Raw genomic sequence first — 117,886 nt, 5'->3', positions numbered from 1 at the left:
TGTCGATATGGATGTAGTCGTATCTTCTTGTCTTTTCTAAATAGAAATTTAAGTACAACTAGAATTTTGAATGTGTTTGTATGAAATTGGAATTATGAAAGCCTGGTTTATTTAATGGATTGAGACTGATAGCTATTTCAAATTGTATCATGTGTAATGATTGGCAAATTCATATGATAGTTAATGGATCCTCTGATCAGTGGAGTCAATTACATCTGAGGTACCTAGGATAGCAGAAAGCTCGAGGAAGTTTCCTCATATGGATGTGTTGATGAGCGGTGTACGAAGAGCATGCTAGAATTAATTAACTGTATACATGACTGCTTGGTATCCTGATTTATTGAGTACGTGGTAAGAGGATAGACTTGGTTGCTTTTGATTTTAGAAAAACACTAGACAGTAGTTACATAATAAACAAATAAACCTAACATCTCTCGTAATTATTGCAATTAGAAGAAAGCATCTGGTAATCTAGGTATCTTTACTTGTGTCTTTAATATAGTTTCATAGTTAGAGTTAATTAAAAGTGTTCCCTAAACCCTAAGCTGTAGACAAAAGCAGTACTCATTAAGGTAATCCCGTTTCCGCAAGATAGTAGCAAATGATGTGCTATTAACTTAGTGATGTTGTTAGAATTTTATACCTCAATAGTGATAGACTAAGACCTATAGGAATTAAGAACGTTTACTGGAATTCTGGCTGTGATGAAATTTTGTGATTTTACGAATACTCTTCTACATTGTAATTTGGAATATAATATGTTCTGTCCTAATTGTTTGATTTCCTATAGATTAGTAAATTGTGAAATTCCACTTCTGATGTTTGGCAAGTCGGATAATTAATTGTGAATTGTGTAATGAACTGAATTTTATCATATGTAAGGAATAACTAGGGAATGGATGAAATTATGATTTGTAATATGTAAACTTTAAAGATAAAATACGTTTAATAAAAGGTCCCAGTTAATTAGTCTTTTGCCACAAGTAATAGGCGAGTACATCTAGTTGTTTTTAAAAGTTGACTAATTCGGGATTGTAAAATTTTGTTGGGATTATAAATTAGGAAGTAACCTTGTGAACTACAGTGTTGACCCTCAACTTAGCCTGCATAAAATTTAAGGGCACTTGATAGGTAATTACATGCGTTTCAGCAAAGTAAGTAAGGCAGGTGCATTAGTAAGAGTATGGCATGATATTAATATTGACCCAAATGAAGAAACGAAGAACATAGGTGATAAAATAATAGGATAGCTAGAAATTCGTGTCTAGTAAAATAATACGTGGATTCACTTAACCCTTGTTCTAGTGTGTTTATATGGTGTCTGTCAACTATCAAGCATAAAATTTATATGGTACAGAAATATGGTACAAATGGATTAGTAGTTGCCAACTAATTTTGTAATAACGCACTGAGTTTCATTAAGATTTCGGAATAATTGGAGTTCTTTATTGAGTAAGATTATATGTTGGTTTTACTTCGTCTCTGTGCATTATAAATTTTGATGTTGTGTATGGAGAACCAGACAATTGTTTATCTGTGATGATGTTTAGAGAAATTTTTGTTCTTTCCATATGAGTTTGATTTACCATATATTTTCTATGAACTTGTAAAGCACGACTTAAATTGTATTACTCTGATTTAGTTGATAGTTTTGATAACCGTCTAACTGTGTGTGATATAAGGTCTTGCCTGATTGAATATATGTTTGGCATTCGTTTTAGTAGATAGCGAAAAAGGTAGGACGAAGTTTGGGGACAAACTTCAAATTTGGTGGGGAGAGTGTAACATCCCTCAAAATTAGGAAAAACTAATATAGATTACGCTAATCTCATGGTTACTCATGGGGAATTAATATTGAGTTAGTAGGTAACATTCCACACAATTAGGGAAATACATAAAATACCCTAAGGTATAAAAATGAACGTGGGGAATATTAAATCTATATATATATATATATATATATATATATATTGTTTATTGACTTTCAATTTTTATTGAGAACTAGCATAGAATTAAAATTAAATTAGGAAATTATATTATAGTAAGGATTTATTTTAGACATATGAAACTTTAGATATAAAGTATATTTATAGAGCATGGAAGAGTGTCATTAGGTCAGCCCAAAACCCCTATATTTTTGCTGAAAATTTATCTTAACTTAGTAATCCTACAAGGCAACTTACAATTGGACAAATATCTCCACATGGCAACAACTTTTTTTCACCTTGCATTCCTCCTCTTGTACGCTAGATGCTGTCAAAAAGGGGGCTGATGTTGATCAGAAAATTCTGAATCAAAGTACCTTTTATGACCCAAAGCAGTCCACTTACTTTTCTTTCTTTCCCTTTACGCATAGGTTGTACCAAAAAGCAACTTGGTTGCTTGTTAGACTACCCAAAGGAAACCAAGTCAGCCATCAGTTTTAAAAATAAAACATCTCAAGTCCAGCACTCCACCTCTCTCACATGCGCTTTGAAGGAGCAAAAAGGAGCTGACATTACTTGTTGAACTTTCCATCGTTATTCTACACTATTGACCAGCCTTGACATGCAGCCAATTGAGGCAAAAACCCTCAGCTTGCATGTTTCTTTATTGGGCAAAATTGTCACTCTCACTTTTTCCTCCATGTGCGTCCAAAAGGGATGCAACAACCAAAGGTAGAATGCTGAACCATTAAAAAAAAAAAATCAGTTTTGTCTCTTCCTCATTTCTTAACAGCACTGTATATGAGTTAAGAAGAGAACCTAGTGCCAAAACATCACCTAGCCGCGAATACCATGGAGAAAAAGAACCACATTTCAATCCCATTCTTTTGTTCCTTCAACAAACCGTGACTATCTTCCTTAAACCAACCACCTACCTCTTATTTCCTTCACCTTCCAAAACCGTATCATCATAGAGAGAAAAAAAAGGGAACAAGAGTCCAAATCCCCTCATACTACCAAAACCGTGACCTTGTGTCATCAAGAGAAGGAGTGTAGCTATCATCTAGTTCTCCCTTCTTTTTCTTCTTTCTTGAAACCGTAAGTTCTTGAATGAGAAACAAGGATGGACATCATCTTATTCTTTTTCCTCTGCTGGCCGAAAGCTCCTAAGTAAGTGGTTAAATTTTCTTCTCGTTTCCTTTTATCACACAAGATTCTTATAAGACCATCCTTTGTTGTATGCGTGGACCTCATCTTGGTAAAGCTTCTCCCTTCATCGTGCGTCACTAGGCTGAACATTGGAGTTTTGAGTAGAGGAAGCCCTGTCTATTTTGTCTTTTTGAGTTAAACTCTTGGTTGAGGACAAAGAGCCGTAAGTTCCCTTCTATTCCTTTGTGCACTTGTTTCGGTTTTAGAACATTTTGGAGGGCTGGATTATTCTGTTTAGTGGTACTCTATTATGTTTAAACTTAGCATAAATAAAAACCTAAAGAAGTTAACTTGGAACTAACCTAGTATAAACATGGGACTGTTTGGTATTAATAAAGGTATCATGAACTTTTATGAAGAAAAGAAATAAAGGTAGTGTGCATGCTCTCTTAGTAGCGCTATGTACATGTAAATTATATATATATTTTTGTCTTGGATGTTGTTTTATGGCCACTGTTTTGCTTAAAAACGTTACTGTTGATGTCACTGTTTTTGCTGAATAAAGTTGCTGATTGATGCTCCCCTGCTCATTGTTTCATTGTAAAAAAATTACTAGACAGCTTGTTATATTTAATCTCTGAGAAAACGCTGCTATAATAGGATCCTCTGCTCACTGTTTTATAGGAAAATTTCTCACTGTTAAAAGTGTATAAAGGTTAAATGAGAGTCAAGAATAATTTTAGAAAAAATGAACCTTGCTGGTCGAAGAATGTAGGAACTTTAAACTTGGAGATTTGTTGAATAAATCGAATGTGCACTGATTTATTATACTGTAAATTAGGTGTGAAAAATCCTTGAGACGTTGGACTGTTTCATTGTGAATCGGTAAAGTAAATTTCGACGTACGAGGTATGTGTAGGCGGTATTACCTAATGTGACTATTGGCTAGTGTATGGAATTGTGATGTGTTGCTCACATTTGTTCTATGTATGTTATGATGATGATGAGCCAATGGTAAGAATATGAAAGAATGATATGATATATGCATGCATTTTACATCATAATACATTTTTCTGTTGGGTGCGATTGCATAACATGGCATCTATACTTGATTCATGACATCTTGAATATATATATATTTGTATTGAGGACATGTGACTGAGCATGCATCATATAGGCATGCCTGGTACCAGGAGAGGGGACACTTGGCTTCAGTCCGCATAGGTTCCACAGTGGGATTCACCTTCATGGGAGCCATTAGGAATACCCACTGTGATGCTACGCGCACGACGGTGCTATGAGCGTAAAGGAAAAAGGGCGTTATATACGCGTTATGATATATGATGAAAAGGATTAAATGTTTGAAGTGACTATTTATGATTTTGTGCCTAGTTAATATTGTTGCATTATGGTTTTGTTGCCACACTACTGGGATTTTCTCTCACCCCTTTGGGGCTGCTATTTTTACAAAATGGCAGGAGGACGTAAAAGCTTTTGAGGACTTGGATATTTGCTGTTGGCTTCTACTGTTTGGGCATGCTGCTATTGATGTGATATTTTATGGATGACTGTATGAAATTGAGAAGAATTTTATTACTGTGAACTATGATTTTATTATTGCATTACGATTTTATGACCAGCAAATATTTTGGAAACAGATGTTGAAACGTTTGCGAAAAGGATTTTGACATGTTATCTAAATGCTGAGTTTTGAAAAGTCTTTGCGAGCACTTTGTAAGTTGTCGTACTGGGGCTACGGACCTCCGATTTTCTTATAATTTATATGCACGCGTACTCCCAGGTGTCTAGTTTCATTATATATAAACCTTGCAAAGAGATTCTGAAAGATCGATTTAATATGAATTTTACCAGCCAGGACATTTGTGATATTTCCACTACTTTCTCTCTTATTTTGCGAGTTATGTTTCGAGGGTCAAACGAACTCGAAATCACTATTATTTTATATGAACGTGAAGCCCCGGATGTCTAGTTTCTAGATTACAAAGAATATTTTTTTGAATCGTTGAAGTGAATTTTATACGAATTTTTAAAGACAGCAAGGTCTGCCAGGAAAGTTATATTTTTAGTAGTTGAGAAATTTTGAAAGTATACTCTGATTCTTGTGATGAACCCGATTTCAAAATAAAATTATTTTAATTGGCATTGTAAAAGTGATTTTCAGTCTCTAAAATATGATTAAAGAACTCTAATCCGCTTAGCAAACAACTCTCTTGGATGCATACAAGGGAGGGTGTTACATACTCGGAAACGGGAAAACAAAGTCTTTTGCCGCCTTAATTGGCCTCTGGGGCACCCGTTCAATTCCTACTAGAAAACGGGAAAACAAAGTCCCTTAATTGGCCTCTGGGGCACTCGTTCAATTCCTACTCAGAAGCGGGAATATAAAGTCCCTTGCCATCTCGATTGACTTCTTGGGTACCCGTTCAATTCCTACTCGGAAGCAGGAAGGCAGTCCCTGGTCGCTTTGATGGCCCATCTGGGCACCCATTTAACTATTACTCGGAAACGAGAAGACAATCTTTTTCCATCTGTAAAGGCATGTGGCGAAATGTTATTTAGATGAAACATTAGTTAATTACGTGATAATTTCAAATAATTGCGAAGCAACATCAATACGATGCACATAATATTCCTATTAAAAATTAAGAAGTTGATAGGATGCACATAATATTCCTAGTAACGCAAGTTAATGGGACAAAATACAAAATAGAGAGTCAAAACAAAACAGGAGAAATAAAACTGAATACAAAATAAGGTGGCATTCCACCTTTTCAAGTATCTTTTGGATTATCCTCGGAAGTAGCATGATCAGAAGCAGAGTTGGACTGTATATAGTTAGAGGGGCAATCAGCAAGAACAACAACAGAACCTTTTTCATCGTGAGTACATAGCCGCCCGTCTTGGATGAAGTTGAAGGTCTCAATTTTGTCTAAGTGTAATAAAGGGGAGTCCGGGTGGAAAAATTTCACCTGGTCTACAACCCAACCACGAATTTGATAGCCAAAGGCAACATATTTTGAATCCATGTCATCCGCAGCTTGTCGTAAGTTTGAGATTTTCTTCTTTAAAGTATCCACTTCCAGCTCCAATTCGGCTACTCGGAGGTCAGAATCTTCAAAGTTTTTCTTCAGAATTTCTTGTTCATCAGTAAGCACTTGGTGATCTTGTTTAAGCACAGTAAGCTCTTCATTCAACTTTTTCCTCAAATCTTCGGATTCTGTGAGTTTGAGTTGAGTGTCTTGTGATACCAACTCGGTAATTTCAGCTTTTTTGAGTGGATAAGTTCGTTCCACCTGCAAGTTGGTTTTTAAAAGCTGTAAATCTTTAAGCTCATACTCAAGGTGTTGGCGTTCAGCTAGAGCCAGGAGGGCCATTTCGTAATAATAAGATTCTCAGAGGGAATGATCTCGGATGTCAGTAAATTTTTGGATGAGTTGGTCCACATAAAATTTACTCCATTTTTCACGCAGCCCAACAGTAAAGCAAGGTTTTATCTTTTTCATAAATGGGGGGTCAGAAGAAGGGGTAGCAATAACAGAAGGGGGAGGAGTCAGAGATTTGTCACTTGAAAAATCATGGCTAGAATTGGGGGGCATCCGAACTCGTTTGGGATGACGGATCTCGCCAGAGTCAATCGGAACCTTTATCTCCATCTCAACACGGTACTCGGTATAGAACCCGTTGCAGAAGTAGCTGGCATAGGAGAGCGAGTAAGAGAGAGTTCTTTCTCGCCAGAAACCGAAGATGGAGCATGGCGTTTGTCCTTGTCGCCAGAGACAGAGGAATCTTCCTTTTGGGCAGCTTTTTGTTTTTGACGAGCAAAAAAGGTGGGATCCATGCACTTGTCTGTAGAACATACAATCGCAAAAACAAAAATAAGGTTAAAAGAAGAACATATAGAAAAACATAAAAGAATTTTATAAGTACTTACTTAATTTTCGGCAAACCCAGTCAGGAGAATCTTGGTTAGTTAGGATAGACCGAGGAGTGAGAGAAATATTTTCTTTACATAACTCAGAAGTGAGCTGCTTGAACCAGGTATAAGTTTCATTTTCATCAATACTCAAAATTTTTGAGTTAATTAAAAACGCTCTAGCAGAAGTGGTGTAATGTTGACTGTTGCAACTAAGAGGAAATCATGGAGTTCCGTCCTGATTCAAGAAGAAGGCAGAAAGGGGAGCAGGTTGTGAGGAAGAAGAGGAGGCAGAAGGTGTAGCAGGAAGAGCTTCAGGTATACAAATTTTGAAATATTCTTCTTTGAAATTCTTCCAGTTATCTTCGCACATACTACACCAACGTAGCCTAGGACGAGTTTTCAATGAAACCCAACTATGACGAGGACATCCTTTGTCAATGGCGTTTTGGAACACAGCAAATAGACAGAAGAAAACTCGATAAGAGTACGCAAATCCAAATGATTGGCAGATTATCTCAAACGTATGCAAAAAACACCAACTGTTGGGGTGTAGTTGAGAAGGAGCGACTTCTAGGTGGTTCAAGACATCTACTTGGAACTCGGTAAAGGGTAAGAAATTTTTTGAGCTCGGAAAACAAGCATTTGTAGGCAAAAAAGAAGGAGTTCTCACCTTGCCCAGAAGGCGAGCAAATGCGTTCTTCTTCTCCGGGTACAGAAACTTGGAAAGAAGTAATTATTGAGTCACGAAATAGGGGCACTGATTGTAAAGCAGTGTGGAGGGTACTCGGCTGATTTTCATAAGAAGAACGAAGCCCTAGAGCTTCTTCATCAACCCATTCTAAACCTTCTACAATAGAGGGTAGTGCGAAGCGAGAAAGGGGGAGTGAACGATACGGACGATTCCTCGGCATTGCCTGGACGGAAAAGTATCAATACAATTTTAGAAGATATATGATAAGTTTAAATGCTAACATAGAATGTGTTGTTTACAAGTTAGATCCTTAATCCTTCCAGAGATTAACAAGCCGGTACCAGAATATTCAAGAAGACAAAGATATTTAGGTAAAGAAATTAGGAAGAAAAGGAAGAACATAAAGAATAAATAAAAAAGTTATGGGTACAATTCATTAAGGTAAGCGATGATAGTATAGGCAAACATTTTTTATACATTAGGCAAAACATAACAAGGTAAAACAAGAAACAAGAGAACTTACTTGTATGAAGAACTGGGGGCTTAAAATCAACAGTAAAAAAGTCACAGCAATGCCTACATGAAGAAGACAACCAGAATAGCAGCGAAAGTCGAACCAGAAAGGAAAGAAGAAGAAAGCAAAGAAAGAAGAAGAAGGAGAAGGTAGGAGGATGAGTGAAACTGAGAAAATGGAAAAGGCAGACGGTAATAAAAAGGAAAAGAAAGGATGATTGACGTTTCGAAATTGGGAAGCAATGATGATGTCAGGAGGAGTCGTTTCAAATGTCAAGGCATTTCAACACTCGAGGTATTCAAAGGGTGACAAGTGCCAGATAAAAACTGAATGGACAGAAGGTATTTAATGCGTGCATTGGGATAAAGAAAAGGAGAATAAGAAGAGAGAAATCAAGAAATAAACTCGGAGTAAATAATTATTAAACTCCGAGCTTGGGGGCTTAATGTTCCGGGTTAGTTACTCAGATACGGGTTGGAAGAACCCGGGACAAAGGTACCCAGGTTATGGGGCAGTTGTCTCCTTTATTAATCCAGAAGGTGGGACTTACCACGATAGCACGTCCCAGATAACTACTCATCAACATCCAAGGTAATCACCTTCTCTCCACGTCCAGTGCAACTACGCTAACTAGGAGTATAAATATAGGGGTTAACATCCCAAGGGAGATAGACAATTAGAACTAATCCATACTAATGTTCGTCCAGAACAATAATAATTTCAAAATCTGCATGCATATCCTACCTTTACATAGTATCAATATAGAAAAAAAAAATAGTAAATGAGGACTATATTTCTCTATATTTTATGAGAAAAGATATACTTACCACCAAAAAAGTTTGTAAAATCTACAACTAACTTAATCATCACTGATTTTCGTCAATCTAACAGTTATATTTTATTGGAAATTATTGTGTCACATTTATTAATTAAATATTAATTTCCAATCAATTATAACTATTAGATTGACGGAAATCAATGGTGATTAAGTTAGTTGTAAAGGTGATAAACTTTTTTAATGATAAGTATATCATTTCCCATAAAATATGGAAAATCTAGTCCTCATTTACTATTTTTATCGTGCCTCATATTTTATTGTGCTTGAAGAAGTTTTGGTACGAAGGGAGAAAAAAAAAATCCCTCCATATACTAAAACACGTATTATTTATAAAAAAAATACACGTATTGCTTCATATTATACGTACTTGAAGTATTCTTCAAAAACAAATTGAAACACTTGAAACGCATATTTCGTGTTTATCGTTACCAAGATTTATTTATTTTTTACTTTTAAAAAATAAATAATAACATGGATAAGCGGAAAAAAAACTCAAACATTGCATTTAAACATAAAACATATTTTTTAAAAAAGTATAAATATATTTTAACTATATAAATTTTTATAAGCTCATATAAACTTTCTTATGTGTATACTTCTTTTTTAATTTATTAACTGTGTATTTTTTTTTTTCAAGGTATTTTTACTTGTTAAATTAAAACGGGTTATAAATTTTTTCTGAAAAAAAAAAATTAAACAAGCTTTTCAAACAAATTGTAAAAAGTAAGAAAAATATTTTATTTTTTTGAAAGAAAGGGCGTAACAGCCCAAAAAACAACTAAATAATGTAAACATTCCTAATGCTAGAAACAACACAAATATCAGCAAAAAATAAACAACTAAACCCAGGTTCTCGATGAAACAAATCAAATGGTTGGCAAGCCAATCAACAAACTGATTTCCTTCACGGTGAATGTGTTGAATTTTGTGATCCCATTCTTTATTCAACCAAGTCTGAATGCGAGTAATAATATGAGACTCTCCAACATCATTACCTTTATTGGTAAGCAACATGATCACCGAAGTGGAGTCATTTTCAATTATAAGTTTCCTAAACCCTTTTCCAAGCAAATTCCAAACCTTTCAAAATACCCCATAACTCTGCTGTAAAAGCTGATGCAATGCCCACATGATAAGCAAAACCCCCCAGCCATTGACCATCCGATCCTCTACATAAACCCCCACATGCAGCTACTCCTGGAGATCCTTTGGCTGCACCATCTGTATTTAATTTTATCCAGCCATGATTTGGTGGATGCCAAGCAACTTGCAACTGAATTAGCATGCCAGTTTTCTTCTTATTACCGTTGACACCGAAAGCATGTTCAATATTCATAGCCATGCGATGCACCTTATTAACAATGAGATCTGCATTGATACCTTTTTTCTCATGATAAACGACATTTCTTACATTCCACAACTCCCAACAAGTTAGAAGAAATATTGTATCCCAATTCAAGCTAATGGGTCCTTTCATAGCGTTACATATGTTAGATAACATCCAGTCTACCCATTCCTTATCAAAGAAAGAAGCTAGTCTCCTCGGTGATAGCAGCTTATACCAAACTACTTTTGCCACTTCACAGTCTCTTAACACATGAAATTCCGTTTCATAAGCACTAAGACATCTAGAACAAATTGGATTCGCATCTGACCACTTAGCAGCCCATTCACTTGTTGGTAATCTACGGTGAAGACATTTCCACATAAAAATCTTCACTCTTTCTGGACCCTTCCAACGCCAAAGAGCATTTCACACTTGATCTGGTATACAATGATTTGCAAATAGAATTCTTTTCTGCATAAGAACCTGGTAGGCGTCCTTAACTGTTATGGAACCATGACCCTCAATACTCCATCTTTCTACATCTGGTCGATCATTTTCAGCAGGAGGAAGAAATCCCTTAACAATCTCTAAGATGTCATGCGGCAGGCATGCTTGAAGAATACTTAAATCCCAACAGCCATTCATATCAAGAACTTCATTAGCTTTTTTGTTTAATACTTTTTTATGTTGGAGCAACTTCCCCATATATAAAAAGGCATAAGATATTATGCCTATTTATTTTATGTTTTTTTTGTGTATAATCTGGATGTATTCTCATTCAATCTCCTCCAGTGACTTTGTCCTCGGAGTACGACCCTGAATGTTACCCCTTATTGGAAGGGCGGGTGCATTGAGCTTCGCTACCGAAGGAAGGATGAGACTAATCCTCCATTCGAGGAGGGAGGCACATCCTCTGGCCCCCAATTTTTCAAGAATTTGCTGAAACAGGGTTTGAACCCTTGACTCAAGCAAACCCTTGGAGCTCAGTTGCCAACTGAGCTACCCTTGGGAGTTATTTTATGTCTATTTTACTTACTCATCTCTAACGCTATTGGATTATAATCTCACGGAAATAGAGAAATTGTAAAAGTTAATTGAAATTATGATCTAAGAGTATTGAAGATGAATAGGTAAGATAGGCATAGAAGAATTATAGGAAAAATATCATATCCTGTATAAAAGTAATATATTTAAAAATACAAAAATGTCATTAAAAATATGGGATAAATTATTCTACTTATCTTTTTTCATATCTACTCTACCTACTTTTATTCAACACCGTTAGATTATAATTTTAACCAACTTTTGACATTTCTCTCTCCTCTTTATATTTTGATCTAACGGTATTGGAGAATGGTAGGTAAGGTAGACATGGAAAAAAAAGTAAGCACAATATCTTTTTTCATATGCATACTCTACTTACTCCTCTCTAGCATCATTACATCATAATCTCAACTAATCCTCACTCTTTTTTCTTTTTTTTTTTGAGATTCTCATCTAATGGTATTGGAAATAAGTAGGTAGAACAGGTATTAAAAAAAGGTAAGAACAATATCTTATCCCAAAGTTCAAAAATCCCTTATGATTTCTCTTGGAATCACTTACTTCCTTATGGTTATTTGTTATCATTTACCCTTTTTTCATTCAATCTACCTTCTAACTCTATTAAAAATTAAATTAAACTGTCTATTTTACCCTTGTAAAAACAATCATCGTAGAGATAAAAAAATTATGCTGCAATTTTAATTTTTTTTCATTCAACTCTGATTGTTTTTTAAAATTTATAACAAACTGTCAAAATACTAATATATTAAGGAGTATGTTGGTCTATTGATTTCCAGTACTCACCAATATCATGCTCAACGCTATGAGCAAATATACACAGATGAGAAGCGAATTGACCGCGAATAACATAACAGGAAAATTAAGAAAAATTCAAATAAATGAGGAGCCGATTGAGTTAAAATAAAAAAAATTCAATCTAAGATAAATTCTACATTAGGATGGAATTAAGGATTTGAACATATAATATATGTTTGATTATTTGCCTTACTATTATAATAAATTAATAATATATAATTTACTGTGAAGTTGTATAAAAAAATTACACTATGAAATTTTCATTTCAAGAAGTTGAAAAAGATGAGTAGGTACACATTAATTTTTATAGGGGACGAAATGGATATCCTAATTTATTTTTTATCCATCTAAACATACTAAAATAAGTGATCATATACAAGTAAACATGACGTATGACTTAATTGGTAACCCAAACGGCACGTACATAAAAATCAAAATAAATATAAGAAAAATGGGAAAAATGTTTTTGCTATCTGCATTTATTTTCAAAACGACATGGTTTTGGTATTGAAATCTTAAACAATTATAAATATAAAGACTATTATAACCCTAAAATAAATTAAAATTACAAAAATACCATGATTTTCGCCCAAAATAACGTCGTATTGGGCTTAGTGCAAATAAGATATGATAAAGACTATTATTTGCCTAAAATGGTAGTATCTTTCTCATAGCTACAAAGATTTGTTTACCAAACTATAAGGGCTCGTTTGGTGGACAGGATAGGATAAGGGTATGATATGATATGGGGGCTGATAAGCCTATATCATGTCTTATGTCATGTGTTTGATGAGTACCTGATTAACAATCTGATAAGATTATGTAGAAGGAGAAAGGAGAAAGAGAAACAAAATATAATGCAATAAATACAAATATATTGGGTAGCGTGAGGATATATTGGGTAGCGTGGGGATATATTGGGTATCTAATATTGGTATCATATCCTGTTGAATCCTAACCCAGCTCTCCTCATAAGATAAAATCATGTATTGGATATGATAAAATGAGACAATAGTATAAGCTAATCATATCCTATTGATCCACCAAACAAGAGATAAAAATAAAATATGATAAGTTATCTTATCTTATCTTATTTATCATGTGCTCGAAACAGGTCCTAAATTATAGTTTTACAAATCTGTTTGTTTCTATTACTGGATGTTCCTTGCCATGGAAAGAGTGTTTTATGCTTCCCTTATGTTATATTCCCTTATGTCATGTGCAAATATGCTTCTTAATTTAGGTCTTTCATTTCTGCTGCATAACACATGACCTATAGGCTATATATATTTCTACAGCTCGTATAAGATATTTTGGTTGTTTTGCATATGTTTCTTTATTTCCCTATTTAACCATTAACATACATGATTGTTGTTACTTAATAATAAATTGCTGTTAACTTGTAATCGGAACACGAAATTGTTGGGCCTTGGTCACCAGAAAAATATGGAAATTTATTATTAAGTGAAGATAAACACGGATCACATTTTAGCCATAACTGACAGACTCAGAAAATTTTATGAGAAGATCGAAGGAAGCAAAACTCTCTCTTACACTAGGTAATATTATAGTGAGTTGATATAAAAGCGTCCCCGAGTTTTTCTGGTGAGGTGGTGTTTGGTTGCGTTCTTTTTCAAACTTTCCTATGCATCCGAAGGAAGCATTCCGGAAAGCACTCGTTTGATTTCATAGATTCAGTCTAAATTCCCATCAATCCTAATTGCATTGCATTTTGAATATGCTGGTAGAATGATGGCTTTTGTCACTGTTCAGAAAGATGAATTGAAGGTGGTTTTTTGTGAAAACCAGCTAAGCTACTGTGTAGACAATATCTAAAACAACCATTATACCCTTTCAAAAAATTGAAAGATACTCACGATCATGAAAATATTACATAACATCTAGGGCATTTAATATGTCAAACTCCACAACTTCAACTCCTTTAGATGCAAGCAGCTTCTGGAAACTCCTCCTTGCACCCCTCTCTGTTACAACTATGGTAGAAACCTCACACATGTCCCATAGGTTTGCTTCCTCCGGAAGATTGAGAGTCTGGGACATTACAATGCGAATTGGCATATGCCCACCTCATGTCTGGCCGTCAGTCTTGGATCTGATTGAATTTCAAAGTATAAAAGGTATAAAAGCAATTTTTATACAGCCACCGTGAAAAGATTTAAAATCAGGGTTATTTTTGTAATTTAAGATTGTTTTTCCATCTATATCTTACCTCCAACCAAACTTAGATTTTTTAAAAGTTACTTAATTTATCCAGTAAAATTTTTTCCTACCAAACAACTTTTTTTTACATTTTCCTATCTATCTCACTTTCCAACCATTTTCCTATCAATTACATTTCTCTAGTATTCAAAAAATTTCTCCTCAACCAAACGCTTAATAAGGATGGAAAATTGAAAAGTCCAAGACTAAGCTTGAGGTGGGGACAAAACTTATTCTACGTTACTTTTTTCTTACAAAAAAATGCTATTAAATATAGGAAAAAAGGTTTATCTTTTTAAATGACATAACTTATGTTATTTCACTCTCACAGAGGTGAGATCCAGCGACCCACACTTTTTTTTGTTAACTTTATCTTCTCCTTTATCTATCTATTTATCTCTCTTAAAATGACACAACTTTACATCCTTTAAAGTGAAACACATTTTTCCCTTAAATATATATTAATTCTAACATTTTATAAAATTTGAACATTATAAAAGATAAGAAATATAAAATCTAAGACATAAAAAATGTATGCAATCAGTTTTTAATGTATGCAATATGTATTTAAATATTTTAATTTTATTAATTACTATTATGGACTCGTATAAGAGGTAAGCATATAAAGGAAAGCATCAATCAAAGATGCTAATCGTAATGCGACAACTACGAATCTGGACATGGGCCCTCGGAAGAGCCCGCAAAGGTCCAGAAATTACTATCTACAGATAAATCTTATAAATAAGAGGTAAAACCTACATGTATGAATATATCTCTCTTATACTGTTATGTTATTACTGTGCACACATATCACTCCTTTGGCAAACGGCATTATAATCAGTGCACAGTGATCTGCTACCCTCAAAGACATCTAATCTATAGATACCTGAGAGAGCTCTTAGATCCAAAATAAACTCATTAGTCTTTGACTAAACATCTTTGTCCCAAGGACAGAACAATTATATTATTTTTTGCATATATTAAAAACACATTACTTATTTTTTAGGGATTAATATTTCTCATATTATATGAGATAATTTGATCTCCTACAGACATATAAAAATGTGTGAAATCTATTTTTTATTTTCTCTTGAGGAGATAAAGAAAATGTAAATCTCACACACTTTTATGTACGTAAGAGATTAATTTTATTTTCTATAACATGAGAAACATTAATCCCTTAAGTTACCTTTTACAACGTTAAATTTTTTTAGCATAAACGGTGCACAAAGCATATTTAATCATATTTTTTGAGTTAAGATAAATATTTACACTAACTTAAGGGGAGGGAATGTCGCTCCTAGTCTCTCCCTCACTCCACTGTATTCTAGAGAGTTACAATGATCAATTGTTGTGACAGTTAAACAATGAAGGACGGGATTGCCCCCAAATGGAATGGTAAGATTAGAGTAGAACAACTAGTGTGTCAATTTAAAAATAATAAGACGTTTTTTCAAGCAATTGAAATTAGAGGACTGTGAGTATAGCCAAGTCTTGTAATTATTAATAGAAGAAAATAATGAAATCGTAACCTAGTGCATAAGACTGTTTATATGTGAAATGTTCTAGAAGACATTCAGAATTATCTCGATCAAAACTAAGTTTCGTGGGATTTTATGTTTTCAAACTTCCATAATTGTATAAAATGAATATGGTTAAGATTATTGGTTAAATGATGATATGAGTTGAATCAAACTCAAATCGATCTCCACAAATTTTAGTCTAAGCCAAAATCTTAAATTGCTCACCAGAAAAAAAAAAAAAAGGCGATATTGCCAAGCATACATGATACAATAGCACTGACCCAGACCTTTTAAGGCATGGCTCAAATACCCAATAAAATAAATAAATAAAAAATAACAAAGAAAATGAACAGATAACCAAAAAAGAAAAATAACATAAAAGAAAAAAAAATAACATAAGGAATCGACTAAGTGCAAAGCAAAGACCGAGGAATTAAATTCAAGAATAAATATTTTTTTTGTCGTCAACAAATTTCACGATGTCCGTTTTAGTCCCTAACAAATAAAAAAGTCCATCGTGGTCTCTAAGAAATTCAAAATAGACTCATTTAATTGAAATCGTGGTCCCTCACAAATTTAAAAAAGACCCATATTAATTCCTAAAAGAACTAAAATGGTTCAATTTTGAATTTTTTAAAAATTACAATAGACCTTTTTTATTTAATAGAGACTAAAGCGGACATCATAAAATTTATTGAGAATAAAAATAATATTTACTCTAAATTCAATTCAATGTGGGTAGGTGTCATTTCTAACATAAGGATGGCACAAGCACTAATGTGTAATAAGGCCAGGGTGTCACGTGGCAAAAACATAACCAGTCTTACTGGGTATGATAGTGGTACTTGTAGCAAGATAAGTTTCGTTGTCATTGTTAATGAGAATCGTCAAATGCGTGATAGAATTATAACCTAAATTTCCTTATTTTTCTTTCTTTTTTAATTTTCTTCATTTATTCTCTCACTCTATATGAATTACATTTAATTGATATTATTATTTTATTATTAAGTTACAAAATTTTTACATAATTTGATCATGTGAAATTTTTTTATATTAAAATTTTACAAGATCTAATCATATAAAATTTTTATATCTATTGCACTCTTCTTAAATTTTAACTCAACCCCATTAATTTAATGCCAATGAAGAGATGACACGTGGACATCAAAAATTTAAATAACCAGATTATATAAAATTTTAACGAGATGATTCATTTCATTTGAAAGGATTCCAACACTGTTGTTAAAATCTTGATTTATCAGTATAATTCTGTGTTTTTATGATTTTTTCATCAAAATAATTTTACCAATATTTGAAACATTTTTGTTTTTTTATAATTTTTTTATATTATGATTTTCCGTTTTATGATTTTTTTAATTCCTTTCAATTCTACTTAAAATCTATGCAAGTGACAAAATGAATGGAATTTAGGATCGACGAATATAATATTGTCGCGTGGTAGAACTTGATGAGTCCAACTAGGTATGACAGAGGAACAAATCCCATTAGTTGGGTCACCGCAACCAAGTTCACAAGTTGATAGATAATATTTCATTTTATGGGTACCTTAGCTTTAATAAACCTAGTTGAACTAATAATGCGTAGAAGGGAAAAACCTTTTTCAAATTTCATTCATAATAACTTAATTCAACATCTTCTCATTGATATACGTATTTTTATAAGTGAATTACAAATCAATAAGAATTAAATAAGTTTAAAGATTGTTAATTACAATACAATCAGCATTAAACACTCCTAAAAAAAAAGAATAATTGTAAAATAAATATAATTACAGAAAAATATTTTTGTTGCAGATAAATTATCTGTATTTACTCGCAAAACGACGTCTATTTTAATTTCATTTTCCTTGCTTGATAGGCTAAGTAGGCTTGGAAATCTAGATGATTATTGCAATTTACAAGCTTAAATTGGCTAATAGCTTAGTCCAGATCATTAATTTTTAAAAATAAGTTAGGACATACCCGTAATTTAATCTGCACTAAGTTATATTATACATGGTCCTATTTGCACCCCTAGGTATTAGTAAAGGTTCATGTTTATAAACTTTATAGATTTTATAATTAAAACGTAATCAATATACATTATGATTCATTATATCATGAATTGTAGTCTATTTTTCATATATATTCTTGAAGTCTTATATAAGGGTATATTTTCCCATGAAGAGATTGACTAGAACAAATGTTATAGCTTGTTCCAAAATAAACAATGATCCAAGTTGATAATTTGCGCCTCACGACGTGACTCTATATTAACGGTCTAGGTATACTTAGAGCCGGTTTGAATGAAAAATTAATTTTTATCTCTTTCTTATTTTAGAAGTACTTTTTATAAAAGTTAAAACTATTTATATTTTTATAAAAATATTTAGTTTTTGAAAAAAATATTTGGCTTTTGACTTCTGTTTTTTTTAGAAGTTAAAATTTTTAGCTTCTAAAAAAAATATTTTTTTGGATTTTTTGTGACTTATGTTTTTTTTTTTAAAAGTAGACATCCAAATGAACTTAAAGTGATAAGTGCTTTTTTTCTTTTAAAAAAGTAGCCTTTGGAGAAGAAAAAACCCCATCCAAACAGGCCATAGAATCTCCGAGGAATAATTATCTCCATGACCTATGATCATTGATGAACGAACATGCTCTTTTGTAGAAAAATATGTGTTGGACACCGATACGTTCCGACACACGGTCAATAATTTTCGACACTTTTTTTTAATCCAAATTTTATTTTATTTTATTTTTTAACTAATATGAAAAAATTAATTTATAAATAAAATATTTTTTCCTATGGAATTTAACCGCAAAAATTAACAAGACGTGAAAAATTATTTTTACTTTATATTTATATTATGGAATTTGAATTTTGATTGATTATATAACTTATTATGAGCTGCTACATGTATTAAATATAAACTATATTATATATATTAAAAATATTATTTAATATCAAAATATGTCCTAACCTGTCGAAATCTTACATTTTTTAAAATTAATATGTCAGCTTATCGTATTTTGTATTCCATATTAGTATCGGTGCAAGCTATGATGATAAACAATATTCTCTTTGTAATCTTTGGCAATTGACGGTTTCCTTTCTCCTGTAAATACAAACGTCGGCAAAAAAAATTAAATATTGCTTTTTTAATAAATAATTACGCAAATATAATTGTTTTGAAATTATTTATGTAGATATAGCAGTCAAACACGCCCACGTGAGGCGTGACCTCCCTGGTCCTAGTTTCAGCCGTCACTTTTAAAAAACAACGTGGTAGAGTGAGGCATTACATGTTCTTACCTTTGCAGAGCAATTTAAAGGAGCCAAATTAGTTGTTTTAATTGAAATTTTAAAGGAAAAAACTTTAACAAATGAAGTTGCCAGAAAAAGGAGAAGAAGAGGAAGAAAAAGAAGCTGAGTAAAAGAAGCCATAGTTGTGATCTTGACACTTCCCTGGTGAAGGAAGAATACACAGAACAAGTTTAAAGTGCACCTCTTGCCCTTCTCATTGGTTGATGATTGTTTCAAGAAAGAGAAACATTTTTAATCGCCGAGATTGATATAATCTATGACCCTTTTTCTTATAGGTTTAGGAACAGGTGTCAAAATTAAGGAAGTCACGCTCATGTTGGGTGTGTCTCTTGTTAGTTTTTCATAATTGACGACCGTTATTGTGATCCACCTTTAATCTTAATCCCATTAATTTTGTAACACTTGTAACGTTCTTGTAACGATCATGTAACATTCCTATTTTTAAGCACACCATGATTGATCCTTTGATGGCAAGGGGTCTATAAATTAGAGTGTCTTTTGGGTCCCTAAACTCACTCTTACTACATCAGCAAATACACCATCTAGTGCTTAAGAGCCAGAGTTTAGAAGATCTAATAGAGGTCTTTATTTTCATCTTCAAAGATTCAAAATAGTGAGCAATGGCTGGAGGTATTTATATCAATTTTATTCCGCATTGATCTAATTGTTTACTACCTACATGTTGAACATGATTAGATCATTTAGTTTATTTTCTTACATTTGGTATCAGAGCCATTTGTTGCCACTGCCTTGCTTTTATGTGACTGTTTGTGGTCTTAAATTTTGTTTTAATCCTTGTTATATATGCATATCAATATGTGGAACCACTGGAGATGCTTTAGCCTTGGTTATAACACTAGTATATAATTTGATGCTTATACCTTGCGTGGCCATTCCATAAATTAAGGGATTTAGCTGATTGCATAATTATTTTGTTTCACCAGTTATTATACGCGTTACAGTATCAACTATAACAGTGTCTATGATTCAAATTTTGAATTTTATTCAGTTATAATATTTCGGCATTACAGAGACAGAACTGTTGCTGTTATAATATTTTGAAATTACTGTTACATTGTACTCACATAAATATTAATAAATATGTTATTATGCATAGAATATTCAGTAGCAGTGAGTATATTTGAAGATAATAGCTTACGGTGATGTGCAATAATTTTATAATTGAAAATTGATTTATGTCATGTGATTAATATAATTTAGTTAATTAGAGACTAGCCACAGCACCTCTAATTATCTAAATTATATATTGAGTGCCTCTAAATCACATTAAGTAAAAGACATAATTTGTAATTAGTCTTATATAGTATAATAAATTTTATCCCACAGGAATATTTGTTATATTGATTATGATTAATTAGGGTGAAAATTAAGTTGTATTTTCTAATTTGCCCACAGAGATTAGATAATATAATTTAATAGTTTTATCATAAGTTTATATATGGATCTAATTGAGTTAGAGCTTTAGCCCACAGGCAAGTTTTATGTCAGTAGATTCATGAATTTTTGAATATGTTATACATTGGTAAAACATTAAAGTGATTTGTCTCAAATTTCAATAATAAGCATATATGTTGAATATTTTGCAGCTATACAACCTATTAACACTGTTGATGTTCCCGAATTAAGAGGGGATAATTCCCCATTTGGAAGGAAAGGATTCTTCTTACATTAGGGTATATGGATATTGATTATGCTATCAGGAAAGTTCAATCACCAGCAATCACAGAGAACAGTACACCCGATGAGGTGGATCTATATGAGAAATGGGATAGATCCAACCGACTTTGTGTTATGTTCATTAAGACTAAAATTTCTGCTGGTATTAGGGGATCGGTTGAACAGTATGACAATGTAAGAGTGCTCCTGAAGTCTATTGACGAACAATTTGAGACTTCAGGGAAGGCACTGACCAGTACCTTAATAATGAGGTTTTCTTCCATGAAGCTCATTACTTTGAAGGGTGTGCGTGAGCACATCATGGGAATGAGGGACATTGTGGCTCAACTTAAAACTTTAGAGGTGGACATGTGCGACTCTTTTCTGGTGCATTTTATTCTCAATACTCTCCCAGCACCGTATGGTCCCTTCAAAATCTCCTACAACACACATAAAGACAAATGGTCGATTAATGAACTCATGACCATGTGTGTTCAGGAGGAAGGGAGGCTGCAGTTGGAACAAGGAGAGCAGTCTCTAATGACAACTGAAAAGAGGGATGATAAGAAAGGCCACAAGAACAAGGGAAGTGGTAGAATACCACCTCAAGCTGGAATTAAGAAAGAATCCAGGTATTTCTTCTATAAAAAGAAGGGGCACATGAAGAGAGATTGTTCTAAGTTTAAGCAGTGGTTAGAAAAGAAAGGTATGCCTACCTCTTTTGTTTGTTATGAATCTAATATGATTAATATTAATCATAACACATGGTGGATTGATTCTGGTTCTACAATCCATGTTTCGAATAATTTGCAGGGTATGGAAAATCTCAGGAAGCCAGTGGGAAGTGAGTTATGCATCTATTCTGGAAGCAAGATGAGCTCACATGTGGAGGCTATTGGGACCTGCAAGTTAATTTTGAGTAGCGATTTTATTTTAATTTTGGAAAAGACCTTTTATGTTCCTAGTTTTTTTAAGAACTTAATTTCTGTTTCAAGGCTTGTACCTCATGATTATTCCTTTTCTATTTATAAGACATCTTTTGATTTGTTTTATAAATCTAAGTATGTTGGAAATGGTGAATTGTCTGATGGTCTTTTCTATATTAATTTGCAAAATGATACCGCTTATAATGTTATGCATATTAATGCTGGCACGAAACGATGTGTTATGAATGAAGATTCCTCTATATTGTGGCATCGGAGATTAGGACATATCTCCATTCAGAGAATTAAGAGATTGGTAGATGATGGAGTACTTAGCACTCTAGATTTTACTGATTTTGAGACTTGTGTGAACTGCATTAAGGGAAAGCAGACTAACAAGTCAAAGAAAGGTGCCAAGAGGAGTACTGAACTGTTAGAAATCATACATACAGATATTTGTTGTCCAGACATGGACGCATATGGTCAGAAATACTTCATCTCTTTTGTAGATGATTATTCACGATACATGTATCTCTACATGCTTGATAATAAGCAGGAAGCATTAAATGCCTTCAAGGTATTTAAATCCGAGGTAGAGAAACAATGCAATAAGCAAATAAAGATTGTGAGATCAGATAAAGGTGGATAATATTATGGTAGATACACTGAAGATGGACAAGCACCTGGTCCATTTGCGAAGTTTCTTCAAGAGCATGGGATAGTTGCCCAATACACTATGCCTGGTTCTCCATACCAGAATGGTGTAGCAGAAAGAAGAAACCAGACATTATTAGATGTGGTGCGAAGTATGGTTAGTAGCTCAAAGCTACCTAAGACCTTGTGGGTGGAAGCACTGAAAACGGCAGTGTACATATTAAACCGAGTTCCAACTAAGGCTGTTATAAAAACGCCATTTGAGCTATTTAAGGGTTGGAAACCGAGTTTGCAACATGTACGCGTTTGGGGATGCCCGTCAGAGGTCAGAATTTATAACCCACAAGAAAAGAAACTTGACCCAAGGACCATTAGTGGGTATTTCATTGGATATGCTGAAAGGTCTAAGGGATACAGATTTTATTGTCCATCTCATGGTACAAGGATTGTGGAGTCAAGAAATGCTAAATTTCTTGAGAATGACTTGATTAGTGGGTGCGATCAATTTAGAAACTCTGTTTCTGAGGAAGATCATACAGTTGCTCAGTTATCCACTCCAAATCTGAGAATGGTTGTTGTTAACAATACCCCTCCAGCTCAACCAGGTGTTGTACAACCAGTCATTCTGGATCCACAACCTGCTGATAATCTAGTGGATCAAGTTGCTAATGAGGATCAAGAAATTGTTGATAAGCAAGTTGAACAACAAACCCCTCAAGAAGATAATGCAACAATAAGGAGATCTACTAGAATGAAGAGGTCAGCGATACCTAGTGATTATGTTGTGTATTTACAAGAATCTGACTATAATATAGGAGTCGAAAATGATCCTGAAACGTTTTCACAAGCCATGAGTTCTAAAGAATCAAACTTGTGGTATGATGCTATGATAGATGAGATGAATTCTATGGCATCAAATGGAGTCTGGGATCTTATTCAGTTGCCTGATGGTGCCAAGGCCATTGGCTGTAAATGGGTCTTCAAAACTAAGAAAGACTCATCAGGCAACGTTGAGAGATATAAGGCAAGGCTCGTAGCCAAAGGATATAATCAAAAGGAAGGAATCGACTACAAGGAGACATTCTCTCCTGTATCTAAGAAGGATTCTCTTCGCATCATTCTAGCATTAGTTGCACATTTTGACTTAGAGTTACAACAAATGGATGTAAAAACGGCTTTTCTTAATGGAGATTTAGAGGAAGAGGTTTATATGAAACAACCTGAAGGATTTTTCTCTAATGGTAGTGAGGAATTAGTATGCAAACTTAAGAAGTCTATATATGGATTGAAACAAGCATCCCGTCAATGGTACTTGAAATTTCATGACGTTATCTCTTCATTTGGTTTCATAGAAAACGTTATGGATTAATGTATATATCAAAAGGTCAGTGGGAGCAAGACTTGTTTCTTAGTTTTGTATGTAGATGACATTTTACTTGCATCTAATGATAAGTATTGAAAAGAAGTTTTTGTATATTGATCTTGAATAAATTACATGAGTGAGTATTTATACAAGAAAGAATCGCTAAGAATGACTAAGCGATGACTAATCAATCCTATCACAATCCTAATCACAATCAATTCTAATCAATCACAATTAATCCTAATCAATCATAATCAATCCTAATCAATCATAATCAATCCTAATTAATAGGAAATAAAAACGGAAACATGTTTGAATTCTAATTTTCTACACTCCCCCTCAAGTTGGGAGGTAAATATTGATCATTCCCAACTTGCCAATCAAGTCTTCGAATGCTGGATGGTGTAGGCCCTTGGTAAGGACATCTGTCGTTTGCTCTTTGGTTGGAACATATATCAAATGCACACTTCCATCATCTAATTTTTCTTTGATGAAGTGACGATCAACTTCCACGTGCTTTGTTCGATCATGATGCACAGGATTTTGAGCAATGCTAACAGCTGCCTTGTTGTCACAATATAGTTTTATTGGTAGGGAATATGAAATCTTCAACTCTTGAAGAAGTCTTCTCAACCAGATTCCTTCACAAACTCCATGAGCTAAAGCTCGAAATTCTGCTTCAGCACTACTTCTTGCAACCACTGTTTGCTTTTTGCTTCTCCAAGTAACAAGATTTCCCCACACATAGGTGCAATAGCCTGAGGTAGATCTTCTGTCTACTGATGAGCCTGCCCAATCTGCATCAGTGTAGATTTCAATTGTCCTTTTATACCCCTTTTTAAAGAATAATCCTCTTCCTGGAGTATTCTTGAGGTATCTAAGCACCCTATAGACTGCACTAAGATGCTTCTCCTTGGGTGAGTGCATGAATTGACTAATCATACTCACCGCAAAGGCAATGTCAGGACGCGTATGAGATAAGTAGATTAGTTTACCAACCAATCGCTGATATTGTTCTTTATCCACCTCATTTCCATCTTCAATACCTAACTTGGTATTAGGTTCCACAGGTGTCTCAGCAGGTTTACACCCTAACATTCCTGTTTCCAACAAAAGATCTAGAACATATTTCTTTTGTGTTAGAGTGATACCTGTTTTGCTCCTAGCAACTTCCATACCAAGGAAATATTTGAGAGTGCCAAGGTCTTTGAGTTCAAATTGAGCTGCTAGAAATTTCTTCAAGGTGTTCAATTCCTCAATATCATCACCTGTAAGAATTATATCATCTACATATACAATAAGAATAGCAATTTTACCATCCTTAGAGTGTTTGTGGAAGAGAGTATGATCAGTCTGTGCTTGAATGAAGCCTCTTCTTTTGACTGCTTGTGTGAATTTGTCGAACCATTCTCTCGGAGACTGTTTCAATCCATATAGAGACTTTTTTAGTTTACACACTGATCCATTTCCCTTTTCAAAACCAGGTGGAGGATCCATATAGACTTCTTCATGTAAGTCACCATTTAGGAATGCATTCTTCACATCTAACTGTTGCAGAGGCCAATCTAGATTGGCAGCAAGAGATAAGAGAACTCGGATGGTATTGACTTTAGCAACCGGAGCAAAAGTCTCATGATAATCTATCCCATGAGTCTGAGTGAAACCCTTTGCAACCAATCTTGCCTTGTATCTGTTGATGCTATTATCTGCATTGAATTTTATTGTAAACACCCATTTGCATCCTACTGCCTTTTTTCCTTTGGGTAGGGTCACTATCTCCCAAGTTCCATTTCTTTCTAAAGCATTCATTTCTTCAAAGACAGCATCCCTCCATTTTTTATCATTGAGAGCCTCATGTATATTTCTCGGTATCTTTGTACTATCCAACATAGTATTGAAAGCACGAAACCCTGGGGATAACTTTCCATATGAAATATGATTAGAAATAGGATGAGTAGTACAAGATCGAGTACCTTTTCTGAGAGCAATGGGCAAGTGTAGATCATTTTCACCATGACACTCAAGTATTGGGGTGCTGGAACTAGAACATGGTTCAGAATCCTGGCAGTGTAGAGGCTCTGGGTTATTCACACTTTGAGGAGGCTTTCGCCTGCTATAGACTTGTCCCCATTTTGAGGAGGCTCCTGATGGTGAGGATTCTGTAGCTCCCCCTGTTTCTAAAAGTAGAGGTAATACTGTGGCATTAATAGGTTCCCATGACTGATCTTCATCTACTCCTATAGACTCCCCCTGAAGAGAAGTCGAGGGGAAGAAATGGTCATTCTCAGAAAAAGTGACATCCATAGAGACAAAGACCTTACGAAGAGAGGGTGAATAACACTTATAGCCACGTTGAGTAGGAGAATAACCAATAAAGACACACTGGAGAGACTTAGGATCAAGCTTAGACCGTTGATGGGAGGGAATATGGACAAATACAACACAACCAAATAACTTGAGAGGTAAGGAGGAGACACCTCGGAAGGAAGGGAAGATACGAACAAGACTAGAAAGAGGAGACTGAAATTTCAGAATGCGAGATGGCATTCGATTTATCAGATACGAGGCAGTGAGAACTGCCTCTCCCCAAAGATATTTAGGAACACTCGTGGTAAACATAAGAGCCCGAGCAACTTCAAGGAGATGTCGGCTTTTTCTTTCCGCAACTCCGTTTTGTTGGGGTGTGTCAGGACACGAGCTTTGGTGAAGGATGCCATGTTGGGAAAGATATTCTCCAAGAATAGAGTTAAAATACTCTTTGCCATTATCTGTACGAAGAATTTGTATAGCAACTTGGAATTGGGTTTGAACCATGGCATGAAATTTTTTAAACACGGATGCAGCATCGGACTTATCCTTTAGAAGATACACCCAACAAACTCGAGAATGGTCATCAATGAAGGTAATGAACCATCGAGTACCTGAAATATTTTTAACACGGGCTGGACCCCATATGTCGCTATGAATTAAGGAAAATGGGGAAGAGTCATGGTGAACTTTAGAAGGATAATGAGCACGAGTATGCTTGGCAAGTTGACAAATATCACAAGAAAACAAACTTGGACTTTTATTAATAAATAAGTTTGGCAACAACTTCTGAAGATAAATAAAATTTGGATGGCCTAGCCTACGATGCCACAACATAACATCATTACATGAATCAAAAGGAAACATAGAGTTTTTTTCTACGAAAACAGCTTCATGAGTCACATCCTCCTCAAAGTAGTAAAGTCCACCATCCTCTCTAGCACTGCCAATCATCCTCTCCGAGTCCTGTTCCTGAAAAACACAACCATGTGGAAAGAATTTAGCAAAGCAATGCAACTCAGAGGTGAGCTTGCTAATGGAAATGAGATTACAAGTCAGAGAAGGAACATAAAGAACTGATGTCAAAGTAATCAGCTCAGAAAGTTTAATGGTGCCGTGTCCCGCAATCTGGGAAAAGCTGCCATCGGTGATCTTGACCCGAGAAGGTTCAGAATATGGAGTGTATGAACAAAACAAGCCAAGATTACCTGTCATATGATCAGAGGCTCCAGAATCAAGGATCCAATGATTTTGACTATCAACATGGAAAGTTGTACCTTGCTGGACCACATGACTAGTGGCCTTAGGAGGTTGCTTGTGGTAATAAAAAGAGTGTTTTGAGGAAGCCATGAATAAAAAGAGAAGGGTTGACCGTTGATGAAAAATCAAGTTTTGTAAACTTTTGATCTGACCTCTGGAACAGGAAGGGGAGAAGCCGGCGAGAAGGTCTGTGCAAGTCGCGACGGAAAAAAAAAACGTCTGGAAGGCGGCGCGTGGTGGCGCGTGCAGCGGCTGACGGCGATGGGTCCAGCGGCGGTCGACTCGTCGGATCCTTCTGAGTCGAATGGTCACCTCACTTTTTTGATCGGAGGTCAGTAAACTAGGTTTCTGTGTTGGACAGATTCAAGGCAGTGTTTAGGAGGTGTTTGACGGTGATGGAAGTGTTTGGATGGTTATTTCAGATTTGAATTAGGGTAGGAACGAACCCGCTCTGATACCATATTGAAAAGAAGTTTTTGTATATTGATCTTGAATAAATTACATGAGTGAGTATTTATACAAGAAAGAATCGCTAAGAATGACTAAGCGATGACTAATCAATCCTATCACAATCCTAATCACAATCAATTCTAATCAATCACAATTAATCCTAATCAATCATAATCAATCCTAATCAATCATAATCAATCCTAATTAATAGTAAATAAAAACGGAAACATGTTTGAATTCTAATTTTCTACAATAAGGGTATGCTATATGAAGTGAAACAATTTCTTTCTAAAAACTTTGATATGAAGGACATGGGTGATGCCTCTTACGTTATTGGTATCAAAATACATAGAGACAGAATAAAAGGTGCTCTTGGTTTGTCTCAAGAAACCTATATCAACAAAGTTTTGGAAAGATTTAGGATGAGTGATTGTTCACCAAGTGTAGCTCCCATTGTGAAGGGTGACAGGTTTAATTTAAGCCAGTGCCCGAAAAATGATCTTGAGCGGGAACAAATGAAGAACATTCCTTATGCTTCAGCTGTTGGAAGCCTTATGTATGCTCAGGTCTGCACAAGACCTGATATTGCTTTCACAATTGGAGTTTTAGGGAGATATTAAAGTAACCCAGGTTTAGACCACTGGAAAGCTGCAAAGAAAGTAATGAGGTACCTGCAAGGGACTAAATACTACATGCTTATGTATAGACGGACTGAAAATTTGGAAGTGATTGGGTACTCTGATTCAGACTACGCTGGTTGCATAGATTCAAGAAAATCAACTTCATGATATATTTTTATGCTAGCTGGCGGAGCTGTGTCTTGGAGAAGCGTCAAAGCAGACCTTAACTGCGACTTCCACTATAGAGGCTGAGTTCGTTTCGTGTTTTGAGGCTACTTCACATGGTGTATGGTTGAAGAGTTTCATTTCAGGGCTTAGAATCATGGATTATATTTCTAGGCCATTGAGAATGTATTGTGATAATTCAGCTGCTGTTTTTATGGCTAAGAACAACAAAAGTGGAAGTCGAAGCAAACACATCGACATTAAGTATCTAGCCATAAGAGAACGTGTTAAAGATAAAACAGTGGTCATTGAACACATTAGCACTAAATTGATGATTGCCGATCCTTTAACTAAGGGCATGCCACCAATGAAATTTAAGGATCATGTAGAAAGAATGAGACTTGGTTCTCATATGTAATTTTCGTTGTAAGAACGATATTATGTTTAATGAAATTCTGATTGTGATGTTTTCTCATTTAGTTTATGCGCATATTTATTCATTAGAGAAATATCCATAAAGTATGGACCCAGAATAAAGATTGGGTTTATTCATTAAGTTATATGGACTTGAGAAATATAATGCATGTGATACACGGAAGATAATACTCACATACAATAGAGGACCTATCGCCGTGATTCATGTATTTTATTTCTTATTAAGTAAATTATGGGATATGTGGATCAAGTGGGAGAATGTTAGTTTTTCATAACTGACGACCGTTATTGTGATCCACCTTTAATCTTAATCCCATTAATTTTGTAACACTTGTAACGTTCTTGTAACGGTCATGTAACATTCCTATTTTTAAGCACACCATGATTGATCCTTTGATGGCAAGGGGTCTATAAATTAGAGTGCCTTTTGGGTCCCTAAACTCACTCTTACTACATCAGCAAATACACCATCTAGTGCTTAAGAGCCAGAGTTTAGAAGATCTAAGAGAGGTCTTTATTTTCATCTTCAAAGATTCAAAATAGTGAGCAATGGCCGGAGGTATTTATATCAATTTTATTCCGCATTGATCTAATTGTTTACTACCTACATGTTGAACATGATTAGATCATTTAGTTTATTTTCTTACATCTCTCTCCTGGTCACGTCTTATGTGGTCGTGTCTTTCTCTTAGGTCACGTTTCACATGGACATGTCTTTCTCCATTGGGTCACGCCCCTGTGGGCGTGTCTCTCTCTTAGATCACGCTCCACATGGGCATGTCTCTCTCTACCATTGTTGTCAAAAACTAGTGTAAAAACGTAAAAACTTATGTTTTTACTAGAGTGATGCGTGTTAAAATGCAAGTAAAAACTGATAAAAACGTCGTGTAACGTTTTTACCATTTTGACCGTTTTTTTTTTCTTAAAACGATTTAAAAAAAAAAAGGATTTATAAAAAAAGAAATAAAAAAAATCAAATTTTCATTTTCCCCAAATCATATGCCCAATATCTTTATATCTTTTTGTTTGGATATATGTCTTTTATAATTATGTCTTATAAAGCTGCAATTTTATTATAAGTTATGCTATGAGAATCATTTTGTATTTTTGAATCATTATGTGCATTGAAAGAAGTGGAATTATATCCTGATGAGTGATGATTCAAAATCTGCAGAGTGTATAAAGCAGTAAGAGCAGATTGGTTATTCATTACTTGTTACTTGTTAGTTATCATCTGTTTATAATTTTGATATTTGGTTATAAAAAAAAAATTTCTTTTTTAGATAGATAAGTGACTCAACACACATGTTCGTTATGTTGTATTTTTTTTACATGCATATATATATATATATATATATATATATATATATATAAATATATATATAAAATTTTGTATCTTGACCTTAAGTAGTAAAAAGTAAAAGGTTTACGTTTCGTGTCGTTTTTTACATTTTACGTTTCTATCATCCATTTTCGTTTCTACGTAGAAACTCGAGTTTGACAATATTGCTTTCTACTGGATCACGTCCCATGTGGGCATGTTTGACTACTATATCTGTGTAAATAATTTCAAAACGATTATATTTGTGTAATTATTTATTAAAAAATAATATTTAAATTCTTTTGCCTACGAAACGTCAAGTCAAGTCCTCAGGTATATCTTGACGTTTTACACTCCATGCTTGGAGCAGAGTAAGGGCACACTTTTCACAATTATCGGATCGCTATAAAAGAAGACTCGGAAGGAATATCATAATTGATCCAAATACGATGATTATAGAATTTATATTTACTCTCTGTTGATCTCTTTTTGTCTTTTTTTTTTTGTCTTTACAACAATTACTTTATAACCCATTGTGAATACAATTGCCTTTAACTATACATACATATATAGACAGGATCCTTTGACACTTGTGTCAAATTTTAAAATTTAACATCAATCAAATTCTAACTGTTGATTTTCGCCATCGCCAATCAACAATTATCATTTATTGAAAATTAATAATTAATTAATAAGTTTGATTATAAATAAATGATAATCATTGATTGACAAAAATTAATGATTAGGATTTGACATCAAATTTTACACCGATGTCGAAGGATCTTACCATATATATTGAAATTCTTTGAAATTTACTTTCAAATATCCTGTTAAAAAATTTGCATTCTCTAATGTCTATTACCTAGAAATCTAATGTATCCTTTTTGTGTGTGTAAAATCAAATATATATCCTCACATGTTCAACAATGTAATGCTTGTTTTTATCATTTCAATTCTCAATACTTTCATGACATTAGGCTTTTTATTTGTTTCAAGTATATTTATAATGTTAAGAAATAAGAGTCATGTTTTCTGCAAGTTTTTTTTATTTGTTTCCCGTAATTTTTGTGGAAGAAATTATTTGTCATGGCTTATTGATGCTAAGAATCATTTTAATGACATGAATCCTAAAAATAATAATAAAGGCGAAATCAAATATTCTTATAGAATCGTACAAAAGCAATGATCTTCATTTGATACTGTATAAATAAAAAATTAAAGTAAGTGTTTTATCATTTATGATTCATTAACCACTTAGACTATGGAAAAGAGAGACAAAAACACCATAAAAATAGGGTTTCTTTCAAATATTCGAAATGAATGGATACACTTGTGATTAGAAGACATCGCAAAAAGAAAAATGAAAAAAGATGTTGAAGTAAATTTCTTTAAACCTATGGATCCTACTAATTATAATAATACATGAATGTTGATTTTAATATTTTTGATTTTTTGAAAATCATATGAGCTAAATTGATCATTTAATTAGGGATTAAGATGTCTATTATTGAAATAGCTTTTTGTTTGTTAGTTTGAAGGCTATCATAAATAATTTTTCATTTAAATTTTATTTGTAATATGATTTATTTGGACTAGCCAGCCCATATGGCTTATCGGTAAGGCCACCACCACGTAATTCACAACTAAATATATGGAGCGTATAACTTTTTTGTGCATGTGTCCCAACACATCTCTCATGCACACGTGACCTTAAAATGGTCACGTGATCTCACATTCTAGTTGGACTCACAGACCTAAAAACGGTTATGATATCACACTTTCTACATTAGGAGAGAATCTTCTACACCTTAAGTAAAGGTACCTTCACCTCTCCATAAAGACATCCTCTCCCTTCGATTGCCGATTGCCATTAATGTTATTTTGCAAAAATTACTCTTCAAGCCATAAATGAGCCTAAAATACACCTCCCCCTCCACCCTAAGTTAGAGGTTAGTATGATGACTTTTTAGAATTTGGTTCATATCACTACTTCTCTTGTGTCCACCAGATCAACATACTTCACCATATAAAAAACAAATCCTTATTCTCATTCTCTCACAAGTTCTTTAATGCCTTGCATTTTTTGTTAATGATCTATTTTTATTCTTATAATATATTTTTGTGTTACTGGATATACAAAAACAAACTTGACATTATGGTGGATGACATACAGTGACACAACTTACAAAATTCTTCGTGATAATTTTTTTTTTTTTACAACTAACATTATCTTATGTTAATCTTAAGTTTTGTAAATGTAAATAAAGGCTCAAGAAAATTTCACATTATGCAACCAAATAAGACAAAATTGTATATAGTAATTTTTTTAGGTTACATTTAAAGACTTAGTTTTTTTTTTTTAAATAAAAATTATAGTAATATAAAATAAGTTAACTGAAACGTAAGCTGGGGGTAATAAATTTGTTTTGGTTCGTGGATCTTACACTATAGCATTCGGCCCACACACTACTTAGTCCATTAGCATTTTCTAGATGGAAGCATGCCATTGGATTCTCACATTACTTTTCATTCAAAATTCAAATATTATGTGTTTGTGTATGTCCATCCACTCTTTATTCCTTTTTGTTTTCTGTTTCTCTAAAATCCTGCTTAAAATGTGCATGTATAGAAAAGACGTATTTAGTTTCCTCCTTGGCGGTTTAGACATTTTGCTTGAGAAATCAAAGTCAACCCGTTTTGATTACATTGTCATAATGGCCATAAAAAAAGAAGAGCAAGTAACGTCATGCCAGAGTTTGATATTTCTATGATCGTAACTGACCAAGATTTTTATTTTATTTTTATTTATAATAAAGTTTTAGATATTTGCACAATTTCAAAAGTTGTTTTTTTTTTTGGAGGTTAAAAGTTGTTTTCCTTTATTATGTGCAAATGTTTTTTTACAATGTGGGGTGGGGTATATGATATGTTTTTAGAATTTCAATAGTTTACATTTAAAGCATATTAACTTTTTCAAAGTGATGTTGTATTTACATTTTCAAATTTTTAACAATAAATACCATCTATGAAAGTGGAAATTAACGAATGTATGGACAAACAAAGCAAGAAAAGGTAACCATTAAATAATTGACAACAGTTCAAAATTAGTAAAATATAATCAAAGGGTTTTATGTTTATCATTTAACATAATATAACTTCATTTTTCTACATACACATTAAAGAGGTAGGGTCCACATGTTTTTCTTTCTCTTTTATCATTCCACTTTTTCTCTCTCATTTGATGTAAGAGTTGGAAACAACACTTATATTATGTTAAATAACACTAATAAAACCCATAATCATAAAAGCAGTAAAAAAACAAAGAAAAACCATTAATTTTTGGATATACAAAGTACATTAATAATTATGTTTGGCGGAAAAAAAAAGAAAAGAAAAGAAAATATAATAATATATCCTTTTATTATTACGAACAACTATAAAAAAAAAAAAAAAAGAAGCTGCAAAATCGAAAAACCATAAGAGGTAAGCCATATCTTCATCTTCTACCTAATATACTCACAAACGTTCTTCTTCTTCTTCTCAACCCTAAATTCATCGATGAGGATGGTTTCATCGTAGATTATTTGCTTTCACTGGTTATAAAGCGTCGATCTTTTCCTTTTCCACCATTCTGCATTTTTCGCGTTTTCCTCACTGATTCCTACACGATCCCAACTCCGATCGCTCTTTCTTTTGTTTCCTTACCGAATCGCTTCCCGATCCTTCTCTTTTAGCAGCTCGCCGGATCGATCTGTGAGGCTTTCTATTTTTGGTTTTTGTTTTTGTTTTTCTTTTGGTGTTTGTTTGGATTATTGTTTTTCTTTTTTTAAATAAAATATTTTTTCGTCAATCGTTTTGAGATTGTTGTCGTCGTTGAGCAAGCTTGATGACGGTTCTTGAATTATTTAATTTTTTTTTGGATGATCGGATTGAAGATTGGTGTTCATTTTTGAGTGTTCAAGTTGGTTTCAATTTTTTTTTTTTTTTTTTTTTTTTTTTGCTTTTTGTGTGTTTGGTGTTGTTGTTTTTCCAGTTGAAGCAATCGGTGAAATTTGCAGGTTGGAATTTGAGCAATCTGTTTTGGTTATGAATGATTTGGATAAGAAGTTGCTAGTTTTCGTTTTGGATGTTTGGTTTTCTGAAAAATACTTTAAAGTATTGAACGACAATGATGATATAAGAAGTGTGCGATATATATGGAATGCAGAAAGTTTTTTTTTTTGTATGCTTTTAGGGCCTATTTTTTTGGTTGTGGAGTATATTTTGCTGAAAGTAGAATCTTTTTACTTTGTATATACTGCTTTGTTTTTTGTTTGTAGTCCGCTACTTTCTTTATGTTGTTATCTTTGGGCACTGAGGCTAGCTTCGTAGATATTTTGCAACCCCACCTTTTTATTATGATATGCTGAAAAAGCTAGATATTTTCTGTTAAACTTGGTGGTTCTGTTCTTGTTACCAATAAACGTTTCTCAATGAACGCTTTTGCAGAAGAATTTTGCCATTTTTTTGGGGCGACTAAAGTGGGCTATGATTTGAATGGGGAGAGGATGCCAGAATTGAGAAGTGGAGCTAGAAGGTCGAAACGGCTTGGAGAGCTTCAGCCTAGTCCACTACCTGTTGATCAAGGAGAGAATTGGGTACAACCTGCTCAGAACAGAACTAGGAGGAGAGTTGGAGGTGGAAGAGGAAGAGGCGGTAATGCCACAGCTGTAGGCAAAGGGCCTTCACCAGCTGTACCAACAAGGCGAACTGCAGCTGGTAGAGGCCGCGGAGCTAGATTAATTGATCTGGACCCTGAACCTTGTGAGGTCCTTCCAGAACCTGTTGCTCTAGGGGCTCCGGAACCCATTTACAATAACGTAGAGGTCGTGGCCAATAACAATATTGTGATGGAGGGTGGAAGTGCAGATAAGGTGGCAGCAGCTGAAGAAGAAGCAAGCCCAACTCCCGTCCCTGAAAGGGTATCCCCCATTTTGCATTTTGCTTCTCTTGGATTGCATTAGTGCCTTTCCAAAATATTACTGCAATTTTGTTTTAATACAGTGATGGCGCTGTTTTTGGTAACAATAATCATGACTGCTATCTTCTTTAGTTTTTAGATAAACTGGGGCTTGGTATAATAGTTATATCATTTATTGCATTTCTGTAAGTGGTGGATTGATGTTGATAAAACCAGTATAGATAAATTTTGTCATTGCCTTATTTGAGGTGGATTGATGCAGGTACAAGTTGGTAACTCTCCTGTATATAAGATAGAAAGGAAATTGGGTAAGGGTGGCTTCGGCCAAGTTTATGTCGGCAGAAGGTTAAGTGGTGGCTCTGATCGAACAGGTCCTGACGCAATTGAGGTATTATTCAGGAGTTCAGCCTCTCTTTTAGGATTCAATGAAATATTATGATTCAATGAAATATTTATGACGTCATATGATATGATACATTATTTTTTCTTATTTTAACTTTGTTTACAGGTTGCACTTAAGTTTGAGCACAGAAACAGTAAAGGATGCAATTATGGGCCTCCTTATGAGTGGCAAGTATACAAGTAAGTAATATGTCCTTTTTGCCTAAAACATACTCCTCAAGAATACATTTTGTAAACTTTAGGTATTGTAATTTTATTATTTAATTCTCACTTTTGTATTTTTTGGCATTTCTAAGTACTCTGAATGGTTGTTATGGGATTCCCTGGGTTCATTACAAGGGTCGACAAGGAGATTTCTACATTTTGGTAAGATATGGTTTGAAGATCCCTATATTAGCACATGTCGGCTCGCTCTTTCTGTCTAAAGGAAAAGTAAATATTTCAGGTCATGGACATGCTTGGGCCCAGTCTTTGGGATGTATGGAATTCTCTTGGCCAATCGTAAGATTTGGACTCTCCCTTTTGGCACCTTATATGTTCACTTTGAATAACTGCAATTTCTTTAAATTCTTCCCATTTTACCCCCATTAACTTTTTAGCATCTGGATAGGATGTCACCAAGTATGGTTGCTTGCATTGCAGTGGAGTCAATATCAATTCTTGAGAAGCTCCATTTGAAAGGGTAATTCCTTTGGATGGTTTTTTTCTGTTTTCTCGATCTTAATATTCCTATTTATTTTGACATGGTTATGACTGATTGCTTTTTATGAATGAAACTCATATCATTGAATCAGGTTTGTGCATGGAGATGTAAAACCAGAAAACTTCTTGCTTGGTCAGCCTGGAACAGCTGATGATAAGAAGTTATATCTTATTGATCTTGGTTTGGGTATGTTGTCCTTTCAAACCAGTTGTCTTTATGTCTACTTTGCGTTTGACTTTATGTCTCACCACTAGTTTTTATTTATTGGGAGTTATATTATATTTTCATAACGCATTAATGTCAATCCCCATGCATTGTCTTCAGCTTCTAGATGGAAGGATGCATCATCTGGGCAACATGTTGAATATGATCAGAGACCGGATATATTCAGGTTTGTAAATGTAATAACTTATCATGACTATCTTTTGTTTTTACATATTGATAATATTCCTTTTTGTGCAGGGGAACGATAAGGTATGCTAGTGTACATGCACATTTAGGAAGGACTGGAAGTCGAAGGGATGATCTTGAGTCATTGGCATACACCTTAATATTTCTCATAAAAGGGAGATTACCGTGGCAGGGTTATCAGGTTTGCTTTATAGTATCTTTTTATATATTGATTCTTGCTTCTTTGAGGTTTCATTTTATACGATATGATTTTTCTTTTCTTTATTTTCCCTCCTGATTCTACAGGGAGACAATAAAAGTTTTCTTGTTTGTAAGAAAAAGATGGCTACTTCTGCGGAGTTGATGTGCTGCTTTTGTCCCGCTCCATTTAGGCTGTTCCTTGAAGCTGTTACTAACATGAGATTCGATGAGGAGCCAAATTATGCCAAGCTCATATCACTTTTTGAAAGTTTGATTGAACCATGCACTCCATTAAGACCTATCAGAATTGATGGAGCTTTAAAGGTTGCTTTAATTGTTTGTGTATTTATTTTAAGGTGTTAAGTATTTTTATTGATTGTGTGGTCTATCTAAATGCTAAATCCTTTGTATAAATAGGTTGGTCAAAAGCGGGGAAGGATGCTTATAAATCTGGAAGAAGATGAGCAGCCAAAGAAGAAAGTACGGTTGGGGAGTCCTGCTACTCAGTGGATATCTGTGTATAATGCACGTCGTCCCATGAAGCAGAGGTAGTTAATACATCCTCTCCAATCTGGCATGTTCTTAATAATAATGTTCCTTTATATGTGTTGAACATGAAATTTCTTTTTGAGATGGGGGAGCTGGTGAGCTTTGTTGATTGATTGAGTCGTCTTTCTTGTGGCTTGAAAAATGTCTTTGCTCCAGGATTTCTAGCATTCCTGGCTATTGGGTGACAGGCTTCTCTCAAGTGCTGAGATATAATGTGACTCACTTGTGAAGCCATAGGAAGTCAGCCATATATTGATGCCTCAAATTCTTTTGTCAGTCTCGTTAGGCATCTCACTTTACCTGATATTGGACGGAAGTGATATTGCTTAGTTGGTGTGTCTGCTAGAAATCCAAAACAAAAATAATACTAAATCAGAGTAAAAAGGGATATACTGAGATGTCGTTTGCCATGGCAACACATAGGTCTAACTTTGACATTTTTTTAGAAAGTTCTGTAAATTTTCTATCTAGGAATAAGTGGGAAGGAAATTTTTTAAATGGTAGCTTCAAACAGTTTCTCCCCAGAATTTCATATTCATAAGTAAATATGATTATGTTACTACAATTAATTTTTTATGGTTATTCAAATGAGTTTGCTTATTTTCAAACTTGTTAAGTTACCTGATTTTGGATTTATAGATTCGGATCCATCTGTCTCAGTTGCTTTTATGACGTACTTTTTGTATGGCTATGCTTAACAAAAAATAGTTTTAAACAAAGCAGTAATGCTTTGTAATTACTAGTGCATGGTACATGAGTTGTCTTGAAAGGAGTATGTATGTTTACAAATTGATTGCTCATTAATGCATTAGCTTTTTCAGTTAGAAACAAGTTTTTATTTTGCTTGGTCTTGAATAACATTTTCTTTGGTTGCAGATATCACTATAATGTAGCGGACTCTAGGCTCCGGCAGCATGTAGACAAGGGTATTGAGGATGGGTTGTATATAAGCTGTGTGGCCTCTTCAACAAATCTGTGGGCTCTAATCATGGATGCTGGAACAGGTTTTTCTTCCCAGGTTTATGAGTTATCAGCTGCCTTCCTGCACAAGGTAGGCTTTCTTCTTCCCTTATTATATTTCATCTTCCATTAAGCAAATATGTGGTGAGTAGAATAATTGATTTCTGGGTGCTGGTATGTTGATGTTATCTCAGGATTGGATTATGGAGCAGTGGGAGAAAAATTACTATATCAGTTCAATAGCTGGTGCAGTTAATGGAAGTTCCTTGGTTGTCATGTCCAAAGGTTTAACGCTTACTCTCTTTTATAACATTTAATGTATAGTTTTATGACCTACTCTACTCCCTCTTCCAAATTTTCTACGCCACTTTTATATACTATTTATCATTTTATTTAGAAAGGAATTTACTAAATCCTCGTACAATTCCATTTTGCATATCCCTGTGACCATCACCTTTGGCACTCATGACTGATGCATATGTTCTTTTTGTCTATTTTCTGAATCTCTTGCAGGTTTCTAGATTACGTGTTCTTTTTTTTTTTTTTTTTTTTTTTTTTCGCATTAAGGTTGCCATGCTATTTGATTTGTTTATGAGAAAGCACTTCAAACTCGGTAAAGCTACAGCATATACTGCAAGCTTTGGTCGTATTAAATACCAATTAAAACCTCACCTTGTATAGGTTTCTGTGGAATTAAAGAATTGTCGGAGACAAACTGATTCTCTCCACGTTCAATCTTTTTTCCCCTACATGCAATTTATTGCTACCTAATGATGCTCTACCAAGATTGCGAGTCCTTAAGACTTATGGTCAGTTTTGACATCAACCTATGAGACAACACTTCCTTGCAAACAACTTAATGATTTAATATAGAAGCTGACAAAAGAAACTTTTAAATTATTTAATCAGCAGAGTTGCTTTTCTTTCGCCTTGTTTAACTTCTGGGATGCGAGAAACATCAATGCTGTTCTTTGAAATACACAACTTGCTACTTGTTATCTCATGGTAGAATCTTTACTTTGTAGGAACTCCTTACACACAGCAATCCTATAAAGTGAGTGAATCCTTTCCTTTCAAATGGATAAACAAGAAGTGGAAAGAAGGATTCCATGTTACCTCCATGACTACTGCTGGCAGTCGCTGGGGTGTTGTTATGTCCAGGAATGCTGGGTATTCGGATCAGGTATCAATTTTATTTTGATTTTTGGTTATGAATTTTTTTTTAACGCTCTAAGCTGAACATACATGCTTTTCATATGATGATGCAAGGTTGTGGAGCTGGACTTTTTGTATCCAAGTGAAGGAATCCATCGACGATGGGAGAGTGGTTACCGGATTACTTCTATGGCTGCTACTAATGATCAAGCAGCCTTCATACTGAGCATACCAAAACGCAAATTGCCTGATGAAACTCAAGAGACTCTACGTACATCTGCCTTCCCTAGCACCCATGTAAAGGTATTTGCATTTCTTGTGTCCTATTAAGTGTAATGCTGGGATATATGCTGTTTTAGTATGTGTACGTATTGGTGTTAATGAATCCAAAATTACTATACTTCGAAAACCCTGTGCCTGTCTTCATGGCCAGAAGGTAAAATAAAAATTAAGAATCTTCTGTGGGGTGCTACTGCTATTGTTTCTCTTTGGTTTTTCCTCACAAGGTATTAACAGCAAACTTGATGATTTTGCAGGAAAAATGGTCTAAGAATCTCTATATTGCCTCAATATGTTATGGGCGAACTGTTTGCTAGCTTCTGCAGTGAACAGTTGCTATATGCTTGATTAATGAGGCAAAATTATGAAGTTGAGAGGATTTCCATGATTATTAAGTTGGAATCGGTAGGTTTGCTTTTGCCCCCCACACCCAGTTGCTAAAGGAAAACCACTCCCCCCATATAAAAATTTCATCATGATTGAAAAAAAGGAGAAACGGAAGTGGGTCATGCTGTGTGAGAGCTTGTTCCCCAACGAATCCGAGCCAATGGGAGCAATGATTTAGTAACAGGGGCTGGATATTTTGGCCATATTCCATGGTTGTGCTTAAAACAATTTGCGATTTTGTATGTAATGGTATAAGTTTTTACCAACAACATCGGAAACCAACAACAGATTTTAAGATATAATGATTTCTTCATTTGAAAACTAATTCGTTACAATCCTGATCTATTGGTGTTAAGCATGCACGATGCCCGACATTATTATGAATTAGGGTCACTTAGTGCTTCAAAGGCATTTTCTTTCTGAGTAGTCGATGTTTGCTTTGTGTGACAATGTGTCAGCTGTATGGTAGAAAGTCTCCTTGCAATAGTTTTCCTCATCTACTTTTTGACCGTGTAAAGATTAGTAATGATGCGTGGAGGTTGAGTGGATCTAGGGTTTGAAGCATAGTTTTATACCTTTGTTTAATAATATAATGAAAGAAATTTTAATTATCCAATAATTGTGGCATGTGTTTGTTGTTTGATGCAATATTATTGAATATTTGCTTCAATAGGTTAAGTTTCATCAATGTTATGAAATTTCTAGTAAATTATTCACTTTTAGCAAGATGGCTATGGTATTTTTTGGTCCAGATAAATGAATGAATGTGTGTATAAATTTTATTTTACTAAATCACAGTTCAAAATAATTGCTAATAATAACATCAAAAGCAAATGGGGAATGAAATTTCATTCTAACCTTGAAGAATTTGAACTAAATATCGAAAGTAAACAATACTATTCTGTTGATGTGTCATCAAAGTTTTGAGCTTTTTGAAATTGTGTATTAAGTAATAACTACACGTTCTAAAATTTTTCTCGAGTTGTATGTATACGTATATTTTATGATGATTATTTTCATTTGTATGAATTGTATTTCTTAAAATCATAAGTATGAGGTATGAAATAAGAGAAAAATATTTATCAAGTCGATTGAGATAACTTTATCTCAGGTCACTCCAAAATTACATCATTTTATTTATTTATTTTTTATATTAATTGATTCACTTTTGAATGATTATGATTCTTTTTTTTCTCTCTCTTCCTTTATTATCATTGATCCTATTTTTGTACAGTTATGATGTAGTGGCCGAAAATAAAATTATCTCAAGCAACTTGAGAAACAATGATATGTTGCTTATTACCTTTAATATGGGTAAAATCTATTTTACCTTTACTGTATTGGTATAGTCAAAATTTTATTCCTAGTTTTCAGTTGAAGCATTTGTCAAGTTGCAATGTCTTCCTTGGAAGCAAAACAATAGTAATAAATAGTTTTAATATAAATTCCATTAAACTACTGAATTAAAAAATAATACTAAGTAGCATACCAAAAAAAAAATAAAAAATACTAAGGTTACATCAAATTCTTGAATAACTATAAAATCAAAGTTGCCTGCGTAATCATATACTTTTAAGTCAATGTTATTAAAATCCGCCCAGTTATTGATCCGGTCGGGTCACTAGTTCAACCAGTAGGTCACTAATTCAATCGCATGATTCAATAATTATATGCAATTTTATAATTTATACAAATATCTAAAAAATGATAAAAATTTCAAATATTTTAATATAAAAAATAATAAATCACATATTATTATCAATAAAGGATCAAATAAAAATATAATGATTGTGATACGAGGCTTTAGGTTCAGAAAACGACATCTCTAATTATAAATCAAATCAAAATTTTCTGCATAGTGCATAATTGAGATAATATTAGTGTTGTAGGTACATAATTTATGTAAGTCAATAAGCAAAAAAGTATTCAAATATGTCCATTATGATTTTTTTTGAAAAAAAAAAATTAGAATTTTTTTTTTGGACCGGACCGGGTCACCGATTTTCATGAAAATCGATCGGGTCAGACAGGGTCGCACCGGTTCTGATGCATGGCCAATTGTTGCTTCAACCAGACTGATTATATGACCGATTTACCGATTTTTGGGTCGGTCCGATTTTATTAAGAGTGGTTTCAACTCTTTTGGATTGCTGATAGGCCCTTTAAGAAAGAAATAATTCCGTTTTCTTTCACGTGTATTTCTTAATGTTGATATGACACCCACGAAATAAGTAAGCTTTTGCATTATTGACAAATCTACTATGAAAGAATAGAATACCTTCTATTCTCTGGTGTTCTTGGACTAAGAAATTTCTTATTTTATATTATTAAATGTGTAATTACATTGATTATATGGGTTATTGTTGTCTCTCATTATAATTACAGTTTTAATTTTATAAACAGTGTGATATACTTTAGTTATTCTTAAAAATTCACGGATATAAAGAATTTCTTTTGTCAATATTAACAAATTCTTTATCCCAAATTAGTTGTGTCGAGTCAACGAACCCAAACAAAAAAAAAGAGAGAGAAAAGATAAGGAAAAAAATAATAATAAAATGAAAAAACTCTACCTATGTATTTATATATAGCTTGTCCCAAGTCAGGGAAAGAAAACAATAATTTTGGTAGATGAACCCCTTCTTTTATATTTTGGAAAATTTTCAAAAATCATTATTCAATCAGTGTGCATGTTAAATTTTTTTTTTTTTTTTGGGTAAACTGTGTGCGTGTTAACTAAATAGTAAACATTTGAAAATTTTAAATATAATTAAAATAAAAAACACTTTACCCATCTACAAGCTTATGAACTAACTATTTTGACTATATGACCTGGACTATCAAGATCCTTTACCTTTCTAATTGCAATTTTAAATTATTTGATCCCAGGTTCAAATTTCACTCGTTAGGCTATTCATTCACCCTATCATAGAACCTCTGCCCCAGAAAAAAAATAAAGTCACGATAAAGTAGGGGAGTTGACTTCAAACGTAAGCCCCCAAATGCAAAAGAAAACAACTTGGACCTTTTCAGCGTTGTAAGGCGAATTTAAATTAGTTATCAGCTCAAGTAGTTTGCCAAAATATTTATCAATGTAATGTGAAAACATGCGTACTTTTCATTGCATATTAAGACGTATATGGGTAAAAGCCACGTCTCACGGATCACAGGCAAACGCGTGCAACTTCGTATCGAGTTTTAGACTCGCATTGATACCATGCGTATCTCGCACTGTACATTCGCACGACCAGCTTTCTCTCTCTTTCTTAAGTAACTTCAACCCTACATTATTTTCATTTACAGTATTGATTAGGATGATTATGAATTTATTATTGGGAAAAATTCTCTTTGTGATTTACTTTAGAATTACTTATATTCTTATGTTTTTTTATCACGTATACTCATGTGATTTATAAAAAGTAAAAAATCACAGAGTTATATATGATAAAAAAATATATCCTTTTATAAATCACATGAGCATAGATGATTCTGAAATAAATTATAGGAGCATTGGTGAACTTTTTTTATTATTATTTAAGTTAAATAAAGTGGCGATTGGAATGGTTAGCTAGTGTAGTAATTTTAAGATGTTTAGGTATTGTTGAAATCATAGGATATCACCCTAAAATTTAATAGAAATTAAGATTAATGTGTCATATAATAATTTTGTATATTGTTTTGTAGGAATGTGAATATTTATGGAGTAATCATAAATTAGTTTGATTTTGTTAATGAATTTAAATAATGTAGTTATTAATTAAGATTTATTATAATTTAAATGGCTAGCTAGATAGATATTATAATTAATTTTTTTGCAATGTTATTGTAGTCTGATTATGTATTTGTAAAATAATTTCATGGATCACGACAAAATTACTTCTGGCCCAGCAGAATAAGGTGTTTAATTAGGTGTTTAATCATCACAATCGAGCACCCATATATATATATTGGAACATTTTCATCCTCAATTATACGATTGCTGAATGTTGGTAGAGATACAAATGATGATGCATATCTATCATCCTTACCAATATACGATGCTCTATTTAGATCAAGCGACAAAATTGGTATTGACAAATCTTCAATATTTTCAACATCTATGTATAACTCAACAAATTACCTTGCACAATTCTAACCAAAACTCCTTGCAAATTGTTCCACAAATATATCTATTATAACATCAGCAGAATCGTCATCATTAATTGATATACATGTGTATTCATCATCATCATCTAAAGCTCTAGCTGTCACTTTAGAAATAACTTAATTCCATTGCAACCCCATTATTCGATGAATCTTATCTTTTAACTTCTCAAAGCAGTGCCATGTGTAATACACATTGTTCTTTTCTCACCTTCAAATGTTACATCATAATGGCCTACAACTTTTCTACCATTGTAGTATATAAGTAATTGAACTGTTTCTAAAATTGAACTAATTTTCGTTGCCCAAAGCAAAATAGAAACTAAGATGAATAATAGTAGAGACTGAATTATTTTTCATTTCGTGCGGGTGGGTATATAGAGCAAGACACACATGTATCCCTTGTGTGACTTGTGGTTGGTAAATCTAACTTCCACAACAACACTACGTGTCGAAATCTCGAGGAACACACATCTGTAGTGAGCGCGTCTATGATGGTAACAATGACTATTTTGTCATGCTTGACAAAAATTTTTATCAGACTACCACGCTAACAGTAAATTTTGCCAAAATGTCACGCGGCATATTTTGCTACACTGTGTAGCGAAATATGTTTGCATATAATTTGCTATATAGTGTAGCGAAATATGCCATGTCAGGCTGCACAGTCAGCAAAAATGACACGTGTCAAGCAGACAAAATCCAAACATAATTCGCTACTCAGTGTAGCGAATTTCTGCCTGCTTGACACGTGTCATTTTTGCTGACTGTGCATTCTGACATGGCATATTTCGCTACACTGTGTAGCGAATTATATGCAAATATATTTTGCTACACAGTGTAACGAAATATGCCGCGTGGTTTTTTGAAAAAATTTACTGTTAGCGTGGCAGTCTGATAAATTTTTTTTCCAGGCGTGACAAAATGGTCACTCTCCCTCTATGATGTGCATCTAGTTGCAACGTGTATAGTTAATGAAACGTACATGTACCATCAATGTGTCTGAACGTGCATGTACCTGATGGATATCTTTGTGTCAAGAACGCGCCTTCCTCGTGAGCGCGTCTGTGTTTATTGCCATGTATGTTCCACCTTTAACTTCTGTGTATCTTAACGGAAATTTCTAAAATACTATGGCTGTATTCAATTTTCTTTAGAACCGTCCAATAGAAATTAAACAAGTAAGCTCACATAGTAATATTTTAAAGAAAAAAACACTGTTTAAGTGTAAGTGTCTAAATCTGAGTGGTGGTAGTACCTAAGACCGACATACGAAAGATGTTCTCGTATCTTAACACGCCCTACCAAAATGCACGTCCTTTCACATTGCATTAATAAATGTTTGGCAAACGAGTTAACCTGGTAACTTGTTTATAAATTTGCCTTACAACGGTCAAAAGGTTAAAAAAAAAAAAAAAAAAAAAAAACTTATACTTAAAAAGATGAATTTCTTTTTATCCTAGAAAATTTCGAAATGTCTTTATTCAATCAATGTGCTCATTAATTAATTGACAAACATTTGAGATTTTAAAAATAATTAAAAAATTATAATTATAATTTACCCTACTACAAACTTGGGAGCCAGCTATTTTGACTATATGAACTTGAGTCTCAAGATCTTTTACCTATATGTAATTGCATTTTTTCCAAATTTTTTTTTTAAATTTTGTTATGGGAAAAAAGTTTCCGATGTTACTTTAGATAACTTTATCTAATGTTCATCGAAACGACGTCGTTTTGGGGTTGAAAAATTAAAAAATTAGAGTGATAAAGACTATTATAACCCTGAAATAAATTAAAATTACAAAAATACCATGATTTCCGTCTCAAAACGACGTCGTTTTGATGAACATTAGATAAAGTTATCTAAAGTAACATCAGAAAAAACAAACCCTTTTGTTATCTTGTCCAAGAGCCTTGCTTAAGGGACACCAATTTTTACTTAGGCTCTAGAATCCTCCTTAGCTTACCAAGATTTGAAAGCATTTTTTTTTCCTACCGCAAAATTTGATAAATATTTAAAAAAATAAAAAACCATTTCCTACCGTATCATCTTCAATGCACACAAATTCCTCCCCACAAACATCTAGGAAGGTCCTTAAAGCAGCTATTGAAAGCTACCCAAATTTATCTTTGTTCTTATAATGGAGTAAATTAGAAGAAAGATGATTTCAGCTTTTGCCAAACTTTCCACTTCTTGCTCATGGGTGTTTACCTCTAATATGACAAAAACACTTTTTTTTAATAATTTGTTTTTTGGGCATAGTATTAATCTTTGTCATTTCAATTATTCCTCGTAAGTTAACATAGTTTGGGAGAGAGAGCCCAACTTTGAACTGGGCTGTGGGTCCAATTGTATGCGTTATTTGGTCCAAAGAAAAACCAGGTTGCGGCCCAAACTCTAAATTAATCATTTTCCTCAAAAGTTTCAATCTTCAAAACCCTAATTTGCACTACTCAAAAACCCTAAACCCCAAAACGCTGTTTTGATTGTTTGAGCTCACGAGTTATCAACGCATACTCTAATTGCCAAGCAATGAGACCACCGAGAGGCGGAGGCCGCGGCGGCGGTTTTAGAGGTGGCCGAGATGGTGGCTTTCGAGGCAGAGGTGGTGGTCGTTTCGGCGGCGGTCGTTTCGGTGGCGGCGGATTTCGTGATGAAGGGCCACCGTCCGAAGTCGTAGGTGTGTTTCCTCTTCCATTTTGGGACTTGAGAAACGTTTCTAGTTCTATAATCTCTGTTGTGTATTTCACAAACAGCTTTTGAGGTTTGAGAAGTCTTGTGCTTTGTAGTGTTTGTTGGTGATGACATGATTTTGTTTATGGGTTTTGAGAATTTGCAAAGAAAGAACACAACTTCATCCAAACCTCAGTTAAAAAAGAGATTTTTTTTTTTTAAATTTTTTGTTTATTCTTTTTTAATTTTATTTGTTGGGGAAAGCAAGTGAATGATGTGTGTTTTAATGCGGGGTCTTTGATTCGATGTATGCAGAGGTCTCAACGTTTATGCATGCATGTGAGGGAGATGCTGTGACAAAGCTTACGAATGAGAAAATTCCCTTTTTTAATGCTCCTATATATCTGCAAAACATGACTCAGATTGGGAAAGTTGATGAAATATTTGGCCCCATCAATGAATCTGTGAGTTTCTCTCCTTTTGTATTTTTAACATGTTGGTTACTTCTAGTTTTTGTGTTCTGTTATAGAGCTTGGTTGTGATTTGATTTTCTGCTTCATTTGTGAAATGCAGTACTTTTCTGTCAAAATGATGGAAGGGATTGTTGCTACTTCGTATTCAGCTGGTGACAAGTTTTTCATTGACCCAAGGAAACTGTTGCCACTTGCAAGATTTCTTACACCACCAAAGTATGAACTCTTTGCATCTCATTACCCAAAAGTTAACCTGTCTAAATATGGTACAATTAGTTTGCTCTGAAGTTGTAAATTGGAAAACACTCACATGAATGTGCACTGAAAAGTAGATAAAGATAGAGATTGGTTAATCAGTGCCCAATTAATTTTCCTTATTCTATTTATGTTTTTCGCTAACGTTATAAGTGTTTTTTAGCACTTCCAAGTTTTCTTCTTTGTTATCAGTGAATCTGTTATAAAGCGCTAGGTTGATGGTCACATTAGTCTATTACATGTCCCACAGATGTTTGTTATCAATGCGTGAACACTATTCTGTTATAACTTTATGAAGAATGTGCAAACTGCTTTATATGCTGTTGTAGTTTTGTGTGCATCAACACTATTCTTCTAAGTATACTTATGTTTGCAATTTGCAAAAAGGTGTTTTGAATCTTTTGATTTCATTGTAAGCATGTTATGCTTCTGTTATACCTAGAGCAATGGTTGCTTTTGTAGCCACTATGTTGAATGTGAATATGACATTCTGTCTTGGTGTACTCTCGTATGATATATTTTTTGTTTAAGGGATTCCTTGTAGGACTGTGGTTATAGTCTTGAAAGTTTGAATTCTAAATCCCAGTTTCTATCAAAATGGTTTTTTTGAGAATTATTGAATAGATGTTGCCACTGTTGTCAGCATATATTAAACAAAAATGTTGCTTTTTTTGACAGTGGGACTTTTAGTTAGTGGTTCCTTATCACTCAAAAAGAAGGGGAAAAATTGGGTCCTTTTGGGATTTTGGATTATTGGAGGCAAGGCAATACTTAATGACAAATTATCAAGGCTGAATTTTAGTTCTTGATCTTTGCTATGTACGTAGATATTATATTAAATGTATAGCTGGCACTGTCACTAAATTTCTTGAATTTAGTTTTATTTCACTCCCCTTTTCCTTGTTTCAATTATGTGGTTTGCAGTTGGATCTTTGTGTGCAAATTATTTATATCAAAATAATCTGTTGAGTTACTAATAACAAAAAATCTGCTATTATTGTTTGTTGTCAATATATAGATGCCTAAGCATCTCTGCCAACAATTTGTTAATTTTTGGTGGCTTTGAAGGGTATTGAAATTGTTGGAAGTGATTCAAGTTAACATGATTGGCTGATTATTGTTGCAGGGGACAATCACTAGGTGCTGGAGGTGGAGGCAGGGGAGGTCGTGGTGGAGGCAGAGGTGGCCGTGGAGGTGGTGGTTTTCGTGGAAGGGGTGGCCCAAGGGGTGGGAGAGGTGGTCCTCCTAGGGGTGGTGGACGTGGTGGTGGTTTCAGGGGAAGGGGGAGGTCATAGGGGAATTTTATGTAATGTTTTTTTCTCAGTGCTTCAATCATTTTGCTTTGAAGATAACATAGGGCCCCAATTGAAGATTTGATGCTGAATTGACTTTTTGTTGTTGTTATGGATTAAGTGGTTCCATTGCATGTTGCGTGAGTATATTATTATCATGATGGGGTGGATTGAGTTTTGTAGTTTCCATCCAAATTGGTGCTTTATTATATTGATTTGAAGTTCTCACATATCCAACAACAGATGTGCATATATCACTTTTGGGCAATGTTTTAAAGGTTCATAGTTCAATCAATTATATCGGTTGGGGTATATATGGTAAAACATCCAAAGATTAAGAAATTTAGAGCATGCTTTTTTCTAGGATTAAAGTCCAAATTATAGTTTTCACCCAAAAAAACTCCAAATTCTAGTTCTGCGGAGAACGTATAGTATTAAACAAGGTTATGGGTTTTTTTTTTTAAAATAATGTACTCAAAGCAATATCTCATTGGGTTGGCCAATTCTTCAGCCTAAGCATTCCAGAGGAGAAATGTAAAAGGAACGGGAGCAACGATCACATCTTGCAAATAATTTCCTGGTTAAGCATTATACAATATTCACTGATTTAGGCCATTGATAACTTTTAGATTTTATATGCATTTGCGTCAAAATTTTGACAATGCTAGGCACATATACATTTATATATACATTTTATATGGCAGGTAATCGTAATCTGTTAAAAAATGTGAGACAGCAGCTCATGATAAAAAAGATATATGCTTTTGTTTAATTTTTAAAGCAATATAAGTACCGAATAGAAAACAGTTCAAGAGACTTTACAATATTCTAATTTTTTATCATTAAACAAAAAATAATAACCCTTCAATTAATTTTTTTTTAACTCTCTTGTGCATAAAATAATGTATAGCATAAATGATATCACAATAAATTTTACATAATTCTATTTAGCATACATATTAAACAAGAAATATTACATAATTTTTAGTTTTATACATCAATAGTCAAATAGTTAATATATATATATAAAAGGTTTTATAAGAGTTATGTTGTAGGAAAAGTGATTGTGTTATGTTATAGAGATTCGTTTTGCGTGCCGAAGTTTTTTTTTTTTTTTTGCTGCGGGTTCCACAGAATGTTGCGTGTGTAATTTTTTTTATGGTCATGTTAAATGATAGATGATAAACCCATAAAAAAGATGCTGAATTGTTCAGCATATTTTTTAGTATGCATCAAGTGACAGTTTTTACGAGTTGGGTTCGCCTCTTTCTTTTTTTTTATAGATAAATCATGAACAATCATATTTCGGGTGAGAACGTCTATGCCATGATAGGACTAACTTTCTCATTCTCAAAGGCAAAAGTAAGAGATGTGATGGCTGTGACAACATATATAATTATAGGAAAATATTACTCACCTTTCACATGAGATATCATCTTTTCTCACTTCAATTTTTGTACCCCGCTTTTTTCTTTTTTTCTTATAATGGTGGAATCCACCTATTTTCTCTCTACAACATAAGATAACTATCTTATGTTAAATGAGACTAATATAACCCATAATTATATATATAAAATTTTTGAGACTATAAATATATCAAAATATGTATTTCTTTGTAAGAGAAAAAACAATTATAGAATTCATTTAGTTCACATATAATTACATCTTTCATTCTATCCAGTTGGAACAAAATATATTTTTTATTATAATAATATATTAGGTCAACTCATGGGCTTTCGAACTAAGCCTAATTAAATTAGATTTGGACTTGTTTGCTAGACAAACATTTTTTAAAGCTTGAGCCTGTTATATTTATTAAACAAGTAAGACCATGTCAAGTTTAAAGCAAGCTAAGTCTTAGGCCCCTGACAAGTCGCTCGGCTCATTTACACCCCTCGTGTATTTAACATTATCTAAAACACTAGTAATACAATCAGGGCATGTTTGATGCATAGTATTGGATAATGCCTGAGAGTATAAGATCTGATTGTATAAGACTTGATTAAATTTTAATACTATTTGGTATGATATTATATAAGTTAAATATCCTCCAATATTTTAAAAATTAATATATTAAAAAAATTATTTTAATATATTAATATTGAAATGATATATTAGTTCTTGAAAATTATACTTATAAGCAATATTAGTACATTAACCCCTTATCAGGCCTATTCCTACACCTTTAGGTCTGATTAAGTTATACATCATTTTGATGTATTAAGGAGTTCTGCTGTATAAGCTTATACTATACGATGATCATACTAAATAACTGAAAATGTCATAACGTATAGTATAAATTTATACTATCAAGTCTTATACATCACACCAAACACGGATCAGTGCCATCAAATGCACGGATTACATATTCATCTTTTTAACAGTTGCTGCATATTCGTAAAGTCTGCACTGAAGTCAGTTTTATAGAAAGTAACACTTTCAAAAGGAAAACAACTAATTTTATATTAGATAAAATTCATAAAAAGCTAAAAAAGGTTCCATTTATGTTGGAAACATTTATATTCTTATTATTTATTTATTTAAAAAAAAACTTGTCAAATTTTAATTTTTATAAGTCAGCAATTCAATTAATACCTTGAACTTATGAGTTTCAGTTAAAATTTACTTTAAGGTTCATGAAGTATGTAACACATTTTGAAAATCTACTCACATTTTTTTATTTTTAGTATTTTAAGGCGGTTAGTGTAAAAACATTGATACACTAACAGCAAATGAAATATTAATCCAAGAATAGTATCTGGAGCCCTCCTCTTTGATAAATCAGATATAAAATGGATCCAAGAAAATTTGAGGGTGAAAATATAAGTCACCCAACACATGAAAGCATAAAAAACTTTGTGGTAGCAAGAATTGTTAAGTGTTTGCTGAGACCAGAGCTCTTATTGAAAGAAGCAGCAATAGGGTATCAAGCTTCCCAACCCCTAAGGACAGTAGCACGTGCTACACGATTAACTGCAAGGGTAAAGGCTCCCATACGAAGATCACATTCATGGGTTTTGCACATTTCCTTCACATCTTTGAAACCTTTGGTCATATAGGTCTTTAGTGCATCGTTCACTTTTTCCTCATCCCACATGAATCCTTGTATGTTCTGTGTATTACAAAATCACCATATAAGTACTACATAGAGTATATTAATTGAATTTGTAAGCCTACCACATATATTATAACATATCTATGAAATCATACAATTCATTATATAAATTAATAGTTAGTTACCTGAACCCACTCAAAGTAGCTAACTGTAACGCCTCCTGAATTTGCAAATATGTCTGGGAGTATCACAACACCTTTCTTCTTTAGAATCTGCAAGTTAGGAAGGTAATTAACAAAAGTGCATTTATTCTTTCCTTGTTTGAAAAAAAAATGAAGGAATGAGAAAATATAAACTAACCTCATCGGCCTCTGGGTCAGTTGGGTGATTGGCTGCTTCAATAATAAATTTGGCCTTTATTTCATTTGCATTTTCCCTTCAACCATACCAAAAAAAATAAAATAAGAAACTTTAGACCTACCCTTTATTATAATTCAACTTTAAAATATTGCTTTAGGAGGCTATTAGAAAATGCAATAAGAAATTTGGTTAGCATATATCAAAAGGGTACTAAACTAACAAAGAAAAATGGATGGTTCAATTTGATGTTTGCTTTCAAAGTAAGCTATGATGATGATATCGTTTTATATTGTTTGTTATAACAATCTAATATTTGAGGTTCCCCACATGACTTTTTATAATTTGTGAGGAAAAGCACCTATTGATGACACCCCCAAGAGCTGCTGGGACTAAAACATCGCAGTCTTCAACCAATATTGACTTGGGATCAATTGAATCACCACCGTGAAATCCTTTTACTCCACGGTGCTCTTTGGAATGATTGAGTAGGCTTGGTATGTCAAGACCATTGCTGTTCTTTATGGCTCCAGTTATGTCACTCACAGCAACAACTTTTCCACCTTTCTCACTAATTAATTGAGCAGCCCAAGACCCCACATTTCCAAAACCCTGAAGAAATACACAACATAATAGCATAAGTTTGTCTCAAATTCATCAAAATATTAAATCCAAGAACCCCTTTGGCACAGTTCTTTCCTATCTACATAGCTAATGCTTCCTTCTTTTCCTCTAGGCTATATAGTGAAACAGCCCAAAGGTTCATTTTTTATTATTACCACAGTTATGTTAACATAATGCATGCTACTTTTATTAGCATAGAGATCAATGAGAGTAATATACAAGGCACAATAAGTACCTGTATGACAAACCGTTGTCCAGACACACTCTTTCCATATTCATTAAGCAAAGCCTCTGTTCCAAAGAGGACTCCTCTTCCTGTAGCTGCATCTCTTCCTAGAGATCCACCAAGATCCTAGTTTGAAAAAAGAAAGCATAAATAAATAGAAACGGGAATGGTTTATAAAGCATGAATTGGTGTCAGTTCAATGCCAAATAGAAATGAAATGACAAACACAAACAATTTCTTACTATTGGTTTTCCAGTCACTACTGCAGGAGAGTAGCCATGAAATTTGGAATACTCATCTAGTATCCATGCCATGGTCTGCAAGCATAACCACACAGTAAGATAAAATATTGAATTCCAAAAATTATATTAGTGCATTTCTGAGTCAAATATAAAGTAAAAATAACATAATCAAAAGTATAATCATAAACAAACAGCAGCAGATTCACTTCTAAATCTGTGTACTGACCTGTGGTCCGGTTCCCATATCAGGTGCAGGCACATCTGTGTGAGTTCCAATCAGATCATGAATTTTCTGGGTGAAAACTCTGGTAAGTCTTTCTAACTCAGACATACTTAATTCTCCTGGGTCACACCCTATTCCTCCTTTGGCACCACCATATGGTATATTTGCTACAGCTGTTTTCCATGTCATAAGTTGTGCTAAAGCATTCACTTCATCTGGGTCAACCTACTTAATTCAATAAATGATTCAGAATAATAGCTGAGAGCCTAAAGCATATATATATATGTTTTATTGCTGCCCAAGTTACACAAATTTAAGAGAAATAAACCAAATTATTATCATTGACAAAAATCTGATAGCAACTCAGTGTGTTAGAATATAAATAACCTCAGGATGGTATCTAATTCCTCCTTTCATAGGGCCTCTGGCATTATCATGTTGAATCCTGAACCCAACATAAGATTGCAACGTGCCATCGTCTTTAGGTATGGTACACTCAACCTGCATTTTTGTGAAACATCATTTGTGAAACTAGAGTTGGTTAACAATATGAAACACAACAAGGAAAACAAAGAGTAAACTAATTTGCCAGAACAAAGGCATGGAAAACGCAAGATGATACAGTTTTTCTTGCCTTGATTTCCCTGAATGGAATCAGTAAACTTTTCTCAAGCTTGGAATCCAATCCCAGAAGCCGAGAGGCCAGCTTAAAGTTCCTGTTGGTGGCTGCTAGTGCATTCATTGTTCCCCTTGTCAACTGGAAGGACTAACACAATATTCAATCTTCTAGCCAGAGATATATACAAGACGCGGAAAACAGATCTTGCAGTGTTAGTATTATTGGGACTATAGAAATAATATGGAAGATGAAGACATATCCATATGTAGTAATATTTATAGCAAGAGATACACAAGAGCCAGCTCTAGTCAATGTCAACAATATAAACTAGTGAAAGTTTGGTAACGCCCATATAGGACAAACAAAATGGATAAGTGTCAACAATGTTGCCGCACCCTATGTGGATCAATGTCAGCAGTTAATCATGAAAGATTAAGATGACACAAAAAAAAAATTTACCTCCGCTCTCTTACAAAACAAAGGCTAAATATAATTTAGTTGTATTTATATACAAGGCATGGTTTAGGTGGCACCAAAGTTGCTTCTAAAGTGCAATATCCAATAAGAACATTTTGGAAAAGATTATTAATTTTGCTGTAACAATCTTCTTCAGCAGTTAGTGTACCTGTTTTGTGTTCTAACTTCTTTCACATCTCCATGAAGAAAAATTGTTACAGAAATTTACCATGCTCCTTGGGATAAGTATAAAAGTTGATTTTTCTCATTTTTCTGTGAATTCAAATTTGATGTGTTCAGGAAAATTACACTTAAACACCTTATGACTGAATTGTGTAGCCAGTGACCTTTTTAATGACTCGTTATAGGATACTATTGGGCAAAGCGTTAGCTGAAGGTCCCAAAAAGAATCTCAGGAAAATCACCTTTCTACAACTTCAAGAAGGGCCAACTATTTTGGAATCTCAATGAGACAGAAATTGTAAGAATTAGAAGTTCAGTGGCTCCAAAATTTCTGAAGAGGCACGATTCAGGTGAAGTAAGAAGCAAGATACTCTAACAAAGAGACAAAATTCTACCCTCTAAGAGCAACATTTTTTAATGTAACTAGTCGTCTAAAATTGTATTATGTTTCTTGCACTTGCGGGTTAAAATTAAATTCATTGCTTCCACAACTTCATAATTGTCGATTAGAGGCCACGGATATCTATGAACATAAACTACGCATTTAACAAATGCATATCTTCTTGTGGCATGTGTTCCGGGTCATGACTTCCTACCACATAATATTATATTTTATTACAAGTTCATCTGCCAATTACAAAATATGGGAATACCAAACTTTACGATAAATGTTATATTTACAAATTTTTTGTTTACAAACTACACTAAGTATGACCGGTCATACTTCAATTAAGAGTGTATGATCGGTCATACTTAGTGTAGTTTATAAAAAAAGTTTGTAAACGGATCTTTCTCCAAACTTTATTAAATTATTTTTCCAAGTACTTGCCTTCCACGATGCCCCATCATGTAGTATTGATCTTACAACCCTCTTGGCTATGACTGTCCTTAGATCTATTTACATAAAAGGAGGAGGTTGGTTCTGCTTTTTCTTTCCCATTTTTTGTTTATAATATTTAAATGTATATCAACCTCCCCCAGTTGGCAAGTTGTTCTGCTTTCATATTTAGGGGACAAGTTCTGGACCCAATGCAATAAATTCAAGACTTTGTCTCAGCAATCATCCTAAAAACTCTCTTTCTTTAAAAAAACAAATTGTTTGAGCAACACTTGGGTAGTGTGAAAGAGAACATGCTAAGCCAGCTTAGCATTCACTGGTTCAGCTACTCAAATTGGTACCAGATGAAATGAACAAACACAGCCTAAGTTACCAAAATGGAAAAGCTTATCATAAGGGATAAGGTTGTGACTTGTAAATGAATGCTAAAGAAGGAGACTTCACATAGATCAAAGATGCATGCAATTATCAGAGGGTTGTTCAAGCTCTGCATCATTAATGAGGTAAACATATATATTAAAAATTTGGATTTCTCCCCAAACTAAATAACTTCAGAATGCCATAATGGCATATGTGGCTGCCCAAAACCGTGAGCACTCTAAACCTGACATCAGCATAGGACTAAATGTTATTTATAAATGCAGTAAATTTAATAACATAATGGAAAACAGCATATCATCTTTCTAAAAGTGGCTTCCTAGAAAAACGCTGTGGTTAGGTTATCAATGATAAATATATTCAAAGTCTATACAATTATTCAAACAAGGAGGGATGACTTCTTAATAATCTTTGGCCCCCCCACTCCCACGTTTATGATTTTTATGTAACCCTTGCACATATCCAATTACTTCAAGTACACGTCAGTTTCTTATCATTTGATATACGAATCCAATTAAAAATAACCGGAAAAAACTTTATACCATGCACTCAAAAATCCAATCAAGTAAATGTTTTCTGGGCTAAGCTCTTAACTGACTTTTAAACAGTCAAAGATTTGATCTTCTTGGCATTTTCTCTTTGCATCTTCACAATTAAATTTAAGCAGAAACAAGCAATGGTGTGATGAAGATGCAAGTCATGTGGGACAAAAGGGATAATTTATGTGTTGGCTGTAATCTATTGAAAGCTACACAAAAGTCATTTCAGTAATTTGCCATCAAGAGATTCAAGACATATAAAACAAGATATTCATAATAGTCCAATTTTTAGTATTAAATAAAACACAGACCTTTTGCTTCAACTTTGGTCAGCACTTTGCATAAATAATCATCATGGTTTATCCAAAGAGTAAAATATTAAAAGAAAAGAAAAAGCCCAGTCATCATTATCATGCTAATTGAATAATACTAAATAGAAGCTGGTAAAGTGTTCATCTTTATCAGCATGATCCAGAGTCTCTGACTCTATAGGTAAGGAACATTACACCAAAGAGCAATTTATTCTCTAGTTGAAGACATTAAGTTCCTTACTAGCATTTCAGAAAACTAGAGAGGACTTAAACCAACCAAATTTGTTCAGCACAATCAATAACATTTCAAATGCAAGAGAGTTAAGAAACATACCAAGAAATGGATAGGGAAATGCTGAACCAGACTTTCAGAATCTGAAACAGTATGAATCTGGGCTGGATCAAATGAGTGGAAGTCCCAACCAAGTCAAGGCTTAACAGAACACCGACAAATATATATATATAGTGAAAGGGAGAAAGAAAGAAAGAAAGAAAAAAGGAAAAAATAAAAACCCCAAAACTGGGGGAGAATAAGAATAGAATTCCCAAAAGGAATCTAATTCAATTGCAGCTGCACACACACACACCAAATATGCCAGAAACAACACAAGTCACTCAATCAAATCAACAAGTGTGTTGGCTTTGGTCAGAATTACAATTCTACACTGTAAACAGAATATGGTGCGCATGTGAAATCCTTTCATAACACCCACTAGGCATCAGATAGCATATCTGAATTCTGAAAACTCACCCTTCACAATTAGTCCCTGCACTGCCACCCACATTCACACACAAAAACACACACACACACACACACACTCTTTTAAGTATATCACTTCAAAGAGAAAGAAAGCATAAGCATAAGCATAACGTGGGTTGCACTGCCACTGCCAAGTGACCATAAATATAAATGGTTTCATCGCTTACGTGAATCCAACGCGATTCCCACATAGCACTAACCAATCACATCATATTATGTTTTTGCCATTCTTTTTCTCCAAAACAAAAAAAATTGATATTTGCATATTGCACTTCTACAAATAGCCTTCTTACTTTGAATTCCTCCTCTCCCTCTGAATCTGGCAAATATTTTTAATACTACGGATTTACCTAACTTGGTACATTCATTTATTTAAGGGAACAAATTTTTTATTTACAAATTATACTATGTCTGACCGGTTCATACACTCTTAATATTTGACTAATCATACTTAATATATATAGTTTGTAAGAAAAAAAATTATAAATATAACCTTCTCCTTTATTAAATTAATTGAGAAAAGTTTAAAAAAACATAAAAAAAAAGATTAAAGTAAAAAAAGTTACCCATTTCAATAAACGGGTGCACCACCAGTTCGATAAATAGGGGATAACAAAAGTTTGCTCCCGAATCTGCTACCCGACACAAACAAGTAACCTTTGATTTTGGTTTCGTGCAACTTTGTCCTTTCCAACTTGCGTCATCTTGAATGAGTTGGAAATATATTTTAGTTGTATAACTCAGAAATAGGTTATTTTACTGTTTATCAAAACAAAAAAAAGGTTATTTTACTTATATTTTAATTTTTAATACTATTAAATTAGAATAAAGAGAAAAATAATAAAATTTTAATCTGACGGTGTTGTATGAGACAAATATGAAAAACATATTTTTCATAACTTATTATAGTATATTTTAACCCAATAACAACGTAATTTAACTCAAAATGTTAATATTTCTTAATAACATATTTGTATTATTATTATTGTTATTTAGAAAAGGCTATATTTATTTATTTATTTTATTATCTCTTATTATCATATTTTAACCGATGATTTCTTTTAATTTAATGGTTATAATTTATTAATATTTAATAATTAATTAATAAGTGTGATCCAATAAATTATAACTGTTAGATTGACGGAAATCAACGGTTAAAATTTGGTAAAAAGGGTAGTAAGAAAAAAAGATAATAAATTTCGGGATTATATTTATCTTATATTATATAAGATAAACAAACTTCCTAAACACACAAAATGGAGATGAGTCTCATATCTATTTTTTTTCTCTCCTCTTACATATGAGTTCTACTTATAATTTTATTTCTATAACATAGGATAATCATTTTCCTACGACATAAGATAAATATAACCCCAAATTTAACCTCCCTTGTTATTTAGTTAAAACATACAACGATAAGTTATATAAACTAAAACAAAAAACATTTAACTACCGACACCTAAGAGTCGTTTTAACAATTAAGTTTAACTGATTTGATCCATGACTCATGAGTGGACTTTAGCTTAATGTGAACCCTAACATTATCCAAAATAAACGAGACCAGATAAGGGTCCAAGAGGGACTAACCCCAGAGCTGGACCACAACAATTTAATGTTCCAAATCCCAACACGGTGTTTGTTTAATTTGTGATATCCATTGCTTCTATTATTCATCTCTACCCCTTTAAAACTTTATGCAAGAAAACAAAGGTAAAAGAGAGAGGGCCCATTAATAAAGAGACAATAATTGAATGCAGAAAAGTCTTCCAAAACGACAAAGTGTACACATTATTAGAGCAAGAGTAGATAACAGGGGAATTCTCACATGAGTTTTTCATGTAAATTTTTTTTTTAATTTTCTTTTTATAAAGATTAAATAAGTGGGTTCTTATAGTTTTGAGTAAATATTTTTTTCGATCAGCAAATTTCACGATACTCACTTTAGTCACTAGCAAATAAAAAATCTATTCATGGTCTCTAAGAAATTCAAAATAGATCCATTTTAATGTGGGTTTTTTTTAATTTGTGAGTGACCACGATTTCAACTAAATCAATCCATTTTGAATTTTTTAGGGATCACGAATAGCCTTTTTATTTATTAGTGACTAAAGTGGGCATCGTAAAATTTGTTAACAACCAAAAAAAGTATTTACTCTGTAGTTTTTCATACTTCTTGCATACTATTACCATATATTTTGTTGAATAACGAGAGAGAAGAGAGGAACATTGAAAATAATATTGTGTGTATTGATATGATGAAGCATTTACAATATATAGACACTCTAATGGGCTAAGCCCAAACCTAATACAAAAGAAATAAGGAAACCCTAATTACATAAGAAATAAGGAAACCCTAATACAATATATTTCTAACACTCCCCCTCAAGCTGGAGCGTATAGGTTATATGCACCAAGCTTGTTACATATAAATTCTATTCGAGGGCCCCTCAAAGATTTTGTAAACACATCTGCTAATTGCTCATTAGAGGGTACAAAGCTAGTTTTAATTTCACCAGCAAGAACCTTTTCTCGAACAAAGTGACAATCTATTTCTAAGAACCGTGCAAATCCCCCTTGATTGGACCAGAGACCCATTGGCCATAGTAATTGTTGGAAAAGAACCAGTAGTACAAAGGGAAGTGAATAAGGACTTATTACCAGAAATATGATCAGAAGCCCCAGAATCAAGAGTCCAAGGGCCTATAGAGTACAAATGAGAGTTGTCTGTCCAGTATCTTCAAACTTAAGCTCTCTGAGAAGCTGTTTAAGTCAGATGAGCTCGCAAGTAGTAGTCGCCATGGAGCGGTATTCTGCTTCAGCACTTGATTTGGCAACTACGCTTTGTTTCTTACTTTTCCAGGAATTCAAATTGCCTCCAACAAAGACTCAATACCCAGAAGTAGATCTCCTATCAGCTGGACAACCAGCCCAATCAGCATCACAGTACCCAACAACTTTATCATGACCTTTATGTTCATATTCAAGGCCTTTTCCTGGAGATGCCTTGATATACTTAAGGATACGGATGACTGCATTCCAATGTTCTTGACATGGAGAGTTGAGAAATTGACTGACAACACTAACTGCAAAGGAAATATCAGGCCGAGTGACTGTGAGATAGTTCAATTTTCCAACCAATCTTCTATACTGCTCAGGATCTGAAAAAGGCTCCTCCTGATTTGGTAGAAGCTTGATACTTGGATCCATATGACTATCAACAGACTTTGAACTCAACAAAGCAGTTTCTTCAAGAATATTCAGAGCATATTTCCTCTGAGATATCACAACACCAGCTTTAGATTGGGCCACCTCGATTCCCAAGAAGTATCAAAGTTTCCTAAGATCCTTAGTCTGAAAATGATGACATAAATGTTGTTTCAATCGAGTGATCCCATGCCGATCACTGCCTGTGATGACAATATCATCCACATATACCACCAGATAAATAGATCCAGAAGCAGAATGACGATAAAAGAGAGAATGATCAACTGAACTCTGAGTCATGCCAAATTGTTGAACAACACTGCTAAATTTACCAAACCAAGCTCTTGGAGATTGTTTGAGGCCATAGAGAGACTTACGAAGACGACAAACAAGACCAGCCTCCCCCTGAGCAACAAATCCAGGAGGTTGCTCCATATAAATTTCTTCCTCAAGATCACCATGAAGAAAAGCATTCTTGATATCCAGTTGGTAGAGAGGCCAATGACGAATAACAGCCATGGCAATAAAAAGGCGAACAATAGACATTTTTGCCACAGGATAAAAAGTATCAATAAAATCCAAGCCAAAGACCTGAGTGAAACCCTTCGCCACCAAGCGAGCTTTAAGACGATCTACTTGACCATCAAGTCCAACCTTAACAGCATAAATCCATATGCAACCAACCACAGATTTGCCAGAAGGAAGAGGCACCAGATCCCATGTGCCATTATGATGAAGAGTACTCATTTCATCAATCATAGCTTGTCTCCATCCCGAATGTGAAAGTACATCACCTGTAATCTTAGGAACATATACAGAGGACAAAGAGGAAAGGCAAGCAAAATATGATGGAGAAAGACGATGGTAACTAATATTGACTGTATACCTGGCCGGAGGGCGATTATCACGAGTACCCTTACGAAGAGCAATGGGAAGGTCACTATCCGAAGGTGGGACCGATGCCGTGGGAGGAGATGCAGGTGAATGTGAGTCCACAGAGACATCTGACGAACTATGCTCGATCTCATCAGCAGAAGAGGTGATATAAGAAGAGTCAGAAACATGGACGGGTAAAGATGGAAGGTAAAGAAGGTCAATTGGGAATGACGACTGTACAGAATCAGTGTCCACAGGAGTAGTAGAGGATCCAAAGAAGGGAACTGATTCAAAAAAGGAGACATCCGCCGAGATAAAGTATCGACGTAAAGTGGGAGAGTAGTAACGGTAACCCTTCTGAGACCGAGGATAACCCAGAAAAACACATTTATGAGACTTGAGAGCTAATTTATCCAAACCTGGACCAAGATGATGAACAAAACACGTAGAACCAAACACGTGTGGAGTTAAAGGATATAAAGCCTGATGGGGAAATAAAATAGAGTGAGGTACCTTATGATTGAGAACAGATGATGGCATGCGATTAATGAGATAACATGCAGTAAGTACAACATCACCCCAAAAGGTGTATGGAACATTACCATCAATTAACAAGGCACGAGTGGTTTCAACCAGATGGCGATTCTTGTGCTCGGCTACACCATTTTGTTGAGGTGTATGAGGGCAAGATGTTTGATGAAGAATGCCATGAGATGAAAAGAAATGTTGAAATTGATGAGATAAGTACTCACATGCATTATCACAACGAAAAGTACGAATAGGAATACCAAACTGAGTTTTTATTTCATTATAAAATAACTGAATAATAGAAAACAACTCAGATCGTTTTTTCATTAAAAATAACCAAGTACATCTGGAATAATCATCAATAAAAGTAACAAAGTACTTAAAACCCAAAGTAGAAGACTGACGGCTGGGTCCCCAAACATCAGAGTGGACCACATAAAAAGGAGAAACAACTTGACGACTAAGACGACTCGGAAACGTACTACAAGTATGTTTCCCAAACTGACAAAACTCACAATTTAAAGTAGAAAGAGACGATAAATGGAGAACCATCTTCTGAAGCTTTGCACGACTAGGATGGCCCAGACGAGCATGGATAGTAAGAGGAGAATCCATAGAGGAGCAGGCTGAAGAAGAGGGAACTAGTTGATAGAGGCCCTAAGACTCACATCCTTTGGTAATCTTCTTCCCCGAACTCCGATCCTGAAAGATGACAGAGGTTTTAGTAAAAGAAACAATACAGTCAATGGATTTGGTCAAACGACTAACAGAAAGTAAGTTAAAAGGAGAATCGGGCACATATAGAACATGATCCAGAGATAAATTGGGTAAAAGAAGAACCGTGTCAATCCCCCTTGATTGGACCAGAGACCCATTGGCCATAGTAATTCTTGGAAAAGAACCAATAGTACAAAGGGAAGTGAATAAGGACTTATTACCAGAAATATGATTAGAAGCCCTAGAATCAAGAGTCCAAGGGCCTATAGAGTGCAACTGAGAGATGCCAGCAAAAGAATTACCAGAGGGAGCAATGGATGCAGTAGGACCTGATGTTTGGTTCTCAGACCACCAAGTCACAAATTCATTCAGAAGAGCAGCTGGAGGTTGTGCACTGAAGGTAACTCTGGAGCAGAGGTACTAGAGAAAGCCTGAGCAACATGAGCATTCCGAGGAGGTGGAGGTGGCCTGCCGTGAAGCTTCCAACAGCGGTCTGATGACAATGAGTGCATAAGAGCTTTCCTTTAGAGAATCGACGTCCACGACCATACCCTTGAGCAGCAAAAGCGAAAGTGTCAACAGAATCTTCTTGACGTCCACGACCATATCCTTGACCAGCAAAAGCGGAAGAGTCAACAGAATCTTCTCTACGTCCACGACCATACCCTTGAGCAGCAAGAGCGGAAGAGTCAACAGAATCCACTGGGGGTATAGGCAGCATAGGAGGTGCTGATGATGTAGAGGGCTTAGAGGGAATTCTAAGCAAGGTAGACATCACGGAATCCAGTGTAGGAACTGTAGCAGATCCTAAAATTTGATCCCGATTGGTAGACAAATGGTCAGGCAAACCATATAAAATGAACAGCATAAACAGTGTATTACGTTGTTCCTGTTCCTTAGAAACATCACCAGTGAGAGGCAGAAGTTCATTAAGATCATGAAGTAGACTCTGAGCTTTCCCCAAATATTTAGTCATAGGACAATTGAAGTCTCGAGGAGCAAAGGTAGTCATCAATTTCTGACACACACCATAGAGTCTCTGGGTATCATTGGTGTACAGTGTTTTTGCCTGACTCCAAATAGCTTCACAAGTAACAGCAGGTCAAAAAATCTGTTTGATAGACGGATGAAGAGTAACTTTAATGAGACTACACAACTGAGCATCAATCATCTGCCACTGTGTGCGCTCCTTTTCCGTCACAGATTCAGCCTTAGTGGTGAGATGGGATGTATAATTCTGCCCATCCAACCAAAGTCGCAGATCGGAAGACCAAGTATTATAGTTGGACCCATCCAATTATCCACACTCAACGGAGCAAGGATATAATTGGAAAAAATAGTAGACTCCGACTTTTGTCCAGCCGGAGTTCCAGAACCAGAAACATTGAAGACAGGAGAGTCCATAATCAAAGAAAAATTAGAAAGAACAGATCGTACAACTAACCGGTAGAAGAGGGATCTGTGCGTCAACGCAAAAAGTTGTCAGAACAGAAAAACAAGACCGGATCCAGAAGCGTCTCAGCAAGACGAACAAGACGCAAAAAACCGCGGCCGGAAAAGATGCTTCACGCGCCTCCACGCGCCGCCAGTTGGAGGAGCGTGCTGAAACCTTGCACGCGCGCGTGAGAGCGCGTGGGAGGTCTTCTGGGGAAGTGGCCGGTGCCGGTGTGACCGCGTTGTCGAGACGATCACGGCGGTGTGCTGCGTGCCTGAAAATTCCACCGGACGGTGATGGTTGGCGGTACAGAAGCGTGAAAGGAGAAGAAAAATCGTCCGAAAACTGACAACGAGACAGTTCCGGGAAAAAAATTTGAAAATACGATGAACAGTGGGTTCACCGAAAAAAAAAAATTCAACGTTCCTTAGGCTCTTGATACCATGTTGAATAACGAGAGAGAAGAGAGGAACATTGAAAATAATATTGTGTGTACTGATATGATGAAACATTTACAATATATAAACACTCTAATGGGCTAAGCCCAAACTTAATACAAAAGAAATAAGAAAACCCTAATTACATAAGAAATAAGGAAACCCTGATACCATATATTTCTAACATATTTTTTAAACATTAGCATCAGACATAACGTTCTCCAATTTGGACCACAATGAGAACCATGATGGATTAGTTGGCTAAAATGAGTAAAATCCAAGTGGAAAATATTTCTGATCTAAATACTGACTTTGAAATTCACGCTAAACTCCAAAACACTAGAGAAAGTATGAAACAACCTTCGCTAGAATGACATAAAGCAACGTTGAAACTTTGTCATGGCCTATGACTGTATCCTTGTGTCGAGAAATTTCCTCCAGGGAGCAAACAATTTTCTTCCTCCAACAAACACGGACCCTCTTTAATAAGAAGTAAGGGACCCTCACAAAGGCATCAAAGTTGATAGGATGTAAAAAAAATAAATATAACACATTGATGATAATAAATAAATGAGATCATGTTCTTTAATAATATTTCTTTGAGTTATTAAAATTTATTACAGGATTTAATATGTGATGAATTATAAAAAACTGAATGAAATAAAATTATTATAAAATTGTGAAGATGAAAAATGCATAAATTGAGATGAATCCTTATATTATTTTACAATTTTAATATTTAGGAAAATAAGATAGAAGAGTTTTCTTCTTAATCGAATCATCTTTTTTAACATATGACTTTTAATTTAAAAGGTTTAATTTTTTTGAAAGGTTTTTTATTTTATTTAATTTTGGAAATTTAAGTTGTAAATTTTAATTATGTTTTTGAAAATAAATTTTGAAAAGTGTTTTTTTTTAATCATTATAGTTTTGAAAAATAGATTTAGATAAAAAATTTAGAGATTTTTTCTAATAATTGGTTTTGATAAAAAGTTGATAAAAAATTGAAAACCATATTGTGAATTTTTATTCTAAGTGAACATTCAAAAGAGAAAAAAATGCGTTAATCAAGATAAATGATGTATTCAAGAGAAGAATCACATTAGTGTATTATGAGTACTTTCTCTAAAGACACATTCAAGATAATTTGATAATCAAGACTTGAACAGATTCACGGAGTCCTCCTTCTGACTTTGATTTGTACCTATTTTCTTATTAATTAGAAGTGTGTAACGTATCCTTCTAACTATTCTTTTATATTTTTATTTTAGCTATGGTCAAAGCAGATAATATGCAAGCACTTATCGAGCTATAATTGCGGACTTGTATTTTGGGATTTAGGGTTAAGCCGGGTTGAGTTTGAGTACAACAACTATCGTTAGAAGACAATAGTGGAGTAGTTATTTAATGATAATTGAGGATTCTCTCTTTGGTTTAGAGTTAAACTGAAAGTGTGTTTCGTTATCATCGAGATTTGATAATTGAAATGCAATTTACTTGGATAAATTGAGGTGATTGAATCTAGATAGATTTTGGTGAATGTTTGTATAAAGATAAAATAAGTTGTATTCTTTTACTATAAATTCAGTTTGACTCATTATAATGAATTTGTATTCCATGATAAATAGAGGTGTCTAAATTGGGATTACGAATTTTATTTTCCTTTTGAAATTTTTCTCACACAATTACTTAAGTTATTTCTTTGCATCATTCTCAATTGATGAGATTATTATATTTAAATTTACATTAATTTAATTTAATTAATTTTTATATGAACTCAGTTCATTCATTCTTGAATTCACATGGGACCTACCAACATATCCTACATGAAAATTATCTCTTTGTCCTCTCCCAACAAAAATTGCAGGCCTCTGGATATTTGAGCCTGAATACCTATATACTAACTAACCAACTCACCCAATGGACTTGGAAGTGGTGTTAGAGGTATCTGCTTTCTGATCACGGGATACCCACTACACCGAGGACAAGATCGTGGCTAATGCTGATTCATTCTTCTTCGTTATAATTAGTCTTCATGCAAAATAAATAAAGATTTCAATTTACTCGCATGTGTGCTATCTAGTGTAGTAAAAGCGAGTTACATTTATTTAAAGGGGAACGATATACTTATCACTAAAAAATTTTATTATTTCTACAACCAATCTAATCTCCGTTGATTTCTGTCAATCTAACAGTTATAATTTATTGAATTTATTGGGAATTAATAAATAACTAATAAATGCGATCCAATAAATTATAATCGTTAGATTGATGGAAATCAACGGAGATTAGGTTAATTGTAAAGATGATAAACTTTTTTGGTGATAAGTATATCCTTTCCTTTATTTAAATAATAGAACATTTATTTTATTTCTGGATGTTGTCATGTTAAGATTCCAGTGCGTATCATACTCATTCATGACAAAGTCAATGACCACCCAACTTATGTTTGAACACTACACTTCAGCATTATGTAGCACGTCCTTTTGTGAAAGATAATTATTTTAGTACACGCATCAAATTTATATACTTAGCAAAAAGTACTATTTTAAAAGAAGAAACAGATATTTTAACAACAACCTCTATTCTAAGACCTTGGGACCAATCAGTGACGAACACAACTTTATGTTTCATTGACAACTTGTGACATTGCTTATGACCAAACAAACACTTGCTCTCTAATTTCATTTCCCATTTGATTGCTAAGAGGCCAAAAGAGAACCTACCCATTACACTTGCACAATAGTTCCCACTTTCCCTGTTTCACTTAGGAGCATTCACCACATTTTCTTGTCTCATTTTTCTCATTGATTCATAAAGCATTTCAAGCATCTTAGAAAGCCTTTCTATGGCAAAATTCCTTTTTTCATTTATTAACTCATTTTACACGTGTTAAATCCTTATTAGGAACTCACCCCACAAAACAATCCCATTGTTTAATTAATAATAACGAAGAGAAAAAGAAAGAAAGAAGAGAGAGTCCTAGACTACTCTACGTCTCTACCTAGGATCTATGATCTATCCTTCTCCGAGTTGAAGTGTATTGTGCCTCGTACCACACTCAAGTGCTGCATCAGCATATGATTAGCGTGGGGATTCCACTAACACAAAACCAATATAGATATTGGTGTGTTGTTTTTATAAACTACAAAATTTTAATTCATTCTATTGATAATTAAAAGTTATAATTTTGTATTTATTCAACTAGTATTTTTATTGTAGATGAATTAAAGACAATAATTGATCATAGCAATTAATATCCAATCTTCCTTTCTAGGCCATAGAAAAGTTGAGCATTTTGAATTCAGCATATTACAGTTTCAATTTCTAACCTAAACTTTTACTAGAACATGTTATATTGGCACTCTAACATGTTGATGTTTTTTTTTAAAAAAAATTACACAAAAGCACTCATTAAATTTATGCTCACAAATATTTAAAATGAGATGATGTCTAATTACTCAACATAAGAATAATTAATTTTAATTTAATAATTATAAAAGTTGAAAAGGGTCATATGAAAGCTCATAGCATTATAAATTATATTTGACATTTAATATTTTCTTCATATATATAAACTGAAAAATGTAAAAATAAATAAATATGTACAGTGATTGCGGATAAATAAACTTTGGTGAACCAAGTTTGAATATTAGTTAATTTAAAAATGTAGGAATGGGTGTGCAAATACCAAGGTTGTAATACAAAATAAACTCCAAAAGATATAGGAATATAGTGAAACAATTTGGAAAATCTCAAGATGTGAAGAATCATGCTAAAAAGAAATTAAATTACTGTTCGAATGAATTGAAGATTATTAACAAGAAAAAGAATCATATAAGAAAATCCACACTAAATTGCTGGGGAATCTTTGGATGGATGGAATTCCATCTCAGAATCTACTACATTCTCCACTATTGGAACATGATAGATTCCCTTTTTCTTTGACAAGAAATTAGATAATTAATTCAGATTCTTATTTTCGTCTTTTAATTTAGAGACCAATTCTAAATTATTTGGCCTCCCAATCTTTGCAATTCTTTACTTGATATTCCAATTTTATATGAATGTTAAATATTATTTGAATTTATAGTTACTGCTAAGTTGTGACCTAAATGGTGTAGCATTTATTCATGGATTTTTATTTTTTATTTTTTAAATAAGACTCCCTATTAGCTTTTAAAATTTAATATCAATAAATAAGAAAAGCAATACATTTGACATATGAAACTAAATTCCTACAGATTTGCATATCAAAAAAAAAAAAAAAAAAAATTCCTACAGATTTACTTTTAAAATTGTGAGTTGGTCTGTGGCTCCATAAGTCCTTTATTTGCTCTCCATTACACGATGAAATGACACAATTAGTATATATTATCTTAGTAATAATTTCAGTTAAGAAACCCTCGTATGAATGACACTTTACTCATATCTTACCCACTCCAACATAGTCAAAGTCCAGAGGCTATTGTTAGAGATATATAATATAAATTCATTGAAGACCCTTCACTTATCAGCTTAAATTTTTAGGTGAGATGACTACTTATCAGCTATCACACATACACAAGGGTCTTCGTCATAGTTTGGGAGCTGCACATATATTCATCTTACCTTTACACACTATCTTTTGGAGATACTTATTTGAACGTTGAACTATACCACCCTCTCTTGCCCAAACTCAATGAAAAATCACCTGCAGCCACTACCTGAACTCTATTAATGGAGATTTAAGCGGAACCTCTCATTATGTTGATGTGCGTATACTTGAACAAAAATCAACAATGTTATACCAAATTTTTTTACGTGAAAGCTGTTGCCAACGCCTAAAAAATTAAATGAGAAATTGATAAAACGTAACAAAATTTTGTATTTTTATCTTTTTATAAATCGTTTTAAGATACTACACTGTACTATTTAATTTTTTAAAAAGTATATATAAATATTATGAATGAGCATATATTGAGAATTAAAATTAGATTCAGTTAATTTCTTGAGATAATTCAATTGATAAAACAGTAAGACATGTAATGAGAATATGCGAGTTAGAATTTTACAATACATTTTGTCACTTTTTTTACTCTTTCCTACTCCCTTTATCACGAGGCTCTGGGAACTAGAATCACCTCACTGGTGGTTTTTTTTTTAAGAAATAAAATAAAATGTTTTGTAGTCTTTCCAAGTTCCCATCCAGGAACAGTATCCAAATTTTGGATCTTGCATGCTTTGTATAAAATAAATTTTAAAGGGCAAGATGCATGACTGAGAACAAATATAGTGGCACTGCATGGGTAATGAAGAAGCAGTGAAAAATGCAGGGAGCAAAATAGTGTTGGTCTTGACTCCAAACCCATACTTCAAGATCCAAACACTCCCACTTGTTTTTCTTCTTAAACATGGCCCACTTTGTTTATCTATGCTTTACTATAGTCCACTGAGAATGAGGGTTCTGATTGCTATGATGCACACATCAGACTCCCAGAAAAAATATAAATTAAACTAAACATTTTTACTCAATTAATAAGGTATTTTTAATTAAGAATAAATAATATTTTTAATATTTTTGGATCATAACCAAGTTCTTGCATTATTTACAATAAATTAAACAAATGTACACAAAAATTATTTATAAAATAAGATTTATCCTCTATTTTATTGACATCTTTTACAAGGGATTTTATTAGTCTTCTTCTTACATGGTCACACAATTTTAAGGTAAAATTTTATTTTTACCTTCCTTTTCTTAATAGGTGTTATCCTAACTTATTCTCTAATGCATTCATTTTTATTTTTATGTTATCTTCTCTTATATGTTTATTCATCTGTCATAACATCCTCGTTATGCAAGACTAAGTGGCGAAGCCATGTTGGTTTAGCCAAAACCTTGGCCGTAGTTGATTTTAAAAAATTAGTCACATTTTGGACATAGCCAAATAATCATAGCTAGGCTGAAAGATAAAATTTAGTGTTTCACATTGGCTAAATTTTTTTTGCCACTAGATTGCTATGGTGGCTCCGCCACTCGCAAGACTTAACATTTGTTCTTACTAACTCTATATGAGAGTCTTGTGGCTATGCCGCAAAATTTCTTACTTTTCAATCACAAATAAAACTTGAAAACATTTATTCATTTTATTCACTTGAATCATATTATTTACGTCTATTTCTATTCCTTTTTCACTTTTTACGGTAAATCAAGATACCTAAAGCTTGCAAGTTTTGCTAAGATATGATATCCAAATTTCACTTGTAAGCTAGTGCTAATACAAACCTTGCTAAACTTATAGAACTCATATGTTAATAGAAATTTAAAACAAGAAAGCATAAAATTTAACTTTAATCAATATAATGGTTGGTCAGTGTGATATCCAATTTTCATAATCTATTAATTATTGGGCCGTGCAGAAGGAATTTATAACATGAAGAGACCGTCAATTATGAACTAAGTGAACAACAATATTAAATGGATTTGAAATATCACAATCAAATTCAAAATCTTAAGGCATTAGGTGTATGAGTCTTTCCACTATACTTACTTAGTCCATTCTTAACTAATGTGAGATTTTTTTATTCAATCATTCACACTTGAATTTCTCAACACTAATATTCCGAAAGAGTCAAGAAGTGGAGTGGAGTGGAGGAAGGACAATGAGATTTGGTCAACTTTGAAGGATCTAGAAGATTATCCTCCCAAACCGCAGCTCATCGTATATAACGTAATACATTGGACAAAGTCCAATATGCAAAGGGAAAGGAATACCTTTGACATTGTAAAACATCTCTGCTCAAGGTCACATAATAATCCCAAAGAAAAGTTACAAAGACAAAGACAACGCACCGCGCCTTTCCTCGTTTTTACTCATTCCTTCATACAATTTCAGTAATTCTGTGTCATATAAAAGCGACTCAATCTCAACATTCTCACAGTACAAACAATACAATTTTTGGCTTGTCATCAATTTTCTCTCTTTCTCTCTGACTTTCCATTCCTGCAAAACCAGTTCTTTGTTGCCTTGCAAAACATGTGTCCTCTTAGGTTCATCCTGATCTTTTTCTCCGCCGTGTTGGCAGCTTATTTTGCCTGGACTGCCGTGCGTTCCTCCCCGGAGATTGACTTCACTGCTGACGATCACGACAACAAATCCTCCTTCAATAAGGATCGTTTCAATTTCAAAAAGGTAGCCTGAATTCCACTGTCTTTGTACAAATTCACCAAGATTCTTGATTTTCTTCTTTTTTTGTCATTAACTATAATTTTGTGCTTTGGTTTCAGATGATTCAGAATGGATTCTGGGTATTTGTTGACATGGCCAGCGGGAGATATCTATGGAGGAATTTAAGGTCCACGAATGATAATGTCCAATTGAAGAGTTCTTAGGAGTTGGCACTCTCCAAACCCAAATCTTCATTATTCTTTTATTTTCGTTGTCGCAGAAACTTGTAATTCTCTCATGTTTATGGACATCCCCAATGATAACGTTAGAGAAACCCGTAAATTCTTGTCTTTCCAACTTTTTCATTTTTCGTTTCTGGAAATACTTTGTAGGTAAATGGGGAAGGAACTTCTTGTAGAATTCTAATAATTTTGCAAAATAATTTCAATGTTTATTTTCCAAAGCCTTGTGTTCATTCTCAAGAATTTCCCCCGCTTGCCAACTACTGCATACCATCTCTCTAAAAGTTGCATAATCTGGGACATGATTGAAATTTGCATATTCCAACTCATCAACCATTTTCGCACTTTATTAATCATCAGCAAACAGATTACAATATTTATTTACATTTACTGGAATATATGTACATCAACCTCAATAAATAGCATAGTCAGAGATACAAATTCAGAAGAAATGCCTGTAGCGGGCATGGTCTTTATATTTGGTCAGATTGAAGCTTAATGGACATGTAGAGAAGTGTTAACAGAGCACCTTGGGGAAGTGGCGCGTACCTTGCAAGGTAGGAGCCAACCCACATGGCTACCATAACTAGTGCAACAACATTACTGCTGGTTTTCCCGCAAACCCAACTTGCAAACGACAAGCACAATGTTAGCATTATGCCACCCCTCCCACCCAAAATCCATGCTATTACATAACCAATTTTGTAGCCGCTGTCTAACTTCTTATCAAACAATGCCGTCAGACTGCTAAACGTAAGGGAGAGTCGGGATCCTAATGTCTGGAACAATAATAGTGACATGAATGCTGATCTAATCACTTCAATGAAAGAACCCCTCTCTTCATCTACATTTTCTTCATCTTCCTCCTCATCTGTTTCACTGCTGTAGTAGTCCTCATTGTCATTGTCATGCTCCCCGTATCTTTCACTATTCATTTTCTTCCTCAGGTTGGCCCACCTATAGATTCTTACCTGGTCTTCAAATTCAGTGCTGTAACTCCATTTTTCCCTGTAAGGCTTGCGACCAAATTGAAGTTCCTGATCATACTGAATTCTCGTTGCTTCATTGGATAGTACCTGTTTAATGATATAAAAAGTAGATACCATCAATGGATTTCCAAAATTACACGTGCTCCACTCCAAAGCACATGAAAAAAAAATGAAAAAAAAAAACCTTATATTGCAGAAGAAATTCTGGGAACTTCACAAAAATGTCTCAAAAGTAGTTCATAATTCGAATAAAGCTGTTGGAGGAAAAAGTTGTTCGTACTTTGTAATAGTTTTATCTTGAATTTGAAAACCGAAGCAGAGAGTATAACAATATTAGTTTGTTTTTGGACCTTGCTCTGTTAAAGCATTTTCCAAAACCATTTACTAAATGTCAATGATGGTTACATTCTTTTTTTTTTTAGCCTCCACCAAAGAACATTTTGGTGGAACCAGTAGAACTGCGAAGCAACAGTAAGATCCAGAATAAAGAATGTAAAAATTTTCTCTTACCCCAGAAAAATGAAATTTAATCGCTGGTAAGAGGCAATTATTTCTACATAGCAAGAAAAGTTGAAAAATGGTTGCTCACTTCATATGCATGACGGATGCTCTTGAACAATTCAGATGCGTGTGAATCCTTGCTGACATCAGGATGATACTGCACTCTCAGCAAAATAATAGATAAGGTGAAGTGTTTGCTCGGGGCTAAATTAGAGACTTAGTATTCTGAACGATATTTTCAAGAAAAAAATGATAATTGAAAAATTAAACAAGAAAAACCAAGATGTATATGCTGCAAGAGAAATTAAGTGTAAAGAGTTTGAACTTAAAATAAGAACCACATTCAAGATCTAAGCCCCATACAGTTAATTAGGCAAAAGGAGGGAACAAGAAGAAACCCTCCTTAGGGATGAAATTCTATTGCTGCACAAAATTTTAGTCAACATAAACAAAAGCAAATCTCTCGAACAATAATAATAACAATTTGAGCAGTATGTATTGCAATGCATGATTCCCTTCAACTTAGATCCTTTGGCAAATAGCACAGGAGTTCATTTGCCCATATTGAAAGTTTAAGTGGGTTGGTTGTCCAAACTGAAATCAAGGAGTCACAGTTGAAGGGACATTCTGCATTTTAACCTTTAATAAACAAAGAGCAAAACAACTACAAGTAATGAGATCAAAATTTCAGAGATGCCTTTCTGCAGTCATGAATATGGGTAGGCATGTTACCCTGAAATCCTACCATTATTGAACATTTCTTCCCCCTCTTACACATCCACCAGGCAGACAACACTTAGAGAAAAAAGAAAAAAACAGCGGTAATTTTCAAACCAGAAGTAGTCAAGTATTTGCAAGTTTTAACAAAACAAAAACAAAAGAAAATGTCAAACGCCTAAGATTAGAAGAGATGCCAATGCCACAGAAAAGCAAATAACCAAAAGATTGGAAAGAAAAAATTGTCAAATATTTTCTAACAACACAAAATAATGAAAATATCAAAAGCCTAACGGTTAGAGATTCAAATGCCAAAGAAAAACAAATAATCAGAAGACACATAAACTCACCTCTCCTAACCCTAATTCTTAATTTTTCACATCAAATTGGGAATCATCACAGTTCAATAACTCGTTGCAGTTCATTGCTCATGGCATATTACAACGCAGACTGTGGACGAAAAATCCAATCGAGCAAGATTCAAAACCATTCCAGATTATAGGGAAAATCAAAATCAAGATCGAGAAGCGACGAATACCTTGCGGGCGAGGAGTCGATAAGCACGTTTGATCTCGGCGGAGGTGGCGGTCTGGGCGACGCCGAGGACGGCGTAGTGGTTCAGTCCTCCGTTGATTGCCGCAGCCGAGGAAGAAGACGACGAAGAAGATGCGATGAGCGGTGGGCGTTGGCGACGACGGTTGAGCCAGGTGGGCGGCACGGCGGAGTGGAAGGGATTGAAATCGGCGGTGGCAGGATATGGTGCGACGGAGATAGGTCCCACCAGCAAATGCGATTGCATTGTCACTCGTTTTATCAATTACTAATTCCGAAAGGCCTCTCTCCACTCTCCACTCTCCACTTTACAGTTACACTACAACTAGTGCCATTTGACTATACATAAATTCTCATCGCACACTTAGTCACAAGGGTAATACATTTGTAAAAAATAAAATTATCTTTTATATACATAAAAAATATATAAGATTTATATTTTATTTATTTATACTCTTTATATAATCTATGTGTAAGAAATGATTTTATCTCCTATAATATAAGAAATATCAAATTCTAATTAAAAATACTAATAAAAAAAGGGGGAAATACTAATTAAAAATGGGGACTTACATTCCTCCTGTCACCGTACAAGACTGAAATTTTCTGCAGATAAATATTTAGTGGGGTCCATAATTTTATTTCAAAAAAAATAAAAATGAATAGGTCTAAAACTCAATGTATATGCAAGAAAATCTTTTCCTATCCCGTAACTTTATATGTACATTTCCAGTAAAAATGTTGATGGAGAAGTGTATTTAACATTATAGGTGTTTTCCCCTGTTGGTGACCCATCGAATTGCTGCAATATTTTTTTAAAATAAGTGATGCACCCACCATGACTGTGTCTTTAGTAGGAGATTAATTTCGGAGATTGACATTTGTGCCACCTTTTACCATAAAAATATCTAAATGCCACAAACCCAAAAAAAAAAAAAATTTCAAAATGACACGACTATGAAATCGCTAAATGGTATAACGACAATGACATGTACACATGTCTCATTCACAGAGGAGGCAGAGGTGGGTTGTGTGGCCAAAGTCGCTACACTGTGTAGCAACTTTGGTCGATTTCGCATGCGTGGTGTTTTTTCCAAGCTGAAATCGCTAGGGAGGGTGGCTACTTTGGCACCAAAGTTGCTACACTCCTCAGCTGCTTTAGTGACTGCTGGAATTTTTTTTTATGGACAAGACATGGCACCAAAATCGTTACTCTCCTCAGCTACTTTAGTCACACTTTTGATGAACGAGACATGGCATGGCAATACCAAAATCGCTAACTTCTTTAGCAACTTTGGTTTAGCAGAGCTTCAATATAAATCCCAGTCCCCCCTCCACTCGTCTGTGTATTATCAGTTCTCCCGTGTTACTTTTCTGGTGTTACTTCCCTTAAATTTTGTTTGTTACTTTTGTTTGCTAGCAATTCAATATAAATTGCAGCCCCTCTCCACTCGTTTGTGCGTTTTCAGTTCTCCTATTTTATTTTCCCAGTATTTCCTCTCTTAAATTTTTTCAGCTACTTCTGTTTGCTATCAGTTCAATATAAACCCTAGCCCTTCTCCACTTGCATGTGTGACTTGACATAGTAAAAAAATTTAGTTCTTCCATGTGTACTTTCCTGGTATTTGTTCTCTTAAATTTTTGTTTATTTTTTTCAAAATGAATGATGAGAATGATTCAATAATTACCATTGTATACTATAATGGGAGAAGATATTTTGGTCCTAATGGTCAAATATTTGAAGGAGATACAAAAATATTTCGCATAAGCCATCAATGTAGTTTTAATGATCTGAAGAAGACAATATATAAGAAATTGAGATTACAACGAGGCCAATCTCTGTCTCGATTGACTGTGATATGAACCTTCTGTAAAAAGAGTTGGGTTCCTATGGAGATTGTTGATGATGAAGATGTCGAGTTAGGAGTATATGCATTTCAAAATGATCGAGACTCCACATTTATTGAACTATATGCGAAAGTAGACTTTGATGGATAGTCTAGCAGTCAACATTCTCTCCATTCCATTCAGTGTTTTAAAACTCGAACCGATCATCGAACCGGTCGAGGTATTGGGTCACTGGTTCAACCAGTTTTACTGTTCACATATTAAAAATATAAAAATATTACTTATATTAATAAAAATTCACATAAGAAAACTATCTATGAGCTTCAAAAAATAAATTGGTTTTCAATGATAGCAAATATTATATACTTCTAAGCTTCTGGCTCTAGACCGTTGAGATGAGATCATGAGACCATCAGTGTTTATCACCACTTAACTTCATGAGATCATTATAAGATGCAACTAAATTACATAAACGAACTACACTAATCTAAAATACCTTATTATTTTCTCCTTACTTTTAATCATATTCATCATAAAATATGAATATGAATATGAATTAATTCAAGTCTTATCAACAAAAAAAAAATTTACCAAAAAAAGAAAAGAAAGGAAAAATCGGTTTAACCCAAGTCAACCAGGTCGCCGGGTTTCGGCCGGGTCAACCGGTCCAATCCGGCTGACTGCATAACCGGTCTAACTACCCGCTCGGACCGGGGAACCCACCGGGTCACCGAGTCCCGGGTCGACCCGGCCGGTCCGAGCCGGGTTTTAAAACACTGCTTCCATTCACTCCATCCGAAGATGATTATAATCCGATGTGTCGTACGGGCAATGACTCATCCGACGAGGAGGAAGATGAAGGTGTCATTCCAAAATTGACTCATTTGACACCGACGTCGAGGGCGGTTTTGATTCATGTCTGTCTACCGTAATGTGTTATCTAATTCCCTTACAGGACATTGTTGGAATGCATGACCCGCCAGTGGCAGTTTAGTAACTCCTAATAATGGCCTTTTTAACATTGATTGTAAGTTACACATGGTGATCCCTATTTACATGTGTGCTTAAACATGAGACGATAATGTTCCATTATGATTTCAAATAAGTCATTATATTCATATTAATTAGGCACACCCAGATCAGGAGTTGTCTGCAATAGAGGGAGCGCAAGTACCGAACTGGCAGAAGGATCAAGAGCTATATAAGGACTAGATGTTTAAGAACAAGCACGATGTGTATAACGTAGTAAAGCAATTTTGTATGGCAAAGTATCATACAGCCGTTGTTGCAAAAAGTGATACTACAAGATTAATCATGGTATGTGAAAATCACAACGACAGTTGTCCATGGAGAACGAGTGCACACATAAAAAAGGGCAGCAAAATGGATTATCAACAAATGGGTTAATGAACATAATTGTGTTGACCTAACTCTTTCTTAAGATCATAAGCAGCTAGACTCTAATTTCATTTGATTAATGATCCTGGGTATGTCAAGTATTCGAAAATTCTCTTCGTATTTTTGGAAAGTGTTTAATACATAATTGTTTGACGACATGCATAAATAATAAGAGAGGAGCCAAATATTAAAATTGCTCTAATACAAGAAAGGATAGCAACAAATCATGGGTTTCATATATCATACAAGAAGGCGTGGAAGATAAAGCAAAAGGCAATTGGCAAAATTTATGGTGATTGGGATCAGTTTTACGCATTTCTGCCAAAATGGTTGGATTACATGTTACTATTTTCACAAGGGGCTGTTTATAAGCTAGATTTGCATGATCATTTTATTGATAACTGGCTGGATCGATCTCGAAAGGTATTCCATATGGTGTTTTAGACTTTCAAATAATGTGTTCATGCCTTCAATTATTACAAGCCGATTATCGATATAGATGGTATCTATAACAACCCTCAATAACAAGTTAGGTTAAAGAAGGAAATCAAACAAGTGTTCAAAAGATCAAGTCAAGTTTACAAGGAATCAAGTAGTGTATGTTCGAGGAAATGATGACAAGTTGTGTCAAGTAAAGATCAATTGATCATGAAATCAAGATGATAAGATATACAAGGATACAATTTATGCCAAGCAAGTCAATTAGGATTCAAAAGGAAATATTTAAAAGATTATTGGTCAAAGTACAAACATGTATAAGTATAAGGACCATTTTGCAAATAAGAAAAACTTGGCCTAAACTTGATTTGGATGGTATAATCAAATTGTTTAGCAAATTCTATAGACTTAAAGTGATCTTAATTAGTCTAAATATGATTAGATAATTAATAAAAATTACAAGAATCAATAAAAAAAATTACAAAGAAATACAATGATAATAATAACAAAAAGTAAAACCTAATATAATTTTCTTAATCAGTAAAATATAATATAATTTTTAACAAACATTCAAAATTACTAATCAACAACCCTCCACATTTTTAAAGTTATTCTAGTCCTCCACGCATTAACATTTTCTGGTTCCTACTCTTGGGTTTGATCAATGGGTTGAAAATTATTTTTGTCATTTGGTATCAGAGCTATGCATATATGATTATAGGACCCACTTTTTTTTATTAAAATAATTCTAAATTTGCATATAGAACCTAAAGTTCAAAATAAAATTTCTTTTGAATTTTTTTGCAATTGATCTTGGAAACCTTAGATTTTTTGTTCTACGTGATGAGAGTTTTCTAAACATATATCATATGCATCTTTTCATTAAGTATTCTAAGAGAATTTCGAATCTAAATTTCTGGGTTTTATTAAATGAAAGTTTAGAAAATTTCTCAAATTATTTTCAATTGATACATTGAAATCTTAAATTGCTTTGGAGATTTTGAAAAATAAGTTTTTAGTTATCTATTGACACAAAAATTGTTTGAAATCGCTTCCTATAGCGAAGGAATTTCATTTTATAGATGTATTGTTATGAAATATAGGGTTCATGTTATGAAAGTTTTAATATTTCTTTAAATTGATATTGTTTCATTGATATAAAACGAAAATTGGTTTGAGGGTTTTAGTTCCCCTGTTATTTTCCCACTGTTTTATGTTGTTTTTAACACAAAAACTACACCTTTTTGTGCCAAGAAAAATTGTGACCCATAACTTGAAAAATTATTTTTTAAACTTCCAAAAGCTCTAAAAAATCTTTGTTTTTTATATGGATTATATTATAATCTTGTTGGTTTGTTGTTTCTGGGTTGTTTTATGATAAAAATCGCTAAAAATCTGCTATTTTTGAGCTTTGACTACGCTCCCATGGCAGAACCCGATTTCAAGCGGATCAACCCGCCAAAGGAAGAAGAAGACACTGCAATAGAGAAATCTCAACAAATCCAAGAGTGAGATTGTGAGAGAGACATCCGATTTATATTTCTCACAAAAAAATCTCACAAAATCCACACAAATAGAAAATCCATTGAAATCGTCAGATTTTTGAATACCACAATATTGTTTTTCCTTTATTTAAAACTTTGATTGAATACCAACGGATTTGGATGGCCTCTAAAATAATCTTTTAAAATCCTAATCGAATATCACGTGACTTTTTTTCAATCATTTAAAATCTTAATTGAATACCAATGGATTTTATTGTCAAAAAAAAATCCATTAAAATAATTTGAAATTCCAATCTAATACCCCCTGAAAGACTTTTTGAGATAAAAAAATCTTATATATTTTAAAAGACTATTTAAAATTGAAAGGACTTTAAAGAAATTTTTTACAATCAAGATTTCATAATATTGGATTTAAAGGACTTTAATAGAATTTATAAGATTTAAAAGAACAATATAAATTTATAAGATTTTAAAAAATCATATGAATTTTTAACAAACATTCAAAATTACAAGAGTCAATAAAAAAACAAAGAAATGCAATGACATAAATAAAAGAAAAGTAAAACCTAATATAATTTTCTCAATCAGTAAAACATAATATAATTTTTAACAAACATTACTGAGTAACAGCTCTCCATATATCTAAAGCTATATTAATTCTCCATGCATTAGTACCTGCTCTTGGGTTTGACTAATGGGTTGAAAATTATCTTCTTCATTTGGTATCAGAGCTATGCATATATATGATCATAAGACCCATTTTTTTATTTATTAAATAATTCTAAATTTGCATATAGAACCTAATGTTCATGATAAAATTTCGTTTGAAATTTTTTGCAATTGATCTTGGAAACTTTGGGATTTTTGTTCTAGGTGATGATAGTTTTCTAACCATCTATCATATGTATATTTTTATTGAGTATTCTAAGAAAATTTCGAATCTGAATTTTTGGGTTTTATTACATGAAAATTTAGAAAAAATTTCAAATTATTTTCAATCGATATATTAAAATCTTAATTTGCTTTGGGGCTTTTGAAAATCGAGTTTTTAGTTATTTATTGATACAAAAATTGTTTAAAATTGTTTCCTATAACGAAAGAATTTCGTTCATGAATGTAGTATTATAAAATATAGGGTTCATATTATGAAAGTTTCAATCTTTCTTTAAATTGATATTGTTTCATTGATGCAAAACAAAAATTGATTTCAGTTTTTTAGTTCCCCTGTGGTTTACTCACTGTTTTATGTTATTTTTAATCAGAAAAATATTTCTGCAGTTAATGCAGATAAGTTATCTGCATTTACTTCCAAAACGATGTCGTTTTGAGATTGAAAGATTAGAAAATTATAATATAAAGACTATAATAACCCTGAAATAAATTAAAATTACAAAAATACCATGATTTTCGCCCCAAAACGACATCGTATTGGGCTTACTGCAGATAACTTATCTGCAGACTGCAGTAACTGCAGAAAAAGCGAACCCATTTTTAATACAAAACTCGCATTTTTGTGCGAAGAGAAATCGCGACCCATAGCTTGAAAAATTATTTTTTAAACTTCCAAAAACTCTAAATAATCGCTCAAAAATCTGCTATTTTTTAGATGGATTATATTAGAATTTTGTTGATTTGTGTTTTATAGATTGTTTTGTGATAAAATTTCTCAAAAATCTGCTATTTTTGAGCTTTAACGAAGCGCCCATGACGGAACTCGGTTTCGAGTGGGTCAACCCACCAAAGGAAGAAGAAAACATTGCAATAGAGAAAACTCAAGAAATCTTAGGTGTTAAGATGAGATTATGAGAGAGACATCTTATTTATATTTATCACTAAAAAGTCTCATGAAATTCACACCAATAGAAAATCCATTAAAATTGTCAAATTTATAAATATCAGAAGTTTATTTTTCCTTTGTTTGAAATCCTGATCGAATACTAATGGATTTGGATGAACCCTAAAATAATCTTTTAAAATCCTAATTGAATACCGTGTAATTTTTTTCAATCTTTTAAAATTCTAATTGAATACTAATAGAGTTTTTTGTCCAAAAATATTCTATTAAAATTCTTTGAAATCTCAATATAATACACCCCTTAAGTCTTTGTAAAACCACATGGAATCAATATTTGAGGATAAAGGAAAAAAGATAATCTACATATAAGATATATATGTAGAGGAATTTGTTAAGGGTGTGTTTGGTTGAAGGATTTTGAGTAGATTGATAGGCAAATTAGAAGTGGGATTTGGTGGTGACCATGTTTGGTTGAAGGAGATTCTTCATTTACCTACCTAAATCAAAATGCTACCAAAGCAATTTGCATATCTATTTGTAGTGATATACCCGGCCAAAAATTCCCTTCTCACACGTGGTATTGTTCGTTATGTAGCTATTTGCTCACATTGTCAACTAAACAAAAGACGAGCGTGCCCTCTGGAAGGGTGAAGAGAAAGAACCAGAAAGCTGCTGGTGGTGATGGAGATGAAGAGGATGAGGATTAAACTCTCAGTAACTCTTTTCTGTAGTGCTTCTAGATATTGTACCAGTTTTTGTTTTGTGTTCCGAGTTCATCATTATTGATGGATTAGGATTGACAAATGCTCATTCACCGTGCTAACAAAATAACATTGAGTTAGTAGGTCGTGTGGGGAGTTTTTTAAGCTTGCGATTATGCTGGTAGCTTGTCCTGTGAACTGAGCTTCTCATTTTCTTCAAACTTGTATTCATAAATTGAAGGAAGAAAAGGCCATTCATTGAAATGATAACCCTCTTTACGGGTAAAGGGTAGCAAGGCTTAGGGGGCATTTTTTAAAAACAAAGTTATTTTCGTAAAAGCACATTTTTTTCCATCTATATTTTGCCAAAAGTCAAACATAGACTTTACAAAAGTTACCTAATTTTTTCAGTAAATTTTTTTCCTACCAAACTACTTTTTTTACATTTTCCTACCAAACTACTTTTTTTACATTTTCCTACCAAACTCAATTCCCAACCATTTTCCTACTAATCATATTTTCCTATGATTTATAAAAATTTCTCCTCAACCAAACGTCCCTTAAGAAATTTTATTTTCTAATAATTGTGGGATACATGCTTAATTATTAATTACGTTATTTAATTATTAGATAAATTAAGTGATCAAATTAAAGTAGCCTAGTCAATTTCCTAATGTGGTATGGAGTAAATGAGAGAATAACTAATATTCGCCCAACTAGATATAATGAATGTCTAACGCAACAATATATAAATAAATTAAGAATTAGGGTTATTGTCCCAATGTATCAAATCATCAGCTTCTTTCTTCTTTTCTGGAGAAAAAAAAATACCCACTAAGAAAATAAGGGTTTGACTGAGAAAGATCGAAGCTATTAAGAAAAGGCTAAAGTACAAGTTACGTTCAAAGATAAATCATTTTTCTACAGAGACAGGAATGTTTTATGGGATTACTATTTTTCAATTATAAGAGTAAAAATTATCTTTTACATATATTTAAAGTGAGCAAGTCATGTAAAAAGAAAAAAAAAAAGAAAAAAAAAAGAAAACATGAATTTTATATATTTTTATGTATTTATAGAAAATAATTTTATCTTCTAAATATTAATTCCATGTTTTATTTATTTTATGTTCTTTGATGATTCAATATGATGCATGTGACTTTATTCAATGATGATTTTTAGCATAACATTTAGGAATAAATTATCCACCAGAATTCTTTTAAAGTGAGCTTCTCTCTAGATTTAGTAAATAAGAGTGTGTTTATCTTTAGATTATTTAGTGAATTGAAATTACAATGCAATTTTGATTCTTTTTAATTTTAATAATCATCAAATAATTTATTTTTTTTGTTTAAATGAAAAATATATATGTAAAAGACATGGATGGAACATGCAATCAGAAAAACGAACAGGGTAGGTCCGTGTGTGTGCCACATGGCTTTTAATGCAGCAGAGAGAGTTAAGCGTGTCCTTCGTGAGAACGGAGGGAAAGGAGCAATTGAGGGAAGGGAACGAGGGAGTGTCCAGATTCATTTCATTCATTGTTTTTCTCGAACCATAGCCAACAGACAGCAACAGTCAACAAGGACACACACACACGAAAATAACATCATTCTCAAAACCTTCTCCTTCTCCTTCTCCTTCGCCATTTAAATCACATGGCATAACACACACCACACCACCACCCTCTCTTTCATCCTCTCTCTCTCTCTCTCTCTCTCTCTCTCTCTCTCTTTTGCTCATTAAAATAGAATAAGATAACCTCATATCATATCATACCATACCATTGTGATTGAGACACACAATTCCCTCTCCCTACTTTCTTACTGGTACTCTCTCTCATTCTCTTTCCTTTTTTTTCCTTTTCACTTTCAAAATCTCCTTTTTGCATATTGGGTAGTGGTTATATGTCTGATCAAATGATTTGGATCATCTCTCTCTCTCTCTCTCTCCCACAAAAAAAGTTGACATTTTGATCTCACTAGAGAGAAAAGACATAAATTTTACCTGTGAAGGGATGGGAATGGGATCATCAGATTTCAGGTGAAAGGGCAGATAGATGAGCACTAAATTGAAAATGCCTTTGGAGATATGGGTCTTTTAAAACTTCAAAATGACATGGAATTCAATTAGACTATGTGGGCATGCCAACAAAATGACATAAATTTTTTCTTTTCTATATAAAAAAAATGTAAAGGCTGTTGAGGGGACTATTGGTGTTGGGTCTCATCCATCAGTGATTTTACCATCAAGTTAATCATCAAGTTTGTTGCTTGCAGAATTGGCATGAATTGTGTGTGTGTAAGAAATTAAAAGTGCTCCAGCAAGTTATTGCTACAAATCTTGTCTAGGAAGAGACATTTTGAAACTTGAGTGTGGATTTTGCAACATATTTTTATGTCCAATATTTTCCTTTCCTTTTTATCCCTATAAGATCTCATCCTATCTTTATGGAAAGCTTTAACAAGTACATTGTATGTAGACGCTGTTAATGTCAAACAGGTCATATTTCTTTATTGACATAAAAAAGTGGATGTGATGATATCACAAGTCCACTATCTGAAATTGGTGTACTTGGTCGTGCTGCAATGCTTGCCCTGATGAAGCACTTACCAAGTATCTTGTGTAGTTGTATAACTATTGTGGTCTTATATTCTAAGATCCTCTCTTCTTATGTTTTGATTCTGCAGTTATCCATGAAATGAAATTAATAGCTTAATATTGATCCATAGAGAAGACTAGGGGAATTGTTTGCAATGTCAACCGTGAGCAACTCAACAAATATATTTTGGCAAGAATGTCAAGTAGGAAAGCCTGACAGGCAGAAGCTACTTAACCAAAAGGGATGCGTTGTATGGATTACTGGGCTCAGCGGATCAGGTTCATATTGTTAGTCTTACTGGCTTATTGTTCATGTTTTTTCAACATTGGTTCTGGATTTTCTTTAAATATTTTTGACATGGAAAGCAGTATCATGTTCTTGCTGTTTGTGATGCATGTGTTTTTCATTATGTTTTAGTTGCTCCCTGTATTTAAGATTCCCCTTTAACTTGGCTTGATCAACAAATAAGTATTGTCTGTCACGTCCCGTTTAACTTAGCAAACATGTTTTCAACTCTGCATTGGGTTCTTATTGTTAATGAAAACATGAAATAAACAAACGAGAAAAACTCTTAATCCCTGCATCTGTTCTATTTGAAGCAGATTATAGTAGTTTTTTTTTTAAACTTCTGCCCATTTAAATCAACTCTGCCACTCTTCACAACATAAAACAAATTGTCTCCTTACTCTAGTCACTTATTTATTAGTTCAACCAGCTGGGATGGTCCAGTCCAATCCAGTCGAGTCCAATCAAAATATTTATACATTTCTAAGAACAGACAACATTGATGGACAATTTATCCCTGTCACTGACGGTATAATATAGAAGTTATACATTATTTGACAAGTTTTAACATTATGCAGACTATAGATACAAATTCATTAAATTAGGTTTTCAATGCTTGTGCTATATTTTCTGAAAACTTATGGAAGAAGCAAATTGAGAACATATATTTGACCAGGAAATTTATAGAGAAACTTGAAAGAGTGGAGGAAACTTGAAATACAAGGTTTTTTTTCACTATATTGATTCTTCTCCGCACTGATTTAGATGACTACAACACGCAGATGTTCTACTGCATATCGTAGCTTTGGTCCATTCATTTTATGTGTTTGATTTTACTTGTTAATTATTATATAGAGAAAGGTGACCATAGGGCCCAAATTCTTCCCAAGATTTTACACTTTAATACAAAGTGATGGAAAGAGAAAGAAAGAGTAGAGAGAAAGTTCAGAGACCTTGTCTGTCGATGTTCTGTTACTGATGCAAAATGAAAAAAAAAACAGTTCAGTGTGTTACAGTGCAGGCTTTTATAGATTTAACTGATAACTACCTATCTATAACTAACTATCTGTCTCAGCAAGTCTTACTGACTAACAGCTAAAAGACACCTTTACTAACAGTAGCTGTATATACAGTATACAACAGTAGTATATAGCAGTATTATATACATAATACTCTAACAAGTTTGTTCTATCTTATACCTTTCGCATTGCAGTTACGACATGCTGCATTCTTTGTTTTTCTTTTGTGAGTCACTCCTGAATTATCGGAATGTAGGATACCAGTGAATAATGCGTAGTCTTCAAAATTCCTTTGAGTGAGTGTACGTGTAATGAGCTTGCAACATGCCATGTTGATTTTATTCTCAAACTGTTCAGGAAAAAGCACATTGGCATGTTCTTTAAGCAGAGAACTACACTCGAGGGGAAAGTTATCTTACGTCCTTGATGGAGATAACCTTCGGCATGGACTAAACAAGGATCTTGGTTTTAAACCTGAAGACCGCACTGAAAATATCCGCAGAACTGGTAAGCTTTCTCCTGTAAACTAGTTCTTTAAGGAAATGGAGTAACAGGAACTTGATAGTCATTTTTAACATGTTAATTATTTGGTTATATGTCAAGGGTAGATATTAAAGTAATATGAGCAGTCTAGACTGGCATGATAAATATCAAATTTCTTGTTATCCCTTGGAACAACCAATTAATAGCTGTCCATGTAATTTTGCTATTAAAAACTGTACAGTTGAATGATTGAATCAAAAGGATGGAAGGTCCTATGTGATGTGATGTACCGCTTTATCATGGCTTTTTTGGTGCACACTGTTTTTCGGAAGTTGAAATATGGCAATAAATATCCAGTGGGTCAGATTTAACTTAAGTAGATGTTTCAGTAATACAGAAGGTATTTACAAAAAGGAAGCACATATAGTTATTCATGTTAAACTAGAAGCATATTACCAAGTCCAGCTCCAGCACAGATATTTGTGTAAAATTGTGGTGTTGACGTGCTACATAAATCTGATCGACACATGGTTGAAATAGTTCTGTACATGCATTTGCTGAGTCAATAGTACTTTGGTTGTTACAGTTATAAGGCTAGCTGGTCTGTATTCAATAGTCTGATGTGTATATGTTTTCCAACTTGTTTTTACTGATCAGAAAATTTACTACTTCAGGAGAAGTGGCAAAACTCTTTGCTGATGCTGGTCTAATATGTGTCGCGAGTCTGATATCTCCTTATAGAAGAGATCGGGACAGTTGCCGTGCTATGTTGCCTGATGCAAATTTTATAGAGGCAAGCTTCTGTTAGGCATTTCTTATCATTTGTATAAGTTGGTCTGCATGATATTTGATAGTGGAATTGTAATTACAGGTCTTCATGAACATGCCACTAGAATTGTGCGAGTCACGGGATCCAAAAGGCCTCTATAAGCTTGCTCGTGCTGGAAAGATCAAAGGTGTGCTTTTGCAATGTTGTTTTACCTGCAGAGGCTTTCCCCCGCCCCTCTAAAATAAGGAAACCGAAATTGAGACGTAAAAAGAATAAAAAAAATAAAATGAAGGAATCCCAAAATTAAGTTCATTCTGCGTGCATTGTTCACTAGGGTAGGGTTGAATGCAATACAATAATTTATTCCAAGGAAGCATTTAAGCATGTGCTTTTTTCTTGTACCTATGCATGACTTTTGAGTCAATAGTTAGTTTGGTTCATAGATCTTTGTGGTTGAGTCTTTTAGGTTAATCATATTTGACTGCTGACCCAAGTATAATTCAGTAAGGGTAGTTTGGCTAGGCAGCTTTATAATTGCTTGCATTAATGCTTAAAAAACAATTACTGATGATTTAGCTATAATTAGACTGATGCTCAAACAGGATTTCATATTTAATTGTTCTGATAAGGACATATGAAGTCATTCACTTATTTGGGATGAACATAGAGTGCTTTAATTTGAACTAGAAAATTTCATAATATATATTGTTGACAGAGTTCAGGGTTTGCATTGCATCTTAGCTTGAAAAGTGAAGCATTCTTTCTTGGACTATCTTGTGCATGTTTGATCATTATTCTTTAAATTCAAACATTTCAAAAACATTGATCAGAAATTCAGAATCACTAAAATTCTAATTGCCGAAACTGCTTTCAGATTTTGAAATCTACCATCTAGTCTTTTTTGAACCAACACTGAAATTCCTTAGGTTTTACTGGCATTGATGATCCTTATGAACCACCCATAAATTGTGAGGTATGTGTTCATGGAGCTACTAAAACTTTTTACACTTGTGTCTGATGTGTTAGGTACATGTATTTATTTTTACACGTTCCTCCTCTCCTTTGCACTTTGCAGATAGAAATAAAGCAGGAAGTTGGAGTTTGTCCAACACCAAGTATAATGGCTGGACAAGTAGTTTGTTACTTGGAGGAGAAAGGATTTCTTGAATGTTAGGGATTTGATAGTTATTATCTATTAGATGATCATTTGTAATGTCAGTGTTCTCTAACTATAATGTTTCTTCTAATTGAAGTTAAAATCGCCACGTAGCTTGGTTCTTTGTGAATAGAGAGTAGTATATAGTATATACACAATCTCGGGGGAGAAATAAATTTTTTTTGGTACAAGGGGGAGAAATAATCTGGCTATGTATAAAGTAAGTACTAACTAATTACAAAAAAGAGAGAGAGTAAGTACTAACAGTCCATGTGTGCACTTTTATTAGAGTTTTTAAATAGAAAAAAAATGTTTATCCTTTTAAAGGACGGTTATTTTAGTTAAAATGATTATTATTTATTTAATATTTAAATTAAATCTCTCATTTTCTTTTACCATGATTTCTATTTTTCTCACCATAAAACACAATAATTTTAATTAAAATGACCTAATTTTATGTTCTTTAAAAAGATAAACATTAATCACTTTTAAATATAAGTTGACCAAAATACTAACTTATTAGTATTTATAAAAATATAAAGAATATTTTATCAGAAAAATGTTTTTGCAGTTACTGCAGATAAGTTATCTGTATTTACTCTCAAAATGACGTTGTTTTAGTATTGAAATATTAAAAAATTATAATTATAAAGACTATTATAACTCTAAAAAAAATTAAAATTATAAAAACACCTTGATTTTCATCTTAAAACGATGTTATTTTAAGCTTAATGCAGATAACTTATCTGCATTTACGGCAGAAAAAACGAACCCATATTTTATACACAAACAAACTTAAAAGGACTAAATGCACTCAAGGTTTACCTTTGAGGGATAAATTATGTATTTACTGTTGTGAATGTACATATTGTTTGTTTGGTTATCACAATCTGATTTACTTGACAATGAAAAACCAAGGGTGGGAGTTGGTATGGCAAGTAGTTTGTACTTTGTACAGCTTTTGGGTGGTATATCAAAATTTACTTCAATCCCTTGCTGAACATTTTATTGAAGGCTCATCTTGAGGCTAAAAACAGTGAATAAAAAATAAAGCAGTTAATTTTTTGAATCCCTCTCCTTCTCGTTAAACTATGTAAATAATTTCTTCTTTTTTTATGTATATAAAGACCTATGGATAGAAATATAAATGAAGAAATGAAATACAATTAAACTCCTTAAGAACCGGATAAAGGTAATGTTTAGTAGATTAGGACATGATATATGAGCTTTGTTATATATTTAGTATATTATAAAAAATAAATAAAGAGAAAGTGAACATAGAATCAAAAAAATTGTTTAATTAAAAAAAGCATAAATGAGCTTACCAAAAAAAAAAAAAAACGAAAAAGTTAACCAATGTTCTTGTGATTTACTTTGGAATCATCTATGTTCCTGTGATTTTTTTTATTACATATATCCCTGTAGTTTGTAAAAAGTAAAAAATCACAAGGGTATATGTGATAAAAAAAAATATACCCTTTTATAAACCACAGGAGCATATATGATAAAAAAAATTAAAAGAATATAAGTAATTATGGATTAAATCACACATCAGTGAATTTTTCAAAAAAATAAAATAAAATAAAAAAGAAAGCATAAATGAAAGTCCAAGTCTAAAGTAAGCAAAGGGGCATAATTTTCCATTTTATGGTTTGAAATGTCCAACAAACGCGGCCCAATCTGAAAATAGAGTTTGACTTAGATCACCCAAACAAACACGCATCTAGAAGACTAGAAGGAAGGAACACAAGACAAGCACATCAAGGATTAAGTACGAGGTGAAGAAGAAGGAAAAAAAAAAAAGGTACCAAGTAGTTTGATTTTTGATTAGATCAAGGATGGTGCTGAATAGCAGCGTGGTGGTGAGGGTGGCGCACGTGTCAGCGAACCTTTGTCAGTACATAGCGTGCAACCCTGAGAGGTTGAACAGCGACACCGTTTTGCGCCTCCTCTTCTGTCTCCCTCTCCAACGCATCCTCCTTTCTCTCTCCTCCTACCTTGGCTATCATCATCCTCCTCCTCCACACTCCGATTGATTCTTATCTCTTTGGTGAATCATTAATCGTTCTTGTATATTATTATTTTTTTCACTTTTTTGATTGTCGAATAATGTTTGTGTTTTATGTCTTTTCCTGAGTTTTTTTATTTAAATACATTTGACACTCTTTCTGCCTCCATCATAAATAATCTATCATATAATTTGGTAATTTGGCGATGGAAGCAAGGTGAAATTCTGTTTGACTCTGCTCTGGTTCTGGGTTTAATTAATTTTTTATTTATTTATGAGTATTATTTTTTTCATGTTATTTAAGAGAGAAATTCTCTGGATCCACATTTTGTGAGTAGGACATTTTTTGTGTGCATGGAAGGATTTCTCATTTACTAGAAAAATAATACCTTTTATTTATTTCTAAGAGTAAAACAGCAAAATGAACTCGCCTATCAACTTGTTTTTTGACGGATTGATGACGAGCATAGACTGGTCGAGTGTAAAATAAGCTCAAGTTGATGGGTCAACCCATCTAACAGGACGAGGTGGGTCTTTGAGCCTATTTTCAAAAGTCTGAGTAGGGTGAATTGACTTATTTTTTGACAAGTTGATGACTTTGCCATATTATTCTTTATCTTAAAGAGGCCCAATTATTCATTCCAGTACACAGAGATAAAAAAATATAGATATGAATTAGGGAACCCATAAATAATGTTACTTGGGTAGTGTAGGGTAGGGACTAGGGATTAGGGAAGGTAGCGTATAAAGTTTGAATCTTGTTGCCTGTGTCACATGACAAAATTTAACTAAAGCTAATGGTAGTTGTTGAATGGGGCAAAAACTTGAAAGAGTTGCTCATTTTCATTCGTTCAAGAATTGACGAGCATTATTAAATACTTTGTCAAAAAACTTAGCAATAAAAATATCGGGACAAAGCATGCGTTTTTCTTATATTTCATTTTATGATATAATTGCATCATTTATTTGTATGACCAAAAACCTGTTTTCGCCCATGCGTGAAAGAAGAGTGAAGCTTGAATAATTTTAAGTTGAAATTATTATTTAACTTCTTCTTTTTTTTCTTTCTTTCTTTAATTTAGCTTTTAGGGATCCGATATCTAATGTTCCTAAATGCGCCAAATTATATACTGATTGTCAAATATATTTTTACTCCGTTCGCGTTATTGTTATCACTTGCTCCACTTCAAGTGTAACAATAGATATCGGATCCCTAATAGAATTGTGTTTATTTTTTCGAATAAAAATGTTTAAAATTAAGAGAAATTTTTCTCATTTTAAGAGGGTAATATCAACTTTAACAAAAGATTTAAAGTATGTTCGGTAAGGATTGTTTTTTTAATGTTTTTCAAAAAAGATTTAATCCTTTAAACGCAAAACAAGTTAATCCGAATTTATATTTTAATAAAATTACAAAATCAATATGCGACCAATTGAAGCACGTGGTTCAATATTTGATAATAAGTACGTGGTCCAATTAGTTAATTTAAAAATAAAATAATCATTTTCTTTAACATTACAAAATAAAATTTTTAAATAAAAATAATAATTATCTTAAAATAAGTTTTAATGGTTTTATCTTTAGACTTAACTTGTATTTCATTTTAGGGATTATTGTTTCTCATCTTATAAGAAATAAAATTATCTCTTATATATACATAAAAATTTGTAAGTTGCATTGACACTGTATAAAAAAAAAAAAAAAGAAAGAAAAAGACGTGAAAAAGTATTATCTCATTGACTAAACTTTATTCCCTTCATTTTATTATCCTAAGGACAGGAATGCACCACAAAACCAAAGAAAAAGTAGCACAAACATGTAAAAAATTAAAAATCAAAATTCAGAGAAAACCAAAACTTATAAGAAAGAGAGAATTTGGTGCAGTTGTTGTTATTGTTAAGAGCTCAACCCAAAGATGAAGACTTTGGTGACGCCATTGACAAGGGTCTCCCCAATTTTTCGCCCAAATGACCAGAAAGCCCTTCCCTTCTCTCTCACACGTCACTCTTCTTTGCCAAATTCCTTCACCTTCCTCCCATTTCCCTCTCTCACTGTTTCCATGGCCGCTTCATCCCAATCCACAGCTCCGGTACCTCAATTTCTTCACTTTTCTCTTTCTTTTCCATATTTTCTTCGACCCAATTGAACACTAATTACCTTGGTCGCTTCAAAATCCGAACTTGCATAAAATGACTGGAATCTTCTTCTTCTTCTTTTTCTTTCATTTTTTTCTTTTTAGTTTTACTTGTTTTCTTGTGTGTTTTATTGGCTGATCGAAATTCTGAACTGCTTAATAATTTTAAGTCTTGTTCTTTCAATGATGATCATAACTCATGGAGTAATATTATGTTATTTCTGATTTCTGAATCAGACTGTGTCTCCTGGTGATGTTAACATAAAAAAAGAAGATGTCTTTCAATTGATTCAAGCACATCAGGTATTTTATCAGTTATCAAATCAATATGCTACTAATAATTGAATGTAAAATAATATGTTGTCTATTGATCTGTGGAGAGTTACAATATATAGAGACTCTAATGGGAAGTGAAAGGCTCAAACCTAATGCAATCCTAATACAATCAGAATATTTACGGATAAGACTGAATCCAATCATATCTAATATTCTAACACTCCCCCTCAAGCTGGTGCGTATATATTATGAGCACCAAGCTTGTTACAAATGTATTCAACCCGAGGATCTCTAAGAGCTTTAGTGAAAACATCTGCTAGTTGATTAGACGAGTTGACAAAAGCTGTCTTGATTTCTCCTGACTGAATCTTTTTCCCGAATGAAGTGACAATCAATCTCTATATGTTTGGTCCTCTCATGAAAAACAGGATTAGAGGATATATGTAGCGCAGCTTGATTATCACAGATGAGTGTCATGGGTTGTTTCTGTTCACAAAGATGAAGCTCCTGAATCAACTGCTTTAACCAGATCAACTCACAGGTAGTATTTGCCATTGCACGATACTCAGCTTCTGCACTAGATCGGGAAACAACAGGTTGTTTCTTGCTTTTCCATGAGATCAAGTTTCCTCCGAAGAAGACACAATAACCAGAAGTAGAGCGTTTGTCCGAGGGTGATCCTGCCCAATCGGCATCTGAGTAACCACAAATTTCTGTATTTCCCTGATCCGAATACAACAAACATTTTCCTGGTGCTCCTTTGATGTATCGGAGGATCCTCACAGCAGCATCCCAATGAGAATCACAAGGGGAATCAAGGAACTGACTAGCCGTACTAACAGCGAAAGAAATATCTGGCCTAGTCACAGTAAGATAATTGAGCTACCCAATCAGCCTTCGATAACGTCCAGGATCAGATAACGGCTCCCCCTGTCTGGGCAATAACTTAACATTAGGATCCATGGGTGTATCAACTGGTTTACACCCCAACATACCAGTCTCTTCTAGGATATCCAAGGCATACTTCCTTTGACAGATAGAAATGCCCTGTCTAGATTGCGCCACCTCAATTCCCAAGAAGTAACGCAGCTTCCCAAGGTCCTTTGTTTGAAATGCACTGAATAAATGTTGTTTTAACTGACGGATTCCGTCTTGATCACTTCCAATGAGGATGATGTCATCAACATAGACTAACAAATAGATGCACTTGTTAGGAGATGTAATCCTATAGAATACAGAATGGTCAACTTTATTGCGAATTAGGCCAAACGCCTGTACAGCAGAACTGAAGCGACTGAACCATGCTCGAGGAGACTGCTTGAGACCGTATAAGGATTTTCGAAGACGACATACCTTCCCAGACTCCCCCTGAGCAACAAAACCAGGTGGTTGCTCCATGTAAACTTCTTCTTGTAAATCACCATGAAGAAAGGCATTTTTGATGTCAAGTTGAAGGAGTGGCCAGTGACGAACAACAGCAAGGGCAAGAAATAGGCGGACGGACGCCATCTTAGCGACTGGAGAGAATGTATCGCTATAATCAAGGCCAAAGATTTGAGTAAAACCCTTGGCAACTAGGCGTGCCTTAAGACGATCAACATGGTCATCAGGTCCAACTTTCACAGTAAACACCCAGCGACAACTAACTATAGACTTCTCTGGAGGAGCAGAAACAAGGTCTCAAGTGCCATTGGTATGAAGTGCGGTCATCTCATCAAGCATTGCTTGGCGCCATCCTGGATAGGAAAGTGCTTCACCTGTGGTCTTAGGAATAGAAACAGAAGAAAGACTAGAAACAAAGGTGAAATGAGGAGGAGAAAGGCGATCATAGTTCAAGAAGGTATAAAGAGGATAAGGGTTACGAGTAGTACGTGTACCTTTTCTTTGAGCAATGGGAAGAGCCTCTGGTGAAGGATCCGTAGGGGAAGAATCAACTGCAGGGGGTAATGAGTCAGCAGGGGTCGAGTCGACTGGAGGTACTGTCTTACGAAGCTGATAAGTGAGAAGTGGACGGTCCTCAGGTACTGGAGCAATAGGTGATTGCTTATCTGGAGTAGAAGCACCTGCATCTGGCAAAGACAAGTCAAGAAAAGGAACAGGAAGAACATGATCAACCTGTGACAATGGAGATGGGATAGAATTAAAGGGTTGTTGATCAAGAAAGGTGACATCAGCGGAAACTAAGTAACGCTTGAGATCAGGAGAGTAACAACGATAACCCTTTTGAAGACGAGAATAACCAAGAAAAATGCATTTAAAGGCTTTGGATGTTAACTTATCCTTACCAGGAGTGAGATCATGAACAAAACAGGTACAACCAAAAACATGCGGGGATAGAGGAAAGAGAGGAACATCTGGAAACAATAAGTTACGAGGAATATTATTATTAAGCACAGATGAAGGCATGCGGTTGATGAGAAAGCAAGAAGCAAGGACTGCATCAGCCTAGAAGTGAAGAGGAACATGCATGTGAATAAGAAGAGTCCTGGCAATCTCAATGAGATGTCTATTCTTACGTTCAGCTACTCCATTTTGTTATGGAGTGTGAGGACAAGTGGTTTGGTGTAAAGTACCCTGTGTGGCTAAGAAATAAGAAAAGTCAACAGAAACATATTCCTCAGCATTATCACTACGTAAAATACGAATAGAAGCACCAAATTGAGTATGAATTTCAGCAGAAGACTTTTGATAAATAGAAAACAACTCAGAACGGTTTTTCATTAAATAAATCCAAGTACAACGGGAGAAATCATCAATAAAGGTAACAAAATACCGCAAAACCTAAAATAGACACACTACGACTAGGACCCCAAACATCTGAATGAATAATTGAAAAAGGAGCATCAGCTCGTTTATTGACTCGATTAACAAAGGAGGAGCGTATGTGCTTTCCTTGCTAACATGACTGACAATCTAAAGTTTGAAGACCGGATAAAAGAGGAACCATCTTCTGCAATTTCGCAAGACTAGGATGCCCGAGACGACTGTGGATGAGTTGTGGAGATTCTGTGAGAGAACAAGCAACTGAAGGACTCAGCACATCAAGGTAGAACAAACCCCGTGACTCACGGCCCACTCCAATCATCTTCCCCGTACCCGGGTCCTGCACAGAAACAAAATGGTTTGAGAATGTGACAATACAATTAAGAGAATTGATCAATTTACTAACAGATATTAAATTATAAGGGATGTGAGGGATGTAATAGACAGATGTCAAGGTCAATGAGGAGGTTGGACAGATTTGTCCAATCCCATGAACGGGGGCCTTAGTTCCATCAGCAAGAGTAAAAGAGGGTAAATTATCAGAATATGTAAGGGAAGAAAAGAGTTCCTTATTACCACAGAGGTGATCAGTAGCACCTGAGTCAAATATCCAAGGACCATGTGATGCAGAATGAGAAACACAAGCAACAGGATTAACAGTTTCTGAAGCAGAGGCCTGAGATTGAGGAGAGGACTTCCTGAGAAGGGCCTGGAATGCTGCATATTCTTCAGAGGAGAGAGAGACTGTACCATTTGAAGCAGTATCCGATTGAGCTATATTAGCAGCAAAAGAAGGTCGCATGTGAGGATACTTTGTGTAGCAGCGTTCCTCATAATGACCAAGTTGCTGACAGTAATGACAACGAGGTCGCTGACCACGTCCGACTGGACCTCCTAGGCCACGGCCTCCTGGGCCTCTACCACGACCACGTCCACCTCCAATATTCCCGCGAAAATCAGTACGGGAAACTAGAGCAGTAGAATCAACAGCAGAAGACGATGCAGGAGCATATTTCTTATTCAAATTCAGAAGACGCTGATACGTCATGGATAGATCAGGCTCCCCACTAGTCAAGATAGTATCACGGACATTATCATATTCTTCGGGAAGGCCAGAAAGGGTGGCAACCATAAAGAGACGTTCCACCTGTTTCCGATATGTAGTAGCATCAGTAGGGTAAGGCAGAATATCCAAATATGCCTGCATCAAAGAGCGACTCTTGCCAATATATGTCTCCATCTGAATGTCGGATGATTTGCTCAATTCCATAAACTGAGAGATGATGAAATAGAGCTGCTGAACATGATTAGTGTAGAGGTTTTTTGCTTCCTCCCACACTTCAGTGCAAGTTTGAAATGAATAAAAGATATCCAAGACGATCGGATCAATGGATTGCCAGAGGATACTCAGAAGTTGGTTGTCAATCTTTTCCCAATCAGACTTGTCCTCCTTAGGGACATCAGTAGACTTAGTCGTGAGATGGTTCCCATATCCTTGTCCAAAGAACCAAACTCGAACAGAGGTGGCCCAGTTCTTGTAATTAACAGATCCCTTCAATTTTGAAGAGGTAATGGACCCAGTATTGGTAGAGATGATATTGGAAGAATTTCTCACAGGAGGAGATGGAGAATTGACCTCCGAATGAATAGGAGAGTTTGCTGCCATAGTATTAAATCACAAAGATATAAACCGAATAAAGAGAAACGAACCTAATCACCAATCAAGAAGAGGTGCGCACAAAAAGTCAGACCCACAAAGAACTAACCACAGATCCAGAAAGAGGAGGAGAAGACGAGCTTCTCTGTCCAAGATCGGCCGGAAAAAGCCGCCGGAATAGTGCTCACGCGCCGGCAGAAGGTGGCGCGTGAAGCCCACGCGCAGAGAAGACTAGAAGCGCGTGAGAGCGCGTGACAACTCCGATGGTGGCCGGACTTCCACAGAGCAGGTCGCCGGGATGAGAGGATGCTGTTCGCGTTTGGTCCGGGCTGAAATCTCGCCGGAAAAGTGCTCCGGCGGCCTGAACAGTGGCTGACGGTGGCTGATGGTGGCTCCGGTGACTGTTTGGGGATGTGGACACGTGCAGAAGATGCCTGGAGAGGACTTACAGTCCTTGATGGCTTGCCGAAAGGACGCACGACAAAGAAAAGATGACTCCTAAACAGTGGGCTTAGGTTTTAAAGCGAAGAACAAGATTTCTAAGCAGAAGCGAGGGTTCCCAGAACGAAATAGCTCTGGTACCAAATTGAATGTAAAATAATATGTTATGTATTGATCTGTGTCAGAGAGTTACAATATATAGAGACCCTAATGGGCTTAAGTGAAAGGCCCAAACCTAATGCAATCCTAATACAATTAGAATATTTACGGATAAGACTGAATACAATCATATCTAATCATATCTAATCATATCTAATATTCTAACACTAATCAACCTCAAAGTAGTTGAAATATAGTGTGCGTGTGTGTACATCAAGGAAGATTGGTTGTGTGTTCAATTTATTATGGTTGTTATGATAGGAAAAAGCTGCCAGACTTCCACCAGTTGAAGAAATTCGAACTGTCCTTGATCGTAGCATACGTGGGATGCTCTCAACATTCTCTAAGGTTTCTGTACTTTCCTTTCAATCACTTGTGCAACTGATTGTTTTTTTCCAATGTGGTAAGAAGTTTAATGATAATGGCTGAGTGTAATTCATGAGAATCAAAGACTTAATTAAGCTATATTCTCTGATTTCAAAATGAATAGCAATCACCTTTTATTTTAGATGCTGTGGTTGCATATAGCTATTAACTTTCCTGGTCTTTGGAAGTTAAATATACAGTTCTGGTCTGGGACAAAAAATACATTTATATATAAGAAATCTAATTTTAAAATAGGGATAACTTTAACTGGATAAAATGCTGAAAGCATCTTTGAGCATTACAGATACTGAGCTTGATCAAATAAGTCAGACATGGAGGGAGAGTGTTTTGTCTCTTTGGAAGTTCATGTTGAGAAATATAGTCCCACATTGGTTGTATGGGCAACTAATGTGAGGTTTATAAGGCCTTGGGCACTCCCACCCTTTGAGCTAACTTTTGGGGTGGTGACCTCAAGGTTCTTAACATGGTATTAGAGCCTCGCTGCCCCCTACTTTCTCTTGTGGCGTTTCTTAGCACAAGTAGGTTGGGCCTGTTGCATTGTCCACTCTTCAAGTCTAATGGGCTCTTGTGTGAGGGGGCGTGTTGAGATATATAATCCCACATTGGTTGTATGTGCAACTAATGTGGAGTTTATAAGGTTTTGGGCACTCCTACCCTTTGAATTAGCTTTTGGGGTGGTGTATCCCAAGGTTCTTAACAGTTCAGTTGTGGTCTTTTGATCACACCCCAATATTCACTTTCTTTTGGTACTAAAAGCCAGGAGGGACTTTAAAAACCCTTCCCACCCAAGTAACAACGACAAACAAAATAACATAATAATAATAAAAATTCATGTTTGGCAGAGCAATGAAATTGAAATCTGACTACATTTTGTGTTTATGTGTTTCGCATGAAATTTTTAGTAATCATTGGCAGACAACTAAAACATCATTTTCTCACCTGTTCTTCTTTTGATTTTTAACATGCAGAAGCTCGAGGGTTATCCATCAGGGTCTATGGTTGATTTTGCATGTGATGTAAATGGAAATCCTATACTAGCAGTGAGCGACTTGGCAGTTCATACAAAGGTTTTCTTTTCTTTTTTGACCCCAAAATTTTCTTATTTTTTAGAAAATTATGAATATACGATAATTTAACGATTAAAGTTGTTTCTAGTTGTGAACTGACTATATATAACCATTGAGCACATTGTGCCGACTGCCGAGTTTGGCTTGTACAAGACTGCAAATTCAATTTCAAATCCTATTTTTCATGTCCTCAACATGCACATGGTTGTGTTAACAATCATAATTCATGAGAACACCTTTTGTGACCATCAACACCTACCTAGTTAAACGCTTGCTTCCATTGCTAAAGAGTCTTGTTTCCTATACTTCACAGGACTTAACTGCTAATCCTAAATGTTCATTGCTTGTGGCTAGAGATCCTGAAGATCGGACTGATTTAGTGATCACGTTACATGGTGATGCTATCTCTGTAAGTTTTGATCTTCTGTTCATTTCCCAGTTATACACTGTTTCTTTTTGTCTTTTTCATTTTCTTTTACTATTGTGTATTGGACAACATAGTTATTATATTTCAGAATCAGTATATAAAAGGTGTAGAAGTTTAAATGTGTTCCTGAAATTTTATTCAGGTACCTGAAAAGGATAGAGAAGCCATTCGAGCTGCATATTTGGCAAGACATCCCAATGCATTTTGGGTAACATTGTTCATCCTTCTTCTTAGCAACTCTTGCATTTTTTTCCTTCTGTTTATTGTTGTATAATTAAAAACTATCAAAACACTTCACGTATCGAAGGTTGACTTTGGAGACTTCCAATTTGTGCGCATTGAACCAAAAGTTGTACGATTTGTGTCAGGTGTTGCCACAGCTTTGTTAGGATCAGGAGGTTTGTTCACTATTCCACTCTTGGTTTAATTTTCTGTTAATGCTATTATTGTGCAAGGTTCCTCTTTGATTTGAGGAGTTTGAAGGGGAAGGAAAGACGGTTTAGCTTTTCATTTTAAGTAAAAGCTTCCCTCATTTGATTTTTTATTTTTTTAGATGAGAGGAATAAAATGAAAGATTGTCATGTAAACACTCAAAGGCGAAAGAAATATTATTATTTCTAAAGAGAACATGTAGAAAGAAGTACAATATATATAGAGAGACTAACGGGCCCAATGAGCCGAAGAGAGAATAAACAAAATTCCTAAAAAACAAGTGGGAAGTCCCCTTAGTCAGGACATCAGCTAATTGACGTTCGTAAGGAATATATAGAGTAGTGATCAGTCCACTATCTAACTTATGTCTGATGAAGCGGCGGTCGATCTCAATATTTTTTTCTGGTCATGTTGGAAATGATCGTGTGTTATACAAATAATCGACTTATTATCACAAAGGAGCTTTATAGGTCCTACGTTGATTTGAAAAGTGGTTGGCTGGAGATAGAAACCGCTGCTGAAGCTTTCTGGTGCATGTGAAAGCATGTGGAGCAGTTCTTGGATGAGAGAGTGTCATAGAATGGTAGATCGGGAAGTTCTGAGTCAAAAATTGTCTTCTTGACTAGAAAAGTTGCCGGAAAATTTTTTGGTGGCGGCTGGTGACCGGCAGCGGAGGCATGACAACTGCGCAAGAGGATCTGGACTAAAAGCTACGGATAAGTTAAATGCTCCCAAGATCGAGAGCTCTAATCAACTAGAAAGGAGAAAAATTGAAATATTATTATTCCTCAAGAGAACATGTACAAAAGGGGTACAATATATATATTGAGAGACTAATGAGACCAATGGGCTGAACTGGGAATAAACTCAAATCCTCAAAAACAAGGAAATAAAGGATTGACATTAATTACAAATCAATAACATCAACATCAAGAACACATTCATCCCAAGTTAGTTGGGGTCGGGGATGTACAATAATTACCAATATTTACAACAAAAGTTCTTGTCATCTTCGTCTTCTTTTCTTTTTTTTATAGAATTTTTATAATTCTCTAAATTTAAAAATAAAAAATGGACCCTCCCTTCCCTTTTCCTCTAAAGTCCTCCATCCAAACATACCCTTTAGGCTCTCTCTTTGGGGAAACGGATTGGGGGGATCTTTATTATTTTGAATATTCTTATATTTTTTTGTTGAATTGTCACGTCTACTTAGGTCTGTTTTGTTATATGGATTGCAATCATGTGGATATGATAATTTTCTTCCCTTAGGGTGATATATGACAGGAAAAAACTTCCAATATTAATGTGTCAGGGTCTAGGTTTGCTAAGGAGAACCTAGGGTAGAGACAGTTGAATTGATGGATTATTCAATATTCATTATAGTTGAAGCCTTGAAGGTGAGGGTGATTTACCGGCAATAAAGGGGTTTTAGGGTTAGATTTGTGGCTGTCTGGGTGCCATGAAGTGGGACAAAGCTATTCTAAAGTGAGTTTGTCCCTAAAGTGAGCAAGTAAGAGTGTATCCACTTTTGATTTAATTTAAAGTGTACTGTGATCTCAACCCACTAAAATTTAATAATGGATTCACCCGTACTTGCTCACATTAGAGACAAACTCACTTTTAGGGGAGTATTTTTTCTGTGAAGGGTACCTGTTGACTTCCTAACTAATTAAGAAACACTAAAACATCAAATTAAGAATACCCCTAAAGTAATGTGAAAACATCCTAACTCCTACCAGTAAATATTACGAAGAATTCAATCAAAGTCCTGAGATCATTTCATTTTCAAGTTGAGGATTTCTTTGTTTTCTGCATCATGAAGGATGATAAGAACTGTATCTCTCAAGTTGGTGGCTTTGATTCAAAACTGTACTCGTTATCTTGCTTTAGGATAGCATACATTGCAATGAATACATAATGAATCATTGCGTTTTGAGGTGAAAACTTTTTATTTAAAATCTTTAGAATTGGTGCCAATCATAATGTCTTGCCATCACAAATGGAAGCTTCAGAAATGAGCAAATATCATCTCTGAACCACAAGTGAATTTCTTGTGTGTTTTCTATGTTATCTATTACACCATTTAATTTAATTTTCACTTTGACTTCAGAGTTTAGTGGAGATGAGTATAAATCTGCAAAAATTGATCCCATAGCTCAGTTTTCCAAGCCAGTGGCGGTACTGATTTCTAACTGTCCATCATGTTACATTTCTACAATGTCTTTCATAAGTCGGCCTTTTTTAATTCTAATATAAACATTATTATTTGACAGTCTCATATGAACAAAGATCATGCTGATGATACAAAAGTGATTGTCCAGCACTGGACCTCAGTTCCGGTATGTCATCTTTGAACATTGTACAGCATACAATAGAAATAAGAAAGGAGGCTCTACAATTCACCTGTTTTTATCATGTAAAATTCCTTTGTTAAGCCAGTATGCAATATGATATCATAGTGAATGGGACAGTAATATTCAGTGGGAAGCTGAATGAACAGGCATAAGAAAATCTACTAGGATAAATTTCTGATTATCATGTATATTAATTACATTGGTGAGTTATCAATGCTATCAATCATAGGGCATTACGGTGCACATTGTGGAAAACGCCAATTAAAATAAAATAATATGTTCCAAAAAGAATATATGGACCCAAATTCTTTCTTCTTTTCTGCTGGGGAGGGACTGATGATGTTCAGCCTTAATGTTAACTGAATTGATCATCTGCAGGTGGACTTTGCATACATACTAGATTTGGATAGTCTTGGTTTCAATGTTAAGGTATTGCCACTGTTATTTGTTTCAATATCTTCTATATTTCCCATTCCTTTAGGCACTACTTTTAATTTTAAATTTTTTAAAATTCACCTATAAATTGGACAAATGAAATCTTTAATACTTTAGTTGGTCCTTTCAGTAGTTTTTCTCCTCATTTGCAGTTATGGTGAGTGTTTAATTGTTTTTCTGAGTTTGAAATCTCTACCTTCTTTATTTGAAGAATTAATTTTTTATTTTTTTGTAGGCTGGTTACCAGGGTGATACTTTCAAGCTCCGTGTACCTTTCCCTCGACGTGCTGAAGATAGAAAGTAAGACATCATATTTGATATAAACTCCCATCTTTTGTAGAAATGGACACATCTATATTCGTTAGTTTAAATGTTCTCTTCTGTTTTCCAGTTTATTTACACAAATCTGTGCTTTGGTGTAAACTTTGATGAAAATGATAGAATGACTGTATTAGTCTAGGCTTTTGCTGTTAAATAGCAGATAAAAACCTCCTCTGTTATTCCTTTCCGTTCTTTTGTCATCCTTTTGGGATGGAATTAATCATGTTCATGCCAAGGACTCCTTGCTGAATAACTAGTTCATGAGCTACCTATTGTCAAGGGCTTAAGCTTTTCTAATAAGTAATAAAAAAAGTAATTGTTAAATGCAGCATGTTGGTTGGTTTTATTTTCTGCAGAAAGTAAATTTTTTACTGTTTTTCTTGTAGGGATGTTAAGACTCTCATTGTTGAGATGCTTCAAGCTGCTAGGCCTCAAGTTGATTGATTACTCAACAGATCAAAGATGAACAGGTGCTCATTCAAAAATACTTCAATCAATTGACGTGCTTTGGTCTCTAAGATTTGTCATTTTTCTTCATTCAGAGATAAGTTGGCCATGCCTTGCAATTAGATATACCATATATTGTTAATTCTATTTATGCCAAGTACTTGCATGAGTTGGCCATGCCTTCAATTAGACCAACTTGCAAATTATTTGTCTTTGGTAATCCTGAATTTGAGTGGCCTGGTTTAAAAGTCAAAGGAACCGATACAGTCATGAATTGTAATAAAGCTTTCAAAATGTCAAAAAAGTAGTGAAGAAGACACTTTTTCAAGAATGGGGTTGTATGAGAAGTTCTATCTGTTCTCATCCCTTTCTTTTTTTTAAATGCTGCAGCATCCACCAGTCAACCTTCCTCGGGAGAGGACAAAATGTGTACATCGAAAAGCGGACAAATAAAAGCAGTTATACTTTTCAAAGATGAGATGTCAAAGCAAATGGTTGACTTTGTTTACTTCTTCTCTTATACGCTATTTGGGATTTTTTTTTCATGTGGGAAAACACTTTGAATATTAAGAAATAGAAGTGGTGTGGTAGTCTCTCAAAGACACAAACCCTTTTGTACATAAATGGTTATGATATCTTCGTCCAGGGTGTATGAATAATCCTTTGAGAAACAACAAATAATTTTTATTTTTGTATACATACAACAATAATTTCTACACATAATTCGCTGGATGTTGTGCCATAATATATACCACATGTCTGCTGTATTTCACAAAACTTTAGAATTTGTGAATACGCACTTGATCCATCACAAGTTCAAAGAAAAGAACAGTTTGAGACTTTTGTACACTACTTTCCCTTGAAGGGATATCCAGGTATGAGAAAGTACAGAGAAGTCACATCTGTTTTTAAAGACTTCACTTGAGAGAATGTAACTGAAATGAAGTTTGCACCATACCCTCTTTTTGGACGTAGCTATTATAGGGGAGGCTAGAGTTATTATGTCTAACACTTCAACTTGTACATTCTGGGGCAGTATAGCCAATTTTAACCCAAACAAGCTTATACGAAATCTGCTTTTCTGCTGCACTACGAGGTGATTTTATTGCACCTTAGTAGTTTTTGTTTTATGTTATGTATTGTTTTAAAAGTAAAGAAAACATCTTGATATAGAACAAGAGAGTATTGATAAAATGTAATATTTTAATATAAAATAATATAACCGAAGGGTTATATTTTTCATAATTGAAGTTATTTAAATTATTCTAGAGATAATATTTGACAAGAGGGATAGTTTATTTATTGCTGCACACGACCAAAGCTCAGCGCGTTAAAACAAGTCATTTTTGTAATACAACAACTTTTTTTTTTTTTTTTTGAATGATTTTATGAAACTCTTTAGTGTTATGAATCTTATGATTGTATGATCAATGATTTATTCTGTTATTACGTAACCAATATTTTTTCAATGACAAAAGGTCAATTTTTGTATTAAGTGACGAGAGATAAACTATAATTTATCCATTTTTATATCCAATTGCGTAAATGTAGCTGAAAACAAAAGCCAACCAAAAAACCAAAAGGGAAATATTGGCTACCCTTTGTTTTTTCCTCTGCTCCAAAGGGTGATCATTTTCTAGCAGCTGATGCGTAAACCCTTTGTTAGGATGATTGAACATACCCCAACTGTTATTTTATTTTTTTCTTATTCATTTTCGTAATGCTCAAAGAAATAAAAGGAAACAAATAAAAAACATGCATATCGCTGATAAATAATCAGAAACTTGTACTTTAATCCCCTTTCACGCGTCACAACTACCCTTGCTGAATGACTCTTGCAGATGTAAATGCAGCATGAGGTTTGAATGGATCATGGAAATTTTGGTGGCATGGTTTATGCCTTTGGGGTATACACACTTAACCACATACATAGGCATGAGCACTTTCAGCAAATAATCACTTGACTAATAAGAGAATCAGGTGGTAAGCTTGTCAAAATTCAATAGGCCCTCTTAGATTGCATAGGCAAAAGTAGAATGGTAACTCCTCTTTCTTTGTTTCAACTTTGATATAACTTTCTAGAGACAAGCGCGTAATTGTAATCATTGTAAATCCTATCTTTATTTGCTCAAATTGTATAAATAATAATAATTGTACGTTACTAGCTGCACATATTAGATCATTTTTAAATAAGAGGTAGGATATTCTTACTACCAATTTTTTCTACTACTACTCCACTACCACTTTAATTTACCATTGGATTCAAAAATTATTTTTTTTTCTCTCTCTTCATTCAACTTTTCCTCTAACCCAATGGTTATTAGAGTGGTAATGAAGTAATAGTAAAAAAAATAAGTAGTAAGAATATCCTACATCTTTAAATAAAAACTTTACTTTGTTTTAACTTTCAGTGTCATGCTTTGAATAGTATTTGGTAGCAGAGATTTGGGCACAAAAGGGTATTATTATGTTTAAGGCTAGACACGCACATGGTCCATAATTCCAGAGACACGTCTCATTTCTTTTCCGATTAAAATCTCTACTAAGCAAGAGTTTAGATATAGACACAACAAAATCAACAAGAGTTTAGATGATGCTTTATTTGGCCTCATGCCTACCCTGCCAGAAGATGGATATGCCCCAGACTTCCGCTCCTTAAAATCAGAGTGGATCTTCTGATTTGTTTGTTAATATGATCATCTTACGTGAAAAAATTATAGTTGTTAAAATTTCGATTTTACGTTTTTACGATTTTTTTCATTAAAACAATTTTACTAACATTTCAAATAGTTTTACGTTTTTATGATTTCTTATATTTTTTTTAGATTTTACGTTTTTACGATTTTTTTCATTAAAACAATTTTACTAACATTTCAAATAGTTTTACGTTTTTATGATTTCTTATATTTTTTTTACATTACGATTTTACATTTTACGATTTTTTAACACTTTCTAATTTTACTTAGAATCTCGATTTTAATAACCTTGTGAAAACATCTTAGTCATTCATGCACAAATCAATGACAATAAAAAATGAGAAAAAAAATATTAAAATAAAAAATCATCGCCATTAATTTCTCCATCAATAATTAGGATGTAACATGAATATATTAATTAACACATCCATTCCCCCTTGAAATATTTCTTTCCTTATTGGTAACCATTATCTTTTAGGATTTTATGTTTATTATTTAACATAATATAACTTCACTTTCCTACACACATTAAAGAGGTGGAGTCCATATATTTTTCTTTCTCTTTCATCATTCCACTTTCTCTTTCCCTTTTAATGTGAGAGTTGAAAACAACACTTACATTATGATAAACCCTATCTTGTAATTGTTTTCAAACTTCTTCTGATGTGAGAGTTGGAAACAACACTTACATTATGATAAGTAACACTAATAAAACCCTATCTTTTAATTGTTTTCAAACTTCTTCTGATGGTCAAAACCTACATGACTTGTAGCATCCAGCATATGATGTGGGGCATAGCATATGCACAAATTGGTTTGCGAAAAAGGATCATCCAATCTCCAACTCCCAATTTCCATCAAGGCTTATCTTGAAACCATGGAAAAAGGAAAAAAGAAATAGAGAGACAAGAAAGAACACCATGAAGAGGGTAGCTGAAATTAATTAACGAGTGCACGCCAGAAGAAAACAAAACGTAACTGAGGGGGGAAGGATCATATTCAAACCTTCATAAAGGAAGATAAACAAAAAATAGAGAGATGAAGAATGACATAAGCTGAGAAAAATAATTTTCATTGATTGAAATGTATTGGATCGGATCTTACTCGTTTACAAAAACATGAAGGGGCATATACGCCTTTCCCTACAGACTTGTGAAACATAAACTTAAAAAACTTGAATAGCATCAACTCAAATATCATCATCATCTTCAAAACATTTCATGTATCAGCAGAAAAGAGCTTGGTTCCCCCTCGTGTGATGGTTGTGGATCCGCTTCAAATGTTATTACATCATCATCATCATTCAGAATCACTTTCTATACTCCCCATGGCCTTCAATCCTCTTGGCCTCTGCATCCAAAACCCAAAAATAAGAACCCTTTAGCAATTAATAGCATGAAAGGAGATAAGAAAGCAAAAACACAAGGCATGGTAGTTGTAGATCCAGTTACAGTAAAAAAAGTAAACCCCACCAACCACGTACCTTCTTGTTACTTTTCTTCTCCCTAACTTCATATCTCTCTTGGCACATATCAGTCAACCACGCGCCAGGACTCACCGACTGTAACAGAAGCACCAAACAAAACACAAGTGGACAAGATAAGGTGGTGGTGAGAATGAAGATCCAACTCAAATCACCAATAAAAAAAAAAAAAAAAAACCACCCCAACATCTAAATTTCCCATTTTTACCCCCACAAAAAACTTAAAACATTTAAAAATTAAAAAAGAGAAAAAAAAAAAACTCACAAGTAGGCTTCTTTGGATTATCTTAGCCCTCTTTTTGGGTCTCTGAGGAAGCTTGCAACCCTTCATAGCAAGAAAATCCTCCTCTTTCTCTTTGCTAGAGAGGGTTATGTAAAGCTTTGGCCACACCAGAGCTCTTTCCTCTCCGTTGTTCACATCGGCGGAGACTTTGCCGTTCTCCTCCGCAGAACCCCTCGTTATGTAGTACCGGTCTTCCTTCTCCGGCGACGCCGATTTCCTGTTCTCCCCGGCCGCCGACCGGAGAATAGCCCCGTCGGAATTCCTGCACCCAAATTCCACATCAAATCAGAACGGAACAAAGAAAAGAAGCAAATTTCAAACATTTTCACACATATTACAGATCCAATGCTCTCATATTCTTTAAAAAAAAAAAAAAAAAGAGTTCCACCCAGGAGAGAAAGTACATGCTTATCGCATCTGGGTATGCAAAAAATTTGATTTTTAACATCGTAACATCACCCAAAACCCCCATCTTTTTCCGGGGAAACTTAGCAGAATGAATGGAAAAAGGGGGAAATTTTTCTCTCCTTGCTGCTTCTCTTCCTCAACAGAAAATTTCCCAACAACCAAACAAAAGGAAACAACATCCTTGCATTTCAATATCACAACAATACAACAATCAAAACCCCCCATTTTTTTTCTGTGAAACCAAAAAAGAAGGATTTGAATAAATAAAGGATTTTTTTCCTCTCTTTGAGAGTTTCTCAGCAATCAACCAGAGGAAAACAGCATCATTACATTACATCAACACAAATCCCAGTTTTTCTGGGAAAAACAAAATTAGAAAAAGGAAGAGTTGGGGTAGATTATGAGGAGATCCCTCGTTTGATGTTGTTGTGACAACCTTGTGAGGCGATTGGGTTGTTGATGAAGATGCGAAGTTTCTTTCTCCGAAAGAGCGAGTCCAGAACGATGATCCACTGCAGAAGCTATCTTCCTTCGGATTCCACCGTTAAGCCTTGCTGAAATCCGAGGGTCTTTCACCCTCACACATCTCAACCGCTTCTTATTCCCCCACTGCAAGAAAAACTCTGGCTCTGAACCCTTAAACGCTCTCTGGTTCCTCTCCTCTGTCTCCATATCTGCCTCACAATAAAAACCAAAAAAAAAAAAAAACGATTATCAAGCTAGAATTTTTTTCAGTACAGAACGAACTCAAAAAACACAGAAAAGAGAAACGGACAATTTCCACCACAAAAAACCCAATTCAAGTTTAAGGGTGTGGAGTGTGGTGGATTGTCCAAAACGAGACGCAGATAAGGATTAAGGAGAATTGGAGAAGATGAAAAAGACGGAAAAGGGTTGCCTCCAACCTCAAGATCTATGCTTCAAAGAAGATAAATCCTTTACAAAAAGCTATCCTGAAACATGAAACACAGAAAAAGTGTCAGAACAAAGAACAGATGAAGATAACAAATCCGTTTGCAACAGACCCTCGAATGAAAAGATGAAAACTTACAATGATACAAATTCAGGTTCAGAGAGGAAGGGTATGTGTTTTCCTCTTCAAACGAAAAAAAAAACACAGATCTTCTTCTCTGTTGTTAAATTTGCAAACTTTCTTCTTTTGCAAACGTGTTCTTTCTCTTCTTCCCTTCTCTGCCTTGCAGAAGTGATGTTCGTGTATTCTGCTGCACTTTCTCTCTCTCTCTCTCTCTCTCAAACTGAAACAGAGTTTGCGGGTTATTCTCTTCTCTTGCCATGTCTCTGGCTTTGTCTATTTATCCTTCCTCTGAAGTGACTACAAAAACTAGACACAATCACAGCCGTTGGATTTCCAAGTTAAGGGTTTGCTGATTGATCAGAGTTTTGTGGGCTCCTCACCCTCAAACTCAACTTCCCTTTTTTATCTCAATAATTGATGGGTTTTATGTTTATCATGTAACATAAAACAACTTCACTTTTCTACACAAGCATTAAAGAGGTGAGATCCACATGTTTTTCTTTCTCTTTCGTCTATCCATTTTCTCTCTCCTTTTTGTTGTGTGTGTGTGTTGGAAACAAAACTTAAGTTATGTAACATAATATTAATAAAGGGTTTGTTGTTTATCATTTTAAATGACATAAGTTATGTCATTTTAGGAGAGAGATAGACACAGAAAAACAGAAATCATGGGAGAGAGAAAGTGGGTGGTTTTTTTTAATTTAAAATTTAAATTTTCTATGTCTGTATCTCTCTTAAAATAACATAACTTTCTGTTTTTTAAAATTACAAACATTTTTCCCATTAATAAAACCCATAATTGATAAACAAAAAACCTAGTATCGTGCTTTTGTTTTTACCATGGGCTTAGGCCTGGGCCTAGATCTGGTCATGGGCTTGGGCTTCTTTCAAGACCCAATTTCTATATGGCAATTCGTAAAGAACAGATGCAGAACTTATCTTTTGGGCCAAAAACTAAATAAAACATGACTTCTATTCAGGGTCATATCGTGGCCCATCTAAAGATAGTGGCCTCTCTTTTTGTTTCAACCCAAAGCAAATTACTGGTATAAAAACAAAAAAAGCTTTTTCATTTATCTAATTTACCCCCGTTATTATTTTTTGGAAAAATTAATATTATGTTGTAGGAAAATTTTTAAGTCATGTTATAGAGATAATCAATTGTGGAGTCCACTATTTTTAAAATAAAAGAAAAGTAAAAGAATTGATGGGCCCACTTTTATGTTTGTGTAGGAAAATAGCTTGTGTCATGTAAAAGGAGAAAAATATTATCCATTATTTTTAGGGTCTAAGATCCATTGGTTGTGTGAATTTTTAGAGTAACTTATAGGGTTAATTTAGGTTGGTATGATTTTGTTAACATGTAGTTTGAACTTTGTAACTTTATAATTTGTTCTGTTCCATATTTTCATTAGTAGTGGCGCACTCACTTGGTTTTTAGCGGTTGCTTTGGCACCAGCTGATTTTAAAATATGTTACATATTTTTAAAAAAAATTATGATATAATCTTGATATTGGTTATAATTTTAAAAATAATATAACATTAGTACTACCAAAATTTTACTAGTTGAGTCTTTTGACAGTGACTGGATATTTTTCCTGACATGTTCGTTAGCGTAAAGGCTAAGCTCATTTCATAATCCTAACAATTACCAACACTTTGCTATCAATTGCTTGGATTATTTTAATTTGAAATATTTAAAGACATAGACACAAGCTCCTCAAGGTCCATGCTACGTAGAATAATGTGAATAACAACAAAATTTTAACGCCTTCCTCTTTCTATGTAGTTTTTTTTTTTTTTGAAATGTTGAAAATATCGTTGATCATTGTACTATGTAACGGTATGCGTTACATGAATATTTTATGAGATTTGTTTTTCTCATATTTGAGAAAACAAACTTTTTTTACATATATTATAAAAAGATGTGTCACTCATATTTTTTATTTTATTTTTAATAAGTGGATCTCACATTTTATGTATCTATGACATGAGATTAAAATTCTCCTACAACATAAGATTTATTTTTTTCATATTTTATTGCTGAAAATTAATTATCCCAACATTTCATAATAAAGCGCAAATCAATGTATTTAACCAAATGGTTTTTTTTATTCAAACTGGTTTAATTTAGTTCGAACAAAATTAAACTAATAATATTGGAGCTGACTCTCAGCATTATTTTCCTCATGATTCAATCTCAAAACCTCCTATTAAAATCAAAATCTACATCAGTACAACAATTTAACTGCAAATGGTATGATATCACACATTTAAACAATAGTTAAATACTTTAAAAAAAAAAAGTGAGAGGATATTGTGACAACTAAATAATGTTACTACTACATCTTAACCGTTGATTTCCGTTAATCAACGGATATCATTTTTCAAATCAAACTCATTAATTAATTATTAATTCACAATAAATGATAACCGTTGATTGACAGAAATCAACGATTAAGATGTGGTAGTAACATTATTTGGTTGTCACAATATCCTATCCCTTCAAAAAAATTACCCTAAAATTCCTAAACATATTTATGCTTTTTTCCCACACTAATAAAACAAATTTTTTTTTGTGGAGATATCTAATAAAACAACTTTGACGCTGTAGCAATAGCCAAGTCTTATGGGCCCAAAACAGAAGCAAAGACACATGGCTCTAAGCAGAAAAGGACTCTGCAGTCGTAGGACACTGCCAAATAATCTGCAACACTCTCAAAGCCAGAATCTTTGTTGTGCCTAAAATGTTAAGATCATCACTTTGTTCGGGGGTGAGCATCTCTGATCTTTCCATAGATACTTAAACATGTAATGTCTTGGGTTACTTTCACATCTTGTTTTTTTCAATTTAATGATATATGTTGATTATTAAAAAAAAAAAACCACTATTAAACGAAATTTAAGTTAGAATTTTTTTAAGATTAAAGCAACTATCTACATAAATTTTATAAAATTAGTAACATCGCAGGAGATTTGAATGTTATGTTTTAGTTTTGCATGTAATGTTGCACAATTCAAATGCTGCTTAAGTGTGACTTCAAAATTTATGGAGCAACATCAAAGTTGATTTACTTATCTTTTATACCGAAATTTAAATACTTGCGTTGCATGAGTGTTCTACTACTCTTTAACTTATATTGTGGCAGGTCTAATTGAGAAGATTATGTCTTATTTTTTCATGTAAAATCGTCAATTTTTTTATTTATTTTTTTTCATATTAGAAACCTAAGCATTTAGATAGGGGAAAAAATAAGAAGAGGAAAAGCAACCTAGTGAAGGATTAAATCTTTAAGATCAACACAACAATCAAAACTTAAAAAACTTCGCACTGTATCAATTTTAAAGACAAGTTAGCATATCCGTGTCTCGAAAAAAATAAAGATGTATACAATCAACATAATCTGCAAAAATGTTATGTCCAACTTAGTTGCAACCTTGCAATCAATATAATCTGCAATGATGCAATATGACATTATGTGACAATCAATATTTTTTTTTTAATTATTTTAAGAACCGAAAAAAAAAAATTAAACCGATTTAAAAATTGAATCATCTTTCTAAAACAGATTGATTCAAAGAATGAAAACCCCTTATTCTAGACTCGGGTATTAGCCTTGTAAAAGAACCTTTTATTTAATGTGGTTCTTCAATAGTCTTCAAGTTATAAAAGTTGCAACTTATAGTTTTTTGGTCTTCAAAGCTGGTGTTGTAGACGTGAACCTTATTCCACCAATGAGGGAGATAGTAAACATGAATCGTCGAGCATGAGGGCATTTAACTTATAAAAGGTGAAGAACTTATTTGATTATCTCTTCCCTACATAATGGACAAATCGTTTATGCAATTAAACTTCATGAAAGGGTAAGACGTACCAAGCTACTCTCAGACCAGAAAATCAACCACCATGAATGCTTCAAAGAAAATTTTTATTTTGATGGAAACTCATTGAGTAGCGTGACAGATTTCCACACACTATAGTTTTCCCCATCCAAATGAACTTCCCTGACTAAAATAATTTATAGAAAGAATAATTATATAATCTTTATGAGTTATAATTTTTTTGTAGGTTACAGGAAATAGAACACACAACCACACACTCACACACACCCTATTACACACACCCACACCACTAGGCTAGCCCTAGTGGATTATGAGTTATAATTTATAGCAAAATTTATCACCAATATATATGGGATTTATTTATGTCATGTTGTATAAAGATTTCAGAACTTCTACACGGATAAAATTCAATGGGTCTCATTGTAAAAAAAATGAAAAAAAAATAAAAGAACGTTGGCACACTGTTTGAAGGGTTAGCATGAAATATTGCAACAAAACGTTTATATTTCCATATTATGTAAATTACACTATGTATTATGGGAACTACACTCATTTAGGAATGTACTCTCCCCGGAATACATAGTGTAGTTTGTAAACAAAATTTTTGTAAATATAATGTATCTCATATATATATGGGGAAAATATTTCTGCAGTCACTTTAGATAATTAGATAAGCTTCTCTACAGCTACCCTTTTTTCACTAAGTATGACCGGTCGTACATTAAAATTGCATCTTCTCTCTCCGCCACGTCAGCCGACAATGTCTGAGGAAAGAGAAAAAAAGAACAGCTTTATTGTTATCACTAAGTACAACCGGTCGTACTTACTGAAAAAGGAGTAGCTGTAGACAACCTTATTTAAAGTGGCTGTAGAAATATGTTTCCCTATATATATATATATATATATATATATATATATATATATATATATATATATATATATATATATATAGGGAAAAAGAAGTATCCTTTTGAATGACACAAACTTGTGTCATTTTAGGTGTTTTACACAAAGTACGACCGGTCGTACTTTGTGTAAAACTGGAAAGTTACTTTTTTTCTCTCTCCCCAGTCATATCGCTGACGTGTAAAGTGAAAAAAAAATAACTTTTCAGAATTACAAATCACTAAAATGACACAACTTGTGTCCTTTTGAATGACACACTAAACTCATATATATATATATATATATATATATATATATATATATATATATAATCACATTTATCCATGTAATATTTTCTATATGTATAGATTGTTACCAACGTAATCTTCTTTATAGCAACATCATCTAATTTTATATTATTAAATTATTAAGAAGTTTATTTTTTTTAATAATTATGTATAGCACATAATTATAAATATGAATGGAGAATTTTACACAGCCAATCAAATTTAAATCCCAAAGCAAAAAAGAAGCATTTTGTCAACTCTAAACTCACTAGAGATATATAATTTGACACCGAGATATTTGACAATACCCTAATGAAGCATATTCACATGCAAGAAACTACCTAGATTTTTGGGTGATGTACTAGTGGTAGTTATGATTTAACATCTGGATTCCAGACATGCTGACAGAGACCAAAGTTGGAATATTGCTAGGTTTGGAAGCAACTCAGGGGACCATCCCTTTGTAGTTTCCTTTCACTACTGCCTCGCCCCATTTCCAGAAAACAATATATGAACGTATATATTGTTCTCTTTTGTTATTTTGTTTGTAGCTATTATTGTCCCATTGAATATGGTCACACTTTAAATTTAAAGCCAACAAAATTTGTCTCCACTTTGAATTAGAGCATTTTAACTTGCCACAATTTCAGTGGATTATGGGGCGTGGGGGTCCCAATTTCCCATATTAGGTGATCAACTCAAGAATCTAAATATCTTCCTTCTCATCTTCTGAAATGCACAACTATATATACCGTTATGAACACTCCTTTTTGAAAAATAAAAAAGTTGGTGTGTTAGAAAAGCAAGTGCACATTTAAAGTATGAATTTGGTATTGAGTAGCTTTAAGTTCTGCATCACTTTAAGAAAAAGAAAAAAAAAACATAAAAAATTAAGGAACCGTTAAGACCAAAGAAGTGAATGAAGACCATTTCAGCAACTTTGCCGGTATCAATTATTTGATCTGATTGCTAAACCACTATTCATAAGCACAACCTATGAACTCATGAACTCGAAGTGTAAAGTTTACGTTATAGTCACCATTATTGTTATTTCACTTTTTTAACATATGTACATAAGGCTTCTTTTCATATTTTTTGAAGTCAACTAGTATAGTTTGTTTCTGAATTTTGAAATCCCAAAATTTGAACTAAATTATATCCTTGTTATGAATTAATGTTTGATCAAATACAAAAGAAGGAATGTGCAGTAGTGTTGATGACAAAATGTGAAAATAGTAGTACATGTATTCACACAACACGTTTCCTATTAAAAGCCACACAAAACTGAAATTAAACGAACATCATTTGATGAGGTTCACAAGAGAAAATTGCGATGGATATCCATTGATACGTGTATATCTCAGTGGTTGTTGCTCGTGAACTCAATTGTCATGTTGCTATGCCAGTTCTTTATATCAAGGGCAAGAGAGTTATGAATGTGAGGTTCCTATAAAATTCTCCATTAGGAGAAAAATTTTGTGGTCCCGAATTATTATTAATTCAGTCGTCCAAATTAATCAAAATTAAATTAATTACGGAAGAAAATAAAAAGGAGAGAAGAGAAATGAAAAATAAAATTTTATCCAAATATCACCTCCTTAATAGAAAGATCACATGGAGCCTGAAGCACCAAAATTAATGATACATATAAAACTATCATTTATATATATCCTTTTTTGATCTGATTTATATATATATCCTTTTTTTTATACATGAAACTGAAAAAACAAACCAACAAAATATAAAATAAAATAAAACAAAAAGCAACGAAAGCAGAAAAACAAGTATTGTCGTGAAAGAATAATTTTAAATTTCTTTTATTAATTATCTTAACTAATAAATGAAGAAAATAACCCTTGTAAGTATTGCAACAATTCTATGTACTAAAAAAAGTATTGTAACAATTCTCTTAAAAAGCCATTAAAATGAGGATTTTAAAAGATACTTGATAATCACGAACCCGAAGAGAAACGTGAGAGAATAAGTTAATGAGATTAGTAGGTTGACATCAAAGTTATCAATGTCCAAATCGTATTATATATACACAAACAATTGGAAGAATAAGTGAATATCCAGATAACAGAAGTCTCTTTCCACCAAATAATAAAAAAAAAAGTCTCAAAACAGCTCAACAATACTTACCACCACCCCACGATTTTGTTAAATTATCTACGTATTGGAAACAAC

At 33.9% G+C, this 117,886-nt stretch overlaps 8 protein-coding genes across 14 annotated transcripts; 5 read left to right on the top strand and 3 right to left on the bottom strand.

Annotated features, from left to right (window-relative positions):
- The first annotated feature begins 33,969 nt into the window (after positions 1-33,969).
- Positions 33,970-40,794, top strand: LOC133289404 (casein kinase 1-like protein HD16). Of its 2 annotated transcripts, none has more exons than XM_061487329.1 (17): positions 33,970-34,236; positions 34,972-35,444; positions 35,706-35,831; positions 35,952-36,025; positions 36,142-36,211; positions 36,291-36,346; positions 36,456-36,527; positions 36,640-36,734; positions 36,873-36,939; positions 37,011-37,140; positions 37,245-37,463; positions 37,557-37,687; positions 38,565-38,739; positions 38,843-38,933; positions 39,674-39,831; positions 39,918-40,106; positions 40,340-40,794. In XM_061487329.1, the coding sequence occupies exons 2-17, from the start codon at positions 35,031-35,033 to the stop codon at positions 40,397-40,399; spliced, it is 2,127 nt and encodes a 708-aa protein (XP_061343313.1). In that variant the 5' UTR covers positions 33,970-34,236; positions 34,972-35,030; the 3' UTR covers positions 40,400-40,794. The 2 variants fall into 2 exon arrangements, with proteins under 2 accessions (XP_061343313.1, XP_061343315.1); XM_061487331.1 differs by having other exon boundaries at positions 37,245-37,475.
- Positions 40,795-47,051: 6,257 nt separating this feature from the next.
- Positions 47,052-49,534, top strand: LOC133289439 (putative H/ACA ribonucleoprotein complex subunit 1-like protein 1). The gene is made up of 4 exons (XM_061487368.1): positions 47,052-47,296; positions 47,605-47,753; positions 47,863-47,978; positions 49,144-49,534. Exons 1-4 carry the CDS (start codon positions 47,149-47,151, stop codon positions 49,310-49,312), a joined length of 582 nt encoding a protein of 193 aa, XP_061343352.1. The 5' UTR covers positions 47,052-47,148; the 3' UTR covers positions 49,313-49,534.
- Positions 49,535-51,988: 2,454 nt separating this feature from the next.
- LOC133289442 (glutamate dehydrogenase 1) lies at positions 51,989-58,389 on the bottom strand. 6 transcript variants are annotated; one of them, XM_061487373.1, is made up of 11 exons: positions 58,288-58,389; positions 57,695-57,735; positions 54,671-54,802; positions 54,424-54,537; positions 54,040-54,261; positions 53,814-53,888; positions 53,581-53,697; positions 53,083-53,333; positions 52,725-52,800; positions 52,550-52,636; positions 51,989-52,421 (listed from the first exon to the last, which is right to left on the bottom strand). In XM_061487373.1, the coding sequence occupies exons 3-11, from the start codon at positions 54,776-54,778 to the stop codon at positions 52,236-52,238; spliced, it is 1,236 nt and encodes a 411-aa protein (XP_061343357.1). In that variant the 5' UTR covers positions 54,779-54,802; positions 57,695-57,735; positions 58,288-58,389; the 3' UTR covers positions 51,989-52,235. The 6 variants fall into 6 exon arrangements, with proteins under 6 accessions (XP_061343357.1, XP_061343356.1, XP_061343358.1 ...); XM_061487372.1 differs by having other exon boundaries at positions 54,671-54,793; positions 58,288-58,364; XM_061487374.1 differs by lacking the exon at positions 58,288-58,389 and adding an exon at positions 58,112-58,168 and having other exon boundaries at positions 54,671-54,793; positions 57,695-57,756.
- A 13,698-nt stretch (positions 58,390-72,087) lies between these two features.
- LOC133289441 (uncharacterized) lies at positions 72,088-72,870 on the top strand. The gene is made up of 2 exons (XM_061487370.1): positions 72,088-72,492; positions 72,588-72,870. Exons 1-2 carry the CDS (start codon positions 72,337-72,339, stop codon positions 72,690-72,692), a joined length of 261 nt encoding a protein of 86 aa, XP_061343354.1. The 5' UTR covers positions 72,088-72,336; the 3' UTR covers positions 72,693-72,870.
- A 166-nt stretch (positions 72,871-73,036) lies between these two features.
- LOC133289435 (uncharacterized) lies at positions 73,037-75,803 on the bottom strand. The gene is made up of 3 exons (XM_061487365.1): positions 75,456-75,803; positions 74,289-74,357; positions 73,037-73,786 (listed from the first exon to the last, which is right to left on the bottom strand). The coding sequence occupies exons 1-3, from the start codon at positions 75,714-75,716 to the stop codon at positions 73,184-73,186; spliced, it is 933 nt and encodes a 310-aa protein (XP_061343349.1). The 5' UTR covers positions 75,717-75,803; the 3' UTR covers positions 73,037-73,183.
- Positions 75,804-84,851: 9,048 nt separating this feature from the next.
- Positions 84,852-89,567, top strand: LOC133289436 (adenylyl-sulfate kinase 3). Its single transcript, XM_061487366.1, has 7 exons — positions 84,852-84,983; positions 85,845-86,034; positions 87,418-87,567; positions 88,218-88,336; positions 88,415-88,499; positions 89,239-89,285; positions 89,388-89,567. The coding sequence occupies exons 2-7, from the start codon at positions 85,911-85,913 to the stop codon at positions 89,484-89,486; spliced, it is 624 nt and encodes a 207-aa protein (XP_061343350.1). The 5' UTR covers positions 84,852-84,983; positions 85,845-85,910; the 3' UTR covers positions 89,487-89,567.
- A 3,784-nt stretch (positions 89,568-93,351) lies between these two features.
- On the top strand, positions 93,352-105,489 carry LOC133289430 (uncharacterized). The gene is made up of 13 exons (XM_061487357.1): positions 93,352-93,566; positions 93,849-93,914; positions 99,169-99,255; positions 100,263-100,361; positions 100,675-100,770; positions 100,931-100,996; positions 101,096-101,186; positions 103,331-103,398; positions 103,494-103,559; positions 103,953-104,003; positions 104,245-104,309; positions 104,717-104,800; positions 105,168-105,489. The coding sequence occupies exons 1-12, from the start codon at positions 93,393-93,395 to the stop codon at positions 104,772-104,774; spliced, it is 987 nt and encodes a 328-aa protein (XP_061343341.1). The 5' UTR covers positions 93,352-93,392; the 3' UTR covers positions 104,775-104,800; positions 105,168-105,489.
- A 3,022-nt stretch (positions 105,490-108,511) lies between these two features.
- Positions 108,512-110,915, bottom strand: LOC133289432 (uncharacterized). The gene is made up of 6 exons (XM_061487362.1): positions 110,699-110,915; positions 110,553-110,600; positions 110,084-110,321; positions 109,222-109,501; positions 108,957-109,034; positions 108,512-108,823 (listed from the first exon to the last, which is right to left on the bottom strand). Exons 3-6 carry the CDS (start codon positions 110,317-110,319, stop codon positions 108,773-108,775), a joined length of 645 nt encoding a protein of 214 aa, XP_061343346.1. The 5' UTR covers positions 110,320-110,321; positions 110,553-110,600; positions 110,699-110,915; the 3' UTR covers positions 108,512-108,772.
- Between the last annotated feature and the right edge of the window lie 6,971 nt (positions 110,916-117,886).

This window comes from Gastrolobium bilobum, unplaced genomic scaffold (genome assembly GCF_033153095.1).
Source record: "Gastrolobium bilobum isolate Gb01-03AN ecotype WA unplaced genomic scaffold, APGP_CSIRO_Gbil_v1 utg3711, whole genome shotgun sequence".
Classification (NCBI taxonomy): Eukaryota; Viridiplantae; Streptophyta; class Magnoliopsida; order Fabales; family Fabaceae; genus Gastrolobium; species Gastrolobium bilobum.
The sequence above is the reverse complement of the archived record's forward strand: the minus strand, read 5'-3'. Positions and strand labels throughout refer to the sequence as shown.

Excerpts from the sequence above, each read along its gene's own strand:
- LOC133289404 (XM_061487331.1), top strand. The coding sequence starts at position 35,031 with ATGCCAGAATTGAGAAGTGGAGCTAGAAGGTCGAAACGGCTTGGAGAG. Across the intron at positions 36,026-36,141 it reads TATGAGTGGCAAGTATACAA|TACTCTGAATGGTTGTTATG; the intron begins GTAAGTAATATG and ends GGCATTTCTAAG. Across the intron at positions 38,934-39,673 it reads CTTGGTTGTCATGTCCAAAG|GAACTCCTTACACACAGCAA; the intron begins GTTTAACGCTTA and ends TTTACTTTGTAG.
- LOC133289439 (XM_061487368.1), top strand. The coding sequence starts at position 47,149 with ATGAGACCACCGAGAGGCGGAGGCCGCGGCGGCGGTTTTAGAGGTGGC. Across the intron at positions 47,754-47,862 it reads TTGGCCCCATCAATGAATCT|TACTTTTCTGTCAAAATGAT; the intron begins GTGAGTTTCTCT and ends TGTGAAATGCAG. Across the intron at positions 47,979-49,143 it reads AGATTTCTTACACCACCAAA|GGGACAATCACTAGGTGCTG; the intron begins GTATGAACTCTT and ends TTATTGTTGCAG.
- LOC133289442 (XM_061487374.1), bottom strand. The coding sequence starts at position 58,145 with ATGTGGGTGGCAGTGCAGGGACTAATTGTGAAGG. Across the intron at positions 53,889-54,039 it reads ATATGGGAACCGGACCACAG|ACCATGGCATGGATACTAGA; the intron begins GTCAGTACACAG and ends TTATGCTTGCAG. Across the intron at positions 52,637-52,724 it reads CTGACCCAGAGGCCGATGAG|ATTCTAAAGAAGAAAGGTGT; the intron begins GTTAGTTTATAT and ends CCTAACTTGCAG.
- LOC133289441 (XM_061487370.1), top strand. The coding sequence starts at position 72,337 with ATGTGTCCTCTTAGGTTCATCCTGATCTTTTTCTCCGCCGTGTTGGCA. Across the intron at positions 72,493-72,587 it reads ATCGTTTCAATTTCAAAAAG|ATGATTCAGAATGGATTCTG; the intron begins GTAGCCTGAATT and ends CTTTGGTTTCAG.
- LOC133289435 (XM_061487365.1), bottom strand. The coding sequence starts at position 75,716 with ATGCAATCGCATTTGCTGGTGGGACCTATCTCCGTCGCACCATATCCT. Across the intron at positions 74,358-75,455 it reads ATCGACTCCTCGCCCGCAAG|TATCATCCTGATGTCAGCAA; the intron begins GTATTCGTCGCT and ends CTGAGAGTGCAG. Across the intron at positions 73,787-74,288 it reads GCATCCGTCATGCATATGAA|GTACTATCCAATGAAGCAAC; the intron begins GTGAGCAACCAT and ends ATCATTAAACAG.
- LOC133289436 (XM_061487366.1), top strand. The coding sequence starts at position 85,911 with ATGTCAACCGTGAGCAACTCAACAAATATATTTTGGCAAGAATGTCAA. Across the intron at positions 87,568-88,217 it reads TGAAAATATCCGCAGAACTG|GAGAAGTGGCAAAACTCTTT; the intron begins GTAAGCTTTCTC and ends TTACTACTTCAG. Across the intron at positions 88,500-89,238 it reads TCGTGCTGGAAAGATCAAAG|GTTTTACTGGCATTGATGAT; the intron begins GTGTGCTTTTGC and ends GAAATTCCTTAG.
- LOC133289430 (XM_061487357.1), top strand. The coding sequence starts at position 93,393 with ATGAAGACTTTGGTGACGCCATTGACAAGGGTCTCCCCAATTTTTCGC. Across the intron at positions 100,771-100,930 it reads TACATGGTGATGCTATCTCT|GTACCTGAAAAGGATAGAGA; the intron begins GTAAGTTTTGAT and ends AATTTTATTCAG. Across the intron at positions 101,187-103,330 it reads AGCTTTGTTAGGATCAGGAG|AGTTTAGTGGAGATGAGTAT; the intron begins GTTTGTTCACTA and ends CTTTGACTTCAG.
- LOC133289432 (XM_061487362.1), bottom strand. The coding sequence starts at position 110,319 with ATGGAGACAGAGGAGAGGAACCAGAGAGCGTTTAAGGGTTCAGAGCCA. Across the intron at positions 109,502-110,083 it reads CAACCCAATCGCCTCACAAG|GAATTCCGACGGGGCTATTC; the intron begins GTTGTCACAACA and ends ATTTGGGTGCAG. Across the intron at positions 109,035-109,221 it reads TAATCCAAAGAAGCCTACTT|TCGGTGAGTCCTGGCGCGTG; the intron begins GTGAGTTTTTTT and ends CTTCTGTTACAG.